General features: G+C 40.4%; 2 protein-coding genes across 2 annotated transcripts in view; one reads left to right on the top strand and one right to left on the bottom strand.

The window, feature by feature from the left end:
• The first annotated feature begins 12,398 nt into the window (after positions 1-12,398).
• Positions 12,399-71,540, top strand: LOC128663652 (uncharacterized). The gene is made up of 4 exons (XM_053718088.1): positions 12,399-12,499; positions 59,981-60,033; positions 68,104-68,298; positions 71,329-71,540. The coding sequence occupies exons 1-4, from the start codon at positions 12,471-12,473 to the stop codon at positions 71,457-71,459; spliced, it is 408 nt and encodes a 135-aa protein (XP_053574063.1). The 5' UTR covers positions 12,399-12,470; the 3' UTR covers positions 71,460-71,540.
• A 41,299-nt stretch (positions 71,541-112,839) lies between these two features.
• DDHD2 (DDHD domain containing 2) overlaps positions 112,840-129,285 on the bottom strand; it is a 658,501-nt gene continuing 642,055 nt past the window's right edge. Inside the window, exon 18 of the mRNA XM_053718087.1 lies at positions 112,840-114,079. The gene's annotated coding sequence lies outside the window, so the exon portion shown is untranslated. The remainder of the gene's footprint in view (positions 114,080-129,285) is intronic.

Below are 129,285 nucleotides of genomic sequence, written 5' to 3'. Positions count from 1 at the left end.
GTGTGGAACACCAGATAAGGAGGCTCACATTGCAAGGCAGCTATTTCAGAAACTCTGCATGCAGATGCAATAGCCAGTAGAAAAATAACCTTCCAGGACAACAATTTGATGTCAACCGAATGCATAGGCTCAAACGGAGCCCGTTGCAACACCTTAAGAACAAGATTGAAACTGCAAGGTGGAGCATTAGATCTAAACACAGGTCTGATCCTAATCAGAGTCATAACAAAAGATTGCACGTCATGGAGCTCTGCAAGCCTCTTGTGCAGCAAAACAGATAGGGCCGAAATCTGTCCCCTCAGGAACTGGTAGAAAGGCCCTTCTCCAGACCCTCCTGGAGAAAAGAAAGTATCCTGGCAGCCTTAACCTTATGCCAGGCTAAACCACGTTCTTCACACCAGAATAAGTAAGCTCTCCACACCTTATGATAGATGCGACGAGTAACAGGCTTACGAGCCTGAATGAGCGTATCAATAACCCTCTCAGAGAAACCTCTCTTGGCTAGGACTAAGCATTTAATTTCCATGCAGTCAGCCTCAGAGAATCTAGATTTTGATGAACAAAAGGACCCTGTTCCAGCAGATCCCTGTGTCAAGGTAACTCCCACGGAGAAGATGAGGACATCCCCACCAGGTCCACGAACCACATCCTTTATGGCCACAATGGAGCAATCAGTATCACTGATGCCTGCTCCTGCTTGATATGGACCACTACACAAGGAAGAAGTGGTAACGTCAGGAAACGGTAAATCAGATTGAACTTCTAAGGCACTGCTAATGCATCTATTAACTCCACTTGAGGATCCCTGGACCGCGACCCATATCTGGGTAGCTTGGAATTGAGACGGGACGCCATGAGATCTATCTCCAGCATTTGCTGCAAATCTCCGCACCTCAGGATGGAGAGACCATTCCCCGGATGAAAGGATTGTCTGCTGAGGAAATCCGATTCCCAGTTGTCCACACCCGAAATGTGGATCGATGACAGCGAGCAGTTGTGGGCCTCTGCCCACTCAAGAATACGAGATACTTCCCTCATTGGTAGGGAGCTTTCTCGTTCCCCCCTGATGGTTGATGTAAGCCACAGAGGTTATGTTGTCTGATTGGAATCTGATAAACTGGGATGAACCTAGAAGAGGCCAAGCCTTCAGAGCATTGAAGATTGCCCGATGTTCCAGAATGTTGATTGGTAGGAAGGATTCCTCTCGAGTCCCCAGGCCCTGTGCCTTCCTGGCACCCCAAACAGCTCCCCATCCTGATAGACTTGCGTCCGTAGTCACAATCTCCCAGGATGGTCTCAAGAAGGATGTCCCTTGGGACAGGTGATCTGGACAGAGCCACCAGGAGAGTGATTCTCTCGACCGGTTGTCCAGAGAAATCTGTTGAGACAGATCCGAATGATCGCTGTTCCACTGTTTCAGCATGCACAGCTGTAGTGGTCTGAGATGGAATCTGTCAAAAAGAATTATGTCCATGCTGGACACCATGAGACCAATCACTTCCATACACCAAGCCACAGAGGGTCTTAAAGAGCTCTGGAGGGAAAGACAAGCGACAGTTAGCTTATAAAGTCTCTGGTCTGTAAGGAATATCCTCATTGATATGGAGTCTATTATAGCACCCAGGAATTCCACCCTGGTACTGGGAATAAGAGAACTCTTTTCTAAGTTTATCTTCCTCCATGAGATCGAAGAAGAAACAAAAGAGACTTCGACTTCTGCCAGATGACAAGTTGGTGCTTGAACAAGTATGGAGCTACTACTATACTTCTGGTTCTGGCAACTGCAATCAAAGCCCCTAGAACCTTTGTAAAAACTCTTGGAGCAGTAGCTAGACCAAACGGAAGTGTAATAAACTGGAAGTGCTGGTCCAGGAACACAAACCTTAGGAACTTGAAGTGTTCCTTGTGGATTGGAATGTGAAGGTAAGAATCCTTCAGATCTATAGAGGTCATGAACTGTCCTTTCTGAACTAAGGGAAGGATGGACCTTATCGTCTCCATCTTGAATGAGGGGACAGATAGGAATTTGTTTAAGCACTTTAGGTCCAGAATTGGGCGGAAAGTTCTATGGGACCACAAAAAGGTTTGAATAGTATCCCAAATCTGCGAGAGGTACTGGGTCAATGACTCCTAGGGAGGATAGATCCCTCACACACCCCAGAAAGGCTTTTCTGTTTTCTGGCCTGGAAGACAGGTTTGATAGGAGGAATCTGCCCCTGGGTGGATGAGACTTGAAACCTATCTTGTATCCCTGACCGATGACCTCCAGTAACCACGGGTCCTGCACATCCTCAAACCAAGCATCTGAAAAGAGCGAGAGTCTGCCCCCTATGTGATTCAGAACCGGATCGGGGGCCTCCCCTTCATGCCGACTTTGTTTTGGCGGGCTTCTTGCTCTGCTTTAATTTATTCCATGTCTGAGCCTGCTTCCAAGTACTCTTGGATTGCTCAGGCTTTGCAGAGGGCTGCTGACGTTGGGATTTTTCAGAACGAAAGGAACGAAAATTAGGACCTTGTACCTTAGGCTTGTTCCTCTTATCCTGCGGTAAATAGGCACCTTTGTCTCCAGTAACCCTGGAGATAATTGAGTCCAGGTCTGGACCAAAAAAAATGGTTTCCCTTAAAGGGGAGGGAAAGAAGTCATGTCTACAGACCAGGACTTCAGCCAGAGTGCCCTACGGGCTTGAACAGACAAACCTGAAGCCTTAGCATTCAGGTGAATAATTTTTATATTTGCATCACAAATACAAGAATTAGCAACCCTTAAGGCCTTAATTCTTTCCTGGATCATGTCGATGGGACCCTCCACCTCAATCAACTCAGATAAGGAGTCGCACCAGTAGGTAGCCTGATCCAGCAACCACAGCAACAGCCGCTGCCGGTTGAAACAAATATCCCTATGTTGAAACATCTTTCTTAACAGAGTTTCTATCTTCTTATCCATGGGCTCTTTGAATGATGAACTATCCTCAAGCAGGATAGTAGTGCATTTAGCAAGCGTGGAGGTAGCGCCATACACCTTGGGGATGGAACCCCACAACTCCAATTGAGAGTCAGGGACCGGGAACAATTTCTTAAAGGAAGATGAAGGGGAAAAGGAAGAACCAATCCTTTCCCATTCATTCTTAATAATGTTTGCCATCTTTACAGGAACCGGGAAAGTGTGTGGTACCCTGTCCTCGTAGACCTTATCTAATTTAGGAATCAAAGGTTCCTCAGGCAATTTGGGCTCTGGAACCTCTAACGTAGCCAAAACTTCCTTCAACAGAAAGCGTAAATGTTCAATCTTAAATCTAAAGTCTGGTTCCTCCGCAGCTGGAGGTTTAGAGGCAGCAGACTCCGACCCAGAAAGTGTGCCCTCTGAAGTATCAGAAGCGCCTCCATCATCGGATAATCTCGTATCAGATAAATCCAACAAACTAGTTGATGACCCCTGGGAAGGATAGCAATATTTGACCTTTCACTTGCGCTTAGCAGGGTGAGGTAAAGCACTAAAGGCCACAGACACCTCCGTTTGTAACTGCGCCGTAAAGTCTGGTGGTAAAAGGCCCCCTCCAGATGAACGATTAGGAGTGCTACGGGAAGCTGCATGTGTATTAGGAGATGACTGTAGGGTGCACACCTCACAGGACGGAGACTCCCCAGAGGTGGATGGATCAGTGGTATCAAACATATTAACCTTCTTTGACATGATTACTTTATCAAGGCATGTGGAACATAGTTGAGCGGGCGGGTATACCACGACCTCCTCACAATATAGACAGGTATTAGACTTAGGTAAAGAGGGAGTACCCTCTAACACATCAGAATCCTCCATAGCTTGAGCTTACAAAGCAGATTATTGATTAATAAGAAAAAACGGCACCTTTATACCCCCAATGGCTGGGGCACTCACCTCCTATGACTCCTATGACCCAGGCAAAACAGAGAAACCGCTTCTTCTCTGGTAACGAGCACGGTCAGGAAAGAGGAAATAAAGTGTGACCACACCCAGTCACATGGTGCGCAATGCAGGACCGCCCCTGCTATAAGAGCAAAAAAAAGCGTGCCAAGCCTTTCAAGCTGCGCAGCTCAAAAAACTAAAGTAAAAACCTGTACGTTCCAACATCTGACTGAGCCCAAAAAAAAATCTCACACATGTCGCAGCATAATCAAATAAATGTATGTGATTTATCCCCACTGTTCAATAATCCCCCTCAGGAGATATTAACCCGTGATTCCATACAGATAAAATAAGCCACACTGTGACCCTGTCTTCTGGCGTTATCATATGTGTAATAAATGAAACGATCGTACCAGAATCTATGCCGTGGAACAGAAACACAGCCTCTCAAGTGTGACAGCCTTGTAGCATCACTCCTGACATGGACTTGAGTGATGGAAGCAGGCAGTGAAACTCGTCAACATTGATTGCTTAGGAGCTGTTAATACGAGTCTGGATGGGTTTGCAGAAAGACTCTCCCTGCATCTCCAAACTCTAACTTTCGTCAAAGCTTTCACAGAGAGGCTGACAAGACTACTTAAAACTCCAGTCCCAATTCAAAGGGTAGATACCCTTCATAAGGAACTACGAATCTTCTGACACTTCTCTGCCAACCTCCTGTGACGAAAGGCAAAGAATGACTGGGATATGAGGGAAGTAGGGGGAGTATTTAAGCCTTTGGCTGGGGTGTCTTTGCCTCCTTCTGGTGACCAGGTTCAGTATTTCCCAACAGTAAGGAATGATGCTGTTGACTCCCCTCATATTAAGAAGGAAAAGGCAATCTTAGAGTGTTAGCTACTACCACTACTGCAGACAGTTTTCCCAGGGTTCTAAGGATTCCCCTTTTGCTTCTTACAGATTTCCTCTCTTGGCCTGCAGCTTATGTACATGATAGGTTAATCTGTCTGTGTAGGATATTGCTCCTCTACTCCTGCTTTCCTTTATCCGTGGGTCACCCAGTGTTGCAAGCAAGATATGCAGCACTTTTTCTTTTATTTCTCCTATGCAGAATTTCAGATTTGCATTAAATCTCTTGATTAGTGTAGCTGCCTTGTCAAATAATTAGGTGATGGGAAGAGCCTCAGAAACAGAGACGAATCCATCTTATTCACAAGGTGTATACAGAGAGATATAATTTCTCTAGGTGGTTAGTGACTTGGGTGAGCTTTTTTTATCACATCTCTGAATTATTATTATTATTATCAGGTATTTGTAGAGCGCCAACAGATTCCACAGCCCTATAAACATAGATAACAAGATAACATTTATAGGGATCAAATTGGTAGAGGGCCCTGCCAAGAGATGCACTGTTGTAGTCGGCTCTTATGAATGTGATCTACAAACAGCTGTGCTCATAGGCTTACATGCTAAGGAGTTCAAGGGGATAGCAATGGAGTTAGGAAGGTTAGTGTAGGTTGTATGCATCCCTGAATAGTAGACTCTTTAGGGAGCGCTTGAAGCTTTTATAACTAGGGGAGAGTCTTGTGGAGCGAAGCAGGGAGTTCCATAAGATGGGAGCCAGTCTGGAGAAGTCTTGTAAACGGGAATGTGAGGAGGTAACAAGAGTGGAGGAGAGTAAGAAGTTGTGAGCAGAGTGAAGGGGACGGAAGGGAGAGTATCTAGAGACAAGGTCTGAGATGAAGGGGGAGCAGTGCAGTTGAGGGCTTTGTATAATACTGGAGACAAGAGGAAGCCAGTGAAGGGATTGGCAGAGAGGTGCAGCAGATGAAGAGCGATGTGTAAGGAAGATGAGCCTGGCAGAGGCATTTCATTATGGATTGTAAAGGAGCTAGGCGGCAGCTAGGGAGACCAGAGAGGATGGAGTTGCAGTAGTCGAGGCGGGAAAGAATGAGAGTGTGAATTAAAATCTTAGTTTAAGGACTGCTACAACCTGGCCTATTACCACCTATTTGTCCCTCACAGATGCGCATGTCACCCTAATGTTATGATTTAAAGCCATGCTGCTCCAGCATTTTCAATTTGGAGTTCAAAAAACGGTGTAACCGTATCTTGAAGAAAATAGTTATATTGGTGACCTGCCCTGCCTTGCTCTTTCCTGAGCTGAATCATTGCTTCACAATGCAGTGAAAGTGATTTGTAATCTTTCTACAATGTTAAACATTGCTAGCAAGCCTATACTTTGTTAGTAAAATAGTTTTTACTAAAAAATCAAGAACAAGTGGTATGCAGCAAATGACAACAAACTTGCCTTTCTGGTTGCTTGTGGACACTAACCACCATCCACATTTCCATATGGACTCCTGATTGCTCTTCCACCACTATACAAAATACTGAGTGCTGTGTAAATGTTATCTGTGGTGTTGTGGATTTCATATATCATCTTGGAGAGGTTCGGTGGCCACCAGTGTGCGGCCAGAGAAGGGGTATATAATATGTGTCATGCATTGTTTTTAATCGTTCTTTAAATTGTACACTTGATTATGTGATGGTCGCATGAACATCAGATCATGTGGTTTCCGATGCTCTGTGACATCACTGACCGCCGGAATGCTGTGGGCAGCGCCATGGAGCTGACAGTAGGTTGGAGGGTATATAGAAGGTAAGAGCTGTATTATGTTTGTTATCTACAAATAACCGATAATAATAATAATAATAATAATAATATAGAAGGTAAGAGATGTATTATGTTTGTTATATTGTAAGTCTGAAGACGGGGGTGACCCCAAAACGTTACTGCATAATATACACTCACTCCTCTTAAATTTGAACAAGCTGCCCAGGTAACTCCTCAATTATTCCATATAGAAAAAGATACAAAGGAGGGCAATCACGTCTTTCCAAAAGTACAAATTTTCTTTATTCACATAAGTTAAGTCATGTACAAGTCAACGTTTCGGCTGATACAGACAATCTATAATTTAATTATACATTATATTATTAACAAGTGTTACACAGTACAAACAGAAAACGTAAGTGCTGCTTTAAAACCACCTCACCAAACTATAATCTAAATAAACCTTTAAAAACAATCTTTATTTGAAAGATTAAAACCTGAGCACAAAAAAGTGTATAAACTTATTAGTGCTCTCTTATCCAGCAGACTTCGTAATATATATAGAATATACAATCTATTTACAAATGTATCAAACGTGCAATCTCAACAGAGAATTTTTTTTTGCTCATAAACATGAATCACTATTAACAGATTACACTATGGATTAGTGCAGGTATGACAACAAATTGCCAACATAGAATATAGAACTGTATCGAGTAACGCAACAATGTTGCAGTACACATAACATGGGGATACAGATGCAGCTTTCAAAACATGTATAGAAGTTATATTTGCCCCTAAAGCGCAATATATCAATCAACCTATGCATCCGAAATTCAACATTCTAACAGTTATATTAATCATTGGAACGTTATTTCAACCGTGCAGTTAAAACCAAGCACCTTAACGTGTGAGCGATGCGACTTCTCATGCCGCCATACAGGATAGGTGTATAAAATCTCGCTACTCGCACTGATCTGAAATAACCGCTATTGGGCCTACATCAGTGCGCAACGTATACAGTGATAGGCTGACCCGTTTAGAGGTGTGTAACGGAACTGCCCAATCTTGAAACTATAGGAACTTTTACAATGACACTTTTATCGCTGTCCTCTATTGTGTGTATACATTGCATTGCAACAGTGATATTAAACAAAGCTATAGATCAGAAAAAAACTGTTGTGCAGTAGCTGATCATATGCTTAAATCAACCAAATAATGGCGTAAAATATTTTGCCTGCAAAAAGGTGACCTTGCAAAAAGCAACAGAAAACACTGCAAGTTAAACGTGTATCATAATGAGACCGCATATAAGCCGTCCCTAGAAACCGAAATAGTAAACCAAAAGAGGGATATATAAATTAATGGCACATGTTAAACTTCCTTTGTTTAGTAGAACAGAGATAGATCTAATTGAGTGTTCAGACCTTTGTGCTCATCGTACCTAGTCTGTGTATCGAACGTGCCTCTTTTTTTTGTTTTTAACAACTCCTCGTCCCTATTGCCTCCTTTCCTAAGAGGGGGGACACTATCTATTAGTATAGTCCTAAGCATAGCAATGGAATGGCCAAACTTTAAGAAATTACAGGCTACTGGTTGTTCACTTTCATTATTTTTGTAGGCCGCCCTGATGACACTTTTATGATTCGCAAGATGTTCCCTGAATGTAGTACAGGTCTTGCCAACATAATATTTCCCACAGGGACAAATAATGACATAAATGACAAAGTCTGAGGAACATGTTAACCTGTGTCTAATGGAATACTGATCTATAAGGATGCCTAAAAGTTTCTCCCGTGAGCATGGTGTTGCAAGTAACGCAACTACCACATTTATAACATCCCATTTTCTTTGATGGTAATCAAGTGTGTATGTCCCTATGTACAATCATGGACTGCAGGCTTTTACCTTTTTTATAAACCATACGTGGAGGTTTCAGGTTTTTAAATTGTAAGGTTGGATCTTGTGCAAGGATATACCAATTCTTTGATAATGTATTTTTAACCAATTTACTAGCCGGAGTGTACCTGGTAATAATATTTAGTGAATTGCATTCTGATTTTTTGGGTTTGGATCGACTGATGACACTGCCCTGATCTAAATGTTCAATTTCCCCCCAAACTCTTATGATGTCTCTCAGCTTATAGCCTCTAGCGAGAAATGTATCTCTCATACAGTTAAATTGGGTTTGTTTATCAAAATTCTCTGTATTGTTTCTGCTAACTTTCAATAATTGAGATTTTAAAATACCGAACTTAAACTGTGGAGGATGATAACTCTGGAATTTAAGCAGTGTGTTTCTGTCCGTGGGCTTGGAGAACAATTTAGTATTCAATTTACAATGCTCTCCCAAATGCTTTTTATAAATGCAAAGGTCAAAAAATGTAATCTGGTCTTTGTCACATTCCATTTTGAACTGCACATTAGACAAATTGCTATTAAGATGTTAAAACCAACCATTAAGCTCTGATTTACTGCCACCCCATATGATCAACAGATCATCTATATATCGATGAGAAAATAAAACATGTGGATTACTGTCCTTAAAGACGTAGCAATCTTCATACCAGGACATGAACAAGTTAGCATATGCCGGTGCGATGGGCGAACATATGGCAGTACCCACAAGCTGTAAGTAAAAAGAATTTTCAAAACAAAAATAATTATGTGTCAGACAAATTTCCAAAAGATATATGACAAATTCAATGGGAGCTCCTGTATAATCTGTGTCAGATAACAGTTTGGTTCTTACCGACTATAAACCTAAATGGTGGGGGATAATTGTGTAAAGGCTGGCCACATCTAGTGTGACCAGCAAAACATTTGTATTAAACAATTTATCCTGTAACAATTTGATCACTTCAATTGAGTCCAAAAGGAAAGCCTTCTTGTAAGAAGTAATCTACATATTGGGCCACACTTTGATAGAGTGACCCAATGGCAGATACAATTGGACGACCAGGAGGTTTTAATAGGTCCTTGTGTGACATTCTGACCAAAACACATAAGTAAATTCTTTTTAACAGTCTCACAAATGATTCTCTATAATAAAATTATCCAGGAGAATACATAGACTGCGTGCAGCAAGGATTAGTGAATTATATATATATATATATATATATATATATATATATATATATATATATATATACAGTGTTACTTTAAAATATTTTACACAGATGTCTGTAGATATTTAGTTTCGATATCAAGAACAAGTATGCTTTACCAAAGTGTATCTATATATCATGTATACTAAGGTAACTTACGATGTGGACAGTCATTTGTTACTGTGAAGCAGTTTACAAACCACAGATAGTTTTCTGATTACAGCCTGGAGAGGCAGAACAGCTAAAGGAGTGACGTCACAGGCATGAAAGAAATGTTACCACGCTGAGAACAAAGTGCTAGAATTGATATAGGCAAGTAAGGAATAAGCTAATACGAACAGAGTATAATACCTTATGAGTCTTATGCTGCTTGAATGTTATGAACAAAACAATATACTTGCGGTCTTGGAAGTCCGTTGGGGTGGATAACACTTGGTGTGATGCGGAGCAGAGCCGGCTCTGGAGAAAAATGAGAAAAGGCAGGAGAACGGCCAGAGTCCTTTAAGTAATTAGACGGTCAAAACAGCAAGCTGCAAATCCGGAGTTTAGAAATTAGCAGGGGAAAACAGCAAAGGCAACTTAGATGGTCAAATAAATGCAAATGACAAACTGTACTGTAGTACAAAGCAGGATCCAATATATGATAGGCTGGGAATAATAGTTGCCAGAAGAGCAACAAAATACCAAGCAGTGATAATAGGAGAGGGAGTAGATTATATAGGGTGGAGCCAGGTAATCCTTAAAGGTACAGGAATATGATACCTTGTGAATTTTAGGCATGCTATAGATGAATGGATATCTAGGATGATCATAGTTTAAAAATGTGTGTATAACTTCATCTATATGTCCACTTTGAAGGGCTATTAAGAGGACTAAATTTTCTAGTCGGGTTTTTTGGCAAAATACGATACGTCAATGGGTCATTTAACTAAGTAACTCATTTCTATAATATGAATGGTCCAGGATGACAATGACACCGCCCTTATCAGTGGCCTGTATGACAATAGACATCACGTAAGCTAGCCATTCCTGTGCCCCCATATTGTCATGTTGCTGAGTAAGGGCCCGACATTGATCATTAATTTCAACTGTACAAAGAGAAGTAAAAGTTTTTATCGCAGGGTGTGTGCCAGATAATTCAAACCTAGATTTGGTCCCAAATCTTGTGTTATCTTGTATCTTATTTTTGTTAGATTTCTAAAACATGTCTAAGTTTAAGCTGACGCTGAAATCTGGTTAGGTCAATCTGATTTTCAAACTCATCAATTTTAGGAGTTGGCATATAGTTGAGCCCTTTATTGAGCAAAGAGATTTCATGTTCAGTAAGTGCCCGACTGCTAAGATTGATGACAGCACACTCCGTGATTATGTTTTGGGTTTTGTTTTGGTGACCGCCCTGTCTAATGTGGTTTCTGCATCTCGTCCTACCTCCTTTTTTGAATGTGTAGAGGATTTATTTTGTGATCTAGTTTGTATTTTGTGGGCCTCTTTGTTAATAGTAGAGTTACCAGCTCCCTCCTCTATCTCAGAACCTTCTACGATGAAATGTGGGCTTGCCACTTAGCCAAGCATATACCAAGGAATTTAGATAAACAAACCCAATTCAACTGTATGAGAAATACATTTCTGGATAGAGTCTATAAGCTGAGAGACATCATAAGAGTTTGGGGGGAAATTGAACATTTAGATCAGGGCAGTATCATCAATCGATCCAAAACCAAAAAATCAGAATGCAATTCACTACATTTTATTACCAGGTACACTACGGCTAGCAAATTGGTTAAAAATACATTATCAAAGAATTGGTATATCCTTGCACAAGATCCAACCTTACCATTTAAAAATCTGAAACCTCCACGTATGGTTTATAAAAAAGGTAAAAGCCTGTAGTCCATGATTGTTAAACATGATGTACATAGGGACATACACACTTGATTACCATCAAAGAAAATGGGATGTTATAAATGTGGTAGTTGCGTTACTTGCAACACCATGCTCATGGGAGAATCTTTCAGGCATCTTTATAGAACACAACACTATTCCGTTAGACACAGGTTAACTTGTTCCTCAGACTTTGTCATTTATGTCATTATTTGTCCCTGTAATATAATATTATTTTAGCAAGACCTGTACTACATTCAAGGAACGTCTTGCCAATCATAAAAGTGCCATCAGGGCGGCCTACAAAAATAATGAAAGTGAACAATCAGTAGCCCGTCATTTCTTAAAATTTGGCCATTCCATTGCTATGCTTAGGACTATACTAATAGATAGGGTCCCCCCACTTAGGAAAGGAGGCAATAGGGATGAGGAGTTGTTAAAAAAAAGAGGCACGTTGGATACGCAGACTAGGCACGATGAGCCCAAAGGTCTGAACATTCAATTAGATCTATCTCTGTTCTACTAATCACAGGAAGTGTAACATATGCCATTAATTTATATATCCCTCTTTTGGTTTACTGTTTCGGTCCCTAGGGACGGCTTATATGCGGTCTCATTATGATACACGTTTAACTCGCAGTGTTTTCTGTTGCTTTTCTGCAAGGTCACCTTTTTGCAGGCAAAATATTTTACGCCATTATTTGGTTGATTTAAGCATATGATCAGCTACTGCACAACAGTTTTTTTCTGATCTATAGCTTTGTTTAATATCACTGTTGCAATACAATGTATACACACAATAGAGGAGAGCGATAAAAGTGTCATTGTAAAAGTTCCTCTAGTTTCAATATTGGGCAGTTCCGTTACACACCTCTAAACGGGTCAGCCTATCACTGTATACGTTGCGCACTGACGTAGGCCCAATGGCGGCTATTTCAGATTAGTGCGAGTAGTGAGATTTTATACACCTATCCTGTATGGTGGCATGAGAAGTTGCATCGCTCACACGTTAAGGTAGATATTGCTTGGTTTTAACTGCATGGTAAAAATAACGTTCCAATGATTAATATAACTGTTAGAATGTTGAATTTTGGATTCATAGGTTGATTGATATATTGCGCTTTAGGGGCAATTATAACTTCTATACATGTTATGGAAGCTGCATCTGTATCTCCATGTTATGTGTACTGCAACATTGTTGCGTTACTCAATACAGCTCCATATTCTATAGTGGCAATTTGTTGTCCTTCCTGCATTAATCCATAGTGTAATCTGTTAATAGTGATTCATGTTTATGAGTCAAAAAAAATTCTCTGATGAGATTGCACATTTGATACTTTTGTAAATAGATTGTATATTCTATATATATTACGAAATCTGCTGGTTAAGAAAGCACTAATAAGTTTATACACTTTTTTGTGCTCAGGATTTAATCTTTCAAATAAAGATTGTTTTTCAAGGTTTATTTAGATTATAGTTTGGTGAGGTGGTTTTAAAGCAACACTTATGTTTTCTGTTTGTACTGTGTAACACTTGTTAATAATATAATGTGCGTTTAAATTGTAGGTTGTCTTGAAAAAGGCTGTCTGTATCAACAGAAACGTCGGCTTGTACATGAATTAACTTATGTGAATGAAGAAAATTTGTACTTTTGGAAAGATCTATGAGTGCCCTCCTGTGTATCTTTATATATATATATATATATATATATATATATATATATATATATATATATATATATGCAGCAATAGGGGCCAATCGCACAATCACAGCGGTAGCTTTTTGTGCATCAATATATACACTCATTAGACACTATAATTTGAATTCACTCCAGCCTCTGCACAAAAAAACACACCACAGACACAAATTAATAAGCACTAACACTGATATCCAGCACAAATAAAAGCGCCCCAGGAAAATCTATATATCAAAAAATATGTGTATAAAACATATTCATTTAAAGATACTTCCTAGAACACCATAACATGAATCCTTAAGAAAAATACAAATATACAAATTATATAAAAAAAAGTTTTTTTTCAGTAAAAAAATTACCAAAGATATGCTTAAAAGATACTTAGTCCATAAAACAGGATGAGCATATGTTTGAATCCGGGTTCAGCTCCCATAAACTGAAAATTCCTTGCTCCAGCCAAAGTAGTTTGCAGAGTCTAGTGCAGGGGTCAGCAACCTTCGGCTCCCAGATGTTTTGGAACTACATTTCCCACGATGCTCAGATAGCCTAAAGAGTGTCTCAGCATCGTGGGAAATGTAGTTCCAAAACATAAATAAATTAAAAGGTGCAGCTCCGATTCAGATTATTTATTGACGATACCATTTACAAAATACATGCTTACTTACACTTTAAAGTATAAAGAATCATTCAGGTACTTCTCTGGTTTCCATCCCACTGTGTAGCATCATATCCAATATTGTAATGTCCAAAGCATGAAGAAAAGAATCCAGACAGCGTTCAGCTGTTAGTCTCTCTAATTTGTCCTTAGTCATTAACACCGGAAGCACGTGACTATGCTGACAGGTATGGTGCCGGAAATGCATCATCTTGTACATCACCTCACACAAAACCACACCGCTGCCAACTTCGATACTTGGCAGAACTCCATCTTTATCTGAGAGCGCTTCTGTGAACGAGCATTTTATTGCACTTGTCACAGGGAATCCCATGCTTGCGTGCTGCAGGTCGGCATGAACGGAGCAAGCAGGGGACCGAGTAACCTGGACTGACAAATGTATACATTTACATTGGGCTTGGTAAAAAATAGTTTAAAACGGCAACTTAGTATTTAAATTATTTGCACAATTTTCAGCTTTGTGATTAACAGTTTGAGTACAACATAAAATAAATATTAAGCAACAAAAAAATTAGTTCATAATGCCCCTTTAAACAGAATTCCCCCAAATTCTTTGTTAGCTGATATTTACCTATCTGCCCACATTCTGATCTTATGCTGCTAGAAGATTCAACATTTTCTCTGTTATAGCTGGTACTGCTGCTAATGCTGGCAATGGTAGTAGCTGTTTTTCTGGTGGTGCTGGTAGTTTCCAGACTAAGCAATACCTCTCTGTAGTATGTGCATAGACGCTGATTCATCCCCAACTTTGTGAGATGCCCTTGCCCGTGGACACCTTTTTAGATGTAGAAATGAAGTGCAGCAGCTCTCTCCTGTGCAGGCTGACTGCCAAGCACCTCCACACTCTTGCACACAGCAAAGTCCAGCACCACCGAATACTTCAATCATAGAAGACTTTTATTATTCATCTTAGGGTGATGCCATATACAATGTTTCTGGTCTCAAGCTCTTAATTATGTATGCTTTTTCTCATTGAATCTCCATTTAAATAGCTCTATTAGCATCTCCACCATAAAGATTATGATAAACAGATTATTGCTATTCTCAAGAAAACATTGGGGAGTAGTTAAACAATGCAATCCAGAGCTGAAAGAATTTGACTTGCCCCCCATGTTAGCTTGTAGAAGGAGGAGAAATATCAAAGATGATCTTGTACAGACAGATAACATAATTTATGTAAGAACTTACCTGATAAATTAATTTCTTTCATATTAGCAAGAGTCCATGAGCTAGTGACGTATGAGATATACATTCCTACCAGGAGGAGCAAAGTTTCCCAAACCTCAAAATACCTATAAATACACCCCTCACCACACCCACAAATCAGTTTAATGAATAGCCAAGAAGTGGGGTGATAAGAAAAAAGTGCGAAAGCATAAAAAATAAGGAATTGGAATAATTGTGCTTTATACAAAAAAATCATAACCACCACAAAAAGGGTGGGCCTCATGGACTCTTGCTAATATGAAAGAAATGAATTTATCAGGTAAGTTCTTGCATAAATTATGTTTTCTTTCATGTAATTAGCAAGAGTCCATGAGCTAGTGACGTATGGGATAATGAATACCCAAGATGTGGATCTTCCACGCAAGAGTCACTAGAGAGGGAGGGATAAAATAAAGACAGCCAAATCCGCTGAAAAATAATCCACACCCCAAACAAAGTTTAAATCTTAAAATGAAAAAAACTGAAATTATAAGCAGAAGAATCAAACTGAAACAGCTGCCTGAAGTACTTTTCTACCAAAGACTGCTTCAGAAGAAGAAAACACATCAAAATGGTAGAATTTAGTAAAAGTATGCAAAGAAGACCAAGTTGCTGCTTTGCAAATCTGATCAACCGAAGCTTCATTCCTAAATGCCCAGGAAGTAGAAACTGACCTAGTCGAATGAGCTGTAATCCTTTGAGGCGGAGTTCTACCCGACTCAACATAAGCATGATGAATCAAAGACTTTAACCAAGACGCCAAAGAAATGGCAGAGGCCTTCTGACCTTTCCTAGAACCAGAAAAGATAACAAATAGACTAGAAGTCTTTCTGAAATCTTTAGTAGCTTCAACATAAAATTTCAAAGCTCTAACTACATCCAACGAATGCAACGATCTTTCCTTAGAGTTCTTAGGATTAGGACACAATGAAGGAACCACAATATCTCTACTAATGTTGTTAGAATTCACAACCTTAGGTAAAAATTTAAATGAAGTTCGCAAAACCGCCTTATCCTGATGAAAAATCAGAAAAGGAGACTCACAAGAAAGAGCAGATAATTCAGAAACTCTTCTAGCAGAAGAGATGGCCAAAAGAAACAAAACTTTCCAAGAAGTAATTTAATATCCAGCGAATGCATAGGTTCAAACGGAGGAGCTTGAAGAGCCCCCAGAACCAAATTCAAACTCCAAGGAGGAGAAATTGACTTAATGACAGGTTTTATACGAACCAAAGCCTGTACAAAACAATGAATATCAGGAAGATTAGCAATCTTTCTGTGAAAAAGAACAGAAAGAGCAGAGATTTGTCCTTTCAAGGAACTTGCAGACAAACCTTTATCCAAACCATCCTGAAGAAACTGTAAAATTCTAGGAATTCTAAAAGAATGCCAAGAAAAATGATGAGAAGAACACCAAGAAATGTAAGTCTTCCAGACTCGATAATATATCTTCCTAGACACAGATTTACGAGCCTGTAACATAGTATTAATTACGGAGTCAGAGAAACCTCTATGACTGAGAATCAAGCGTTCAATCTCCATACCTTCAAATTTAAGGATTTGAGATCCTGATGGAAAAAAGGACCTTGCGATAGAAGGTCTGGTCTTAACGGAAGAGTCCACGGTTGGCAAGTAGCCATCCAAACAAGATCCGCATACCAAAACCTGTGAGGCCATGCTGGAGCCACCAGCAGAACAAACGAACGCTACTTTAGAATCTTGGAAATCACTCTTGGAAGAAGAACTAGAGGCGGAAAGATATAGGCAGGATGATACTTCCAAGGAAGTGACAATGCATCCACTGCTTCCGCCTGAGGATACCTGGATCTGGACAGATACCTGGGAAGCTTCTTGCTTAGATGAGAAGCCATCAGATCTATTTCTGGAAGTCCCCAGATTTGAACAATCTGAAGAAATACCTCTGGGTGAAGAGACCATTCGCCCGGATGTAATGTTTGGCGACTGAGATAATCCGCTTCCCAATTGTCTATACCTGGGATGTGAACCGCAGAAATTAGACAGGAGCTGGATTCCGCCCATACAAGTATTCAAGATACTTCTTTCATAGCCAGAGGACTGTGAGTCCCTCCTTGATGATTGACATATGCCACGGTTGTGACATTGTCCGTCTGAAAACAAATGAACGACTCTCTCTTTAGAAGAGGCCACAACTGAAGAGCTCTGAAAATTGCACGGAGTTCCAAAATGTTGATTGGTAATCTCGCCTACTGAGATTCCCAAACCCCCTGCGCTGTCAGAGACCCCCATACCACTCCGCAACCTGTCAGACTTGCATCTGTTGAGATCACAGTCCAGGTCGGAAGAACAAAAGAAGCCCCCTGAACTAAACGATGGTGGTCTGTCCACCACGTCAGAGAGTGTCGTACATTCGGTTTTAAAGATATTAATTGTGATATCTTTGTATAATCCCTGCACCACTGGTTCAGCATACAGAGCTGAAGAGGTCGCATGTGAAAACGAGCAAAGGGGATCGCGTCCGATGCAGGAGTCATAAGACCTAGAATTTCCATGCATAAGGCTACCGAAGGGAATGATTGAGACTGAAGGTTTCGACAAGCTGAAACCAATTTCAGACGTCTCTTGTCCGTTAACGACAGAGTCATGGACACTGAATCTATCTGGAAACCTAAAAAGGTTACTCTTGTCTGAGGAATCAACAAACTCTTTGGTAAATTGATCCTCCAACCATGTTCTCGAAGAAACGATACAAGTCGATTCGTATGAGATTCTGCTAAATGTGAAGACTGAGCAAGTACCAAGATATCGTCCAAATAAGGAAATACCACAATACCCTGTTCTCTGATTACAGATAGTAGGGCACCGAGAACCTTTGTAAAAATCCTTGGAGCTGTTGCTAGGCCAAACAGCAGAGCCACAAACTGGTAATGCTTGTCTAGAAAAGAGAATCACTGAAACTGATAGTGATCTGGATGAATCGGAATATGCAGATATGCATCTTGTAAATCTATTGTGGACATATAATGCCCTTGCTGAACAAAAGGCAGAATAGTCCTTATAGTTACCATGTTGAATGTTGGTATTCTTACATAACGATTCAATATTTTTAAATCCAGAACTGGTCTGAAGGAATCCTCCTTCTTTGGTACAATGAATAGATTTGAGTAAAACCCCAGACCCTGTTCCAGAACTGGAACTGGTACAATTACTCCAGCCAACTCTAGATCTGAAACACATTTCAGAAATGCTTGAGCCTTCACTGGATTTATTGGAACACGAGAAAGAAAAAATCTTCTTGCCGGAGGCCTTATCTTGAAGCCTATTCTGTACCCCTGTGAAACAATGTTCTGAATCCAAAGAATGTGAATCGAATTGATCCAAATTTCTTTGAAAAATCGTAATCTGCCCCCTACCAGCTGGGCTGGAATGAGGGCCGCACCTTCATGTGGACTTGGGAGCTGGCTTTGGCTTTCTAAAAGGCTTGGATTTATTCCAGACTGGAGATGGTTTCCAAACTGATACCGTTCCTGTAGGGGAAGGATCAGGTTTTTGTTCCTTATTGTGACGAAAGGAACGAAAACGATTAGCAGCCCTATATTTACCTTTAGATTTTTTATCCTGTGGTAAAAAAGTTCCTTTCCCCCCAGTAACAGTTGAAATAATAGAATCCAACTGTGAACCAAACAATTTATTCCCTTGGAAAGAAAGGGAAAGCAAAGTTGACTTAGAAGACATATCAGCATTCCAAGTTTTAAGCCATAAAGCTCTTCTAGCTAAAATAGCTAAAGACATATACCTGACATCAACCCTAATGATATCAAAGATGGCATCACAAATAAAGTTATTAGCATGTTGAAGAAGATTAACAATGCTATGAGTATTATGATCTGTTACTTGTTCTGCTAAAGCCTCCAACCAGAAAGTTGAAGCTGCAGCAACATCTGCCAAAGATATAGCAGGTCTAAGAAGATTACCTGAACATAAGTAAGCTTTTCTTAGAAAGGATTCAATTTTCCTATCTAAAGGATCCTTAAAGGAAGTACTATCTGCCGTAGGAATAGTCGTACGTTTAGCAAGAGTAGAGATAGCCCCATCAACTTTAGGGATTTTGTCCCAAAACTCTAATCTGTCAGATGGCACAGGATACAACTTCTTAAACCTTTTAGAAGGAGTAAAAGAATTACCCAGATTATTCCATTCCCTGGAAATCACTTCAGAAATAGCATCAGGGACGGGAAAAACTTCCGGAATAACTACAGGAGGTTTAAAAACCGTATTTAAACGTTTAGATTTAGTATCAAGAGGACCAGATTCCTCTATTTCTAAAGCAATTAAGACTTCTTTAAGTAAAGAACGAATAAATTCCATTTTAAATAAATATGAAGATTTATCAGTATCAATCTCTGAAACAGAATCCTCTGAACCAGAAAAAACATCAGAAACAGAATCAGAATGATGATGTTCATTTAAAAAATTCATCTGGAAAATGAGAAGTTTTTAAAAGACTTTTTACGTTTACTGGAAGGAGGGAATAACAGACATAGCCTTCCTAATAGATTTAGAAACAAAATCTCTTATGTTAACAGGAACACCCTGAGTATTAGATGTTGATGGAACAGCAACAGGTAATGTAACATTACTAAAGGAATATTATCTGCATTAGAAAGTTTGTCATGACAGATACCACAAGTTTACAACAAATACACTTAACTTTGATAGATCCAGCATCAGGCAGCGATTTTCCAGAAGTAGCTTCTGATTCAGGGTCAATCTGAGACATCTTGCAATATGTAATAGAAAAAAACAACATATAAAGCAAAATTGATCAAATTCCTTAAATGACAGTTTCAGGAATGGGAAAAAAATGCCAATGAACAAGCTTCTAGCAACCAGAAGCAAATAAACAATGAGACTTAAATAATGTGGAGACAATAATGATGCTCATATTTTTTAGCGCCAAAAAAAGACGCCCACATTATTTGGTGCCTAAATGCTTTTGGCGGCAAAAATGACACCACATCCGGTGACGCCGACATTTTTGGCGCAAAAACGAATGACGCAATAAAAGGAAGCATTTTCAGCCCCCGCAAGCCTAACAGCCCACAGGGAAAAAAGTCAAATTTTTAAGGTAAGAAAAATTCATTATTCATATGCATTATCCCAAATAATGAAACTGACTGTCTGAAATAAGGAATATCGAACATCCTGAATCAAGGCAAATAAATGTTTAAACACATATATTTAGAACTTTTATATAAAAGTGCCCAACCATAGCTTAGAGCAGTGATTTTTAACCTTTTTTTGCCGTGGCACACTTTTTTACATTAAAAAATCCTGTGGCACACCACCATCCCAAAATGTTAAAAAAAACACACACATTGTAGCCTAATACAGCATATATATATACACATACACACAAACACACACATACTGTATGTATTGTGCTGTTATGCCATGCCTCCTACAAACTACCCCTGCACTGGGAGTAAAAAACAAGCAAAGTTTAAAAAATATGTGACACTGTTGTCAGTCTGCCGTGGCACACCTGAGGATCTCTCACGGCACACTAGTGTGCCACGGCACACTGGTTGAAAAACACTGGCTTAGAGTGTCACAAAAAATAAGACTTACTTACCCCAGGACACTCATCTACATGTAGTAGAAAGCCAAACCAGTACTGAAACGAGAATCAGTAGAGGTAATGGTATATATAAGAGTATATCGTCGATCTGAAAAGGGAGGTAAGAGATGAATCTCTATGACCGATAACAGAGAACCTATGAAATAGACCCCATAGAAGGAGATCATTGAATTCAAATAGGCAATACTCTCTTCACATCCCTCTGACATTCACTGCACACTGAGAGGAAAGCCGGGCTCCAGCCTGCTGCGAAGCGCATATCAACGAAGAATCTAGCACAAACTTACTTCACCACCTCCACGGGAGGCAAAGTTTGTAAAACTGATTTGTGGGTGTGGTGAGGGGTGTATTTATAGGCATTTTGAGGTTTGGGAAACTTTGCCCCTCCTGGTAGGAATGTATATCCCATACGTCACTAGCTCATGGACTCTTGCTAATTACATGAAAGAAATTGGAGGTTCCAAAATAATACAGAGTTACATTATTGAAGAGAAACAAGGTTGCTTCCCTTGCCTAAATTGTGGTAATTGCAATTCAATGATAAAGGGATACAGTTTCACACATCCTCAGACACAAAAGAGATATAATATTAGAAGTTATTATACTTGTAATACCACATATGTTGTATATCTAGCGAAGTGTCCGTGTGGGAGAGACTATGTGGGAGAGACGACATGTAAAGTCAGGGAGTGTATTAATGAGCACAAGAGCAATATTTGGTGCAAAAACATGGAGGCTTCAGTTTCCTCACATTTTCCCCAACACGGACATAATATAAGTTATTGATCACGTTGAGAAGAGAAGGGTAATAGGGAGCATATGTGAAAAAGAAGGGAGGCGCATTGGATCTATATTTTGAATTTAATGCAACCTACAAGGATGAATAAAGAGATAGATTTCTCGGTTTTCTTATAGTTAAGCATTTTAGTGTTAAGGATTATTTTTGAATCATATAAAAAAAAATGCTGATTTTATATTGTATATAGTGTTTTCCTGCAAGTGTTTTGTATATGGCTTTAACATTGGTGTATACAGTGTTAATTCATGTGTACAAGTGTATAAATGTATTGTGACCACTAGGTGCGGATAAGAAATGTGAAGTTCCACTTAGTGGGAGGAGCTAAGAGAACTATTTAAATGGAGATTTAATGTGTAAAAGCATACATGATTAAGGGCTTGAGGCTCGAAACATTGTATATGGCATGACCCTAAGATGAATAATAAAGGTCTTTTATGATTGAAACATTCACTTCCTTTTTACACAACTTGAATGTGGCCACACACTCATCTCCCAAATTCTTAAAATATTTCTCACATTCTTAAAGGGACAGTAAAGTCAAATTGAAACTTTAATGATTCCGATAGAATGTACAATTTTAAACAAATTTTAAACAACTTTTCAATTTACTTTCATTATCAAATTTAATGTGTTCTCTTTTTTTCCTTTGTTGAAAAGCATATGTACATAAACCCAGCAACAGCAGCAATGCTGAGGCTGATTGGTGGCTACTCACATTTCTCTCTTGTTATTGGCTCACTAGATGTTTTCAGATAGCTCCAAAAATAGTGCATTGCTTCTCCTTCAACAAAGGATTCAAAAAGGATGAAGCAAATTTCAATAATAGAAGTAATTTGGAAAATTGTTTCAAATTGTATGTTCTATCTGAATCATGAAAGAACATTTTTGGATTTCCCTTTAATAGAAAACAGAGCCTTGCTATCTGTTGTGGTATTGCTGATGGTGGTGGCTGCAATGTTGAGTTTGAATTTACCAGATAATAAAACAAATAGTTAAAATTACAAAACTGTTTCCAAGAAGATGATAGATCTTCTCAATACAAATGCTAATAAAATAGGTTCCAATGTTCTCTTTTTTTTTTTGTTTAAATGATTTTTATTGAAAATAGGTACATTGATAAACAGGCAATATAGGTACAATTCTCTTATCAACATTAATGTAACATTGCGCTAACATAGCGATCTTCAATAATCAATGACCTAGTTTTCTTAAGAATTTTTACAAAATTAGTTAAGAGTAGCGGCAAGTCATAACAAGACATACTTAGATGGAGGTAGTCAAGAAAAGATGCGGGAAAGAAGAAATAGAAAAAAAAAAGATAAAATAAATTAAGTTAAGGGAATGGGGTAGAGCATGGGGTATAAGGGTTAAAAAGAGAAAGTATTATCCCATCTGGTTTGGTATATCAGTGGTGATGGAAGGCTGTGATTATGTCCCATAGGCCCCAAGTGTAGGTTAATATATGATTCTTAAATCAATATGAAAGTTGTGAGAAAGGCGTACTAAGTAAAGTCATGGGATCCCTGCTCCCATATAAATTGAATGTTTGAAATCATGTCGTTTTTACCTAGATAACAGTAATGCATCTTTTCTAGCGTGAGAATGTGGCTTACTTCAGATTTCCATTGGGCAATCGTAGGTATCTCTTGTGTTTTCCACAATCGGGGAATTAACCTCTTAGCACACGATAACATTAAAAGAAGTAGTTTTCTGCGATAGGCGCAGGAGAGCTTAGGGATGTGACTAAGAAAAATGATTTGCGGAGATAGTGTAATATTTACGCTCAGGAGATTAGATATGTGCCTATCTACTTGGTTCCAAAAGTTATTTAGGTGTGGGCAAGACCACCAAATATGGATGAGGGTGCCCTCTTCTCCACATCTCCTCCAACAGCTGGAGGAGGCGGTAGGGTATATGACCCTCAGGCGTTGCGGTTGTTAAATACCTACCGGGCTATATATTTTAAAGTTCAGTTCGGATATAGTCAAGGAAAGTGGAAGAGGAGTGTGTGTGACGGAAGCATCGTCTCCAAGTCCTCAGTGTCTAGGTCAGTATGAAGTTCATCTGTCCATCTCTTTACGTATGTTGGTCGTTGTCTCAGGAAAATATCCTCTGATGATTTTGTATATCATGGATAGGTGTGCTTTTCTATCTTTGGGTGGTAACAAAGCTGTTCGAAAGCAGTTAAGGGTCTCAGTATCGTTTCTTTATGTGGGCTGTGATTAAGTGCGTGTCTGATCTGTAAGTAAGAGTACCAACAGTGAAAAGGTGGTCCCAGTTCTTCATTAAGCGTAAGTCTGTCTTTAACACCCGAGGGGGTGGTCACTAAGTATATTGGTAAGGCCGTAAGGAGTTTGTTAACAGGGTTATGGGTGAAGAGGCTATGTTTGAGGAATAGGTGGTACCGGAGTAAAGGGGTTAAAGGAGATATTGTTGTGGAGACTCCTTTTGAGTGGGCTAGCACATCATCCCATATAGCTAGGGTGGTTTTAATATAATCTTTAGGTCGTATGATGTGCGGTCTAGAGTCCCTAGGTTCCATGGCAAATCTTCTCATGTGGTTAACCCTGTGATAAATGACTCTCCATTTGAAATCCAAATCTTTGAAGGATTGGCATGAGTCCATGCCACACGACTCTAGCCAAATGCGCGGCTTTGTAATAATTAATTAGATTAGGGACACCTAGACCCCCATCTTCCTTATTCAGGTACATAGTGTGTTGGGCTACTCTAGGGCGTCTTGTTACGACCAAATAAAAGAATTGATCATTTTTTTGTTGCGTACGAAGGAAAGGTTTTTGGTATGGTCATGGGTAGGGTTTGAAAAAGATATAGGTACTTAGGAGTATCATCATTTTCACTGTGTTTTATCCGTCCAAGCCAGGATAAATGTCCTTGCCTATGCCAGTTCTCCCAGTGAAGTTTTGATGTTGTTTTGGAGGTTGGTGAAGTTATCGGGAAATAGTTTAAGCATATCTTTGGGGATCGTTAAGCCTAAGTATTTGAGTTTATCGGTTAAGTACAAATTTGTACTTTGATATATACTGAGGATTCTTGGGGAGTTGAGCTTATTCAGCATTATCCCCGATCTCTCCATGTTAATGGTGAAGTTGGAAACTTGTTTATAACTTTCTAATATATGTATTAGGGCAGGTAGGGAAGTGGTCGGGGACCTCAAGGTGAAGATCACGTCGGTCCGCAAACAAGAGGCATTTTGGGTTACGTCCCCAATTGTAGGCCTTGGGATCTGTTGACAATTTCTAATTTGCAATGCTAATATTTCTACTCGTGAGACGAAATAATAGGGGGGAGAGAGTGGGCATCCTTGACGAGTCCCGTTGGAAATGGGGGAAGGTTGAGAGATATTATTATTTACTTTAACCTTAGCGCTCGGATTGTGGTAGAGGGCCTTTATTCTAATTGATGAATAGCTCAGAGAAGCCGATTTTGACAGAGTGGACCACATAAATTTCCAGTCACCCTGTCAAATGCTTTCTCTGCATCTGTAGAGAGTAGGGTAAGGGGTGAGAGGTCATGTTGTGCGCGCGTTGCAGTGAGTGGATCAGTCTGGTGTATTATCTCTAGCTTCCCTTCCTTTAATGAAGCCCACCTGGTCAGGGTGGATGATATTAGGCAATATCAAATTCATACGGTTTGCTAATATTTTATGCATATATTTTCATATCAATATTTATAAGCAAAATTGGTCTATAATTACTGACCAAGTCTGTAGATTTGCCTGGTTTTGGGATAACTGTGATCACTGCTTCTAGAAGGGGAGCTAGAGAGGTCAATACCACGGTCTATGTCGGTGTAGAGTGATAGAAGATGGGGGTTTATTTGTTGTTGTAGAAGTTGATAAAATTTCGTCGTGAGACCGTCTGGGCCCGGGATTTGCCATTCGGTAAGATTTTATAACTAAGTTGATGTCTTGAGGGGTAATGGGAGAGTCTAAAAATTGTTTATTTTCCTCTGTAATAGATGGTGTATCAACAGTGGCTAAGTACGAATCTAAATTTCTCTTCTGATTCTGTGGTGAGGCGTGCTACAATATTATATAATTTCCTATAGTAAGATACGAATGAGTTAACAATTTCTTCGTTGGTTGTGGGTGGTCTCACCAGAGGGTTGCCGAATTGTTCTAATGAAATTGGAGAGTCTTTGTTTTTTAAGGGGATCTGGCAAGTAGACGGCCCGCTTTGTTGCTTTCTACAAAAAATTTAGATTTAGTGGTCAGTGCTCTCATGTGGGCTTTTTGTACAAGAAATCTATTAAGGTGCTTCCCTTGCTTCAGTCAGATTTGCGATTTTTGGGAGTAAGAAGATGGGGTCTGCTTTAAGTGCAGCTTCACAGATTGTTAGATCATTAGTTCAGGGACATGAATTGAGCGGTATGTATTTTGTTGTTGCGTGGCATTATGCTTTATTATGGCCCCCCTTATGTACATTTATAGGCTCCAATTATTCGCGGACGACGTGTCCTCAGGTCTGTTTAAGGTAAAGAATTCTTCTGTGGATTCTTTAAGGTCGTCAACTATTGTTTGGTCAGTTAGGAGGTGGTCATTGAGTCTCCAGTTGTATGTAGTGTGAGGTTTTACTAGCCCACTTGATTTTAGTAGAAACCATACTATGATCGGACCAAGAAGTGTGGGGTGATTTTCAAGTGTACCAGAGTAGAGAGAAGAGTTTGATCACAAAGAATGTAATCCAATCTAGAGTATGTGTGTTGTGGATGTGAGAAGAAGGGTGTAATCTTTCTTATCAGTGTGCACCATTCTCCATGTATCAAATAGATTAATAGCTCGTAAGGCCATGCAGTTAGATTTAAGGGTGTTGTTACGTAGATAGGATTTCCCGCTAGATGTGTCCAGTAGTGGATTCATAGGGAAGTTGAGATCTCCACCAGCAATAATCGGAAACCCTTAGCTATATCCAGTATAGCGTTAGTTAGATGTTTAAAGAAGGTGGGGTGGGGTCTATTTGGGGCATAGATATTTACCAAAGTAATTGGAGCGCCATAGCACAATCCAACCAGGATTAGGATTCTGCCTATCACTATCAGAGTATTTTTGTATTAATTCGAGAGGGAAAGCCGCGTCTAAATGAAATGCTAACTCCGTTTTTTTTTATGTGTACCCGAGCTTAAGAAGTGTTGGTCAAAATATCTCTTAGATAGATTTGGTTCGTGATTTTTTCTTAAAATGTGTTTCTTGGGTCATAAATGATGTCAATTTTCCGCTTATGGAGGAAGATCGTGAAATGCGATAGAGCGTTTTTTCTCGCTGAGAGGAAGCCTTTAACATTTTTGTGTGGCAATGTGTAAAGTCTCTCCCCTGTGATGTGAGGAGGGTGCCGTCATGGTGTCAAGTGCTTTAGGGTTTTTGGATCAATATTTATATAGAAACCAATGGGATATTGGAAAGGGTTTTTTAAGGGGTTCCTGTAAATATTGTCAGAAGGAGGCTAGTAGTGGTAGTCGGTGGGGGACATTCAGGATAAATGGGAGAGAAAGAGGGTTATGACTCTAGCAAACAATATTAGAGCGGATAACAATAATTATATCAACAATAAGTGCAAATATTATTAGGATAAAATTTAAATTTTTAACTTAGATGTAAGTATATGGTAGAATTTTAATTTCTAACTTCTAACTTGGAGCTATTGTTACAGGCCGGGGTGTCAGTATGATAGAGGGTGATGTATAAAGTTATTTATTTTGGTATGATGTTAGTTTAGCAGTAAGGAGTATGTGTCTCGGGTAATTTGTCTAGGTTTGTGAGATACCATCTATTTTAGGGTATTATGTGCTATGGCGAGGGTTGTAGGGGAAAGGAGGGTATCGTGTTGGTTCCTTACCTAGCTGCTAGGTGTGGGGCTATGAGTCAGTTAAGCTAGCACATATTCTCAAGTTATTGAGAGAATGCCAAGGGTTTCAGAAGTACAATATGCAATACAGGCACTGGTGTCCGCATGGCATTGATACAATTTTTAACTATATTGGGACAAACAGTTTTTGTTAGTGTGGTAGTATGTCCCCCTATGTGGGTCGAGAATTCAGGTTCTATTTGGGAATCGTAAGGAATCTCAAATCTAGGATGGTGAGAATAATTATGAACACATCTATAGTGAAAGTGGCGCTATACTTTTCCCTGAGATTTATAATTACATATTACAGTAAAGTAGTGCATGTATTTTTCAACCTATAACCTGTATGATTGGATATATAGTTAGTCAACAATGGACATACAACAGTAAATTAAACTCTATGCATAACATAGCAGAAACTCAGTATAATAGAAATATAATGTTCTCATAACTTGTAAGAGAGGTAGGTTCCATAGGGTTCAAGTCAGTTCTTTTCCTCTGTCCCCCTTGTTTGTTCGGAAGGGGGGAATGGACAGTCCTGAGCTTTAGCACCAATAGTCCCAATACATTAGACAAAGTGTGGGAGAAAATCTCAACAGAAAAACATATGACAAGTACTCAAACCATAAGAAAAAAAAACATTTGGTTATCTATATTTATATAACTGGAAACCATTATAAAAAGGATACTGGTGGAGCTTCAGCTTAAAAGTTCAAGAACTGTATTATTAAGCAAGTAAGGAGAGAGAAAGACAAAGGATGTTAGAATAACATGATTACTCATCTGAAAGAGTCCTGTGTCCATGATGTCCATGTTAGCATGGAAGATTTGTCTTCTTTTGTTCTGCCTAGAAATGGTATCTGGGCCCTGGTCTTCGTTGAGGCATAGGGTTAAGGGAATCCACTTTGCTGCTTTTGGGGAGAGTGAGGATTGGATTGCAGCTGGAATGGAGATATTTAAGATGTTGCAAAATCTGTTGATCGTCAGATGGTGAGGAGCACTCTGTCTTTTTCCCACTCTTCATGACAATAACAGACGTAGGAAAGCCCCATCTATAGGGAATGTGGAGTGTACGAAGATGAGATGTTAAGGGTTGGAATTCACGTCTTTTCTGTAGCGTCCTAAGAGATAAGTCCTGGTAGATTTGGTATTTTTGTGGTCCTGAAAGTTTATAACTTGTATTTTTTCCTGGCAGTGTTGTATATATTCCTCCTTTTGGCTATAGTTCTGGAAGTGTACTACAATGGTCTCTTGGAGGGGAGTCTTCAGACGGTTTTGGGCGCAATGCCCGGTGGTGCTCTGTCTAAAGGGATCTCTACGCTTCTCCGGGAGATTATCCCCTAGTATGTCATTAAATAGGGCCTGGAGATATTCACGGGATGTCATTGTTTAATACTGTTTCTGGATTCCCCTGATCGGAGATTCCCCTTCTGGTGCGATTTTCCAGATCGTCGGATTTTGTCTTCCAGTTCTGCTGATGTGTTGGGTGTGCTGTGTCTGGTTAGTCGAGAGATTTGCCAATTTTTGTGCCACAGCATACTCATGTTTCTTCTAGGGTGTCCAACTCTATGACTAAGGTCGTTAATCTCTTTTTTCAAGTCAGCGCATTCGTCCTTGATGCATGTTTTGACTTGTTCAATAAGGCTGCTATGGCTTGGTAGGTTATTGGTGTGTCTTCATCTTGGTCATAGTCGTAGCTGTAGCTTCATTAGTTAGAGAAGAGCTTGCTGTCTTGGTTCTCTTCAATAGTGGCCATCAGGGGCTCTGTTAGTTTAGTTGCTGATGAATGATCCGTTTGTTTGAAAAAAAGCGTTGTACTGCCGCTTTGGTTAGCTTGTGATCGATTTTTGTGGGTTATCTTGGAGAGTATTCTTCTTTGCGACATAGTGTCTGGAGTTGATACCTAGGTTTCTTTAGTTTATCCTCCGATATCTCAGTACACAGATACCCCCCAGGGGGAGTTTACCCTCACAGGGTGATAACGGTAAATGGAAAGCAGGATATGACCCGCCACACCAACTCGGTATGGCGGGAAAGGGTAGCAGGGGTTTGTGTCTGAGGAGTGTTTTATGTGGTATAGTAACCTTGGGGTCAAATGGCAGATAGAAAGAAATGGCCCGCTGCGTAGCCCCTATAGAGGGGTGTGTATAACCAGCCTTAGAGGTGCTGTGCTTTTGTTTATGTAACTGAGGCCCAGGGTTAGAGAGTCAGTGCAGAACAGGCCCTCAGCTGCACCACCAAGGTGGATAAAAAAAAGTTCAAAGTCTAGCAAGCATCAAAAGAATAAAAAATCTTTCCCCGTGTCACATCAGCTTACAGAAGAGAGACATCACAGATAGAGCTGAGTTAGTGTCTGAACAAGCTCTATTAGTAGGGTCTGTACTCAGTAAAACAGTTGTAGTGGTGCTCAATATGTTTTGAAACAAATAAGGAAAAATCCTTCATGTGCAATAAAGGTGCGTCATCTTTTATGCTTTTTTACCTTGACATAGCTCTTTTCTTTTTTCATGTATCATACCGATTAACGGGGTTGTTTGTTAAAAGTAATCTCTGCCTTTTGAATAGTCTATCAACTTAATGAGATTTAAACAACAGCACATCCATAGATCAACTAAAATGGATATTTAATTCAGAAGTGCGTTGTTAGGATGGATTTCTGTTTGACTGCGACAGTATGTATGCATGTGGCATATTAAACAATATTGCTTGGAGTAAGATTGGCCTAGGGCGTTGTAGTATAACGCTTGCATCTTACCGGATATTTCCTGAGCTTGACCTGATCGCGGTGAGTTGTAACAGTCGGCGGGGGTTGGTATCTCCGGATGCTCTGAATGTAAGCGCAATCTTTATCTCCTGCGTGTAGAGCTCTGGCTCCTGCTTCTTATTCAGAGTTGAGAGCTCCAGGAGTGGGAGCTCTGTGACGTTTGATGCGGGTGAGGGCCGCAAGCCCATCAGGTTGTCCCGGTCTTGTATTAGGTTAAGAGATGAGCCTCTAAATATCAAATATGTTCTGCTGAGGTGCTTAGTATAGCTGAAGATTGTTAAAAGTATCCCATAAGTGCGGTCTTTATCATTCTTTGAGTGAAAACACCAGGCCCGTTCACAGAGCCTCAACAAAGTGCGTGCCATCATGCGTCGGTCTGCTCGCTCCACCCCCCTCCAATGTTCTCATTTTTATGTCCTTCAATGAATTAGAGGACATTTTTTATAAAACTACTGTCAAGATGGCCCATATGAGTGAAGATAAAAATTACAATATTGATTTTTGGATAACTATTTTCTTTTATATTTGTAAAACTAGAAATTGTTACACATTATGATTGCTTTCTGTTAATTGCAGACCAAAATACTTTGCATCCCCATACCAAAAAAAACAAACTCAGCTACACAAATTGCATGGCCCAGGATAAAAAAAATAATTCTAAGCCTAACTTTTCACAACATAAGAGACATAGTAGTTTAATCAGAGTACAATACACCTCAATGTAAAAAAAGCCATGTTTCTAAAATAGGTTAATAGTATAATTTAAAGTTATTGAAATATTTAACAGCTATGTGCTTAAAAACAACAAACAAAAAACTTACAGCCTTATTAATAGAGCTGTCTACATAATTCTGCCTCAGCATCAAAGCTACTATAAGGATGGCAGTTGGTGCTGAGGGTATTTTCTGTGCTCTTGAGCAGCTTCTAGATCGGCATTTGCAAGCAATTGAAAAAGACCTCTGGAGGATTTGGCACTTGTCCCTAACTGGATAAAATGATTCTATTGTTTATTATTCAGAATTCAGATGTTTTGCTGACCATTTACTGTGGTGAACCTTTATACGGTCATTCTATACACTCATGGTATGGAAATGGTTCATAAAATTTTAACACAGAATGAATTTTATGAGGGAGCACAAAATGAGTACTTGTTAAACCTTATGGAGTCCTGTCTGGAGAAAACATACTTCCATTTTGAAAATTATTTTTATTTACAGATATTAAGCATGGCAATGAGGTAAAAAATGGCTCAATTTGATATCAATATCTACAGTATATGGCCATATATGAGCAAGATCCTATTTTTGTCTCTGGACAAACCTCCATCAGGTTTTATCATTGATATATCGACAATATATTTTTGATTTGGCAAGCTAGCATAGAGTAATTAGTGGCATGGTTTGAAGGGCTGAATGGACTTGAGTAAACAATCAGATTTAAGCTTGAACATGATATGTCAGGTATTAATTTTCTGGATCTACAGATCTCTAAGTCACATTAAGATATGGGCTCAGATTACAGACAACCCTTTATGACAAGTCTACGGACCAACATTCTCTGTTACATTATTAAAGTTACCATCACCTTTTCAAAAGTATGGAGTCAGCTCCTCACAGCTCCTGTGGGTCGTTTGCAATAACACAGAGGATTCCCTGTGCACAGTTACAAGAAATGAGGCAACACTTTTGGCAGAGTAAGGACCAACTTGATCAATAATGTATGATTTCACCACACTTAAACCTGATTGCAAAGATGAGAGACTAAATTTCATCACTACATATTCCATGCTGTCAGGTCAAGCAAAGGAGATAATAAGAAAAAACAGAATTTATGTTTACCTGATAAATTACTTTCTCCAACTGTGTGTCCGTGTCCACGGCGTCATCCTTACTTGTGGGATATTCCTTCCCCAACAGGAAATTGGCAAAGAGCCCAGCAAAAGCTGGTCACATGATCCCTCCTAGGGCTCCGCCTTCCCCCAGTCATTCGACACGACGTAAAGGAGGAATATTTGCATAGGAGAAATCATATAATACCCGTGGTGACTGTAGTTAAAGAAAATAAATGATCAGACCTGATTAAAAAACCAGGGCGGGCCGTGGACCTTGACAAAAGGGGCAATCAACGTTGGAGAAAGTAATTTATCAGGTAAACATAAATTCTGTTTTCTCCAACATAGGTGTGGTCCGGTCCACGGCGATCCCTTACTTGTGGGAACCAATACCAAAGCTTTAGGACACGGATGAAGGGAGGGAGGCAAATCAGGGTCACCTAGATGGAAGGCACCACGGCTTGCAAAACCTTTCTCCCAAAAATAGCCCTCAGAAGAAGCAAAAGTATCAAAATTTGTAAAATTTAGTAAAAGTGTGCAGTGAAGACAAGTACGCTGCCTTACATAATCTGATCAACAGAAGCTCGTTCTTGAAGGCCCCATGTGAAGCCCACGCCCTAGTGGAATGAGCTGTGAATCTTTCAGGAGGCTGCCGTCCGGCAGTCTCGTAAGCCAATCTGATGATGCTTTTAAGCCAAAAAGAGAGAGAGGTAGAAGTTGCTTTTTGACCTCTCCTTTTACCAGAATAAACAACAAACAAGGAAGATGTTTGTCTAAAATCCTTTGTAGCATCTAAATAGAATTTTTAGAGCACAAACTACTTCCAAATTTGTGCAACAAACGTTCCTTCTTTGAAACTGGATTCGGACACAAAGAAGGCACGACTATCTCCTGGTTAATGTTTTTTGTTAGAAACAACTTTCGGAAGAAAACCAGGTTTAGTACGCAAAACCACCTTATCAGCATGGAACACCAGATATGAGGAGAACACTGCAGAGCAGAAAATTCTGAAACTCTTCTGGCAGAAGAAATTGCAACCAAAAAACAAAACTTTCCAAGATATAACTTAATATCAACGGAATGTAAGGGGTTCAAAACGGAACCCCCTGAAGAACTGAAAGAACTAAATTGAGACCTCCAAAGGAGGAGTCAAAGGTTTGTAAACAGGCTTGATTCTAACCAGAGCCTGAACAAAGGCTTGAACATCTGGCACAGCTGCCAGCTTTTTGTGAAGTAACACAGACAAGGCAGAAAATCTGTCCCTTCAAGGAACTTGCAGATAATCCTTTCTCCAAACCTTCTTGAAGAAAGGGATAGAATCTTAGGAATTTTTATCTTGTCCCAAGGGAATCCTTTAGATTCACACCAACAGATATATTTTTTCCATATTTTGTGGTAGATTTTTCTAGTTACAGGCCTTTCTGGCCTGAGACAAGAGTATCAATGACAGAATCTGAGAACCCCTCGCTTTGATAAGATCAAGCGGTTCAATATCCAGCAGTCAGTTGGAGTGAGACCAGATTCGGATGTTCGAACGGACCTTGAACAAGAAGTCTCCGTCTCAAAGGTAGCTTCCATGGTGGGAGCCGATGACATATTCACCAGGTCAGCATACCCAAGTCCTGCGTGGCACGCAGGAGCTATCAAGATCACCGATGCCCTCTCCTGATTGATCCTGGCTACCAGCCTGGGGATGAGAGGAAAACTGCGGGAATACATAAGCTAGTTTTGAAGGTCCAAGGAGCCTACTAGTGCATCTACTAGAGTCGCCTTGGGATCCCTGGATCTGGACCCGTAGCAAGGAACCTTGAAGTTCTGACGAGAGGCCATCAGATCCATGTCTGGAATGCCCCACAACTGGAGTAATTTGGGCAAAGATTTCCGGATGGAGTTCCCACTACTCCCCCCGGATGAAATGTCTGACGACTCAGAAAATCCGCTTCCCAATTTTTCCACATCCTTGGATGTGGATTGCAGACAAGTGGCAGGAGTGAGTTCTCCGCCCATTTAATGATTTTGGTCACTTCTTCCATCGCCAGGGGAACTCCTTGTTCCCCCCTGATGGTTGATGTACGCAACAGTCGTCATGTTTGTCTGATTGAAACCGTATGAATTTGGCCTTTGCTAAGCTGAGGCCAAGCCTTGAGAGCATTGAATATCGCTCTCAGTTCCAGAATATTTATTGGGAGAAGAGATTCTTCCCGAGACCAAAGACCCTGAGCTTTCAGGGGTCCCCCAGACCGCGCCCCCAGGCCCACCAGACTGGCCGTCGGTCGTGACAATGACCCACTTCTGGTCTGCGGAAAGCTCATCCCCATGTGACAGGGTTGTTCCAGGGACAGCCACCAACGGAGTGAATCTCTGGTCCTCTGATCTACTTGTATCGTCGGAGACAAGTCTGTATATCCCCATTCCACTGACTGAGCATGCACCAGTTGTAATGGTCTTAGATGGAATTCGCGCAAAAGGAACTATGTCCATTGCCGCTACCATCAAACCTATTACTTCCATGCAACTGCGCTATGGAAGGAAGAGGAACAGATGAAGTATTTGACAAGAGTTTAGAAGTTTTGATTTTCTGGCCTCTGTCAGAAAAAGTCCTCATTTCTAGGAGTCTATATTGTTCCCAAGAAGGGAACCCTTGTTGACGGAGATAGAGAACTTTTTTCTACGTTCACTTTCCCACCCGTGAGATCTGAGAAAGGCCAGTGACAATGTCCGTGTGAGCCTTTGCTTGTGGAAGGGACGACGCTTTGAATCAGTATGTCGTCCAACGTAAGGTACAACTGCAATGCCCCTTGGTCTTAGCACCGCTAGAAGGGACCCTAGCATCCTTTGTGAAAATTTTGGAGCAGTGGCTAATCACGAACGGAAGTGCCACAAACTGGTATGCTGGTCCAGAAATGCGAACCTTAGGAACCGATGATGTTCCTTGTGGATAGGAATATGTAGATACGCATCCTTTAAATCCACCGTGGTCATGAATTGACCTTCCTGGATGGAAGGAAGAATTGTTCGAATGGTTTCCATTTTGAACGATGGAAACCTTGGAGAAACTTGTTTAGGATCTTGAGATCTAAGATTGGTCTGAATGTTCCCTCTTTTTTGGGGAACTACGAACAGATTGGAGTAGAACCCCATCCCTTGTATCTCCTAATGGAACAGGATGAATCACTCCCATTTTTAACAGGTCTTTATAACAATGTAAGAATGCCTGTTTTTTTTTATGTGGTCTGAAGACATTGAGACCTGTGGAACCTCCCCCTCGGGGGAAGGCCCCTTGAATTCCAGAAGATAACCTTGGGAGACCTATTTCTAGCGCCCAAGGATCCAGAACATCTCTTGCCCAAGCCTGAGCGAAGAGAGAGAGTCTGCCCCCCCACCAGATCCGGTCCCGGATCGGGGGCCAACATCTCATGCTGTCTTGGTAGCAGTGGCAGGTTTCTTGGGCCTGCTTACCTTTGTTCCAGCCCTTGCATTGGCCTCCAGGCTGGCTTGGCTTGAGAAGTATTACCCTCTTGCTTTAGAGGACGTAGCACTTGGGGCTGGTCCGATTTCTTCTGCGAAAGGGACGAAAATTAGGTTTATTTTGGCCTTGAAAGACCTATCCTGGGGAAGGGCCGTGGCCCTTGCCCCCATTGATATCAGAAATAATCTCTTTCAAGTCAGGGCCAAACAGCGTTTTCCCCTTTGAAAGGGAATGTTAAAGCAACTTTGTTCTTGGAAGACGCATCCGCTGACCAAGATTTTAGCCAAAGCGCTCTGCGCGCCACAATAGCAAACCCAGAATTTTTCGCCGCTAATCTAGCAATTGCAAAGTGGCGTCTAGGTGAAAGAGTTAGCCAATTTGAGAGCATGAATTTCTGTCCAAAATTCTCCTCATAAGAAGAATCTTTATTGAGCGCCTTTTCTAGTTCATCGAACCAGAAACACGCTGCTGTAGTGACAGGAACAATGCATGAAATTGGTTGTAGAAGGTTAACCTTGCTGAACAAACATCTTTTTAAGCAAACCCTCTATTTTTTATCCATAGGATCTTTGAAAGCACAACTATCTTCTATGGGTATAGTGGTGCTCGTTGTGTTAGAGTAGAAACCCGCCCCCCTTCGACCTTGGGGACTGTCTGCCATAAGTCCTTTCTGGGGTCGACAAGGAAACAATTTCTTAAATTTAGGGGAGGGACAAAGGGTATGCCGGGCCTTTCCCATTCTTTGTTTACATTGTCCGCCACCGCTTTGGGTATAGGAAAAGTCTTCGGGGGGCCCCGGGACCTCTAGGAACTTGTCCATTTTTACATAATTTCTCTGGGAATGACCAAATTCTCACAATCATCCAGAGTAGATAACAACCTCCTTAAGGCAGGGCGCGGAGATGTTCCAATTTAATTTGAATGTAATTACATCAGGTTCAGCTTGTTGAGAAATTTTCCCTGAATCTGAAATTTCTCCCTCAGTACAAAACCTCCTTGGCCCCCTCAGATTGGTGTAGGGGCACTTCAGAACCAATATCATCAGCGTCCTCATGCTCTTCAGTATTTACTAAAACAGAGCAGTGTCCGCGCTTTCCGGCTGATAAGTGGGCATTTGGCTAAAATGTTTTTGATAGAATTATCCATTACAGCCGTTAATTGTTGCATAGTAAGGAGTATTGGCGCACGTAGATGTACTAGGGGACCTCCTGTGTGGGCAAGACTGGTGTAGGACGAAGGAGGGGATGATGCAGTACCATGCTTACACTCCCCTCACTTGAGGAATCATCTTGGGCATCATTTTCTCTAAATTTTGTGTCACATAAATCACATCTATTTAAATGAGAAGGAACCTTGGGCTTCCCCACATACAGAACACAGTCTATCTGGTAGTTCAGACATGTTAAACAGGCATAAACTTGATTAACAAAGTACAAAAAACGTTTTTAAAATAAAACCGTTATTGTCACTTTATATTTTAAACTGAACACACTTTATTACTGCAAATGTGAAAAAGTATGAAGGAATTGTTCAATAATTCACCAAAATTTTCACCACAGTGTCTTAAAGCCTTAAAAGTATTGCACAACACAAAATTTGAAAGCTTTAACTCTTAAATAACGGAACCGGAGCCTGTTTATTATATTAACCCCTTTACAGTCCCTGGTATCTGCTTTGCTGAGACCCAACCAAGCCCAAAGGGGAATACGATACCAAATGACGCCTTCAGAAAGTCTTTTCTATGTATCAGAGCTCCTCACACATGCATCTGCATGTCATGCTTCCAAAAACAAGTGCGCAATAAGAGGCGCGAAAATGAGGCTCTGCCTATGATTAGGGAAAGGCCCCTAGAGAATAAGGTGTCCAATACAGTGCCTGCCGGTTATTTTACATAATTCCCAAGAATAAAATAATTCCTCAAAGCTATGAAGTATTAAAATATGCTTATATATCAATCGTTTTAGCCCAGAAAATGTCTACAGTCTTAAAAGCCCTTGTGAAGCCCTTTTTTTTCTTATGTTAATCAAAATGGCTTTACCGGATCCCATAGGGAAAAATGACAGCTTCAGCATTACATCTGTCTTGTTAGAAATGTGTCATACCTCAAGCAGCAAAAGTCTGCTCACTGTTTCCCCCAACTGAAGTTAATTCCTCTCAACAGTCCTGTCTGGAAACAGCCATCGATTTTAGTAACGGTTGCTAAAATCATTTTCCTCTTACAAACAGAAATCTTCATCACCTTTCTGTTTCAGAGTAAATAGTACTTACCAGCACTATTTTAAAATAACAAACTCTTGATTGAATAATAAAAACTACAGTTTAACACCAAAAAACTCTAAGCCATCTCCGTGGAGAGTTGCCTGTACAACGGCAAAGAGAATGACTGGGGGAAGGGCGGAGGCCTAGGAGGGATCATGTGACCAGCTTTGCTGGGCTCTTTGCCATTTCCTGTTGGGGAAGAGAATATCCCACAAGTAAGGATGACGCCGTGGACCGGACACACCTATGTTGGAGAAATGTATATATTATTTCTTCAGACACTAGCCTTCCCTTTTATAATAGGACCCAATAGGAGGTCCCAGAATCTGCAAGATTTACTTCTTAAATCTGAACCTGTTCACGTTATTAAAGATAAGTGTGGCTACCAAAGAGCAAACCAGGCTGTTACCACTGTGAAAATTGTGTGACTTGCCACAGCAGGATTGTTGGCCAGAAATCTCATCATCTTCACATAAAACGGATGTATAACATTATACACAGACTGACCTGTACATCAGAATTTGTGGTGTATTTCATCATCTGCCTGTGTTCTCTATATTATGTGGGAAAAAGCACAACCTCTTTTAGAGACTGACCAACCATAAATCAGCCATAAGACAAATCTGAGCAACCTGTGCCCAGGCATTTATATAAAAAAATAAAAAAATATATATCTTCCAGTACTCAAAATGGTTAAGCAGCTTCTAAAAGGATTGTTTTTTGCAACCAATCCTATAAAAATCAGTATGGGTAAAAAAGAAGATGCGCTAAACAGCTAAACCGTATTCGTATTTTATAATTATTTTACTAGATAAACATAATATCAGAATAACATCACATAAAAAAATACATACAACGTTCCACCGGTGGTATAGAAAAAACACATATAAAAATAGAATCGGTAAAATTCATAAATTCACATAGAATAATAACGAAATATGATATTGAGAATTTTCTTTAAACGTTTCTTCCTTCCAAGTGTACATTTAACAATGTTAGTATGTGCTGATACAGCAAATTACTATTGCGATTCTGTTGCAAGTAAAGGAGTAGATTTGCTGATATTAAAAGTTTCCTACTATGGGGATATTAGATAATGGTACACGGGAAGTTCTTAGTAACCTTTAATGCCACTTCCCTATTAAGGCTTAGAGGCCCCATTCTTTCCTCCCATCCAAAACCCATCACTTTGCAAGAAAAACCCATATACTTCTCATATTCCCTCTTTCCCTTAATAACCATCCCGTTTGTCATATTTGATTTTACTTTGTAAATTGTCACCTGAAATAAAGACACCACACATTGGCATGCCGTTAAAAATGGAACGGTCACTTTTATTATAATCTATATTTTGCGTCACGGCAAAATATTCTTGTAATAATAATTTTTCAATAAATCAACTTTTCACCACATCAAATTTCCAACAATGCAACGCATTCCAATAACATGGGGCCACGCATCAGGGGAGCTGACCCCTAACCCCCCTGTGGCGAGGCATGAGGAGATACGGGAGAACCCACCGCCTAGCCTCCCCAGCAACTAGACCACCGGATCACGGTTACAGGTTGAAAATGCAGTGGGATCCCCCCGCCCCTTCTATGCCCCGCCCGCGTGCCAGACCCATTTTTACCGCCAACAAAGAAAGCCTTCTTTCAGCCAACCCTACCTATAGTGACCTTTCCTTACCTTCAACAGCTCCGCCACCATTGTCCGTATATCCTTTAAAAAACGCTCATTCCCGACATTGTTCAGATGTACCCCATCTGCCCGAAACAATTCCTCCTTCATTGCCGCGATCTCAGGGTGTTCTAATACCTTTCCCCCTATTTCCCTTATCGCTTTTGCTGCTATCTGGTTCAGCTTCCTACATGACATATACCCCGCTCTCTGAGTATCTGTATTCCTCCAATATAGTCTCGATATTATGTTTGACCATATAATTGTTACTTGCGGCCATGCCACTTTAAACCAACATAGCACCTCTTTTATACTTACTTCGAGCTCCCTGAGTGGGTATGCTCCTATGCCATTGCCCCCCAAGTGTATAATCACCGCGTCGGGGCGCCCGGCGCCCCCATCCCCTTCGGACCTGCTGTACTGTCTCTACTAACTCCTCCCATTTCATCCCTCTTTTTCCTACCCATCTGATATTGGCTTCCCTGTGTTTAAAACCCAAATGCACCCCTTCTTGCGATGACGCTGCCCTAGCTCTTGCCCAGTATACATAAAAATGTCCCACCACCCACACTCTCAGTGCTCCGCCTGAAAAACAAATAAAAACCACGTGTAAACATTTCACAATTCACATGCCACCGTTTTAACCGTCATATTATTGTGCTTAATTGCTATTAAGCAGCCTTACTCCTTTTCCAACCTGATGTATGTTTTATATGCTTTGGATTTCCACCTCCCCAAGCTTTTTATTTGTTCCACGGAACACCCTCTCTTCGCTGCACTAGTTGCCGCCCCTATCCTAAATGAATGTGGAGCGAACCTCTTATGTTCCCATCCTAGTTTATTTATTGTCATTTCCAACACCCTTTTAAACTGGAATTTTGTTAAATTAGACCCGTCCCTATGCCTTAGAAACAATCGCCCTTGCCTTCTCTCTCTCGCCAATAATTCCTTCACGCAATTGACCGGGCATGTCACTGTCCCTGTCCTTTTCATAGTGACCCATGCACCTTTTCCTTCCCTGTCTGTCTTTTTATTGATTATTGATTTTCTTATCAATACCCTAATGCCGTCCACGTATATTACTACGTCGTCCGCCTCTACCCCATTTGTCACGTACTGCTTATTACTTGCGACTAATTCCCCTATTCTCAATGCTCCCCAAAATGCCATTACAAACGGCATTTTGAACAAACTCTCCTTCTTTGCATACATCTTTCAGGCGTCCCACCATACTTTTTAACCTCTCCTCTGTTATTGGTTTCCTGTTATCCATTTGTCTTTCTTCCCCCATCTGCCAAGCCTTACTTACTTTTCTAACTACGAATGCTTTTGCTAAATCTTCCTTGCCCATTAGTTTTGAAAAATATGATACGCCGGCCAATACTAATCCTAATTGTCCCTTCTTCATTCCCCCAGCTTTTAAAGACCACAGCCATTCTAAGAACTTGACGTGCTCTTTTCTGCGTTGCTACCCTCAAACTGGCACCATTGATCCCAATGATTCCTGTATGTCCTCCATGTCTTTGGGGCCATTGATCTTTCAACCAACTTTGTTATGCCTTCTATACTTTCCCAATCTGCCAGAGAGAGACAGGGCAACATTCACCATCTTTTCGCGCCCCGGGAGCATATTTTCTAAATAAATCCTATTTGAATCTAGATAATGCGTCTGCCACTATGTTCTTATACCCAGGGATGTGTCTCGCTCTAAAACAGATATTATATTGTAAGCATTTCAATACAAAGTATCTCAAGTATTTAATCACAGGCTCTGATGATGCTGACAAGTTGTTCAAAACATCCACCACTCCATGATTATCAGACCAACATATGATACTCTTGTTTGCCAGCAACGGGCCCCACAGTTCAACCGAGACAACAATGGGGAATAGTTCCAGTAAAGCTAGGATTTTTACCCATCCCTCCTGTTTCCACGCCTCGGGCCACTGGCCCACGCACCATCTCCCCTGCAAGAAGGCCCCGAAACCTGCACTACCTGCCACGTCTGTATATAGCTCCAGCTCATTTGCTGCTATCCTTACTGGCCAGAGTCTGACTCCATTAAATTCTTTTAAAAATGAGTACCATACCCGCAGGTCATCTTTCATCGCTCCTGACAACCTAACCATGTGCTCTGGCTTTTTTACCCCTGCTGTTCCTTGCTCCAGTCTTCTTTTAAATATCCTGCCCACCGGAATTACTCTGCACGCAAAATTTAACACTCCTAACAGCTGCTGCATGTCCCTAAGCATTACTTTCTTTCGCCCCAACATATCGCTTATTAGCTGGCCGGCCTGCCTGCCTTCCTTATCTTCTCCTCTGGTAACTCGCATTGCTCTTTTGTTGTATCAATTACTATGCCAAGGAAAACCAATCTGGTTGTAGGTCCCTCTGATTTTTTTTTAGCCACCGGTACCCCTAATTCCCCCAACATATCCAGTAACGCTTCCATCAATCCTTTGCATGACCTAGATCTAGCCGGGCCGACTACCATAAAGTCGTCCAAATAGTGTATTATATTTTCTGACTCTGTCCTTGCTGCCAACAAAAAAAATCTACTAAATTTTTCAAATATAGCACATGACACAGCGCAACCCATCGGTAAGCATTTATCAAAGTAGAATTAAGCGTCAAATTTACAACCCATGAGTCTAAAGCTTTGCGGATTCAAGGGGAGTAACCTAAATGCCGCCTCTATGTATATTTTTGCCATTAACGCGCCCCTTCCTATTTTTCTCACTAGCCTCACTGCCGTGTCAAAAGACTGATATGTTACTGATGAATCCAATTTCTCTATGGCGTTGTTCACAGACTTCCCTTTGGGGTAAGACAGGTGCTGTATCATCCTGAATTTTCCCACTTCCTTCTTAGGTACCACCCCTAATGGGGATACAACTAATCCCTTAATGGGCATTTCTCTAAATGGCCCTGCCATCCGCCCCAATTCTATCTCCTTTTTTAATTTTTTTTTTTATAACTTTATTTATATTCCAGATCCCTTCCCACATGGAAGTTTCAGTTAACAGAAATTACATTTTTACATTTGTTTGATACAGTTGTGAAGGTAACAACATTCTTCCCATTCAAGAGGATAGGGAAGGTCCCTTCAAGTGAGGTAATTCCATAGCAGGAAGTAAATCCGGTTCCATTTTTCTATTTTTTGAAACATAACAAAACATAAAAACATAAAACAATAACCATAACATACATACCTCATACATCACAGCAGGGCATCTCCACTCATGAGGGGGGGGGGGGGAGGGGGGGGGTAGCTTTAGTGGGACCCTGGCACCCTATCTCACTCAATGGGAGATGTGTCTATTCAAAGTGTATGAGATCAAGGGGAGGATAGTTAGGAAGGTGAGGGGCACCATCTGCCATTCAAATTTTCCTCTAGCATAAACGATGAATTCCCGAAAGGGGTATAGTAATCTTTTTCTGATGCGCAGGGGGACATACATCAAATATGGTTCCCATTTATGTATGAAAGCTTTTATTCTTTTGTTGAGATCTCCCTGCACATCCGCTTGCTCCAGAAGAGCTTGACTGTGTATTGCTTGTATCAATTTTGTAAAAGGAGGGGATTTACTGTCGGCCCAATATTGCAGGACTAATCTCCTAGTAAGTAAAATTATCGAGTGTAAAAATTTCTGGGACTGTGGTGCAACTTCCAGGTCATGAAGAAAGATAATATTAGAAGGGGTTAGCGTTATTTCTTGTCGCAATACTTTCTGGAGCCAGTATTTAACCCTCCCCCACAATCCCCTCAGTCTAGGGCAGTCTGGGGACGGGAAAGAACATTTATTACATTTGTCAACTGCCTGCGGGACCCATCTTAGTCTTAGGCTTGGAAGGACATATGCCTGGTGGATTAATTTGGTATGTGCTTCCCTTGAGTATGCTGAAAGAGTGGCCATTCTAACTTTCTGAAAGCTGGCTATTATTTCCTGAGGAGTAATCACAATGTCTCTCATCCCTTGCCACCGATTATGTATTGTTTGTAGGACAGGCTGCTCCAATTGCTGTGTAATTTCAGAGTAGATGCGAGTTATAGAGTGAGATCCCTGCTTTGCTATGCGAAATAACCTATCTATGCTGTTACTTGCAGTCGTAAGCTGCTTTTCTGTTATAAGAGCCCTAACATAATGTCTACACTGAAAATAGGCAAACCTTGTATTAGGAGGAATAGCGTAAGTTTCCCTCAAAGTCTGGAAGGGGGTGAGCTCAAGCGTAAGAGGGTCAATTAACTGTGATACAGATGTCAAGCCTACTGCCCCCCATCTCTGAAAGGCTCGGGTGGTGTAGCCGGGTATAAATTTAGGGTTCCCTTGTATTGGCAAATATTTGGTCACAGTATGGTCTATTTTCCAAAAGCGACACAGTTTGTGCCAGGCCCTGATCGGATCTCTAAATAGTATATTGTGTGAAATATGGTGAGGTAAGGCCTGAAGTGTGGAGTGCGGAAGGTAAGCTAGGTTCATCGGCGCTGCGCTATCCATCTCTACCGCAGGGCTAAAGTAGTCAGATCTAGTTAGCCACCCCAGAACCAACTTGGCTAATGTCGCCCAGTTATACCATTGGATGTTTGGAAACATGAAACCCCCTGCTCCCAATGGCATAGACAGTTTAGGTATGCTGATTCTATGTTTCTTTTGATTCCATACAAATGATGCAAAAGTGGAGGAGATGGCTTGTATGTCTTTGTTGTGGAGCAAAAGGGGGAGCATTTGCAAGGGGTATAGTATTTTTGGTAGGATTATCATTTTCAATAGGTGAATTCTACCATGAAGGGAGAGAGGGAGACCTCTCTATCCCCGTATGATACTTTGCACATTAAGTATGACCTTTGGGATGTTAAGACGGTATATACGGGTCGGGTCGACATGGAGATGAATACCTAAATATTTGAATGTGCCTGTTGTGATTTTAAGATTTGTATTCTGAAGGGTTGCACCTTCCTCATTTTTTAGCCAGGTCACCTCGGATTTGGTTTCATTTATTTTATACCCTGTGAAGGTACCAAAGTTTACCATAATGTCTAATAGTCTAGGGACATTTAGAGCCGGTTGCTAATGTATAACAAGAGGTCATCTGCGAACAGGGAAATATGTAGGCGTCGCCCATGAACCTGAAGGCCCGCACAGTGTTGGCGTATATAACACGCCAGCGGTTCTATGGCCAGATCAAACAGAAGTGGGGACAACGGGCAGCCTTGCCTAGTACCCCTTTCTAAGTTAAATGAGGAGGACAGACCGCCGTTTATGATAAGTGATGCCGAGGGCATTTGATATAGTTGCTGGATAACATCCAGGAACTGACCCGTTATGCCAAACCTAGCCAGGGAGGTATAGAGATGGTCCCACTCCACCCTGTCGAATGCTTTCTCCGCATCAACAGAGAGCAAACACGCATCTACTAGTGGTGATTTGGAGGGGTTAGCATGAGCTTGATGGTACTGTGCTATAGCTGCAAGTGTTTTGCGTAAGTTGACCACTGAGGAGCGGTGTTTGACAAACCCCGTCTGGTCCGAATGGACCAGCGAAGGGAGTACGTCCGCCAACCGGTTTGCTAAAATTTTGGTGAACAATTTATAGTCCCCATTTAAGAGGGAAATCGGCCTATATGATTCCGGCAGGGTAGGGTCCCTATCTGGCTTTGGAAGAACACATATGGTGGCGTCCGTAAATCTGGGGTCTGGGATTGAATTCCCCTCCAAGTATTCTGAGAATAATTTTGCCAAAACAGGTGCTATATTTGTTTGTAAGATTTTATAGTATTCTGCGGGAAGACCATCAGGCCCTGACGCCTTTCCTAATTTGGCGTTTTTTATGGCATTCGTGACCTCTTGTATTTGTATTGGGGCATTAAGGGTAGATAATTGGTCCTGCTGTAGAGCAGGGATGTCAACTTCTTTCCAGAACTGATTCTTGTGATGCTCTGAAATGTCTTGTTTAGAGTATAATTTAGTGTAGTATGTTACAAATTTTCGCATAATTGAGGGGGTATCTGTGCATAGGCCGTTTGCGGTAGCTATTGCTGGGATGTTAGCTCGGGGGGTGACAACTTTGACCATATTTGCCATAATTTTCACTGCTTTGTTTCCGAATCTGTAGAATTTACCTTGACGGTGAATAGTGTGAATATTATCCACTATTTGAATATGGGTGTCTCTCTCATTTTTTAAAACATAATAGCGCTGTCTAGTTTGATCAGTAGGGTGGTGTAGGTAAGCATTATATGCCTCCGATAGCTCTCCCAGTAATTGATTTGTCACTTTTTTAGCCTGAGTTTTGTGGTGTGATGCATAAGCTGTGATCCTCCCTCTCAACACTGCCTTTGAAGCATGCCAAAAAAGATCTACATTGCTGTGATGTTGAGTGTTATCTGTGTTATATTCTATCCAGTAAGAGATCAACTGCTGGAGAAAATCTAAATTGTTATAGAGGTGTGTGGGGATCTCCATGTTCTTTGTAAGCCTTCTGGGGGGGAAAAATCAAACAGAAGTGAGATGGGGGCATGGTCTGAGATGGTAATGGGATGTATTTTACTCAGTGAGATGGTAGGAGTGAGGTCTGGAGTCGTGAGAAAGTAATCAATCCTAGACAGTGTGTGGTGTGATTTGGACATACACGTGTAATCTCTGAGGTCTGGGTTGCGTAATCTCCATAAGTCAACTAGCCCCAACCCCTCTCTAAACCCCAAGGTTATATTAGTCTCACTTTTCTGTCTCTGGGAGCTAGTTCCTGCAGCTAGGGAAGGTGCAGTCTCTGCAAATCTGTCAAGTGGGGAGAGTTGTGTCATGTTAAAGTCCCCTCCGATAATTATTGGAAATTCGCTTCGTCTAGTTAAGTTCGTTTGCATCTGTTGCCAGAATTGAGGGGAGAGGTTATTTGGGCCATAGATGTTGCACAATAGGTAAGTTCTGGAGGCTAAGTGCAGGTTTGTTATAATGTATCGGCCTTTCGCATCTATAGAGGTATTGGTGAACCTAATATCTAGTCCCTTTCTGACTAGAATCGCAACTCCCTTCTTTCTGCCTGTGGTTGGTGTGTTTATGACCTGTCCAACCCACCTTATTTTTAGTTTATTGTGTTCCTCTTCTGTTAAATGGGTCTCTTGAAGGAGCGCAATGTCTGCCTGGATTGTATTTAAGTGATGTAAAATTTTGCTTCGCTTAGCGGGGGATGTAATTCCCCCAACATTCCAAGAAACTATGCTACAACGCTGCGCCATAGTATAAGTAAGTTATGGGGAGGGATGCGCCTAGGGCCAATGTTCCCTGGGGTCTCACTATTAAAGGATATCTCTCCAGGAGCAGGAAGGCCACTATAGTAGAACAAGTAAGTGTCAGAGTGTGCTGTAGGGTCCATGCAATAACATTAGGTGCCAGGGGACCGTACTCACGGATAGGTGGGGAAGGAGAAGATCGGTCAACCCGGCAACAGGAATTCTGAGGTTTCGAGGGTTCCTGGTGTGTAGGCCCCCCAGAGTGGAGACGCACCCATCTTTGGAAATAGAGACAAGAGTATATTAATACAATAAATATCATTAGCTTTGAGGGCCAAACACAATTACATAGCAGGCAAATGTCTACAACAGTCATATATATCATTTGCATGTGGGATGGAGAGCATAATCTCAGCTTTTTTTCCTTTATATTCAAGTATAGTTGCAAGCATTTCACAAGAGTCAGTATGTGAGATTGCAGGTGTTGCCACATAGAGGTAACAAACTGTAGGGGGGTCGTCTCACCCCTTCCCATGACTAAGGCATAATTTGTAAAGCAGCACAATCTCACAATGGCTGTTGAGAAACGCAAGGGTTCTAATCTTCTAGAGGTTAATTTGACATACATTTCACTAGTACATGCCGGCTCGCTAGGTTTAATCTTTTCATGTCTGGATTGGCCATTCACACAAAATTCGGTTGCCCCTGAAGTAGAATATGAAGTGTGTTCTTGAGTTCTAGTAAATATAAGCAAAAAGGGTCTAGTATATAGCCTTGACAGGGTTCTATTCCACAGGGAAACCCATTCACACTCGACATACACTCCAAGCAGCTTTAAACCTAAAGTGATAGTGATATTGATAAACTTTTTTCGTATGCCATGAGAGAGTATTTTCCTGTTTGGCCTGGTCCTAGGTGAACAACAATGAGGAGCTGATTCATTCACAGAATAATGTCTATAGATCATCAGAATTAAATATAATAACAAGTAAAGAACAATATTGATCACTCTCATACATTCAAACTTACATAACAAATAACCAATTGAAAACAGATAAACAATTGAAAACAGAGTCACCATGTGTCCATTGTCTCTGGCTTTTTCTATCCAGCTGAACAAACCTGAGGGAGATATTAATCTCCATAATGCAGAGACCAGATGCACTATTAAACATTGCATAAACTTTAGAGATAGTCTAATGTCGCTGAGGTTCCTTTCAGCGTCTCTTCTCACCGTAGAAGGTGACAAGTACATCCACTTTTCCATATGGACATAATAAAGTTAGAAAAAATATGAAAAGGCTTACAAAGAATTCAGCGGATAGCATCCTGCCCCTCCCTGTCTAGGAAGTCCTGTAGATCCTTGGGGGTATTGAAAAACTTTGGGCCCGCGGGTGTTTGCAGTCTCAGTTTAGCCGTATATAATAAAGAAGCCTGTCTCCCTTCTTTATGCAGGCGGGAGCATAGTGGGGCAAATTCTTTTCTGAGCTTAGTCACCTCCGCTGAGAAGTCTTGGAATATTAAAAGCTTTTTCCCCTCGAAAATCAAGTCCCCAGAATGTGCCCTGTACGCTCGTAATAGGGCCAATTTCTCTTGGTAATTCAAGCACTTGAAAATTACTTGGCGTGGACGAGAGTTCATGGTCTCAAGGCCTCTATCTGGGCCTATGCGATGGGCTCGTTCTACGTCCAGGGGCAAATGATCCTGATTTATTTTTAGCAATTTAGGGATTGTAAGGGCTGTAAACTCTAGCAGATCTTTATTTTTGACTGTTTCCGGAACGCCAATTACTCTGAGATTGTTTCTTCGGCAGCGATTTTCAAGGTCTTCTACCTTTTCTTGCAATATTTGGTTTTGGCATACAAGTTGTCTTACTGAGGTAGATGCTACCACTTGTCTGTCTTCGACATCTGAAATGCGTTGCTCAACCTGAGATATTCTGGTGGAGAATTGACGCACCTCGCTAGTAAGCGTGTCCACCCCAGCTTGGAGCGACTCCATTTTTGGCAAAAAGAATGATTTTAATTCCTGAAGCAAAGCAGAGGAGTCTGTTGTGATTAAACTTGAGGATTTAGGGGATGGCGGGGACTCAGTATGTGAGTCTGGAGCTGGTCTCTTTTTATCAGATTGTTTATTTCTGGATGTCATCTTTCCCGCCAACGAACTGGAAATAGGCGGAAAATATTTGTCTAGCTTCATACAAATCCCAGAGCCAGTCACTTGTATTATAGTTGCAAGGTTCCCAATATGTTAGTATGTGCCTTTGGTGTGAAAATATAAAGATTTATTTTGCACAGTCTCGTAGCCTCTCCACAACAGCCTGGAGAAATCTTCTCGCAAACTGCAGCTTTTCTGTATTTCTTAGGAGTGCCCTGAAAAACCAGCCTTCCAAACTGTGTATTGAAGGTTGTTATGTATAAGGATATTGATATATATCAGAGGCTTTACTCTTCTCTCCTCCACTTTTAAGCAATGCAAGTGTTCATCTAGCATGTATGGCTGTTTGTTAAAATCAAGGGAGCAAATGCAAAGCAAAACAGATGGTTTTATAACTGTAGGGCTTCTAGGTAATGTTTTCGTAGTCTTACACAATTTCTGCCCCAAAGAGTGTAACGGTTGCTGCTTGGGGATATAATTAGGTCTGATTATGTATATATATGGAGGACTTTAAGGTTGTGCATTAGGGGTATTCAGTTGCAAGTTCCCTCTTCCTTTCTGTATAAAGTCCTCTTCTTTCCCCTCTCTCAACAATTCTGACCCAGTGCAAAACGGTCATAGAAAAAGGCCAGCCTTGCGGTCTGCCGCAACTCACCCACTCCTTCGTGGCTCCGACTGATGGGGATGGCTGTTTTCCAGATCTGGGTGAACCCCTACAGGGGCTGCTGTGATGTGGGCCCAATCCAAGATGGCGCCCGCGATATGCGCACCACTGCGCACTTTAAATTTCCCTTCCAGGGGCAAGGGCGATATTCGGCCCTTCACACAGAAGTCCAGTTGGGCTGATGTCAAGCAAGCTTCCCAACAAGGATGGCGTGTGGGATAGTGTGGTCGGCAGCAGTTTAGTGGTATTTACCAAGTTGCGAGGCACGGAGCTCTTTCTCTGTGCTGCTGACCCACCGCTCCGCCCACTGGAAGTCCTCCTTTTTTAATTTTTATTGCAATATTTCTGGAAATTCTACTGCTGACTTCAAATTCCTAAATTTCTCTGCCCCTACCACCTCTGTTGTTATGGCACGATAAAACCCTCTTTTAAACCCTTTACCAGCATTATCCTATCCTCTTCCATCTCATATGCCTCTAATTCCTTCAACAGCCCATTTACTTTCAATGGCGTTCTGGCCATTCCCCATTGGACCCCCAAAGCCGTTTCCTCCTTGGCCACGAAAAAACATTTTTCCCCCATTTCCGTTATTATTTCTTCTATAATCCACCCCCGCATGCATGTCCCCACAGTTTCTGCACACATGTCTGAATTTACACATGTTCCACCTGTCACAGCATTTTTTGTTGTAAGCCCAACATTCCCTCCCTTCACTCCTGGGTGCCCTTCCCTGTGCCGTTGGCACACTCCTATTCTGTAATTGTGTATACATAGGTTTGACCAATCTTGTCCACATATCCAATATTTTTATACCAAAATCTTTTCTCCCTTTATCCCCTAACTGTATGTTACCTCTTCTAAACTGCCCATCGTAGTCTTCCATATAAAGTCCCCATATGTGGAATAGCATTCTTGTTATAAAATGTATGTATCTTAACATGCCCATGAACTTTCCCGGGAATTTTCCGACAATGGTAACATTCTGCGTATATGGGAACCCCTTTACATGAATGAAAGAAAAGACAGGTCGCACAGGGGCAACAAATCAAGTGTAGAGTTTTTTTATTATGTTAATAAGACACACATTTAGAAACACTTACTAGATTAAAATCAAAATATGCATTGAGAGCATATGCCCTGGATTATCGCAGCACCTGTAGCACCAGGGGGAGAGATGTTCCTTCCCTCCTCTCCGTTCACAATAAGAGCAATTGGGTGGCGGTGTTTTCCGGATCCTGTCACCCAAGTCTTAGTAACGCTGGTGCCAACAGTACTTTTTAACTGCTTTCCCGTAAAGTCTTTTTGTTTATGTTTAGATGCCTGACGTGTTTCCCCCGACTATCCGGTCGGTGCTTTTTTCAAAGGCTGAGTGGATTGGAACCGGCGCCTGTTTGTTTTAAAGGCGTGTTAACCAATCGGGTTGGAGGTGTGCGCTTATTGTCCAATCATTGCTGGGAGGTGTGTGCGCATGTAGAAAGGTCCCGGATTGGGGTTGAAAGCTTGTATATTTTTACTTCTTTACGTGCAATCACTAAGCTTTATACAAAATTTCATACAGAGGGCATGTCAAATCTTAAATACAAAAAACAAACATAATACATGTGTGCGAGATATGCTCAGAAAACGAATGAACAGGCTGAAAATATTACCATTTGTTACGTACAACATATATGTTATATATTGAAACATATAAGAATAAACTACGGGTGTACATTGTATGTTTGTAATACTACCTCTGAGTTCCCTGATTATTGTATTGGAGGTTATAAACGATCTTTCATATGTTTTTATTTATTTGTATAACTGATGTATAGCCCTAAAAAGGATTTCTATAATAAGCCTGAGCTAAAGCTTAGTGATTGCACGTAAAGAAGTAAAAATATACAAGCTTTCAACCCCAATCCGGGACCTTTCTACATGCGCACACACCTCCCAGCAATGATTGGACAATAAGCGCACACCTCCAACCCGATTGGTTAACACGCCTTTAAAACAAACAGGCGCCGGTTCCAATCCACTCAGCCTTTGAAAAAGCCCGACCGGAGTCGGGGGAAACGCGTCAGGCATCTAAACTAATCAAAAAGACTTTACGGGAAAGCAGTTACAAAGTACTGTTGGTCACCAGCGTTACTAAGACTTGGGTGACAGGATCCGGAACACCGCCGCCCAATTGCTCTTATTGTGAACGGAGAGGAGAAGGAACATCTATCCCCCTGGTGCTACAGGTGCTGTGATAATCCCAGGAGCATATGCTCTCAATGCATATTTTGATTTTAATCTAGTAAGTGTTTCTAACTGTGTGTCTTATTAACATAATAAAAAACTCTACACTTGAATTGTGCCCTGTGCGCCTGTCTTTTCTTTCATTTCATGTAACCACATCTGAGCCGAGACCAGTGGGATTGCTGGCTGGGAACAGGCGGCACTTCAGTGGCACTGCAATCAAAATAGAATTGCTTTTTCTATGCTTCTTCTATGGTTCATTTGAACATTATCCCTCACCAATCCAGGAACATCTACAAAATATAAGAAAATTTTCTGCCTGAATATTCAAGGTACTGTTTTAATCCTAACAGAACTTCTAAAGACTATTTATTCTAAGTCTAAGTGTGGTCGGGGACTATAACATTACAAAATCCCATCCATTGACTGTGATTACATCTATGGACTTTTGGTATACACAAATTAATTATTTATTTATCATATTTTATTATTATCATTTTATTAATATCTTTTTATGTCTTTTTATTTGATTTCTCATTTAATATTCATCCAATTTTAGAGGTTTTTAGAATTCTCATATCCAAACCTTTTAAATAGTTTTAATCACTGTTAAAGGTTTTTTAATTTCTAGATAAATTTCCTTTATACCATCATAGTGGTGAACATAGATAATAATCAATACAACACTAGTAACTATTCAGTACATTAAGAAAATTGGTTTGATTCAGAACATAAGCGCATAAAATTATAACCAGTGTTTTGAGGATCCCCTTTACCCATTCTAGAAAAGCTTAATTTTTCTGTTTTTTCCCTCCTCGCTTCTTGATTTTAATGCTACTGCCTCCCTCGTGATGTCAAATACATCCACGTATTTTCCCTTTTGTGCCCTTACTATTATTTTGGCTTTTAAATGCGTAGTTAAGGGCATCAATTTTGTCCCTGTTACCTCATCATCTGGGTTATACTTGTTGTCACTATGTTCCCCTCCCCTTGCTATGTCTCTTTCCCCTTTGTTGCCCTGTTTTGCATATATTTTCTTTACAAATTTCAATATTCTCCTGTTACCCTCGCCCTGAATTTTGTCATCCTCTGAATCCCATTCTGATAAACTGTCTGACCCATTGCTTCTACAGTATAATGTTCTCCTACCTTGCTTTGGCTCCGTCCCTCTTTCTGCCCTTTCTCCATGCTGCGTGTCTCTGCTCCCACTTGCGACTTGTGCTCCCCTGCCGTTGGCCTCCTCCTCGGCCCCTTCTGCGAGCCTCCAGTTCAGCATGGTTCCTTTCCAAGCTTTTGACATATTTTTTTCTGAAACAAAATTGCTTTCTCATTATTTTGATACTAATTTGCTTTTTTTATTTAACTCTTTTCCTCTGTTTTTCCCATTCTGTTGCTTCCTTACTATGCCTCCCTCCCCCTTTGTATATCCCTCTTTGTCTGTACTTTTATAATTTGCTTCTAATACGTATGTGTTCCCTTCTGTATCCCTAAGTATTCTGGGTGTCCTGCTAACCTCATCCCCAATCCTTAGTCTTTTTTGCGCTCTTGCATCCCCTTCCTTTCTGTTATATATCTCTATATATTTATGTTTTTCTGCTTCGCTTCTGTCCTCCCTCCCCTGTATCCCCATATCCTTATCCATTTCCCTATCGCTCCTTTCTATTGGTACTTCTTCCTCTGAATCCTGTCCCCCCCCCTGCTTGCCCCTTTCGTGCGTGCCAGCTCGGTCCGCCAGGACTGCAACTGCGTATCCTCCTGTCTCTGCGCCATCCCACTTCCCCCTGTCCCTTTCCCCTTCCGCATTCATTACCTCCCAATCGCCACCTTCCTCCGAGTCTCCTTCGCTGACTAGCCTTTTCCTGTTGCGCTGCAGCTGCGATCCCCTGCTTCCCAATATGGCCGCCGCTGTCGCGCGATATTACCACCTCTAGAGCGGAGGCCTCTCCCCCTGCCTGCATCACGACCCTGCCCCCTCCCTGGAGAGAACAATGGCTGCGCCCAGTTACCGGATCGATGCTGCTGCCCCTGGGTTTTATGTTGCGCACGATCCTCGAACACTGCCCACTTTGTGCACCCCTACTATGTTTCTCCCTAAATACCACGGGGACCCCACACTACTGTCGGATTCTTACAAGAACAATGTCACATTGCTTGCCGCCCCCCCAGTGCATCCTACCTACCTGCTTACCTTCGCTTTCTCAGTTACCCTTCCTGTTACCTCCTGCGGTCTGTCCACCGCAACAGTTACCTCACCCATCCTTGCTCTTTGTACCATCAGTGCCTCCCTGCTCTTTTCTTTCTCCATCCTCTTCAGCTTTCTGTGGGCTTTAATCGCACGAGTCCTCCAAATGGTGTCATCCCTGTTGAGGAACTTCTTTGGAATCTTCCTGTTTCTTGCAGCCATCTCAGCAAAAGTGATCCACCTGAAAGAAAAAACTAAATTATTATGAGCCTTACTTCCTGCATTCCCCCCTTTTATGCCCTCCTCAGCTAACACTCCCTCCTGCTTCCTTATCTTGCTTCTCTCCAATCCCTCTTACCTGCTGCCTTATCTATTCCAACTACCCTATTCCTTCGTCTGTGAAGGGGCACCAGACTTAATTGCCCTGCAGTCGGATTCCCTCCCTCCGCTTTTTGTAACCGCTGTGTTTGGGTTTCCGGTATACTTCACAACTTTCCTGTTATGCCAGATTTTTAAGAAAATTCTCAATATCATATTTCGTTATTATTCTATGTGATTTTATTAATTTTACAGATTCTATTTTTATATGTGTTTTTTCTATACCACCGGTGGAACGTTGTATGTATTTTTTTATGTGATATTATTCTGATATTATGTTTATCTAGTAAATAAATTATACCATACTAATACAGTGTAGCTGTTTAGTGCATCTTATTTTTTACCCATACAGGCATTTCTATCAAGCAGGCCAACAGATCTTCTCAGTGAGGACACTTTTGATTGATCATGTGCCTATTATTAGACATGGAGGTGACAGATCACGGATACTACTCAGATTGGAGCTACAATGAATTTATACCTTGGACACTATTACACCTAAGGGACTTAATACAATGGTGGACTACAGTTGTTTTTTTTTCAATGAAATATTGGAAAACTCCCCTTCTCAGATTGCAAGTTTTTACTTTCTTCAGGATCCTTGAAGCAATTAGTATTTTTAAAAATGTATTTGCTTGTTTATGGGTCTGGGCAGGACCGTCTTTAACACAGGGCAAAAGGGGCAGCTGCCCAGGGCCCAGTCTCTGTTGAGGGGCCCAAGAGTCCTAAAAAAAAAAAAAAAAATTTTTTTTTTTGGTTCATACCAGACTGCTGATGTGACATGGGGTCACACACATTCAGTCCTAATACTGTCACAGTCAAAAGTACTCTGCTTATATATATATATTTTTTTAAAACTGTGCCAGACATTCCCACTGCATCAGAAAAGGTCCTACTGGGGTTACCACTGTTACCAGGTAACTGCTCTGGTTGTGGGGATTGTTTCTGGGTAGGGCTGACTGTAGGCACATGCAGCAGAAAGCTGGAACGGCAGGCACGTGAGGATTTGAGCATCTGTGCAGCTGCACTGCTCTCTTCAGTCTTGAGGCTGTGTGACTCATCTGACACTGTATCCATGCAGCCTTGGGCAGACACCATCCAGTCTACTGGTCCCCTTAGCCCTGCTCTTTCTGCTGTGGCCCTAAGATCAACTAACTGAAGTTTGTTAGGGGAACAGTGCTTTGTAGAAAGGTGTCAATGGGAAGAATAAGTGAGTGCACACACGCCCCTCCCCATGCAGCATTGTCTAGTGCAGGGTGAGAGGGAACTTGTTCCTAGCAAAGAAGCGACATGTGCTGCTGTGGCTGATGTATAGTGTGATGCTGATACTTCACACATTAATGTAAGGTTTATTTTTATAGTTTTTATTTTCTCTCTGTCTCAGATTTTACAGCTTCCCGTAGTAGTTCTGCTATTCCAGTCAGTAAACTTATATTTGTCTGCACCTCCATGCTTCCTCCTTTACCTTGCTTTGCTCCTGTTGGCTGCCCTAAATCTCTTTAACCAGCTAACCTCACACCAGAATCACATTCAAAAGAATATTAAATGAATCAACAGTGGAGGAATTTATATATTTATTTACTTATTAGTACTGCTTAGGTCCAGTTTCACATATTGCAATTTTTTTTTTAAATGATTAGCCCAGCAGTGGATGATCCACTGCTGGGCTAATAATAATAAAAAAATTTGATTTAGTTGTTTTTTGGGATGTTGGGGTAGAGAGAGAAATTGCATGGGGTCGGGGGGGGGGGGCCCAAGAAAAGTTTTGCCCAGGGTACAGTCAATATTAAAGACGGCCCTGGGTCTGGGTACATAGGGTTATATTTTTTGTATAATTAAGACTGTATGTTTTGTATAATTAAACGTTTTGAAGCTCATATAGCCTTGGTAGAATTGTAAGCTAACACTTAATCAGTTAATCCCTAACCACTATAGTGCTTGTTTTTTCATTGTCACTATATTAAAAGTGCCCTTCCTATGGGCTGCTCTTGCAAGAATCACTATATCAATGTGGCACATTATTGTTCATACCGCAATTACGCAGCATTGATTAATGACGTCAAAATGTGTTACACGTGGTGACGCAAGTTTTGTGTAACGGTTGCGGGCTGATGGCTATTAGGAGGTAATTGGTGTGTTATTTAAATGGCTTATCTTAGTATCAAAGCACAAGATTTTTCTTGGCCTCCGTTTGACAAAGGGTTGGATAATAGTTGAAATGTTATGGAATATTATTATTATTATCATTTATTTGTATAGCGCCGCCAAATTCAGTAGCGCTGGAATATGGATTTGTAATGATTTTGAATAACAGCGTTTTTTTCATTATACCCTTGAGTGCCTGTCTTGGGGTATTCTGTTAGGGACACGTGCCAATTCCTGGGATCGTATATAGCTGTGTATATATATATATATATGTGTGTGTGTGTGTGTATATATATATATATATATATATATATGTGTGTGTGTGTATATATATATATATATATATATATATATATGTGTGTGTATATATATATATATATATATATATATATATATGTGTGTGTGTGTGTGTGTGTGTATATATATATATATATATATATATATATATATGTGTGTGTGTGTGTATATATATATATATATATATATATATATATGTGTGTGTGTGTGTGTGTGTGTGTGTATACACCTTGTAAGTGGTGACTGGCTGAGCAGAATATGGCCATATTGTGTGACTAAGATCCCATCTTTATTTAAAAAAAAATATGATATATTAAGAAGGCAATTTTTGCAGCATTAAGGAAAAAATGGAAAAAAGTTAAAATATGTGAAATAATTTGTGGTCTCATGTGTCTTGAGGTGCGCCAATACCTGCTCTTATTATTATATACATTTTGGTCACTTTGGCAGCACTCCACAATATGTGCATTTAAAAACATATGCTTTTATTAGATGTGCTTAACCATTATTTCTTACATATATATATATATATATATATATATATATATATATATATATATATATATATATATATATATATATATATATATATATATATAAATATATATATACAGGGAGTGCAGAATTATTAGGCAAGTTGTATTTTTGAGGATTAATTTTATTATTGAACAACAACCATGTTCTCAATGAACCCAAAAAACTCATTAATATCAAAGCTGAATATTTTTGGAAGTAGTTTTTAGTTTGTTTTTAGTTATAGCTATTTTAGGGGGATATCTGTGTGTGCAGGTGACTATTACTGTGCATAATTATTAGGCAACTTAACAAAAAACAAATATATACCCATTTCAATTATTTATTTTTACCAGTGAAACCAATATAACATCTCAACATTCACAAATATACATTTCTGACATTCAAAAACAAAACAAAAACAAATCAGTGACCAATATAGCCACCTTTCTTTGCAAGGACACTCAAAAGCCTGCCATCCATGGATTCTGTCAGTGTTTTGATCTGTTCACCATCAACATTGCGTGCAGCAGCAACCACAGCCTCCCAGACACTGTTCAGAGAGGTGTACTGTTTTCCCTCCTTGTAAATCTCACATTTGATGATGGACCACAGGTTCTCAATGGGGTTCAGATCAGGTGAACAAGGAGGCCATGTCATTAGATTTTCTTCTTTTATACCCTTTCTTGCCAGCCACGCTGTGGAGTACTTGGACGCGTGTGATGGAGCATTGTCCTGCATGAAAATCATGTTTTTCTTGAAGGATGCAGACTTCTTCCTGTACCACTGCTTGAAGAAGGTGTCTTCCAGAAACTGGCAGTAGGACTGGGAGTTGAGCTTGACTCCATCCTCAACCCGAAAAGGCCCCACAAGCTCATCTTTGATGATACCAGCCCAAACCAGTACTCCACCTCCACCTTGCTGGCGTCTGAGTCGGACTGGAGCTCTCGGCCCATCCATCTGGCCCATCAAGACTCACTCTCATTTCATCAGTCCATAAAACCTTAGAAAAATCAGTCTTGAGATATTTCTTGGCCCAATCTTGACGTTTCAGCTTGTGTGTCTTGTTCAGTGGTGGTCGTCTTTCAGCCTTTCTTACCTTGGCCATGTCTCTGAGTATTGCACACCTTGTGCTTTTGGGCACTCCAGTGATGTTGCAGCTCTGAAATATGGCCAAACTGGTGGCAAGTGGCATCTTGGCAGCTGCACGCTTGACTTTTCTCAGTTCATGGGCAGTTATTTTGCGTCTTGGTTTTTCCACACGCTTCTTGCGACCCTGTTGACTATTTTGAATGAAACGCTTGATTGTTCGATGATCACGCTTCAGAAGCTTTGCAATTTTAAGAGTGCTGCATCCCTCTGCAAGATATCTCACTATTTTTGACTTTTCTGAGCCTGTCAAGTCCTTCTTTTGACCCATTTTGCCAAAGGAAAGGAAGTTGCCTAATAATTATGCACACCTGATATAGGGTGTTGATGCCATTAGACCACACCCCTTCTCATTACAGAGATGCACATCACCTAATATGCTTAATTGGTAGTAGGCTTTCAAGCCTATACAGCTTGGAGTAAGACAACATGCATAAAGAGGATGATGTGGTCAAAATACTCATTTGCCTAATAATTCTGCACTCCCTGTATATATATATATATATATATATATATATATATGTGTGTGTGTATATATATATATTTATATATATATATATATATATATATGTGTGTGTGTATATGCCAAAAGGCCCTAATTTATATACATGTGTGTTTAGCAGTCTGTCACAGCATTGCCTGCAACTGTGTCCCTCAGTGCTCATCATTGTAATAAAAGTTAAGATGCTTGCTAGTGGCATGGATGCAATTCTGACAGTATAAAAGTATAGAATACATAAGTGTATCCTTCAGATTTTAAGTTATTTCATTACCAATAGTATGCTAATATTTAAAAGAATAGTCTAGTCAAAATCAAACTTTCATAATTCAGATAGAGCATGCAATTTTGAGCAACTTTCTAATTTGCTCCTATTATAATTTTTTATTAGTTCTCTTGGTATCATTATTTGAATGTAAGCTTAGAGGCTACCAATTTTTGGTTCAGCGCCTGGGTAGTGCTTGCTCATTGGTGGCTACCAATCAGAAAGTGCTATCTAAGTCTGAACCAAAAATGGCTCGGCTCCTAAGCTTACATTCTTGCTTTTTCAAATAAAGATACCAAGAGAAAGAAGAAAATTTGATAATAGGAGTAAATTAGAAAGTTCCTTAAAATTGCATGTTCTATCTGAATCATGAAAGTTGAATTGTGACTAGACTATCCCTTTAACTTGCATAATGTTTCCCATGAATGCAATAAGATATAAATGAATAGTATACGCAAGTCAAATTAAGAAGTGGGTTGCGTTCCCAAACCTGACAGATGATTATTAGGAGGGAGAGTGCTCACCACACCTTGGAATACAATTAAGCAAATTCACAAGAGAAAGCTTCAGCCAAAAAAACAACAAAAAAACTAGGGTGTTCCTTATGGGCAGGAGAGAGAATATAAATAAGTAGTAAGCATAACACTGATTTAGTGCCTTTACACTGCAGAAGTAGGTAAGCAGAATGATCAAGGGCAAGAACTATAGGAATACGCAGAGTCAAAAGAGAGAGTGTGATGTTTGCAGTGCTGTTTGATTATTATTTACTATATAGCAGAGATCTGGCATATTGAAGATTAAATTATATTAGTTTAGCAAGTTAGTGGTGAGTATAGCTATGCAAAAACAGATCTGTGTTTTGCTACAGGTTTTACAAGAAGTACAAGTAAGCTCATCTCTAACAAAGCATTGTTTTATATTGTTCTTTTTTGCAGAATGATGAAGCCATTGCCAATTGTTTTCTGCCTCATGTTGGTAGCATCAATCAGTAAGTAAACTCTTAATACATTAAAAACCAATAATGTATGCATGAATTTAAAGGGCCATTATAGTCAAAAAGGACTTGCTCTAATTGATACAGCATGTAATTTTAAGACTAGCGATCTTGCACCTCTATGTGTTTAACAAAAGGGTTAAAGTTATAGTAGAATTACTTCTGGTCCCTAGCGGAAACTGCCAATGATCCAATCAGCAGTGCTAGTTGCACGACCCAGCTGTGTAACTAGTGCTGCTGATTGGATCAGCGCAGTTTCCACTCTGGACCAGCAGTGTGATTATTAAACACAAAGAGGAGTGTTGATTTAATAGTCTTACATTTGTGTGCTCTAACAAATTAGAGCATATTAATTTAAGACTATAAATGACCCTTTAAAGGGATAGTAATTTAAAAATGAAAATTTCATAATTTATATAGTGCATGCAATTTTAAACAACTTTCCAATTTACTTCTGTTATCAAATTTGCTTTGCACTCTTTGTATTCTTTGTTGAAGACTAAAACCTATGTAGGCTTATAGGAGCTTAGGAGCGTGTACATGTCTATAAAAGCCTATGGCAGCAGGGTTTCTAACTATGTATAACATTACCATGATGCAAACACTGCTGCCAGATGGCTTAAAGGGACACTCAAGTCAAAATTAAACTGTCATTATTCAGATAGACCATGCAATTTTAAACAACTTTCCAATTTACTTCCATTAACAAAATGTGCACAGTCTTTTTATATTTACATATGCATTTGTGATTGGCTGATGGCTGTCACATGGTGCAGTGTGAGTGGAAATAGACATAACTTTGAAATTTGTTAGAAAAACATCTACTATTCATTTAGATTTCAGTCTAAGGGGTCAATTTATTATTGGCCGAATTGAGTCAATTCACCCTGTTTCCGCACGAGCCTTCAGGCTCGACGGAAACAGGAGTTAAGAAGCAGTGGTCTATAGACCACTGCGCCTTAATTTAAACGCCACCTCTGAGGCGGCAGACAGCAATCTGCCCGATCCTATACGATCAGGCTGATTGATTTGACACCCACTCTGCAGGAGGCGGTATTGCACAAGCAGTTCACTAGAACTGCTTGTGCAATGCTGAATATCGACAGCATTCAGCGATGTCTGGCGGACATGATATGCTACAGCATATCCTGTCCGCCAGACTTTAATAAATTAAACCCCTGTGTGCTATTGCATTGTCTTGATATCATATCATGCATGTGTTGATTATGCAAATCTACTGTATTTACTGGTCCTTTAAGACACGAGTGCTCCTGAGCTCTCCTAGGATTACTTTTTAACAAAGGATACCAAGAGAACTATGCGCAATTGATAATAGAAGTAAATTGGAAAGATGTTTAAAATGTAATGCTCTATCCAATTAATTTAAAGGGACATAAAACCCGATTTTTTTTTTAATTTCATGATTCAGACCCCTTTAAAATTATTTAAATAATCTGACCATATGATTCTACCAAATTATTTTGGGTTTTAATAATTCGTTGATCAAGGTTTTGCTTTAAAAAAAATATTGAATATGTTTTATAAACTGAGGTATAGAGAGCATAGTGTCTAAACCTTTGATTTATAGCGCTCCTGGTGTCAATCTGATTATCATGAAATAATAAAAAAATTAATTACTATAGATATTACACCTGTACTTAAGGGGGCGCCATTATCTAATTAATGCATGTGTTTGTCTAAAGTGAGATTAAAGTCTCCTACTAAAATAATCTTATATCTCAATGAATTCTATAAAGACATTAATTATAGTTAAAGGCACACATATAATTCCAAATTTTTCTTTCATGATTCAGATAGAGAATACAAATTTCCAATTTACTTCTATTATATAATTTAATTTGTTCTCTTGGTATCTTTTGCTCAAAATAATATATAGGTAGGCTCATGAGCTGGAAGCTAGCTGTTGATTGGTGGCTGCACATATATGGTTACATATGTGTTTACCAAGCTCTCAGTAGTAGCTGCTCCTTTAATAAATAAATAATATTGGGTTTAATGCTCCTTTAAAAAAAACGTTTTTGTCATGCTTGCTAATAATACAGACACCCCTAGAACAGTGCATTTATTTTAGTAATGGAAGCTTTCTTTTCTTATTCATTTAAACATCTTTTCCTCTTGAAAGCATAAAAGCTGAGTGTATAAGTCTAGAACCTCATCATTTTTTGACTCTGTGATCTTAAATAGAGCAGTAAATATAGTAGCTTTGCATAATCAGCAAATGCATGATAAAAAGACAATGCAATAGCACTTAGGGGCCGATTTACTAAAGTTTGACGGACATGATACGATCGATAAATGCATACATTGTCTGCATTTATCATTGCACAAGCTGGTGAACTGCTTGTGCAATGCCGCCCTCTGCAGATTCGCGGCCAATTGGCCGCTAGCAGGGGGTTTCAATCAACCCGATCATATAGGATCGGGCGGATTGAGGACCACAGCCTCAGGGGCAGCGGACAAGTTATGGAGCAGCAGTCTTTAGACCGCTGCTTCATAACTACTGTTTCCGGCGAGCCTAAAGCCTCGCGCGGAAATAGGGGCATCAAGCTCCATTCGGAGCTTGATAATTTGTCCCCATAGTCTGAACTTTAAATGAGTAGTAGATTTTTTTCTGAGAAATTTTAAAGTTATGTCTATTTCCACTCCCCCTGTATCATGTGACAGCCATCAGCTAATCACAAATGCATATACATATGTTCTGTGAATTCTTGCACATGCTCAGTAGTAGCTGGTGACTCAAAAAAACATAAATTATGCTTATTAGATAATTTCCTTTCCATCTGTATGAGGAGAGTCCATGGCTTCCTTCCTTACTTGTTGGAATACAGAACCTGGCCACCAGGAGGAGGAAAAGACACCCCAGCCAAAGGCTTAAATACCTCCCCCACTCACCTCATTCCCCAGTCATTCTGCCAGGGGAACAAGGAACAGTAAGAGAAATATCATGGTATAAATGGTGCCAGAAAATTTTGGTCCACCCAACGGAGAAAACTGGCAGGGGCCGTAGACTCTCCGCATACAGATGGAAAGGAAATTATCTGGTAAACATAATTTATGTTTTCCATCTTTATATGAGGAGAATCCACGGCTTTATTCCTTACTTGTGGGAAACATATACCCAAGCTCTAGAGGACACTGTCTGAAAAACGGGAGGAAAAGAGAGGTAGACCCTATTCTGAGGGCACCACAGCCTGCAAAACCTTTCTAACAAAAGCTGCTTTAGCTGAAGCAAAAACGTCAAATTTGTAAAACTTTGAAAAAGTATGTAAGGAGGACCAGGTAGCCGCCCAATAAATCTGCTCCATAGAGGCCTCATTCTTGAAGACACAAGAAGAAGCTACAGCTCTAGTTGAATACCACGCAATCCTCTAAGGAGGCTTATGTCCCGCTGTTTCATATGCTAAGTGGATAATGCTTCTCAACCAAAAGGATAGGAAGTGGAAGAAGCCTTCTGCCCTCTGCACTTCCCAGAATAGACAACAAACAATGCCAAAGTTTGCCTAAAATCTTTCGTAGCCTTAAGATAGAATTTCAAAGCCCGAACCACATCCAAATTATGAAGTAATCGTTCCTTCAAAGAAGAAGGAAGGATTAGGACACAAGGAAGGAACCACAATCTCCTGATTGATGTTGATCATACACAACCTTGGGGGGGGAAACCCAACCTAGTATGAAGAACAGCCTTATTAGCATGATATTTGAAACCTATCTTATAACCCTGGGCAATGACCTCCAGAACCCAAGGATATTGCACGTCTCCCAGCCAAGCCTTCACAAAGAGAGATAGTCTGCCCCCAATACGATCCAGTGACGGATCAGGGTCCGCTCCTTCATGCCAATTTTGACTCTGTGGTCTTCTTGCTCTGCTTGGATTTGTTCCAAGATTAAGCTGGTTTCCAAGTTCCCTTGGACTGATCAGGTTTCGTGGAAGGCTGCTGGCGTTGGGACTCATCCGAACAAAAGGGACGAAAATTAGGACCCTGTCCCTTAGCCTTATATTTCTTATCCTGCGGTAAAAAGGCACCCTTGCCCCAGTGACTGTGGATATGAAAGAGTCCAGTCCTGGACCGAAAAGAACCTTTCCCTTAAATGGAAGGGAAAGTAATCTAGACTTTGAAGTCATGTCAGCAGACCTACGGGCTAGAACAGAAAAGCCTGATGTCTTGGCATTCAAGTGGATAATCTGCATATTTGCATTACAAATAAACGAATTAGCTACCCTCAAAGCCTTAATTCTTTCCTGGATTTCATTGAGGGGAGTTTCCACCTCAATCATCCCGACAGCGAATCACACCAATAGGTAGTGGCTCCAGTTACTGCTGCAATTGCCGCTGCAGGCTGAAAAATCTTGTGTGCTGAAACATCTTTCTTAACAGAAATTCTAGCTTCTTATCTATGGGCTCCTTAAACGACGAACTATCGTCAAGCGGGATAGTGGTGCGCTTGGAAAGCGTGGAGATAGCTCCATCCACCTTAGAGGCAGATCCCCACAACTCGAATTGGGAGTCAGGAACCGGGAACTATTTTTTAAAGGAAGAAGGGGAAAAAGAGGATCCAAGTCTTTCCCATTTATTCTTAGGAATAGAAGGTTCCTCGGGTAACTTTGTTTCCGGAACCTCTAACATAGCTAACACTTCCTTTAACAGAAAGTGTAAGTGCTCTTTCCCAAATCTAAAGTCTGGTTCCTCCGTAGCCGGAGACCCAGAAAGAGCTTCCTCTGAAGTATCAGAGGCATCTTCATCAGTGGATAATCTAGTTTCAGATAAATCCAACTAGTTGGTAGATGACTCCTGGGAAGGATAGCAGTATTTAACCTTTCGCTTGCTCTTAGCAGGGCGAGGTAAGGCACTAAAGGCTGCAGACACTGCCCCTCTTGAAGGAGGATTAGTAGTGCAATGGGGAGCTGCATGTGTAATAGGAGATGATTGCAGGGAACGCACCTCGTGAGACGGAGACTCATCAGAGGTGGACGGCTCAGTGGTACTTATCAGGGTATGGCTAAGTGGCATTGGATATCACATAATTTAATATCTCGTTTAGCTAATATCTACTATGAAATGATTTGGTTGCACTATGAATGGCACTAAAGTGGGTGGTATCAACCCCCTTTTTATTCTGAAACACAGATTTGTAGAACAAAGAAATAGACACTTGTAGCACGCAGAAGGGAGAAAATTTACTCCATTTTCACTTCCCCACACATAGGCAGGCGCAATATCAACCCCTAATCCGCCATCCCCACAAATCACAATAACTAAAAAAGTTAACCCCTAATCTGCCATCCCCACACATTGCAATAACTAATAAAAGTTAAACCCTAATCTGCCATCCCTTCACAACGTAAACCTCTATATAAACCTATTAACCCCTAAACCGCCACCCCCCAACAACGCAAACTACTATATAAACCTATTACCCTCTAAACTGCCATCTCCCCACAACGCAAACTGCCAAATTAACCTGTTAACACCTAAACCGCCAACCCCTCACAACACAAACTACCTAATAAAACTATTAAGCCCTAAACCGGCAACCCTCCACAATGCAAAATATTTAACTAATAACTAAGCCCCCTAACCTAACACCCCCTAGCTTATCCCCAATTAATAAATACTTATATAAAATTAAAAAAAAACTAACTACATGAAAAATTAAGTAAATATTACCAAAAATAAAAAAATAAAATTACTAAAAAAATAACTAAAATTACATAAAAAACTAACATTACAAAAAAAGCTAAGATTACTAAAAATAAAAAAACCTAACATTACAGAAAATAACAAGCCAAATTATGCAAAATAATGTTATTCCTAATCTAATACCCCCTTAAAAACAAAAAGCCACCTCAAAATAAAAAACCCTAATTTAACAATAAACTACCAATAAGGCATTGCCCTAAAGATAACAGCTCTTTTGCCCTGAAAAAAATACAAAGTACCCCCTATCATTACAACCCCCCAAAATAAAAAAAAAACTTAAAAAACCCTAATCTACCCATTGCCCCTAAAAGGACATTTGTATGGGCATTACCCTTAAAAAGGCATTCAGCTCTTTTACAGCCCATAAAAAAGCCCTAATCTAAAAAAAAAAGCACCCCGAAACCCCCCCAAAAAACTAACACTAACCGTAAAATCTGTACTCACCATTGTTGAAGTCCGGACATATATCTTCTTCCCGGCTGCGAAAGGTCTTCATCCAGGCGGCTCAGAGGCAGAGCGGATGCAGCGCGGTCATCAGACACAGAGGTCCTCTTTATGCGATCGTCCACCACACACTGAAGCTTGAATGCAAGGGACCCCTTTTATATTGGGGTACCCTTGCATTCCTATTGGCTGAAAATTTCAAATCAGCCAATAGGATGAAAGCTACTTTGAATAGTTAGGTTTTTTTATTTTAGGGATTCGGGTGGGTGGGCGGTTGTAATGTACTTTTCTTTTTTCTGAGCAAAATAGCTGTTAAACTTAGGACAAAGACCTACAAAAGGCCCTTTTGTAGGAGAAAGTGTGACGTAGGCTGTGTTCCTTAATCCCACACTCCTCTGTGTATGCCCACCGATTTGTAAGTTTTTACAGCTCTACTAATACATTTTAGAAGTTCAAAAGTTTCATGCTAGCGCTGCCTTATATTGTTGCCACGCTCTTTCTCTCATTTTGGATATTTGTTTTCTTAATTCACTTTCGCCACCCAGCTCTGTTTGGAGTGTTTGGCGTGCTGCTGCGGCTGGAGGAACACTAGCCGCTCTCCTCAACGTGAGTATTTTTGGGCAGTGTTTATTTGGAGTCTCACTTCTGTGCATTTTGGTTTAGTTATAAGTTAAAGACTTTGCATTGTGGGGGTTGGCGGTTAATAAATTTTCTTAGTGATTGTGATTTGGGGAGGATGGCAGATTAGGGGTTAATTACTTTCATTAGCAATTGCGACATGGGGGGATGACAGATTAGAGGTTAATATGTTTATTAGCTAGTTTGCGATGTGGAGGGATGGTGGTTTAGGAGTTAATACATTTATTAGAGATTGCGATGTGGGGGGGTGGCAGATAAGGGGGTCGAATGGCTTTAATTTTTTGTGTCCAGTTTAGTTTTTTTACGTGCAAATTCAATTTATTTTTCTTTTTTTGTTACACACTGCAATATGCTATACTGCCATAAGTCACTGGCGACGCCAGAAATGTGTATTTGCGCACATTTCTGAACCTCACCAGTTTATCCAACATACGGAAGTATAGAATCTGCCTGCGCCGTTTATGTGATTCATCTGAAGGTGAACTTCAGCAGATGCGATTAAACTTTCGCTGCATATGTAATCTTGCCCTACATGTTTTGGCAAAAATGCTTCTAGTAAACGTTATCACTGTTTTAGCATTAGCATTTTTCTCTACATGTGCATGTGAAGCTAGACATTGTCAGTGCACCAACATTTAGAGGACTGCAGCTACCAGTGGGGCTTGTATCATGTCAGCAATTAACAAATTGAGTCATTACCAGATGGTACAATCACCTTAGGCTCTCTGTGCAAGTTATGTGTTTAAGATGCTGGTGCACGGTGCATACTTAAATACACTTTTGAAACAGCTATAGCTTTTATTAGAAGCATTTTTGTTAATAAACGTATATTACAAAAATGCTTCTTGTCAAAACGGAAATGCATTCATGAGGATTCTAATTTTGGCTGGAATGTCCCTTTAAAGGGAACCGTGCACCCATAGGGAAGCTGTGTATAGATTTGCACTTCCCGCTACTTTCAATAATAAAATAAAGAGCTTTAACATAACCTTCTTCATTCAATCACATCACACACACAAATGTATTAAATACATTTGTTAAGTTTAATGTCCCTTTAACCAAATGTAGTACTATTCACTTTAGTATAATTCACTCATTATCATTTTACTTCAGATGATTGGTCTTTTTTTTCTCCTGTTTATTTTCAAAGATCCAATGGTCACATGAAAGACAATATATTTTTTTCAAATACCAAGATCAATATATTTCAATTAGGATCAACATTGTCCTGTAATGACTGACTCTCTATTCCTTTCTGCAGGTGCACAGCCCCCATGGTGGGGTGGAAACCCTCATTCTGGAGGAGGTTATAATGTTGGAGGAGGTAATAATTATCATGGAGGAGGAGGTAATAATCATCATGGAGGTGGAGGTCATGGAGGAAATTATAATAATGGTGGCAAGGTAGTGTGCAATACATATAGTGCAAATGGAGACCGCAGCAGATGCCCTCGAGGTAAGTTTTCTAATCATTGTTACCTTATCTTAGGCATCTATATTTACTTTATACAACTCACAAATAAGCCTGTGGTTTCAAGGCCAATACAACATGAATTTCATTATTATTATTTATTTATTATAACTATTGCATTCCTTAATACTCCCTATAACCCATCTCACTACACTGAAGAGGTCTCATTGGAAGCTTACGAACATATTACTAGTTTTCTAATGAGGGAATAAAATGTACTAATCCACTCTGTTAGAAATAGGAAACAATCCACATTTTTATTCTTGTACGATCGGGTTGATTGACACCCCCCGATTGGCCGCAAATCTGCTGGTGCAATGCTGAATATGGAGAGCGTATTGCTCTCCGCATTCAGCGAGGTCCGGCAGACCATTGTTAAATAGGCCCCCTGATCTTTAATAATTCCAAACTTTACTCATATTTAAACTTTTTTTTAATTCTATTATTAAAGGGACAGTCTACTCCAGAATTGTTATTGTTGAAAAAGATAGATAATCCCTTTATTACCCCTTCCCCTGTTTTGCATAACCAACACGGTTATATTAATATACTTTTACCTCTGTGATTACTGTGTATCTAAGCCAATGCAGACTGCCCTCTTATTTCAGTTGTTTTGACAGACTTGCATTTAGCCAATCAGTGCCGTCTCATTGGTAACTCCACTGGTGTGTTCCCAGTGTTATCTGTATGGCACACATGAACAAATGCCACCTAGCTGTGAAAAACTGCCAAATGCATTGAAGCCTTTAAGGGCTTAGAAATTAGCATATGAGTCTATTTACGTTTAGCTTTCAACAAAGAATACCAAGAGAACAAAGCAAATGTGATGATAAAAGTGAATTGGAAAGTTGTTTAAAATTGCATTCCCTATCTGAATCATGAAAGTTTAATTTTGACTAGAATGTACCTTTACATAATTGTTTAGACTCAATTACAATTTTAAAATCCACAACAGATAGCAAAAACACATACAGTTAAAGGGACATTGTACACTAGATTTTTCTTTGCATAAATACTTTGTATATGATCCATTAATATAGCCCATCTATAAAGTGCTAAATTGGGAGTTTTTAAGTACATTTTAAAAAGATTTTATACTAGATATTTAGATCAGTATCTGTGTATATTCTTCTTTATAATAGTGTCTATTGCATAGTTATGTGAAAATTGGTGTATACTGTACCTTAAAGGGACATGAAACCCAATTTTTTTCTTAAATGTTTTAGAAAGAGCATGCAATTTTAAACAACTTTCTAATAAACTTCTATTATCTAATTTGCTTTACTCTCTTGATATACTTTCCTGGAAAGCATATCTAGATATGCTCAGGAGCTGCTGATTGGTTGCTGCACATAGATGCCTCGTGTGATTGGCTCACGCATGTGAATTGCTATTTCTTCAACAAAGGATATCTAAAAAATGAAGTAAATTAGATAATAGAAGTAAATTGGAATGTTGTTTAAAATTGTATTCTCTACTTGAATCATGAAAGAAAATGTTTGGGTTTAGTGTCCCTTTAAATGAAGATTTTTCTTATTATCACGTTTCAAGGTTTACATCTGAAATATAATTTAATTCTAAAACGAATGATCAAACCTCTTGAGTAAACTTGATGTTTTAGCTCATATCATGTAAGCATTCAAATAATATCCAAACAAAACGATAGCTGTTTGTGCTTGCTGATGGGCTGTATATAAATTCTGCTAAACCTCTTAAGCACTATTAAAGAAATCCCAAAAGACAAGATATCTTTATAAACCAAACGAAAAGACTTGCTAGCAATGACAAATCCTCATATGGGGCAAGATAACATATGCGGTGTCGCCAGCTAAAGCCGGTGACGCCGGTTTTTACGCGGTTTTGATATCATATATACAGCGCTGCATATAAATGTGGCACGCATATATTTCACCCGTCGGCCGCAATTTTTACTCCCATAAGCTAACATAGAACCGCGTCAGCGAAAATGGAGATATTTTACTCCATTTTCACCTTGCCACACATAGGCAGGTGCACCAAGCCTTGCGCTGAGTATGTGAGCACCGTAATCCCAGAACTGCCTGAAAATATTAACACCTAACGCATGTGCTATATCTATCTACCTCCTGAAAATAACTAACACCTAACACATGCGCAATATCTACCTGTCAACCGCAATAACTAATAAACTATATTAACCCCTAATCCGCCAACCCCCACATCACAAAACATCTAATTAACCTTTTAACCCCTAAACCGTCATCACCCAACGCAATATACCTTAATAAACTATTAACCCCTAATCTGCCATATGGCAAAGAACCTATTAAAACTATTAATCCCTAAACCGCCGCCCCCACCAACGCAATACTTAATTAACCTATTAACTCCTAATCCGCCAAACCCACATCGCAATAAGGTGGGAGAGGAAGCAGTGACAGTGCTGACAGCCAATGATTGCACTCATTGGCTGTCACATTGTATCAGTGACTCATCGTCACTGTTTCTAAGCATTGATTGGATTTTGGGGGACTTGTCTGAGTTGCTAGGCAAATTGCCCAGTCGGATCCAGGGCTCATTTTGTCACGGAGGGGGACCTGGGCGTCGCACAAGCTAGGAAGTTCCATGCTGACCTAACATTGTTAAAGTTCAACGCTTTTAGGACAGCCTGGAACATTTAGATCTGGAATAGAATTTAATTACAAAACAAATCTAAACTAATGAGCAATCTACAAACCCTCAGCAGACCTCCTGCTTACATCTTCTCCTTAAAAACTGGATGTCCTAGATCATATTGAGTAAGCATTCAAATAAATCTATAGCAGAAAAAAACTCATAATGTTTGACATTCTCCTGTGGAATGGATTAACTAACATCAAAATATTAGCAAAAAATATTCTACAATATAATTTTAAAGAAATGTATATTGCATCAAAACCTCTGTCTTATACTTAGTCTAACCAAAATATCACTTATCACATTTGCGTACAACTCTTTTATTTGTTTCTTCTCTCATTTATTTATTTTTTTCCACAGGATACACTGCATTATCTTGTTCGTGTGGAAAGGCTTGTCACTCATGGAATATCTATAATGGTAACACCTGTCACTGTCGGTGTGCTAGAATGCGCAGGACCACAGCTACCTGCTGTAAAATTGAGTCCTAATTGATGGGGATAATTTTATATATATATATTTTTTTTTTATTTCATGCTCTAAAAAATAAATACAAGTATTGTATTATTTTATTTTTGTCTATAACCCTGTCTTCTATAGAGCTAATATGTGATTTTATTGACCGTTCTATATGGGTACTGACGTATCTCAGCAGTGCCTCCATCTGCAACCTCCTTTATAACTGCTCTCTGAGGTGGGAAGTAGTGAGCGGTAGTTATATTAGTTTCTGATGCTAACAAGAATTTGTAGTCTCCACTATGGCATGGAGATCAGGACAACTTGCTCAGATGCAATGCCTCCACTAAGTATATCTTATTTATATGTGGAGCCCACCCAACTGAGCAGATAGGTACCCATAACTTAATAGCCACTCCCAGATAAGTAGGATAATAGAAAAATAATAATTACTGTATATTATTTAAAAAATAAAACAACAACAATGAAGCTGTAATTTCTGACTATTTAGGGCTAGATTACGAGTGGAGCACAAAATTGTGCTTTCAAGAGCGCAATATTTGTGCTCCACTCGTAATACCAGCGTACAGAAATGTGCACTGGTATTATAAGTAAATTGCATGGAAGCTTTGCACTCACAAGAGTGCACTTCCATAGGCTCCAATGAGAGTCTCGTTTTCATGCCAATAGCCATGGCAGAGATCCTAGCGCAGCTAAGGGTGTAAATTGCGCAGGGATGGGCAGCAAAGTTTAAGTATATATCTATATGAATATATTCATATATATTTATGTGTTTATATGCGTAAAAAACATTAACACTTAAATATAAATGTATATAAGCTTATACATATATGTTTATAGTAATAAAACAGTCCCCATAGACTGCAATGTAAAGGCACTTTTCAGTGCCGTTTTTTTTCTAACCCCACATCTGCACACTTTAACCCCTTAAAACTGCTTTGTGCAGTTATATTTTAAAAAAAATAAAAATGCTCATTATATTTATTAATAAAATGTATTTTGGGGGCAATTGGGAACATTTTTTTAAATTAACCAGAGGTCTGATTGCAAATTGCTACTGCAAGATTGCAGTAGCATTAACCAGCCACTTGTTATGGCTGTTCATTTAACATGCGTCCATTTGCGCACGTTAAATTAGCCCTCCACTTGTAATCTAGCCCTTAATTGGTGATGTAGACCCTGCAGCTAGATTGGCCTACTATAAGAAGCTTCTTAAAGGGACATAAAACAGTTGCTGCAATTATTTTGGTTAAACATATTTTACATCAACTGCACAGCATGATAAAACACACACTACGTCAAAATATGTGCATTTTATTAAGTTTATTATCTATTTGTTATTTACTTATTTATAAGCAAGATTCATAGCAAAAATAACCAAGTATTTCAGTATATATGTAATAAGCTGAAAATATAACATTAGCATCTCTATGTAAAAAATGGAGATATTTTACCTCAAGGTTTCCTCAGAAGCCACATCCCACTATAAAGAGACTTTACGTATTCAATCCGCATGCTTTTCCCAGGTCTTACAAAGGAGGATGCATCTGACATGTGTAGGCACAGTAACCTTATTTTTCTTCTTAGATTAAGGAAGTTTACTATGAAATCTTGTGAGATCATGAAGAAATTCCACAAGATTACAGTTAAAAGGACATAATACTCATATGCTAAATCACTTGAAACTGATGCAGTAAAACTGTAAAAAGCTGACAGGAAAATATCACCTGAGCATCTCTATGTAAAAAAGGAAGATATTTTACCTCACAACTTCCTCAGCTCAGCAGAGTAAGTTCTGTGTAAAAAGTTATACTCAGCTGCTCCAAGCTGCAGGTAACAAAAAAAAATAATGAGGAAATGAACAGCAGCCAATCAGCATCAGCAGTGCTGAGGTCTTGAACTCTTTTACTGTGATCTCATGAGATTTCACTTAACTCTCATGAGATTTCATAGTAAACTTCCTTAAACTGAATAGGGAAATAAGATGAGTGTGCACAAAAGCTCACTCCCTTAGCTGTCCCGAGAAAGACATACTGATTTTCTGCTTAAAGTCCTTTGCAATGGGGTTTGAATACTTAGGACATTTTAAGGTAAAATATCTTTCTTTTTTACATAGAGATGTTCAGGTCATATTTTCTAGTCAACTTTTTACAGCTATGCTGCATCATTTTCAAGTGTTTCAACATTTGGGTATCATGGCCCTTTAAGTGAACCAAGCATGGATGATGCTGATAGGCTGCTGTTGTTTTTTGTCACTATACAGATTACAGTAAAAAGAGTGGCTGAAGGATAACTGCTCACAGAGCACTTACTCTTGTGAGCTGAACAGATTTTGAGGTAAAATATCTTCTTTTTTTACCAAGAGATGTTCATGTGATATTTTCTAGTCAGATTTTTACAGATATGCTGTATCACTTTCAAATGATTTAGCATATGGGTAACATGTAGGGTGTGAAAACAGTAACTGTCCATGGAATGTACAAAATCTGTAATTTCCACTACTCTAACCCATGAAGGAGGAGTTGGGCTTAGCCAGGTTATAACAATTGCAAATTTTACTGAAAGAAAAAAAATATATGCAGAAATAACCCTTATGTTTGGGTAGGGAAATGGAGTCCCAGGGAAGAAGCATAGTTTTCTGGTGAACTGGAATATGACCAATAAATTCAAGCAAGTGTTCCATTAAACAGGCACAAGACCACTACATGTATAGAAAATCACCATTAACTGAACAATTCCAACAAAAAGGGGAAGAACTGTTATCAAATTGGTGTTTTTTTAACTGGAGTCACATACCACTAAGATAAAACCACATAATACATTTATTATAAAGTGATACAATAAATGGCTTTTTATTGATCAAGACAGATTTTACCAATCTAGAAGTGGGAAATTAATCTGTATAATATGTTCCCAGGCAAGAAACAAACCGGATTTCTTGTGAGGAAGAGCACCCTCCACAAAGCTAAAACATAAAGATAAGGGTCTGTGCAATGGGCCACCTTCATGTCATTTGTGCTCTCAAAGGGTACAAGGGAGATTAACATTAACAAGTCAAAGCTCCAATGAATTAGGAGGCTTTTAAACCTTAAAAATTCAAATTGTAAGATTCTATTGTGACGGACTCCACCAAAAGATCCTTCTTTAGCCTGGAACCTGTAGAGCGAGAAAAGTGATTTTAGCAAGAGCCCACTCTAATAACCAGACAAGACCAGTGAAACACTAACAGAGTTTATTGGGACAAGCACACAGCTTATATACACATTTGCCGTCTTGATAAGAGCCTTATCTGATCCAAAGATCCCCGCCCCTTCCAGACAGGTTGGCGCCTCCATAGGAGCCTTAGTCACATAGAGATCCCACAATAGCTAGGTCGCAGTTTCGGGGGGGGTGATCCCGAGGGAGCAGTGACCATTCCTGGGTGCTGTTGGAGAGCTCCGGGCCCCTAGATTTCCCAGTCCAAAAAGCAACACGATCCGTCACTGGGGTCCGGAGCGGCGGCCGGGCAAGGGTACTCCAGACCAACATGAGGTAGAGAGGTGTCCAAAACCTGAGGGAACTCCCTCTTGGCAATCACCCCAACCCATGCCCATCAAAGTCATAACAAGTACCAAAAAGAGCGGAGCTCTGGGGCAAAGGGCCTCCGGAGCGACCTAGGACAAAATTCAGCAGGGATCTCCAGCGTGCCCAGCCAGCGAGCAGTTCCACAAGATGTCGGCTGGGTCTCGGCAAGTCAGGAAGGGGCCAAGCAGGACAGCGATCGGCTCTTTTCTGGGCAAAGTGTAATCATGGAAACAATAAAAGGGGAACTGGTGGGAACACAATCCACAGGAGGAGAGGGGTGACCTTGGCAGCCTGGTATCCACGAACCTGGTATCCGTGACAGTGCTCCCCCCTCATAGTCTGGCAGACCCGGCTAGATCCTGACGGGTCGGCTTTGGGCTGTCCGGTGCTATTCCAATTCAGTTTGCCGGGAGAGGTCATCTGCATTGCCGTTACTCTTCCCCGGCCGATACTGAATTGTGAAGTTAAAATGCTGCAAGGCTAAGCTCCATCGCAACAGGCATCCATTGTCCCTGGAAACCCCATTAATCCATACAAGGGGGTTGTGTTCCGTGAGCACTGTAAAAGACCGTCTGTACAAGTAAGGTTGCAATCTCCTGCGTGCCCACACCAGGGCCAAACACTCCTCCACTGCTGTGTAGCCCACTTCCCTCTGCAGTAGTTTTCGGCTGATGTAAGCTACGGGTTGCTCACGGCCCTCCTCATCCTCCTGGCTCAGCACTGCTCCCAACCCGAACATGGAGGCATCTGTATGGACACAAAAGTGTTTGGATGGGTTAGGAGTGGCCAGGATAGGGGCAGAAACTAATGCTGTTTTCAGCTGCTGGAAGGCAGCCTCGCACTCCGGGGACCACAGGACTTGTCAGGTAAGTAAATGTTTCTTGGACTGGTTGGTCAGGGATTTGGCCAGGGTGTTGTAGTTGGGGACAAACTTGCGGTAGTACCCCGCTGTGCCAAGAAAGGCTAAAACATGGCTCTTGGTTTTGCGGGTCGGCCAGTTAGCGACTGCCTCAACCTTGGCCAGCTCCGGCCTCTGCTTCCCACATCCCTCTCGGTGTCCAAGGTATTGGACCTCTGACCTCTCTATGGTGCACTTGTTTGGCTTCAGAGTCAGACCCGCAGCCCTGATGTGGTCCAGGACGGTACCTAGGTGAAACAAGTGTTCCTCCCAGGTATCACTGTAGATTGCGATGTCATCCAGGTATGCACAGGCATAATCCTGGAGGCCATCGAGGAGACAATCTACCATCCACTAAAACGTTGCCAGAACATTCTTCATCCCAAACGGCATGACCTTAAACTAGTACAGGTTGAATGGGGTGATGAATGCCAACTTCGAGATGGATTCTGGGTCCAGAGGGATCTGCCAGTATCCCTTGCAGAGATCTAATGTTGTCAGAAAGTTACCTTGGGCGATGCGGTCTAATAGCTGGTCCACCCGGGGCATAGGATAAGTGTCGGTCGTGGTCCGGACGTTAAGCTTACGGTGGTCTACACAGAAGCAGGTTGTGCCATCCAGCTTGGGCACAAGCACTACCGGGGATGCCCAGTTAGTGTTGGAGGACTCGATAACTCCTGTATCAAGAATCTACCCAATCTCGCTGCACATGTCTTCCCTAACTGACTCGAGGACCCGTTATGCCGGGCGCCTTTCCCAGGGGCTCCACCCAGTGCACCGCTACTGTGGTGTACCCAGTGTCCGTGTAGAACATGTCCTGTCGGCTGTCTAGTACTTGCCTGACTTGCTAAGCAAACAGGAGGTGTGGCAGGTATCTCTCCCAGTTCTTGTGAGAGACAGAGAACATCCGAAGCAGTTGCTTCAATGTCCCATTGAACCTCTCGCATAACCCGTTAGTCTGGGGGTGATATGGGGAACTCAACAGGGGTTTTATCCCGCAAAGTCTCCATAGCTGTTGGTTGAGCTCAGCAGTAAATTAAGTCCCTAGAATTCTATCAGCCAATCGGAATTCAAGGGACGCCATCTTGGATGACGTCATTTAAAGGAATATTCATTCGTTGGGTAGTCGTCGGTCTGGATGGATGCTCCGCGTCGGATGTCTTCAAGATGGAGCCGCTCCTCACCGGATGGATTAAGATAGAAGATGCCGCCTGGATGAAGACTTCTGCCCGTCTGGAGGACCTCTTCTGCCCGGATAGGATGAAGAATTCGGACCATCTGGAGGACCACTTCTGCCCGGTTGGGTAAAGACATCTCAAGGTAGGGTGATCTTCAAGGTGGTAGTGTTAGGTTTTATTAAGGGGGGATTGGGTGGGTTTTAGAGTAGGGTTGGGTGTGTGGGTGGTGAGTTGTAATGTTGGGGGTGCAGGTAAAAGAGCTGATTACTTTGGGGCGATGCCCCGCAAAAGGCCCTTTTAAGGGCTATTTGTAATTTAGTATAGGGTAGGGATTTTTATTATTGGGAGGGCTTTTTTATTTTATTAGGGGGATTAGAGTAGGTGTAATTAGTTTAAAATTCTTGTAATTATTTTATTATTTTCTGTAATTTGGTGTTTGGTTTTTTTTGTACTTTAGTTAATTTTATTTAATTGTAATTAATTGTATTTAGTTTAGGGTGTAGTGTTAGGTATAATTGTAATTTAGGTTAGGTTTTATTTTACAGGTACTTTTGTATTTATTTTAACTAGGTAGTTATTAAATAGTTAATAACTATTTAATAACTATTGTACCTAGTTAAAATAAATACAAATTTGCCTGTAAAATAAAAATAAATCCTAAAATAGCTACAATGTAACTATTAGTTATATTGTAGCTATATTAGGGTTTATTTTATAGGTAAGTATTTATTCTTAAATAGGAATAATTTATTTAATTATAGGAATATTTATTTAGATTAAGTTAAATTATATTTAAATTAGGGGGTGTTAGGGTTAGGATTAGATTTAGGTTTAGGGGTTAATAAATTTAATATAGTGGCAACGACGTTGGGGGCTGGAGATTAGGGGTTAATAAATTTAATGTAGGTGGCGGCGGTGTAGTGGGTCAGATTAGGGGTTAATACATTTAATGTAGCTGGCGGCGGGGTCCGTGAGCGGCGGTTTAGGGGTTAAACACTTTATTTAGTTGTGGCGGGCTCCGGGAGCGGCGGTTTAGGGGTTAATAAGTATAATGTAGGTGGCGGAGGTGTAGGGGGGGGGCAGATTAGGGGTGTTTAGACTCGGGGTACATGTTAGTGTGTTAGATGTAGATATTCCCATAGGAATCAATGGGATATCGGGCAGAAGCGAACATGAACTTTCGCTACTGTCATACTACCATTGATTCCTATGGCATCCGCCGCTTCCAGGGCGGCGGATTGAAAACCAGGTACGCTGGGCCGGAATAGTGGCGAGCGTACCTGCTAGTTTTTTGATAACTTCCAAAAGTAGTCAGATTGTGCTGAACTTGCGTTCGGAACATCTGTAGTGAAGTAAGCATCGATCTGTGTTGGACTGAGTCCGGCGGATCGCATGTTACGCCACTATATTCTACTTTTGCCGGTCTGTAGGGTTTGATAACTACGGCAAATCAGGCTTGCCACAAATACGCTGCAGAATTCCAGCGTATTTGTGATTTTGCGGTTGACAGCTTGATAAATAGAGGCCAATGTGTCATCTCTAAGCTATCTCTACATCTAATCTTTAAAAAACCATGTGCCTCTATCAAGTAAGTAATAGTATTTTAACAACTTAGGGCTCACTTCCATTGAGCCGTAAAAAATTGAACCGTAAGCTGGCCGACCGTACACTATAAAATTTACATTTAACGTCTGTGCTCCTTACCTGTGATCACCTCAAAAGAGAAACAAAAACACTTATACACTTATTTATAATAGATATTTTTTAACTATAAGCAAATACTATTTTTATTATAATTATATTTTTCCACTTTATTAATATATGTAATATGTATTGCTGCCCTAGGCATATGTCTAATTTGAATTCTATATGTGCTTGAATATATTTTTATATTTAAATACATACTGATATTTCCATAAGAATATAAAAGTGCAACTATTCCTATACATGGGACAACAATAAATAATAATAAAAAAAATTAAAAATCTACATTAAAACACTTTCATTATTTGCAAGTTTTAAAATTTCAAGGGGAAATAGGTCTCAAAAAAGCTATTTTCTCCTTTTTATACACCTAGCTGAGCTTGGTGTAATTTTTCTCAATGTATCGATAGCCTCCGACAAGGGCCAGATTAAGGGCTCGACGGGCCTGGAGCTGAAGATTTCGGTGGGCCTATTTGCAGAATTGAATTTAACATTGATTTTGTTATACGCAGTTAAACACTTATATTATTGGTATAAATATTATATGATATATATATATATATATATGCACAGTATCCTCACAAAAGTGAGTAGCATCCCTCACATTTTTTGTAAATATTTTATTATACTTTTTCATGTGACAACACTGAAGAAATTACACTTTTCTACAATATAAAGTAGTGATTGTACAGCCTGTATAACAGTGTCAATTTGCTGTCCCCCTCAAATAACTCAAACACACAGCCATTAATGTCTAAACCAGTGACAACCAAAGTGAGTAAACCTCCAAATTGGGCCCAATTAGCCATTTTCCCTCCCCGTGTCATGTGACTCGTTAGTATGTTACAAGGTCTCAGGTGTGATATGGGGAGCAGGTGTGTTAAATTGTGTGTTATCACTCTCACACTCTCTCATACTGGTCACTGGAAGTTCAACATAGCACCTCATGGCAAAGAACTCTCTGAGGATTTTTTTTTTTTAGCTGGCAGCAAGCCGAGGCCTTCTATAACCATGAGAAGAATGGACAATTCATATGGCAGCAGGCAGAGCAGGAAGGCAGTAATAGACACATACATGCAATATAAACAGACACACATAATGCAGGGAGACAGAGAGAGAGAGAGAGAGACATGCAAAGAGGGAGAGGGAGATAGGGAGAGAGACACACACAGAGAGAGACAGAGAGAGATATACACAGAGAGAGAGAGAGAGACAGAGAGAGATACACACAGAGAGAGAAAGACAGAGAGACACACAGAGAGGGAGAGAGACAGAGAGAGACACACACACACACAGACAGAGAAAGAGAGAGACAGAGAGAGAGAGACACACACACACAGAGACAGAGAGGGAGAGAGACAGAGAAAGAGAGACACAGAGAAAGAGAGAGGGAGATAGACACAGAGAAAGAGAGGGAGAGAGACACAGAGAAAGAGAGGGAGAGAGACACAGAGAAAGAGAGGGAGAGAAACACAGAGAAAGAGAGGGAGAGAGACAAAGAGAAAGAGAGAGGTCACATAGAGAAAGAGAGAGAGGGAGACACAGAGAAAGAGAGAGAGACACACAAGGAAAAATAGAGAGAGACAGAGAGAGACAGAGAGAGATGGACACAGAGAAGAGAGAGGGAGAGAGAGACACAGAGAAAGAGAAGAGAGACACACAGAGAAAGAGATGGGAAAGAGAGAGACACAGAGAAAGAGAGAGTGAGAGAGACACAGAGAAAGAGAGAGGGAGAGAGACACAGAGAACGAGAGAGAGACACAGAGAAAGAGAGAGGGAGAGCTGACAAAACAAAAGTAAAAACCTGTACGTTCCAACAACTGCCTGAGCCCAAAAACCATCTCACACATGTCACAACATAATCAAATAAACATGTGATTAATCCCCACTGTTCAATAATCCCCATGCGGAGATATTAACCCTTGATTCCATACAGATAAAAGGAGCCACACTGTGACCCTGTCTTCTGGCATTATCATATGTATAAAAAATTAAACAATCTTCCCTGAATCTATGCCGAGGAACAGAAACACAGCCTCTCAAGTTTGACAGTCTTGTAGCATTGCTCCTGACATGGACTTGAGTGATGGAAGCAGTGAAACTCGTCAACACTGATTGCTTAGGAGCTGTTAATAAGAGTCTGAATGGGCTTGCAGAAAGACTCTCCCTGCATCTCCAGACTCTAACTTCCATCAATGCTCTCACTGAGATGTTGACAAGACTACTTAAAACTCCACTCCTATTTTGAAGGGTACATACCCTTCATAAGGAACTACTCCGAATCTTCTGACACTTCTCTGCCAACCTCCTGTGACGAAAGGCAAAGTATGAATGGGATATGAGGGAAGTAGGGGGAGTATTTAAGCCTTTGGCTGGGGTGTCTTTGCCTCCTCCTGGTGGACAGGTTCAGTATTTCCCAACAGTAAGGAATGATGCCATGGACTCTCCTCATATTAAGAAGGAAAGAGAGAGGGAGAGAGAGATACAGACAGAGAGAGAGAAGAAGAGAGAGCGAGAGAGAAACAGAGAAAGAGAGAGGGAGAGACACAGAGAAAAGGAGAGGGATAGAGGACAGGTACACAGAGAAAGAGAGAGAGACAGAGACACAGAGAAAGAAGGAGACAGAGACACAGAGAAAGAGAGAGGGAAATAGAGACACAGAGAAAGAGAGAGGGAGAGAGACACAGAGAAAGAGAGAGGCATAGAGACAGAGAAAGAGACACACACATAACAGAGAAAGGAGAGACAGAGAGAGAGAAAGAGAGGTAGAGAAAGAGAGGGAAGAGAGAGAAAGAGAGAGGAGGGAGAGAGAGAGGGGGGAAGAGAAAGGGAAAGAGACAGACAGAGGACGCAAAATAGAGACAGAGAGAGAAACATAGAGGGGGGATAGAGAGAGGGGGAGAAAGGGAGAGAAAGAGAGAGAGAGGGGGGGGAAGGACGGAGAGGGGAGAGAGAGAGAGAGGTGGGAGAGAGAGGGAGAGAGAGGGGGAGAGAGAGAGAGAGAGAGAGGGACACAGAGAGAGGGAGGGAGACACACACACACAGAAAGAGAGACACAGAGAAAGAGAGAGAAAGAAAGAGACACAGAGGGAGAGAAAGACAGACAGAAGGAAAGAGATAGACAGAGGGGGAGAGAGATAGACAAAGGGGGAAAGAGACAGACAGAGCAAGGGAGGGAGACAGACAGAGGGAGAGAGAGACAGACAGAGGGGTAGAGAGACAGACAGCGAGAGATAGAGAGACAGAGGGGGAGAGAGAGATGGACAGGGAGACAAAGAAAGACAGAGAGATAGAGAGGGAGAGAGAGATAGAGAGGGAGAGACAGACAGAGGGAGGGAGGGAGAGACAGACAGACGGAAAGAGACAGACAGAGGGAGAGAAAGAGAGACAGAGAGAGAGAGACAGAGAGGGAGAGAGAGATACAGGCAGAGAGGGAGAGAGAGATACAGACAGAGAGAGAGAAACAGATAGAGAAAGAGAGAAAGAGATAGAGAAAGAGAGAAACAGAGAGAGATACTGAAACCAGTCACTACTACTACACATTTTTATGAACTACATTTAGCTCATGTACTTCATTTTTTTAAAGGAAGCAAAACAGGTGCAAAGGACACTGATTACTTCTTTATTCCAAAAATACAAATCAATTTATAAAGGCAAAAGTTTGTTCAGGGCATTGATATATTTTTATGCCCAAAATTGTCATGCAAGATATCCTGCGTTGAAAAGCCAACCATTATCAGGCCACATACTCCCCCAAAATCACAGTGCCTCACAGCAAACCATAGCAGAACACTTTCTGAAAATGTGTATATTGCTCAGTATAAAAATGTAAAAAAAAGAAAATCAAATATGACAAAATACCTAGACTTCCTTCCTTGTTTTAAAATATGCCATTTGAAGAATAATATATAGAGTCATGTGCTTTTGGCTAAATGCAACCTTTTTTCTTATGCATATGAATGATTAAAATTTCATGACTATGCTCTTCGTCATTAAAGGGATGTATACACCAATTTTCATATAACTGCATATAATAGACACTACTATAAAGAATAATACGCACAGATACTGATATAAAAATCCAGTATAAAACCGATTAAAAACTTATTTAGAAGCTTCCAGTTTAGCACTGTTTAAAATGTTACTGGAACACCCACTGCAAGTGGGAAATATCAGACACTCCCCCTCCCCTTTCCTTCCTTTGCATATGAAAAGGTCCTTATACACAAACAGAAGCAAGCTGGAGTAGGTATACATCGGTATTCTCCGAAAACTTTGGGGCTTGGTTAGGAGTCTGAAAATCAGAGCAATGTTATTTAAAAATAAGCAAAACTATCCATTAAAAAAACAACTTCATGGGCTATATAAATAGATCATCTACAAAACATTTATGCAAAGAGAAAAACGAGTGTATAATGTCCCTTTAAGCACTGACCTATTTTAAAATTACACGTATACCTTATCTAATACCACACTTACGTCACTCATCAGTTATCTTGCTGTGGTGCTCCGGCTCCTCCTAACTATCCCAACAAAACTAGTCATCCTCCAGTCCTCGCTGTCTCTGCTGGCTGCAGCCTGCTCCACTACCCTCCCCTGTGTCAAGGAAGTCCAGGTTCACCTTGTCCAAGCTCAAGGCAGCCTAACACTCCTCTGCCTGCTCGCTCCTCCAACCTGACGATCTCCCCTCATTACATGCCATGCCCACAATTGAACTCACACAAACTCAAACGGCTATAGCGTAGTATACCACTAAAGTTTCAGACATCTAGTGTGGTGGAGTTGAAACTCAGTCACCTACAATTTTCACGAGCTGTGCAATTAAGCGCATCATTGACCAGTATTGCCAGGGGCCTATCTAGGGGTGTGGGCCCTTACGTTAATCCGGCCCTGCCTCCGACAGTGTATTAATGGTTTACCCTTTCATTGGAAAACTGGTATAAGTTATACGTTAATGGCTTCTAATACTTTCTATTGCGCCGCAAAAATATTTCCGGCTTCCGGTATTGAGGTATAATGCGCCATCGGAAGCAGTTGATAAATGAAGTTGCTTCCAACAGCATATTTATCAGTTTGCGACCTCGCGCAAACCTTATAACGAGCTCAATGGAAACAAGCGTAATTTAGGGACATGGTTTACTAGTTTAACTAAATAATGCATTGTTCCTGCATAATTAATCATAACTGTGTATGTATTAGTTTGTAAAATGAAAAATGACATGTGCCTGCATCTTTTGTTAAAAAAAGTAAATTATGTCCCTGCATAAATAGGTGACTACATTTCTCACATAAGTTGAATGTAAGGTATTAACCCATGGCTGACAGAGAGGGGTAAGACATAGCAAGCAAATGGGTTATTAGACCAGATAACAAACTAGCTAAATGCCTATGGGTGTTAAAGTAAAAAAATATTCTATTAACCATAAAAATGTGTAGAATTTTCCTTAAACATTAAAAAATGTTAATATGTTTCAGTAAAGCAGTTTAAAATGAATACAGAAATGATAAGGAAATGAAGATTTGTGCACAACTGATTCCTGAAGGTATACAGTTCACTGGGGTTGATACGGACTACTGTCGTAGCTGTGATGGGGATCAGGGACATGACTTCACAGCATAAAAACACTGAGGGCCATACTACAAGTGGAACGCAATTAGCACTTTGTTTGAGCGTAAACTTAGCAAGAAGTAAGCATTTTGCATGCGTTGGGCTGTTGCGCATATTATAAGTTGAAAGTAAAAACTTTGGGCTAGATTACAAGTGAGTTGCAAACGGTTTTGCGCTAGCACAATCGCCTTTTTGCAAGCCATTTTCTATGCGCTGATATGACATATCAGCATATAAACATACATTAAAAAGTACAGTTACACTCACAAATCAACTATTAACCCCTAAACCACCACTCCCCACATCCTAAACACTAAATAGAACTATTAACTCTTAAACCGCCATCCCCCACATCACAAACTATTTAAATAAACTATTAACCCCTTAACTGCTATACCCCACATCGCAAAGTAACTAAACTATTAACCCCTAAACCACCATCCCCCCACATCGCAAAAATACTAAATAGAACTATTAACCCCTAAACCGCTACCCTCTCATAGCAAAGTAACTAAACGAAACCGCCATTTCCCCACATCGAAGTCATGAACTATCATCTAAACAACCTAACCTAACACCTTGTAACTTAACCCAAAATGTAATACCCCAAAATTACAAAATAAATACTAACTACCACAAAAAAAAAATAAAAAAAAAAAAATAAAACCTAATCTTACCTTTAAAAAACCACTAACTTTACTAAAAAAAAAAAACCCTAACATTGTAAAAATAAAAACACCTAACATTACAAAAAAATAAAAAAAACTAACATTACAGAAAATAAAAAAATAATTACCCTAAAACAAAAGAATTAATCCTATTCTAATACCCCTTAAAAAAACTATTCTAAAAATAAACTACTAATAGCCCTTAACCCTTTGAGTGCTAATGATGGCTTTGAGCCGTCGCAAATTTTCCCACTAAGGTGCTAAAGACGGCTGAGAGCCGTCACTAGCACTCCCCCACCTTGATGGAGGTCTGAGGACTCCCATCCGCTTCCTACCCCCCCGGCGATCTGGCCTGGGATACACACAGGCATCGCCGGGGCTTCATGCTACATGCAGTGACGTCACGCACAATAACGCAATGACGTCATCACACAACTTTATTTAAAATGGACAATTGTCAGTTATAGGGTGATGGGGCATGCTGCTTCGATGCCTGCATCTCAGGCATCTAAGCAGTTACAGACCCCCAAGACCCACCATTGGAAAAGGTAATCGTCTACCAATGGTATAAGCATTTGGGGTGTATAATACAAATTTAAAAAGTTTAAAAAAAATATTTAAAAAAAAGTTACAAAAAAAGGATTTGGGGGTCTCTAAAGGCACATAAATAAAGATCAAAATTGTCTAGAGACCCCCAAAATACATTTCATAAAAATAAACTTGTTTATTTTTTAAAAATAAATATCAGTTTAAGTATTATAGCTAAATGATCACCGTGGTAACCAGCGTTACTGCAGTGATCACCTAGCTGAGAAATGTTGCATTCCCTTTTACAATACGAACCGATATTATATTTGTAATCCCATGATCACCTGGATAATGTGGTTACAAATTAATAAATGGTAGAGGAATGCTATAAAAAAAACAACCAAATAATATTTTTATAATCAGTCTTTTAGCATGCGTGGAAGATGAGTAAAAACACCCTCTTTACACAGCTCTCTCCATCTTTCAAAACATCTTGTAATTCAAAGAAGCTTATTTTTTGCAAAAAAATTATATATTTTATAGCGACTTAATTCCTTTCAAAATATCTATTTTGTAAAGAGAATTATGGTGAAGTGTCTCAGTGCTGAGGAAGCAGCTGAGTTCTCTATGATTCCTTCACTGATGATGCATATGGTATAAACTCTAAATATTTCTAGAAAGTACACACCATGTCGCATCAAATGAGGGGCCACATGTATTGCTAGCACAAAAATAGACAATGCAATAATAAGTGGAATATGGCTCTTTGCTAAAAAAAAATAAACTACCAATAGCCCTTAACCCCTTGAATGCTAATGATGGCTTTGAGCCGTTGCAAATGTTCCCACTCAGATGCTAATGACGGCTCAGAGCCGCATCAAATGAGGGGCCACATGTATTGCTAGCACAAAAATAGACAATGTAATTTTTATGCAAAGCACCATATTCCATTAATTGTTGCGCACCTCAATTATGTACTAGAGATACCTGTAGCCCCTCATTTGATGCACCAAAGGGTGTAATTTCTACAAATGTGTGCTTTGTGTGCAATATTTTAATTTCCCAAGTGGTTAGAACTGTTTAATTGCAGACATGACAATCTTGAAATCATCTAAAAAAATAGCAATCAGACAGCTGTTGGAAACCTGGGAAATTAAGATACATTAAATAAAGTACACATTTTTGGACAGTACACCCCTTGGCACATTAAATAAGGGGCTACATGTATTGCTAGCACAAAAATAGACAATGTAATAATAAGTGAAATATGGCTCTTTGCTTTTTCTTAAGCAATGCAACTTATTCCTTGAATTGCTGCGCACCCCAAAATTCATGCTAGAAAATACTTGTATCCCCTCATTCGATGCATCCAAGGGGTGTTACTTTCTGCAAATGTGTGCTTTGTGTACACCATTTTAATTTCTCAGGTGGCTAGAACTGTTTAATTGCTGAAAACAGTACAGTAAATTCTAAGATGCTGTTTTTGATAATTTATTAAAATGACATGCCTGCAATAAAACAGTGGGGGAAAAACAGTGAAATGTTCTTAATTTCTGCTTATTTCAGACAGGTTACCTACTACAAATACTTATCCACACAGGTTTTGATGATAGAGCTTAGAAAAATAAAATTACATACTATTATTTATTTAGTCAGAAAAAAATACACTTTTTTCAAATGTTATGCAGTATTTTTTAAATCTGATGATACATATAATAATGATATATTTTGAATCTGCTGGGTCTGCTGGAAAAAAACAATATATAGTTTGTATAGGTTTATTCCTGCAAACTTTACTTCTAAAAAAGTGTTTAAATGTGAACTGCAACAAAAAGCTCAAAACCAGCTTAGCACACAGGTGGGAAATGGCTTAGAAGCCAAAGGGTTAAAAGGGCCTTTTGTAGGGCATTGCCCTAAAGTGATCAGCTCTTTAGTGAAAATCCCACTAACCCCTCTAACATTACACCCCCACCCCCCAAAATAAAAATAAAAACTATCTAAAAAAAAGGAAATTTATGCTTACCTGATAAATGTATTTCTTTTACGATATGACGAGTCCACAGATTTCATCCTTACTTGTGGGATTTATCCTCCTGCTTACAGGAAGTAGCAAAGAGCACCACAGCAGAGCTGTATATATAGCTCCTCCCTTTCCCCTCCTCCCCCAGTCATTCGACCGAAGTTAGGAAGAGAAAGGAAAAGCCAAAGGGTGCAGGAGGTGACTGAAGTTTAATAAAATAAGTACATACCTGTCATTAGAAATGACAGGGTGGGCCGTGGACTCGTCATATCGTAAAAGAAATAAATTTATCAGGTAAGCATAAATTTGCTTTTCCTTTACAAGATATGACGAGTCCACAGATTTCATCCTTACTTGTGGGATACAATACCAAAGCTACAGGACAACGGATGAAAGGGAGGGGACCAGAGGCAGGAACCTAAACGGAAGGCACCACTGCTTGAAGAACTTTTCTCCCAAATATAGCCTCAGAAGAAGCAAAAGTATCAAATTCGTAAAATTTGGAAAAAGTGTGAAGATACGACCAAGATGCAGCCTTCCAAATCTGTTCAAGAGAAGCATCATTTTAAAATGTCCATGACGAAGACACAGCCCTAATAGAATGAGCCGTAATTCATTCAGGAGGCTGCAGTCCAGCAGTCTCATATGCCAGATGGATGATACTCTTCAGCCAAAAAGAAAGAGAGGTAGCCGAAACTTTCTGGCCCCTATACTTTCCAGAAAAAACAACAAATAATGAAGATGATTGACGAAATTCCTTAGTCGCCTGTAAGTAAAACTTCAGGGCACTGACCACATCAAAGTTATGCAACAGACGCCCATTCTTAGAAGAAGGATTAGGACATAAAGACGGAACAACAAATTCCTGATTAATATTCTTATTAGAAACAACCTTAGGAAGGAAACCAGGTTTGGTACGTAAAACCACCTTATCAAAAAGAAAGATAAGATAAGGTAAGTCACATTGTAACGCTGAAAGATCAAACTCCACGAGCAGAAGAAAAAGCAACCAAAAATAAAAACCTTCAAAGATAGCAACGTAATATCTATGGAATGCATGGGTTCCAACGGAACCCCTTGAAGAACACTGAAAACTAAATTCAAACTCCAGGGTGGAGCAATTGGTCTAAACACAGGCTTAATTCTGGTTAGAGCCTGACCAATAGACTGAACTTCTAGAACATCTGCCAAACGTTTGTGTAGTAAAATTGACAAAGCAGAAATTTGTCCCTTTAAGGAGCTTGCTGATAACCCTTTCTCCAATCCTTCTTGGAGAAAAGACAGAATCCTGGGAATCCTAACTCTACTCCACGAGTAGCCCTTGGATTCGCATCAATAAAGATATTTACGCCATATCTTATAGTAGATCTTTCTAGCAACAGGCTTACATGCCTGAATCAAGGTATCAATGACTGAATCAGAGAACCCCCGCTTAGATAAAATCAAGCAGTCAATCTCCAAGCATTCAGTTGCAGAGAAACTAGATTTGGGAATCGGAAGGGTCCCCGAATTAGAAGATCCTGCCTCAATGGAAGCTTCCACGGCGGCAGAGAGGACATATCCACTAGATCGGCATACCAAGTCCTGCGAGGCCACGCAGGCGCAATTAGAATTACTGAAGCCCTCTCCCGTGTGATCCGAGCAATCACCCGGGGAAGGAGAGCAAACAGTGGAAACACATAAACTAGGTTGAACGACCAAGGCACTGCCAAGGCATCTATCAGTTCGGCCTGAGGATCCCTTGACCTGGATCCGTAACTCAGGATCTTGGCATTCAGATGAGACACCATCAGATCCAATTCCAGTCTGCCCCCTCTGAGAATCAGGGTGGCAAAGACCTCCGGATGGAGTTCCCACTCCCCCGGATGAAATGGCTGTCTGCTTAAAAAGTCCGCTTCCCAGTTGACCACTCCTGGGATGTAGATTGCTGACATATAACAAGAGTGAGCCTCCGCCCACCGGATTATCTTGGATACTTCTATCAACGCAAAGGAACTTCTTGTTCCTCCCTGATGATTGATGGAAGCCACAGTCGCGATGTCGTCCGACTGAAAACGGATGAATTTGGCCGAAACCAACAGAGGCCAAGCCTGAATCGCATTGAATATTGCTCTCTATTCCAGAATATTGATTGGAAGAGGAGACTCTAACCGAGTCCACACACCCTGAGTCTTCAGGGTATTCCAGACTGCACCCCAACCAAGTAGGCTGGCGTCCCATGCTCCTATCACCCATGAGGGTCTGCGGAAGCACGTCCCTTGGGACAGATGATCCGGCAACAACCACCAAAGAAGAGAGTCTCTTGTCTCCTGATCCAGATCTATCTGAGGAGACAAATTCGCATAAACTCCATTCCACTGCCTGAGCATGCTCAGTTGTAGCGGTCTAAAATGAAAACGAGCAAATGGAATGATGTCCATTGACGCCACCATCAATCCTATTACCTCCATGCACTGAGCCACTGATGGCCGAGGATTGGACTGAAGGCTCGGTATGTATTCAGAATCTTTAACTTTCTGACCTTCGTCAAGAAAATTTTCATGAAAATTGAATCTATCAGAGTTCCCAAGAAGGGAACCCTTGATTGTGGAAGTAATTAACTCTTTTCTAGATTCACCTTCCACCCGTGAGTCCTCAGAAAGGACAGAACCATGTCTTTATGAGACTTTGTCAGACGGTAAGACGGCACCTGAATCAGAATATTGTCTAGATAAGGCGCCACCGACAGAAGGGACCCTAGAACCTTCGTGAAGATCCTGGGTGCTGTGGCCAACCCGAAGGGAAAAGCCACAAACTGAAAAAAGTTTGTCCAGGAAGGCAAACCTTAGAAACTGATGATGATCCTTGTGGATAGGAATATGAAGGTATGCATCCTTCAAGTCCATGGTAGTCATATATTGACCCTCCTGGCTCAATGGAAAAATTGTTCGAATAGTCTCCATCTTGAAGGATGGGACTCTGAGAAACTTGTTTAGACTCTTGAGATCAAAAATGGGTCTGAATGTTCCCTCTTTTTTGGGAACCACAAAAAGATTTGAGTAAAACCCCTGCCCCTGTTCCAGTATTAGAACAGGATGAATTACTCCCATAGTAGAGAGGTCTTTTACACAACGTAAGAACGCCTCTCTTTTTATCTGGTCTACAGATAATCATGAAAGAAGAAACCTCCCCTTGGGAGAGAATTTTTGAATTCCAGTTGATACCATTGGGACACGATTTCCAGTGTCCAGGGGGTCCTGAACATCTCTTACCCAAGCGCTTGGGCAAAGAGAGAAAGTCTGCCCCCTACCTAGATTCCGGTCCAGGATCGGAGACTGCCCCCTTCCTGCTGTCTTGGGAGCAGCCAGTGGGCTTCTTGGGTTGTTCACTTGCTCCAAGCCTGGTTGGGTCTCCAGACGGTCTTGGCTTGCGCAAAATTCCCTTCCTGTTTAGCGGAAGAAGAAGCGGGGACTCCTTTGAAGTTCCGAAAGGAACGAAAATTATTTTGTTTACCCCTCAGTTTAGCTGCTTTATCCTGAGGTAGGAGATGACCCTTACCTCCCGTAATGTCAGAAATTATTTCCTTCAAGTCAGGCCCGAATAGGGTTTTCCCTTTGAAAGGAATAGCCAAAAGCTTTGACTTAGATGGCACATCAGTAGACCAAGACTTTAACCATAACGCTCTACGTGCTAAAATGACAAATCCGGCATTCTAAGCTGCCAACTTGGCAATCTGAAAGGCGGCGTCCGTAATAAAAGAATTAGCCAGTTTAAGAGCCATAATTCTATTTAGAATTTCCTCTAAAGGAGTCTCAGGCTTAAGAGACTCTTCTAAGGTGTCAAACCAGAAACCGCCGCAGTGGAGGCTGTCGGTTGTAAAAGGAAAAATTCAAACTGAACCTGAGAAGCCATTGACAGAAAAACCTGAAGTATCTTCCTCTACAGGGAAGAATATCTGGGATAGCAATCTTTAGTCAAGCATACTGATTGAAATTAATTCCTCTAGAAACATTTACTTCAACATAGGAACAACTATGATATATAAAATGTTAGAGGAAGCGCAGGACACTGTAAGAGGGCCATAATTGTACGTGGTATAAGTCAACCACAAACAACAGACTCCTATAAAAGAAGGAGTCGCAGAAAAGCAATAACACCGTTGTTGCTTTTTTTTTTTTTTAAAACAACACACACGTCATGATCTCTTTAAAATTAAAGAGTAACAGCTCTCTGTGTGAACATATCCCATCCTAAAACATAAAGGTTGGATATAGAAGAAAAAGTAAAAAAAAAACTAAAATAAAGACTAACAGATAACTCTGTTACTGTCCTTGAAAGTGTAAAAAGCACTCATTTAGTGCATACATGACCTAAGGTAACACAGTGAATTATTGTCAAAAAAGCAATGAACGTGCAAAATATGGTACTGTCACTTTAAATTTTAAAACAGTAATCTTTTATTCATAACAAGCAGACAGTGTTTGGGCTGCAATTATAAATTATAGACAGTGGAGAGAGTGCCATCAAGTTTATTCTGATCTCTCTCCAGATACATAGAGGACCCAGAACGTCATGTAGTCCAATAGAGCAACATAACTGAACAGCCCCAAATAATAAACCGAAGTGCATGTAACGCTATCCGGTCCCCTGGGCATCTCAAAACACAAGATACGTTTTAACTCTGCCCCAAGCTCCGCCCATCGTGGGCGTGTAGTAACTATCGCAAATGATAGAAAAATATATGGAGGGACTGATCGCTAAAAAGAATTCAAGAACTGACGCACAAAAATCAGGCACCACAAAGTAGCCTGCCCGATCCTAAATGTCCCTCAAACCAATGCTTACTAAATAACATAAAATAAGCATAACACAGCTCCCGGCATGAGTCTCTTTATTACTGAAATTCCGGGAGCAGAGAAAAGGCGCGCTCATCTAAGGACCGCCCTTCGAGGGCGTGAACTCCATACCTCCCGGACGGCATGTTTAATTTAATAAAACGACCGTAGGGAGCTTACAAAAATGTCCAAATTAAGTTCCACTTAGCTAGACATCTCCCAGTCGGTACATCTGTCCTTAAGAACCACCGGGAAATGTGACAAACCCCATTCAAAGGATGGCTGCTTGTATGCATGAAAGTGCGGTTAACCACCCGTCCCAAGGTGCTGTATGAACACACATATAAAAAACCCTTCAGTGTCTGCGCCGGCTGTTGCTTAAAGTCTCCCATGTTGTAGAGACAATTGAAGCAATTAAAAATAAAGTGCCCAATTCTTACTAAGGGCTTCCTTATTTAATCTGAACCCAGCAAGTGCCCAACTTCCTCTGAGAACTCTTAACCCCAGAAATAAAAGTCAGCACTTACCTCAAGCTGCCCGACAGCAAAGGCAGTCCACCCAGCTTGCAAGGTCCTAATTTTCACCTCACATTGGCCTGTGGAAATAAAAGTACTGAGTTTTACTATACTTTCCTCAGACTTTACAAGCAGGGCAGCATCAGTATGGAATGCGCAGTGAGAATAAAATCCCACAAGTTCCCATGGCTGTAAAGCCACCAAATGCTTCTCTTTTGTTATGGAAAAGATTGATTTGGTCTAGGCTAATCCCAGAACAAAGTAGCACACAGCGGCAACACTTTTTAAAATAATAAACTCTTGATTGAAGAATCTAAACTAACACTTCAACTTTACCTCTTCCTGATACTAACACAGGCAAAGAGAATGACTGGGGGAGGAGGGGAAGGGAGGAGCTATATATACAGCTCTGCTGTGGTGCTCTTTGCCACTTCCTGTAAGCAGGAGGATAAATCCCACAAGTAAGGATGAAATCCGTGGACTCGTCATATCTTGTAAAAGAAAACTAAATTACGAAGTGCCCTGAAAAGGGAATTTGGATGGGGCATTGTCCTTAAAAAGGCATTCAGCTCTTTTGCTGCCCAAAAAAATTAAAAACCCTAATCTATAAAACAACCCAAAAAAAAACAACTAACACTAACCACAAAGTTGGTACTCACTGATGATGATGGTGGCGGCGCTCCATCTTCATCCATCTTTATCCCAGCAGTCTATCTTCTAACTTCATCCCAGCGGTCTATCTTCTAACTTGATCCCGGCGGTGGCAGTGGTGACGGCAGTGGCGATGTCGGGCCATCCCTTCAGAACTTCAACATGGAGCTCCTCTTCATGCGGTCTCCAGCCGCACACTGAATAGTGAATGTGAGGTACCCCTTTTATATGGGGGTACCCTTGCATTCCTATTGGCTGATTTGAAGTTTCAAATTCAAATCAGCCAATAGAACGAAAAAATTGTCCCTACTGACTCAAAGGGCATTTACAAATTAAGTAAAATTAAGCGGTCCAATAATGGTAAAAACATTTTAGGTTTGTATTTGTCTTTTGCTCCATCAAGAACTATAAATAAATTCCAGACTTACATACAAAAGATCTGGGGGTAGATTTATCAAGTGTCGGGGGACATGATCCCGCCTTAGCAGATCATGTCTGCCCGACATCGCTAATGCATTTAACATTTCTGGTGAAATGAGTGTGCAATGCCGCCCCCTGCACATTCGCAGACAATCAGCCGCTAGCAGGAGGTGTCAATCATCCCGATTCGTAAGTCCAATTGGGATGATTGCTGCTTCGTAACCTATGTTTCCGGCGAGCCTTAAGGCTTGCTTGGAAACGGCTGCATTTGAAGCATAATAAATCTACCCTCTAGTGAGGAAATTAACTCTATAAAGATATTAGAGAACAATCTTGCAACTAGAGACAAACAGAGGAAAGAAATGTTTATAAAAGTGATTTCACACATACCAATCTGAGACCCAAAATCAATCTTTTTCCAAACAGATTTAAAAGGCTTAGCGAAAGAAACATTTGAAACTATGGTGTGTATGATATTATTTTTTTATTTTTATTTTTTTTAAATCAAAGATTTTTATTGAGGTTTTTATAACCCAAAAGGGAAAAATACATAATCAGACATATGTTCTTTCATATATACAGTCATTACAGAGATGTTAAATGCAAAAATACAGAGATGAGCAATGTTATCTACATCCCCCCAGAACATAAATATAGAACCTCAGTTTTTAAGTTTAATATACCTCCCGGGAAGACTATAAGTCACTTCTGGACCTATATCAAATAGTATGCATCACAGGAAGGAACTAGGGTGAAATAGAGCCACTCTTGGGCATGGTGGACAAATACAGTCCAGTTAGCTAGGAGCGGAATTAATACAGCTAAAAAGTTAATCTAAGCAGATGGAAAAAAATACCACATAAGCCTTCTTAAAACATATAATGCATACTATTAAGACTAGGATCCTGCTAATAATAAAACCAAGTCTAGAACCGCAATTGAAAACTAAGAGCAGAGTGAAATGCAGAATCTCACTATATCTATGTCATGCAAACTCATATAAGGTAACAAACTGCTGAAATATGATTCATAACCACATGTTGATATATAGGTATAACAAAAGCTATATCCTGACTTCTTTAAAGTGAGACGCCCTTTGTAGATTTGTTGCTGACTAGCTTACATCTAGCAAAAATAACACTATTTATCTCCCAACCTGTCAGACTGTTCTCTCCCCATGACAATAGAAAACAGGCTATGATTACGGCTCACTAAGCCGAAACGCGTAAGCCGGTGCTCTGCCTGCTGCAACACACATTGCAAAGATGCTTCCCGTATTTGTGTTTTAAATCTACCTAAATTGGAATAAAGTTCGTTTTTACCCTGGAACTGGATCGACTCTTTCCTTTGTTGCCAATAGAACACACCAAACATACATTTGCAGACATTAGGGTTCCCGTCTGTGAGTCATTGCTAACATCACATTATATCTTTTTTATACAATTAGAACCTATGGTGACTTCTAGGGGGCACTAAAAACATAAAAGCACAAATACATACTTAAAAGTATTAACATCTATCCCCTATCTCTAGGTAAACTTTGTGAGTACACATAGATTAGGTTATGACACCAGGATATTCAATGGACATATGAAATTTTGTATAGTCCCCCATACACAACATCAAAATGTCTATATGAGCACTATATGACCCCCAAAATGACAGCAGTAGTCCCTCATCAGAGATCAAGAGAATGTCACTTCGTTGTCTGTTATGGTTAAAACTTGTATGCTCCATAGAAAGTTGATAATAATATTATTCAGCTTGTCTCATCTTTTTCTCGAGACTGTCAGATCTAATTATATTTAGGGCTAGTTCTCACCCCCTTTACGATCCGATGCTGCAGCAGGGCTCATCCTATACCTGTTCTGCTGAAATGAACCGATGCACCCCGAAAACCTCTCCAGACGAGAAGCACATTATGTATGCGAATGAGGGAAATTTGATCCTGCAGCTGTACATCTTCCAGTAGTCGCCTCTCAGGATGCACAACATGTTTTGCAGCTACCGGGCCACGGGAGCCGGCCGCTCTCCCCCAGCCCAACGCCACTTCACACAACGTGCATTCAACATCTCATCGCAGTGCCATACCAACTCTGGGTTGCAAACATCTCGGCTTCTGGAGGCATCGGAAGGTGAGTTGATGGGTTTGGGTATTTCCACACTCGAGCAGGAACCAGTATTAGTCACCTCCATGGGCGAAGCCTCCTGGTTAAAACTTGTGAGCCATTGTGGGAATACTGTACGCGTATCTGGAGCAGGCCGTAAGGCCAAACTTGCGTATCCCGCCTTGTACTTCTTATTGTTATAATAAGGTCGAGCATACAGTCATCAAGTTTAGTTTCTAATTTTTTTTTTATTTGTAAATATTTTTATTGAGGGTTATGCATCACAACACATGTTACAGCATAAATGACCAATAAGTTCACATGTATATATACATTATTTTGTTGCAATTACATAGTGTGTATAGATATTGGTGATGATGCAGAGCATATAGATCGAACACATCAGAAATAAATAAAATAACAACTACGTAAACCTCATTTTCGGTTATTGTGAACAAACTTTAAATATAGGGACCAGGGTAACATTCCAGTCCTACACATGGACATAACTTTCTAGAGACTTCAGAAAGTCAGCTCAGAGATGTTTGTCAGCACACTTCTTCCAATAAACGTAGTGCGCATCTCCAGGCAGGGGAAGTCTTTTCTGAGAGGGTGAAGAAGAGGGAAAGACACGGGCTAGGGCAGAGGGTAGGTCACATATTGTAGGGGGGGAGGGGAAGAGGGGAGGGTAGGGGAGGAGGGGGGAATAGGGTCAGAGAGAGGAGGAGAGTAAACATAGTTTGACCATAAGTTTAGAGAGGCAGGAGCCGTCAGTTAATTAGCACATTCTAATTAGGTACGAAAGTTTAATTATGTTAATGGAAATGATCAGGGGCTCTATCATGTCTACATATTTAGCTATGGTTTCCCTGGTAGTTAAACCAAGTCTCCCAAATCTGCCAGTATAGGTCTTCTTTATCCATGTTAAAATAGAAACTTTGTTCCATTTTGCCGTATACCTGTATTACAGATGTAACAGCTGTAATATCTGGGAGTAGGGCCTGCTTCCAGGCCCTTGCTATTGCCAGTTTCGTGGCCGCTAGGACAAAAATGATCAATTTAGAAACGTGGGCTGGGACGCTTCTTGGGAAGATGTGTAGGAGAGCAATTGCAGGGGTGAGTGGGATAGAGAGCCCGAGGTTGGTACAGAGGTCTGCTATCTGACTCCAAATGGGTGCAAGTTTTGGGCAGTCCCACCATATATGAATATCCGAGCCTCTCTGTGCGCATTCTCTACAGCATAAAGGAGACGTTGTAGGGAACATTTGTGACAATCTCGAGGGGGTATAGTACCATTTCAGAAATAGTTTCATGTAGGCCTCTAAGGTGTTTGCACAGTGTACAGTCTTTTTTAGTTAATGTCATAGCTGTACGTAGGTCTCTATCTGTAATTGGTCTGGATAAGTCTCCCTCCCAGGCCCTCAACTGCCAGGGTCTATCACTGTTAGTAGACATCTGTAAGAGGTCATAATGCAACGATATGAGTCTGGGAGTCTTGATAGGAAGCTGCCACAATTTTTCCCAGTTAGTCAGGGGTCTATTTAGGGTTTTGGTGAATCCCCAGGATGTCAAGAAAGCATAGAGTCTCGAATATTCAAAAGCGGCCCAAGGGGGGGGGGGTTCTGGGAGAATTGTTCTAATACTATTGGGAGTGATTAGGGTGCCTGAGGGGTAAAGGTGGGAGACCGATTGTAGGTCCCATTCACTCCATTGTTGTACGTGTGTGTCAGGTAGGGCTGCCAGTAAGGCTGGTAGGGAATGAATGGGAGATGGATGCGGGGCAATGTCGCGTAGATTTCTAAGGCTATGCCAAACTTTCAGATTATCTCTGACGATGGCATTTTTTAGTCCTAAATTGTCAAGGCAATGATCAGGAATCCAGGGTAGATCTGCCAGTTTTAAGCCTAGAGGAAGGGCTAGGGCTTCTATGCTTTTCCATCCCTGCGGTTCCCCTTTGTTCGCCCATGCCGTAATGTGAGAAAGCCTGGCTGCCTCATAGTATCCGCGTATGCTAGGCATTGCAACCCCTCCATGCTCATACTTTTTTTGGAGAATTTTCGCTGCAACCCAAGACCTAGACCTGCCCCAGATGTAGTGTTGTCCAAGAGATTGGAGCTTATCTATTAGAGCTTTAGGGACATTAAGAGGGATACAGCGAAAGTAGTATAGAATTTTAGGCAAGATCGTCATTTTGAAAGATGCGATGCGGCCTAACCATGAAATCTCCTTAAGGAGGAAGTAAGCTCAGTGACTTCTCTGATAAGATCTGAATAGTTAACCGCAATCACTATTTTCGGGTCTGGGCCAAGTTGTACCTCCAAATGCCGAATAGTGGTTTGCGACCATCGGAAAGAGTACGATGTTTGTAATACATCCAATTCAAATGTTGGAATGCATACTGGTAGATCCTCCGTTTTGGAGACATTTACTTTGTAGTAACTGTGAGCTCTGAACTCGTCAATGATATCAAAAAGAGCTGGCAAGGAGCCTATTGGGTTTGTTAGGAATAGTGTCACATCATCCGCGTACAATGCTATCTTCGTGGCCTCCCTACTAAGTTGGACACCTCTTATTGTGCGTGATTGTCTAATAGCCTGAGCCAGGGGCTCAATGGCCATGGAAAAAACTAAAGGTGACAGGGGGCAGCCTTGTCTTGTGCCATTAGTGATATGTATTGTCGAAGAAACGAATCCTAGACCCTTAACTACTGCAGAGGGGCAAGAGTATAGGGCTCGTATCGCAGTAATCACTCCTTCTGGTATGCCAAATTGGGCGAGCGTGTGCCACAGGTATTCCCATCTGACCCTGTCAAACGCTTTCTCTGCGTCCAGCGACAGGGCCAGCATGCGCAACTTCAGTCGGGATGCCTCTGTAAGTATGTTCAGCTTTTTCCGAGAGTTGTCTGGGCCCTCCCTACCAAACGTGAACCCAACCTGGTCCGTGTGTACCACCTTCGGGAACAGGCTATTGAGGCTATTAGCCCAAAGTTTGGCATATAGCTTGACATCGCAATTTATCAGTGAAATTGGTCTGTAACTCGTACATAGTGAGGGATCTTTGTCTGGCTTAGGGATGGGCAGGATTACTGCCTGCAGAAATTCTTTATGAAATGAACCTGCCTCTCGCGCTTCAGAAAAGACCCTAAGGAGGATCTTGTTTAATTCTGTTTTGAACAGTTTATAGAAGGCTGCCGGATAGCCATCCGGGCCTGGAGCTTTGTTATTATGGGTATGTTTAATGGCTAAGTTAAGCTCATTTAAGGAAAATGGGGCTTTAAGTGCTTCTCTATCTTCCTCTGGGAGAGTTGGTAAATCTAGGTTTTGCAGAAAGTCAATCACCTCACGTGAAGAGGACTCTTTGTTAGCCATCAAGGGCTTAAGATGATACAGGTCAGAGTAGTAGGCCGCAAACGTCTCCCCAATTTCCTTGGGTGAGAAGACCGAGATATTGTCCCTTTTAAGTGACAAAATCCTAGCTGCCGCTGTCCTGCCCTTTAGTTTGTGGGCAAGAAGGGTCGAGGCCTTGTTACTTTGGCAATACATCAGCTTTTTGAATCGAACATAGGATTCTTTAACTCTCTGCAGTTCCCTGTCCGCCAGTTGTGTTCTTAGTTCCTTAATTTTATCAGCTAGACGTGTAGTTGGAGAATCTTTATTCTCCTGTTCTACAGAGCGCAGCTCAGCCATGAGAAGACCTAGGGGCAAGCCTGCTTGGCGTCTTAATATTGCCTTTCTCCTAATGCATATCCCTCTTATGTATGCTTTCAAGGCGGCCCACACAGTTTGGGGGGACATACCTGGAGTTTCATTTATTCTCAGGAACTCTATAATAGAGGTCTGAAGGGAGGCTCTAAAGGCTTTATCGTGGAGCATTTGCTTCGGGAATTTCCAGCTAGGCCTAGACTCAGTGGTAAAGTCAGTGGAGAGAGTGAACGTAAGGATATCATGATCCGACCATGGGCAGACCCTAATATGTGACGTTAAGACTCTATTTAGAGTCCACGAGTCAGTGAAGAAGTGGTCAAGTCTCGAGTAGGAGTTATGTGGTCTGGAAAAATATGTATAGTCTCTGTTGTTATGGTGCAGTGTCCTCCAGATATCATATAGATTATGTTGGATGATGTACTGTCATAATTTATTGGCAGTAGTTATAGAATATGCGTCAATTTTTAGTTTCTAATTTTGATAGTAGAGCTTGTAAAATTCTGCAAGACATCTCCATGTTCGTTGTTCTCACGTCAGTAGCGGCTATTGAGCTTATTCAGACAGATTTCTTAGGCTTATGGGGGGATGAATGTTTGCAATTGCGGCCTTAGGCCACCACCTAGTATTATTGAGGTCCGGGTTCAGGCCCATAAAATGCAAGCCCAGCTTTATGGGCATCAAACTGTTCAGAATTTCCTCCTCTATTCCGTGATCAAGTGCTTTTCCCACAAAACTGGCAATAAATCTCCGAAAACAGCTAGGAGGTGGAAGTTCAGTGAGGAGCTCTGATTAAAACAACCTAGCATGGCCGCCACCCGGACACGCCCCCCTATTTTTTAATTTTATTTAACTAACTTAGGTAGATCCCAATGAGACACTATTAAAAGACTTGAAACAAAGATGTGGTAATTTAACTAGGCGATAAGGGTCGGGGGATTGTCTTATTAGACAAAGATACTTATGTTAAGATACTTTTTGCAGACTATGTCATATATGAAGTACTTATTCAAGACCCTACTAATAAATATAAGGACAAACTGACTAAAATGCTGGATGAAGCTAAAAATAAAGGTCTTTCTGGTATAGGGTCTATAACCAGAAATTTATCTGAGTATATTGACAGAAACCTACAGAAGTATGTCACCTCCTTAATCAAGATCTTACAAGATGTAACTATAGTGACATTTTTGTCACCTGTGATGTAGCCTCATTATATATCAGCATACCACACGATGACAGAATTGAAACTGTTAAATATTTTTTGAACAAAGATTTATTCATGTCATAAGAACAGAAAGATTTTATTACCGATAGTATTTTATACATCTTCATATATAATTATTTTAATGTTGAGGGAAGATTTTATAAACAACTGTGCAGTGCAGCTACGGGTACCAGGTCCGCGCCAAGTTATGCTTATTTATATATGGGCAGATGGGAACAGATTTTCTGGGGTTCTTGCCCTGCAAGCGCGGACCTGTGTCCTTTACTGCAGGTATATAGATTATATTTTAATCTAAACTATAAGCTCAAAGCAATGAATAAGAATTATGCCAATTTAAAATTTAGATACTAATATAGTTTAACAAATATTCACTTTTTAGACCTGAATATTTCAATTAATAATGATAATATTTAGACTTACACATTCTTTAAAGACGTGGACTATAATAAATACACCGCGCCTTCAAAGTTGTCATCATGAAAGGTGGAAATCCAATATTCTAAAAGGTCAACTGCTACGCATTGAAAATAACTGCTCGAATAAAGAAAGAACGGAAGAACAAACTGAGCTACATAAAAACATGTTCTTAGAGCGTTATTACTAAAAACATTAAAGAAGATGAACTAACAGAGAGAAGCTCCCTACTGAAATATAAAGACAAAACAAAAACACACACACAGAATGATAAAGAAGGAAAACTAATGGTACCTCTGATTACAGAATACAGTGAAAATCAATATCTTATTAATAAAATTAAAAAAAGATAGACATCTGCTTAAAGATTACAATATTATTGGAGAATAAACCAAGATTCATATACTGAAAAACACAAAATTTAAAATTTATCTTAGCTCAGAGCATACCTAAGACTATTAAAAATACCCTATATGATACAAATTTAAGTGGTTAAAAACTCACCGGGGTTCATTCCATGTCAATTTTGTAAGGCATGTAAACATGGTATGAAAACGACTGCTCTTTATTCTAAAGTTACATTTAAGATAAAAGAACTGATACAGTGCAACAACAATATACCCTTGTATATACCCTTATATTTATTAAATAGAATGTGGAAGTGGGCTACAATATGTAGGACAACATCTGTATGCTCAAGGATAGAATTAGGGAACACCTATACCAAATCAAATGAGAAAAAAAGACATTCACCTGTATAAGCATTTTAAAGAACATCATAATAGCGATAATACAAGTTTTAAATATAAGGTAATGTAAAGCTGAAAGACATTGGAGAGATGGTGACCTAGAAAATAAAGTTTTATTTGTAGAATGCAAGTGGATTTTTAACATTGATTGTGTTTATACCAGAGGTCTCAATGTCTTTACCGAAATTTTCTATTTACTATAAATAATATTATAGATACAATTTTGATTGGTTGATTACATGTGTTGTTTGTAATAGTTCTTGCCTTATATGAAGATTAGGTTTCTATCAATTTTACTACCAACTTATTTTTTATCAGTTCATCTTAATGTAGTTGGCACTAGTTTCACTGTATAATTTGTTTATATATATTTATTTATATATTATATATAGGTATGTTTTTTTATACATATATATACTTTATGTATGTTTTTCATATACATATATATTTATTATTTTACATTAATGTTTTATGTATTTTTAATGTTATTCAACTAAAGTTGCTTTTAACACTGTTTTTAATTAAAGTTTTTAATGACAACTTTTAAATAAGAAATAGTTGTGAATATTTATAACATACCATTATATATATTTTTGCTGTTACTAATACAGTTATCTTTATTAAAGAACATTTTAGATTGATCAAACTTTGTATAATCTGTTATATTGAATATAATTTGTATAAATTTGCAAGGATTATTTTTTATCCTCATTCTATTTTATATTTAATTCTTTTTGTGATAATTCCAGCCAACTCTCATTTACTCAAACATCTTTGTTCCGTCAGATTTGTAATATATTATCTTTTGTAACTGCTATAATTTTATTTTTATAGACACTCGGTAGTCATTGGGGTGTGGTGTTTTTTCCAACAAACATAATAATGCGTGTGCATTCAAGTTTAACTACACTTCCCATAATCCTTTAAATCAAAACCAGAAATTATTTGTTTTCACTAAACTTAGCACTTGTTGCTAAGTGCCAAAAGAGCATTAACGTATTTTATTTCTTAGTCAAAATTTTAAACCGGATGTTTTTATTTTAAGCATACTAAACAATTATTTTTTGGTCCCCTTTAATTTATCTTTTCATGTTTTTTTTCCGGGTGGCAAAACCATGATCCCAAAGGTATCTAGTTGGTTAAGGGGGTATTTTTAAATTATAATTTACTCAGCAGACCTTAGTCTCGATAAAGGTCTGATGTTTGGGGCTGAAACAAGTCAACCATAAAGGACTGTCTGCTCGATTTCCCTGGATATTTGTCTACATACTCTTGCTATCCTTTTAGACAATCTGACAAGCCTAATTAGGCTTTCTTTTTTTTGTACTTGGCAATCTACACTATTATACATTTATTTATTTCAGGTATAAACACAAATTGGAATATCAGTATCATTTGATCACTTTTTGGAATACTATTTTTAATTTTATTTATTTTTAGGAACATATACACATTCTAACACATCTAGATTATTATTATACTTTTATTATATTCACTTATAAATCTCCACAAATATTTGGACACTTTCACATCTAAAACATTTTTTTGAAACTTCTTTTTTAAATTGGACTGTTTTAGCCAACAATAACAATCTATGTGCATATATACATCTCGGAGTTGTATTATTTTTCATTTCTTTTTTGTATTACTAAATCTATGTAATATTTGGATTTCTGTGTGCATCTATTATACAAATTTACTGTGATTTTTTTATTTAACAAATCTTGTTCACATTTAAGCCTCCAACGCTCCGTTTTATTTTCTATTGCATAGAGTTTCTGAATTCAGATTAGGAGATATTTTTTGGAGCCTATGGGGCCTATTTATTAAAGGTCTTGCGGACCGGATCCGACAGTGCAGATCAGGTCTGCAAGACCTCGCTGATTTCGGAGAGCAATACGCTCTCCGCATTTAATATTGCACCTTCAGCTCACAAGAGCTGCTGGTGCAATGCTGCCCCCTGTAGACTCGCGGCCAATGGGCCGCCAGCAGGGAGGTGTCAATCAACCCGATCGTACTCGATCGGGTTGATTTCCGGCGATATCTGTCCTCCTACTCAGAGCAGGCGGACAGGTTATGGAGCAGCGGTCTTTGTGACCGCTGCTTCATAACTGCTGTTTCTGGCGAGTTTGAAGGCTCGCCAGAAACACGTGCCCAGAAGCTCACTACGGAGCTTGTTAAATGGGCGCCTATGTGTTACTGATTTGGCACTGCAATATTTATTATTTCTTGTCCTATACATTGGTGTCAGGTGACACTGAAATGTTATGTATTTTTAGAAGTGAGTAAAAAAGTTATGTATTACATTTCACAAATATCCAGTGAGTGCCTATCAGTGGATAATATATTGCAATTGTAAAATGGAACACCCCAGTGGATACGAGTTTGAGTGAGTGCATCTGAATTGGATTGTTATATTTAAAATTAAAAAGAACAAAAGTATTTGAAGTATTTCTTAATACACCTTCGACTGTAGCGCATTTGGCCCAGCGCTCCTTAGGGTTAGTACGCAAGTGAAAGCCAGAAGAGGTTTTTGTAGCGTGGCCCATAGAGGTCTATGGCGAAAGGGAGTTAGCGTGGTCGCACTATCCGACTTCCAGATGTTAGAAAACCTGAGTCTTTTGCTCACACGCAAAACTTTTACTTTCGAATTGTAATACGAGCGCATGAAGAGTCACACTACTGATTTAACTTGACTGCTGTTAGGGCTCAATATTATTAATATTTTTGCAATCCACTTTTAATCTAGGCCTTACTGATTCTCTTGCAAACAGTAAACACTAAGGGCAAGTTTACTAGTGATGACAGACATTGGGCTAGCGCAATGGCGATTTCGCAATCAATTTTTCTTCCTGCCGATATTACAGGTGGAGCGAAATCGCCATTGTACTAGCACAATACATCCTTTCGCATCAATCCATAGCGTGAGCTAAGAGCTCTGGTAAAGTGTTTTCCGAAACTAAAAAGTTGCACAAAACACACAAAAAATACATTATAAAGTACTTACACCCATGAACCACACTATTAACCCCTTAAACCAACATCCCCCCACATCGCAAACACTAAATAAAACTATTAACCCCTAAACCACAATCATCCCACAATGCAAAGTACATAAACTATTTACCCCTAAACCGCCGTATTTTAATTAGGGTTAAGTTAGGGGGTTGTTTTATTAGTTTATTACTATGCGTTGTGGGGGGATTGCGTTTTAGGGGTTCACAGTTTATCTAGATAGTTTGCGTTGTGGGGGGATAGTGGTTTAGGGGTTAATACTTTTATTATATTTTTTTTTAATTCTTTTTATTTGGGTTCACATGGATAAACAATGGTTATACATAGCCTTCCCGGCAGAACAATACATTCACTGGTTATAACTTTTTAGAAATAGAGATATGACAATGAGTGATAGTCTTAAGAACTGCATACATCCTCCGGTTGGCAGCTGCTTTTGTTGAGATTATCAGGTAAAGAAGTCCATGTAAAACACCCAATACCAACTTACATTTTCACATTTTCCAAATAAACAACATCAATAATAAACAATTAACAAAACATATTATCCCTAAGTATTTATCGCCCAGGTGTAGAAAAAAGCAAGGTAAAAGGGAGATGGGAAAGGCTCCCCCCGCTCCCCAAACTTTCCAGCTAAGACACAGTGCAACTCCCGCAGTCAATCATTCATCCACGCCAGAAATGTTTAACCTTCAATCAGAGCCTCCTCCCACCCATTGGATTGTACGACATTACCCTGTTCAAAGTCCTGAATATTCCAATCTCCCCAAAGAGATGCTTCTAAAATCATTTCAAGCTGCTCTACAAAGAGTTGTCTGAGTAAACAGTGCTTAAACTGAGATATAGAGGGGGCCTTGTTGGTGATCCAGAGGGTCAGAATACATTGACGGGCCAAAAGAATACACAAAGTCAGCATAACCTGCATGGTGCCATTCACTCCCTTCCATCCAAACAGATATACTGCTTTTAAATCTAGAGTTACATCAGTTTTCAGAGTAATTTTGATCCAGTATTGTATCTGGCACCAGAATTGCCAGACACATGGGCAGTCAAAGAAATAGTGGCTAATTGTGGGTTTGGGCAGGGAACATTTAATACATTTGTTCGGACATGCAGGATTCCAATGTGCCAAGCGTGCCGGTGTAATATAGTCTCCATTAAGCAACCTAGTTTGCATTTCTCTGTGTGGAATCGCCAGGCTTTGGTCAGAGTCAAGCTATTTGTAACGTCATCAGGAGTAATGTCGTCTATGCCCTCATTTCTTATACGACCCATAATATTTGAGTCCGCTGCGCGTCTTAGCAGTCCCTGGTAGATCGGAGACATAGAGAATCTACCTAATTTAAAGGCTGTGTGGAAGATCGCGAAAGGGGAGAGATCCCAAAAGTTAGGGTCCTTGGCTATAAGTGTATTTACGTAGTGTCTGCACTGAAGATACGCATAAAAATGTGTGTTAGGCAAGTCAAATTCACGTCTCAGGTCCTGAAAGGATCTGACAGTATGGGGCAGAGGGTCCAGGAAAACGCTGATGGAATCAACACCCCTTGCTTTCCATATCTGGAATGGAGCTGTCTCACAACCGGCCTTTGAAGTCTTTGTTTCCCGTCAATGGGATGAACCTTGGGGAGGGGGATCTCCTACCCAGATATCTAAGGGCCCACCACCAAGCTTTTAATAAATCTTTGTACATTATATTATGTTTAATTTCCACTGGGAGGTCTCGCTATGGGATGTAAGGGAGGTATGCCAAGGAGTGCAGTGCTACCATGGCCCCCTCCAGCGAGGAGTCAGTGAAATGTGCCGAACGAAGCTGCCAGTCCAGTGTCAAACGTATCAGTGCAGCCCAGTTGTACCATCTTAGGTTCGGGAGGGCTAAGCCTCCACCAAGATAAGACTGATATAATTTTGAGGCCGCAATACGTGTTCTTTTCCCTTTCCAGATAAATAACTGTATTGCCTTATTAGTGGTCATAAGATCTCTCCTAGTGATAAGGAAAGGCAACATCAGTAGAGGACACAACAACTTAGGCAGAATCGACATTTTCACAAGATTTATTCGTCCAGATATACCTAGGGGGAGCTTGGTCCAGGCCTTAAGCTGGGACTGTAGTCGACTACATTGTTTAGAGATATTAAGGTCATAGATTTTGTGTGGGTTGCGATGAAGTTCAATTCCCAGATATGTCAGGGTATTCGGTTGAACAGTAAAAGGATATGGGAATCCATCAGATTTGTGGTCGGTTAGCCATAAGATTTCGGATTTGGACATGTTAAAACATCTATAATCCTAGGGACATGAAGAGCGGGGTCTGAAATGAAGAGGAGCATATCATCGGCATATAATGCCATATGTACCCTGTGATTGTTCAAAAGTATTCTCGGATATGTCTGTTTCAATTTAAGGGCAAGTGGCTCCAAAGCCAAATCAAAGAGCAGGGGAGAAAGTGGGCAACCCTGATGGGTACCCATTGGGGTAGAATAAAGTTTGCCTAAGAAATTAAGAAAGGGGCCTTCAAAGTGAAACCGCTCCAGGGTGTGGAGAAGGTGTGACCATTCCACTCTATCGAAAGCCTTCTCTGCATCCAAAGATAGCAGGAAGGCCTCCTGATTCCTCCGCCCCCGTGGGGCGTCAGCCCCTAACCAAAAGTGATTAATAGCATGAAGGGCCTTGCGTATGTTGACCACCGATGTTCTGCCCGCTACAAAACCCGTTTGATCGGCATGCAACAGAGAGGGGATAATGTTTTTAAGTCTACTGGCCAAAATCTTCATCATTATTTTATAATAGGTGTTTAGCAGGGAGATTGGGCGATAAGACTCTTGGAGGGAATGGTCTTTTCCAGGTTTAGGGATTAGGGTAATATGCGCTAAAGTGAAAGGGTTAGAGGGAAGACAATCCTCCCAGAGGAGCACGTTATATACTCTTGAGAGGGTAGGGGATATCTGGGCGGATAGAAGTCTAAAAAACTCCACTGGGAGGCCATCTGGACCGGGAGTTTTCCCCAGGGACAGGGATTTGATAGTATATTGTATTTCCTCTGAAGATATCGGAGCATTTAGGGACTCTATCTGCTCCCCTGTGAGGTGAGGAACTGTAAGGGAGCTCCAGAAGTCTGTCTGTGAATTAAGGTTGGTTGGTGGTTGGCTAGTATATAGGTGCGTGTAGTAAGACGCCAAGCAGCGAGACAGCCTCGAGGGGGTTCTATACGTCTTCCCTGGAATCTAAGCGCTGCAATGTCTTTCCTGGCGCACTGGGCCTTCAAAAGGGTGGCCAATAGCCCCCCCGCCTTATTACCAAAACGATAGAATTTACTCGCCGTCTTTAATAGTCCGGCAGCTGTCCTCTGCTTAACAAAAGTGTCTAACTCCAATTTAGCCTTAATATATTTATCATACAAATCACGCGACCTATGGGTGCAGTATGCTAGATAGGTTTGGCCCAGTGCAGACTGAAGGGTATTATACTTGTAGTGAGTTTTACGCTTAAGCTCCGCTACGTGTGCTATAACGTGTGCTCTTTTCAAACCTCCCCTTGTAATTCCGTAACCTGCTGGCCACTGGGACCCCTTGCACCCAGGTTCTGTCCAAAAGAGGCTATGGGGATAGGTTAAAATCACCTCCAATTATCAAGTTCGGACCCATAAATGGGGCTAGGGTATATGTTAAGGTTTCCCAAAATGTAAACACCTTGTGATTGGGCACATAAATGTTACATAAGGTGTAAGCTGTGGAATCTATGGAAATCTGTGCAATAAGAAATCTGTCTTCTGGATCAGCAACTGTATTAAGAATGTCAACCTGTAAGCGTTTACCAAAATGTATAGCTAATCCTCTACTAGAGGAATTATATGATAAATACAAAACCCTCCCCACCCAATCTGATCTCAGCTTCTCATGTTCCTCATCCCCTAAATGTGTCTCCTGCAAAAGGGCCACATCAGCATTCAGTCTACGTAGGTGAGTTAAAATTGACTTGTGTTTTGATTGAGTGTTTCAGGAGGAGCGGAGAGAGCCAAGGGGGAAGGGTCAGGGGGGGAGATAAACAAAAAGGCACCTTGGCTGTTGGGTTAGATAGGCCCAGCACCCAGAAACATAGATTATGCAGTAACATTATAAACAGCAGTAATTTGTAAATCTCACAGACCATACTAAGGGGAGTCTCATTACCTAGAAAAAAGACATGTCTCCCATGGGTTTTGTGATAAACAGGTACTACCTGATACCCCAATACATTCAAATTGAATTTAATCGAGCACTGTCGCCTACAGCGTCTAAAATAAGGGGTGTAAGGTAAACAATGAGTACTCTGTACCCTAGACATAGATATAATGCTAACTAGACAATGTGCATTTTTTAGAAAGCTGGGTAGACGTTCAGAACCAGGAATATATGAACTAAAAAAACATTTTGGGAGAGTAGCTAGTTAATGTAACATATTGAGGGCAATCCCCCCTCAGTTCCCAGCTCACGAGGCACAAGGCAAAAAAGGTCCCATAACAAGGTAGCAGCCACCTAGGGATCTGGTTTATAAGAGGCCCAGGGCCCCGAGAGCCGGAAAACTAGGCTACTACATCCACACCCACCCTCACAACCACATCAAACATAACAGTAAACAATAAGCAATACAGAAACATTAAAATTGCAGTATCTGGTAAGCTCACGTGAGAGAAAAAAGCAGTCCTCAGCCTCCACGAGTTGGTGTCCTGCAGAGAAAATGTAAAAGCACTGACCACCACCTTCCCCAATGCCCCTCACACCAGATGGGTACACAGGAGAAGGGGTTTACTGACAATATGCCTGTGATATAGAGTCTGATTAAAGACCAGTGCTCTTACAGCTAACTGCGCAGTATGGGGAAGGCACAATAATACACTCACCGCCCGTTATTGATACTGCTCCGAAATAGCTGCTGAGATCATTCGAAGCTCCCACTCTGCAGTTCAGAGGAGCTCTTAATGGATCCGGAGTATACCCGTGTGGCGTTGCACTTATCTCCTCAGTGCACAGATCCTCTGCCACGTGGGTAGCGCGATGTTCACAGCCGGGGCCAGGGCGGGTGGAAAGCCCTGCACAGTAGTACAAGTTCCACTGGCGGTGACCACTACAAAGTCCCCCAGAAGGAAAAAGAACGTTGTGGGAACTGGATGGCTATCCTAGGTGATGCAGAAAAGGGTTTGAGTAGGTATTTTAGGAGCGGAGCTCATACCCGTTGCTGCCATCCAGAAGACACGCCCACCGGAAGTCTAATACTTTTATTTAGTGTTTGCGTTGTGGGGGGTGGGGGATGGTGGATTAGGGGTTATTAGGCTAGGTGCTTATGGTAGAGTGTTTTTTTCTCACTTTTTTGTGGTTTTCGCGAGTAGGGTGTTTTTTTTCCACCCTTTTTTTCTCTATTGATTTCTATGGGAGAACACATGCAAGCGCATGCCAAAATTCCGCTAGAGATGTTTGTGATTCTCTGGCTACCGCTAGTGAAAAAAAACACATATTTTTTTCAACTTGTAATACAAGCGGATCCCGAGAATCGCAAAAACCATATCGCTAACAGTAAATTTAGAATTGCTGTGCAACTTGTAATCTGGCCCTAAGACAGTTTAAGTTACTCTAGCAGATTTATGTCATCAAAATAGATAAGCCTTCCTGTAGAGACCCCAGTCCCCTTCTAGGGCTGTGACAGAAAGTAATGGACACTGCACAAATCAAGTAAAAAAAAAATAAAAAAAAATAAAGAGGTAAAATCCTTTTTTAAACGATAAATAATACATATTGCAATGATTTCTATTAAGTATATCCCACTTCTTAGTGCTTTTTAAACACAATAATGAAACGTCCCTTTAGCTCTTTGTCTTCTAAGTAGGATGTAGCTGACATTATGTGCATTAGAAAAGAATTGGCCGATTTAAAGTCCCTACCCCTGGTAAGGCACCAGATACGCCAGACCACTAGTGCCTAATCTTCCTGTTAAATGTGAATGGAATAATTTCTGTCAAAATATTAGTTGAGAGAATAGTATTTTGCCCAAACTTACAGAATATACATATACTAGTCCTAAAGCCCGTGTACACAGGCCAATTTTTTAGGTACCGCGGTTCCAACCCTTGCTCCCTCTCTCTCCCCCCTCTCTTTTGCGCTCTCTCTCTCTCCCCCTTATTTTGCACTCTCCCCCCTCTTTTGCTCTCTCTCCCCTTTTTTGCTCTCTCTCTCCCCTCTTGTGCTCTCTCTCTCCCACCTCTTTTGCTCTCTCTCCCCTCTTTTGCTCGCTCTCTCTCTTCCCCCCTTCATCTGCTCTCTCCCCCCTCTTGCTCTCTCTCGCCCTCTTTTGCTCTCTCTCTCCCCTATTTTGCTCTCTCCCCCCTCTTTTGCTCTCTCTCTCTCTCCCCCCCTCTTTTGCTCTATCTCCCCCCTCTCTTTTGCTCTCTTCCCCTCTCTTTTGCTCTCTCTCCCCCTCTTTCGCACTCTCTCTCCCCCTTCTCTTTTGCGCTCTCTCCCCCTCTCTTTTGCACTCTCCCCCCCCTCTTTTGTGCACTCTCTCCCCCCCTCTCTTTTGAGCTCTCTCTCCCCCCTCTCTTTTGAGCTCTCTCTCCCCCCTCTCTTTTGAGCTCTCTCTCCCCCCCTCTCTTTTGAGCTCTCTCTCTCTCCCCACTCTTTTGCGCTCTCTCCCCCCTCTTTTTTGCGCTCTCTCCCCCTCTCTTATGTTCTGTCTCCCCCTTGCGCTCTCTCCCCCTCTTTTTTGCGCTCTCTCCCCCTCTCTTTTGTGCTCTCTCCCCCTCTTTTGCACTCTGTCTCCCCCTTCTCTTTTGCGTTCTCTTTTAAACTCTCCCCCCTCTCTTTTGCGCTCCCTCTCCCCCCTCTCTTTTGCGCGCTCTATCCCCCCTCTCTTTTGAGCTCTCTCTCTCCCCATCTTTTGTGCGCTCTCTCTCCCCCTCTCTTGCGCTCTCTCCCCCTCTCTTTTGCGCTCTCTCTCCCACCTCTCTTTTAAGCTCTCTTTCCCCCCTCTCTCCCCCTCTTTCTCTCCCACTCTCTCGCTCTTTTTCTCTTCCCCCCTCTTCTGCTCGCTTTCTTTCTTTCCTTCCTTCCTCTGTTTTGGTCTCTCCCGCGAGGCCACGCCCCTCCCGCGCGCTTTCGCGAGGCCAAGCCCCTCACCACGCCCGCCGGCCATGCCCCCTCGTCACGCCGGCCACGCCCCATCACGGCACGCCCGACGCCGGTCACGCCCCCACCAGGCAGCTTCTGCAGTGCGCACTTCTCTGCAGCTGAAGGCCAGGTGTGTTTGTCCGCGCGCAGTCTCTACTGCGCATGACGGCTTCAGACAAACACACTTGGCCTTTTATAATATAGGATGCATTTGTGGTTGGCTGATAGCTGTCACATGACACAGTGGGAATTGAAATAGACATAACTTTAAACATTTTTATAAACAATCTACTGCTCCTTTGAAGTTCAGACTAAGTGCTAGTGCATTGTCTTTTTATCATACATTTATTGATTATGCAAATCTACTGTTTTTACTGAGCCTTTAACATTTTCTGAATGACAGGAAAGAAGATGCAATGTAATATTTACCTTTTTTGCATTTAATAAAATAAAGATTTAAAGAAAGAAAGGGAGTCATTTCACGTTATCTTGTTTTATTATTTTATCTTTTGCACATGACCTAGAATCCAACAAAATTGCTACAACAAACCTGCTTATGATGAAAATAAATAAAAAGGTTGCACATCATGATATTAAAGGGACATTCAAACCGAAATTGGAATCCCCATAAGAGAGTCTAAGGTGCTTGTACCATCTAGTAATGACTCAATTTGTTGATTACTCACATGATACAAACCCTACTGGTGCTCTGAACAGCTGCAGTATTAAAAATGCTGGTGCACTGAGAATATCTAGCTATGCTTCACATGCACGTGCAGAGAAAAATGTTAACACTAAAATAATACGTTTTACTAGAAGCAGTTTAGCTAGTATATTTATATTGCAAATATGTTTCTATTCAAAGATGTAATTAATCTATATGCATTTAAATTTTGACCGGAATGTCCCTTTAACATTTAGGCTCCTCAACCATACATGTATACTTATGAGTTTACTCTGTAATATTAAAGTGATGGTACACTCGATGGGTATGGAACATATCCATGTAAATAGTATTAAAATAAAACCCCACTTTAATTCATAATTTGTTTTTATATTTTAAAATAAAAGTTTTTATCCCGGAGTCGATATACTCATTTTTTTTTTAAGTGACGTTCCTCATCTGCCCAATTGATTTTCTGGCCTTTAGGTGGCCAACTCCCCACACAAAACGCCCCTTTGATCCATTGCGCATGCTCTTCATTTTTCTTCTGATACCTCACTCCGTGACGGAGCATATAGAAGTGAATTGCACATGCGCACCACTGCTAATCTCAAGAGGGAGCTTGGATGCCTACGTAGAAAGCGGGTGGGATCACTCTCTACGTCCCAGAACTTGGAAATTGAAAGGGGTGGAGGAAGGAGTGGTAAGGAGCTACAACTAATACTGTATACCAAATTTAAATATTTAGGAATAGATTGAAAATTAAATAAACAGCGATTTTATTATATATATTGTAATTAAGATAACTACCTATTCCACACAGCCCAACTTTACCATCACTTTAAGTTTACACATATTAGAGTCAAATTGTTTTAAGAACTAGTCTTACCAGCAATTATAATAATATAATATAAATCAATTAAAATAGCTCTATTTTTAACATGAACAAAAAAATATATTGCTTCAGATATTTTTAACATTTTGGTCACTGAATGTACTTCATCATGACAGTTGAACTGTTGCTGGAAATAGTCTCACATGACTGAAATGGTTCTAAAGAAAAAACAAAAACAATATTCAGTAATATTTTTATTTCCTCAGAAGTGACATAATGCACAAAGCTTTATTTGTTTCAATCAAATAGTTATGCTGGCATCACAGAAATGTTACAAAATATATATTAAAAATTAAATGAATCAAATATAAACACTCAAAGATATTTAAATATGCTGTTTGCCTAAGATTACTTAACTTGTGCATATTACAAGCATTGCTTTTAGCAAGGATTTTAAATTCAAAGGCATTACAATGCATTAGAATTCTTGATTATAACAAGTGCATTCAATCAATGGTAACTCTTCCAATACTTTTGCAACAAGAACATTAAACAGTGGTATTTCAATTCATCAGTAGAAACTTTATAAGCATAAGATTTTTATTTTTCAACCAATTCATAATACATTTTAACTCTTTTTTTTTTGTGCATGCACATTTCAAAATATTTTAGCATATTATTGCTAAAATACACGCTTTTTTGGGCACGAAAACAGCTATTTTGTTTGTGCTTTTCTTGTTCTGTTATATATTTGTAAATGCTAAGTTAATGTTTAAACAAATACACATTTCTTGTTCTTTCATTATATGAATAAACATAGATAAAACAACATTAGTTGCATATCAAGCATGCCCTTGTGTTAACTACATAAAAATAAAAAATAGATAAACAATAAGAAAATCTGTTTTGTTGATTGATATTATGTTGTGATACTGAAGGATAAGCTACAAATTAGTCACCAATTCTAATTAGAATATTAAAAAGGATAGGACACTCCATTCCACTATGGATCCAGTGTGCATTAACACTTGACATAAAACCCCAAAAATGTATTTCATGATTCAGACAAATGGGCCTAACTATCAAGCTCCGAAAGGAGCTTGACGGCCCGTGTTTCTGGCGAGTCTTCAGACTCGCCAGAAACAGCAGTTATGAGGCAGCGGTCACAAAGACTGCTGCTCCATAACCCTGTCCACCTGCTCTGAGCAGGCGGACAGGACTCGCAACAATTCAACCCGATCGAGTACGATTGGGTTGATTGACACCCCCTGCTGGCGGCCCATTGGCCGAGAGTTAGCAGCGGGCGGCGTTACACCAGCAGCTCTTGTGAGCTGCTGGTGCAATGTTAAATGCAGAGAGCGTATTGCTCTCCGCATTCAGCGATGTCTTGAGGACCTGATCCGCACTGTTGGATCAGGTCCGCAAGACATTTCTTAAATATGCCTCAAAGAATACAATTTAAAACAACTTTCCATGTTACTTTTATTATCTAATTTGCTTCATTCCCTACTGGGAGCTTACTGAACGTATCGGTGAACCAATAACATGAGGCATATATGAGCAGCCATCAATCAGCAGCTCCTGAGCCTACCTAGGTATCATTTTCAACAAAGATTACCAAGACAGCAAAACAAATTAGATAATAGAAGTGAATTGGAAAGTTGCTTAAAGTAACATGCTCTGTCTGAATCATGAAAGAAAAGATTTGTGTTTCATGTCCCTTTAATTTGGAGAAACAAATTGTTAGAGGTCTGCACAGAAGTGAAAGAAACAAGTCAGGATGGTTCAACCAGTAAAAGCAGCTAGACCTGTGAGAGTGCAAGCAAGAGGGATCCAGCCACAAGGCTGAGCCAGGACAGGGGTGAAAAGGGCACCATATTATTGTTATTACCATCAGTTATTTGTACAGAACCAACATATTCCACAGCGCTATAAACATAGTGCTCACAATCTATTAAAGGAGCTTTACTAGTGGTCACTGATGAGACAGAAGTAAATGGCCACAAATGGGTGAACCATTCCTGGATATAGCCCAGACCAGCAGATGACAGATGGCACAAAGCATCCTTGTATAGTAAACCAGGAACTGATTTGTAAATGAGGAAAGGTATAGGCTAATCTGTCCATGTTTCCTTGCTCAGTATCAACTTTACAAGGAAGACTTTTAGCTAATATCTCAGGCTGACAAGGTTGTACCTGGGTTGGCATAAATGTTGGCCGGCAAACATTCTCTAGCCTCTGACAGTTTTAGTTTTCAGTCATTCAGAGTTCTTATTACTCATAACAACACCGCTATCTAATAATAATTGTTAAAATAAATATTGCACAAAAAATTATAAGGGCTCAAATATATGAGGTCTCAGGTGTTAGAAAATAAGGCAAATGGATTTAACAAAGACATACATACATATACATGTTTTAAGATGGCTATATATATATATATATATGTTATAAGTAAAGTCAGCTGTGGGTAAAGTCCGATGTACTGTAATTCCCCCAACTACACTATTTTTTTTTGCCTCCGCCTGGGGGTTCAAGGAAGGAACTCCGCCGATCCTCTGGCATCCACCCTAAGTGAACCTTGGAAAATGAGGCTTTACCTACAGCCGCTTGGATAATGTCCGTTTTACCAGGGTAATCCTAGGATTACCCAATATCTGACTTTATGCATAACATATATATATATATATATATATATATATATATAAAATGTGTGTGTCTATATACGTGTACATATGTATTTATATGTGTATATATATATATATATATATATATATATGTATTTATATATATATATATATATATATATATATACACACATATAAATACATATGTACACGTATATAGACACACACATGTGTATATATATATATATATATATATATATATATATATAAATATATAAAAGTGCATTGGAGCCCTTTGCAGTTAAGTAGCTCAAAACATGTAAAAGCATATTTATGCAACATTCACATTTAATAAAGTGTTATACTGTGCATTTACTGTAAATATTTCACATTCCAATGTTCTGCACATAAAGGAATATGTTTAGGTATAAATATATTTTGTACCAAAAAAACATCAGATAAATGTAGAAATATGTATTTAAGAATAAATAGAGCATGTTCTTCTATGCGAAGAACATTGGAATGCGAAATATTAATATTTTCATGTTGGTTAGCGCACATGAGAATATGCAACATGTTTCCGCGTGAGTGGCGTGTTAGGATTTTTCCCCCTTTTTCTGCTCCATTGACTCCTATGGGGGAATAGGTTATCGCGCATTCGCAATCTTTTAAGTTGGTCTTTTTGCGCTCGTCGGATTAGCGTGAGAGCGGTAATTTTTTGCATTCAACGCGACGTGTGCAAAAATTTACTTCTAGCACAATTAGCGCTCTAGCGAAATTGTTGAATAGTGCTCCGCTCGTAGTCTGGCCATTTGTGTTTTGGACGCTTGAAGGACTAAATCACTGCTTCATTTGTGATACTACTAGGAATCAGGGTGCATCACAGCTGCATGTTTCTGGCTTTTACTACAAACCAGGAGATGTTATTGCATCATAATTAAAACACAGCTGCCTTGTGCCATCATAGTTATTTCCATAAAAAAAAAAAAAAAAAAACTTTATCGTATTTTAAATATTTAGGGCTGGAATGGAGTGGTAACGTTAATACGAGTGCGATATTGTGATTGCGTTAACTTAAGCTCATGTTACAAGTTGAAAATAAATGCGACCACTCAAACACAATCGCATTTTACGCTCAAACTCTCAAAGCTAACGTAAAGGGTTTGTGTTTGAAAAGAAAGTTGTACTCAACACAAAAAAATACCATTAAAATTAAGTTTCACGACCTACACTAGCCACTCCCAACAATATTAACCCCAACTCTACCACATCCCCCATCACAACTACCCTGCTACACTATTAACCCCTAAACTGCCACAACCCTCATCAATATTATCCCCCTACACTTTTAACCCCTTAACCTCTACAACCCCACTGCGATAACCCCTACACTACTTAACCCTCTAACAGCTAACTCCCCCTTGACCTCTAGCCTAAGACCCCTAAATTACAAAAAATAAAAAAACTACCATTAAAAAAATAAAAACATAACCAAATAAAAAAAAAAAAAACACTACCAGTAAAAGCCCTATCCTGAAAATAAAGTACCAACCCCAAATAGCCCCCTCTGAAAAATTCCCTTTATGAAAACAACCCCCCCAAAAATACTATCTTTAATAAAACCAAATCCAAAAATCACCCTGAAAATGATTATAACTCTTTTGCAAACCCCCCCCCAAAAGTGATTAAAAATGTAACCTCTAGTGAAATTAACACGGGAGCATGAGCGCTAAATAGCGCTCCACTCGTTATCTAACCCTTATTTAGTTATCTCACAAGGTCTCACTGGAGGTATACAAATGATAAGAGTTCTAACATTTGGTTCAATTCCTGAAACATCTTTGCGTGTAATAATATTTCCTGAAACATCTCCATGAGTAACAACCAAAGCATTTATGCTGAATAATAGTCTGATGGTTAAGAATATTTGACAGACATTTAAAAGGCCTGGAATATGAACAGCTATTAGGTTGTGTTTTAAACAGTTTAGGATGAGGGCTGCCTTTTTATTTTTGCAGTCTTACTGGAAGTATCTTCATGTGACTGACATATACCAGCGCTATTATCATTATACAGATGACACCAGGTATATTGTAACCTGAGGTCTCATGTTTTCACAGTTTTTAAAGCTGCTGTGATCTCCAGAAAGTTAGAGTACCACTCTCCCTCTTTAGTAATGATTCCAAATTTCATACCATTATGTAAGGCTGACGCCTATGGATATCGAAGTGCTATTGGCTTAGTCTACACCTTGGTCATCTTAAAGTTTTACCTTAGATTAAGCTAAAAAATAGCCACCTGCACCATTTATCTATCTTGCTGCAGGAACGGTAAAAAAAGTTATTTTAAAATGAATATGGTTTCTGGCCAGTTTAAAATGTCTACCAAGCTCAGCCCACTGATGACATCATGATCTAGGATGCATATGGCTTCCAATCACAAAGAGCTCACTAGTTAGGTTCAACAGACTGTCAATGCTATTCAGCAGAGTGCATAGATGCAGCCCAGATTGTGATGTCATCAGTAGGCTGAGCTAGGCAGCCATTTCAAACTGGCCAGAAACACTATTAATTTTAAAATAACTTTTTTACTGTTGCAGCGTAATCTAAGGTAGAGCTTTAAGATGACTAAGGTCTAGACTGTACCATTAATGGAAACATTGCAGCTAAGAATAAATGTGCTGCCTAGAAATAATATCTGGATTAATTAAATTTGGAGATAGGAATCCTTAATGAACCCATTTTTTTTCTTTCATGATTCAGAAAGAGCATAGATAGAGCATACAATTTAAAACAACTTTCCCATTTTTTTCTTTTATCTAATTTGCTTTGTTCTCTTGGAAACCTTTGTGGAAAAGAATACCTAGGTAAGTTCAGGAGCTAACTGATGATTGGTGGGTGCACATTTATGTCTTCTGTTATTGGTCATGAGTTCCGCTAGCTCCCAATAGTGCATTGCTACTCCTTCAAGAAACAATACCAAGAGAATGAAGCAAAATTGCTGATAAAAGTAAAATGGAAAACTGTTTAGACATGTATGCTCTTTCTATCTGAATCATGAAAGAAAAATGTTGGTTTCATATCTCTTAAATATTTTTGTTGTTTTAAGTCTAAAAGAAGAAACTGGAAAAAAAAATGTTCTGACTGACTTGCCGGGTTTTCATTGGTTTACTGAAAGCTCAGAATAGAAAGAATCTGTTTCCTGACATTTGAAAAAATATATCCTGTATCTCTTGGATGCTGTTCAACCAAGGATCTGATAAATTGAAAAGCCATGTTTCCTGAAACAAAAACAGAATTTATGTTTACCTGATAAATTACTTTCTCCAACTGTGTGTCCGGTCCACGGCGTCATCCTTACTTGTGGGATATTCTCTTCCCCAACAGGAAATGGCAAAGAGCCCAGCAAAGCTGGTCACATGACCCCTCCTAGGCTCCGCCTTCCCCAGTCATTCGACCGACGTAAAGGAGGAATATTTGCATAGGAGAAATCATATGATACCGTGGTGACTGTAGTTAGAGAAAATAAATCATCAGACCTGATTAAAAAACCAGGGCGGGCCGTGGACCGGACACACCGTTGGAGAAAGTAATTTATCAGGTAAACATAAATTCTGTTTTCTCCAACATAGGTGTGTCCGGTCCACGGCGTCATCCTTACTTGTGGGAACCAATACCAAAGCTTTAGGACACGGATGATGGGAGGGAGCAAATCAGGTCACCTAGATGGAAGGCACCACGGCTTGCAAAACCTTTCTCCCAAAAATAGCCTCAGAAGAAGCAAAAGTATCAAATTTGTAAAATTTGGTAAAAGTGTGCAGTGAAGACCAAGTCGCTGCCTTACATATCTGATCAACAGAAGCCTCGTTCTTGAAGGCCCATGTGGAAGCCACGGCCCTAGTGGAATGAGCTGTGATTCTTTCAGGAGGCTGCCGTCCGGCAGTCTCATAAGCCAATCTGATGATGCTTTTAAGCCAAAAAGAGAGAGAGGTAGAAGTTGCTTTTTGACCTCTCCTTTTACCAGAATAAACAACAAACAAGGAAGATGTTTGTCTGAAATCCTTTGTAGCCTCTAAATAGAATTTTAGAGCACGAACTACATCCAAATTGTGCAACAAACGTTCCTTCTTTGAAACTGGATTCGGACACAAAGAAGGCACGACTATCTCCTGGTTAATATTTTTGTTAGAAACAACTTTCGGAAGAAAACCAGGTTTAGTACGCAAAACCACCTTATCTGCATGGAACACCAGATAAGGAGGAGAACACTGCAGAGCAGATAACTCTGAAACTCTTCTAGCAGAAGAAATTGCAACCAAAAACAAAACTTTCCAAGATAATAACTTGATATCAACGGAATGTAGGGGTTCAAACGGAACCCCCTGAAGAACTGAAAGAACTAAATTGAGACTCCAAGGAGGAGTCAAAGGTTTGTAAACAGGCTTGATTCTAACCAGAGCCTGAACAAAAGCTTGAACATCTGGCACAGCCGCCAGCTTTTTGTGAAGTAAAACAGATAAAGCAGAAATCTGTCCCTTCAAAGAACTTGCAGATAATCCTTTCTCCAAACCTTCTTGAAGAAAGGATAGAATCTTAGGAATTTTTATCTTGTTCCATGGGAATCCTTTAGATTCACACCAACAGATATATTTTTTCCATATTTTATGGTAGATTTTTCTAGTTACAGGCTTTCTAGCCTGAACAAGAGTATTAATGACAGAATCTGAGAACCCTCGCTTTGATAAAATCAAGCGTTCAATCTCCAAGCAGTCAGTTGGAGTGAGGCCAGATTCGGATGTTCGAACGGACCTTGAACAAGAAGGTCCTGTCTCAAAGGTAGCTTCCATGGTGGAGCCGATGACATATTCACCAGATCTGCATACCAAGTCCTGCGTGGCCACGCAGGAGCTATCAAGATCACCGATACCCTCTCCTGTTTGATCCTGGCTACCAGCCTGGGAATGAGAGGAAACGGTGGGAACACATAAGCTAGGTTGAAGCTCCAAGGTGCTACTAGTGCATCCACTAGAGTCGCCTTGGGATCCCTGGATCTGGACCCGTAGCAAGGAACCTTGAAGTTCTGACGAGATGCCATCAGATCCATGTCTGGAATGCCCCACAATTGAATTATTTGGGCAAAGATTTCCGGATGGAGTTCCCACTCCCCCGGATGAAATGTCTGACGACTCAGAAAATCCGCTTCCCAATTTTCCACTCCTGGGATGTGGATTGCAGACAAGTGGCAGGAGTGAGTCTCCGCCCATTGAATTATTTTGGTCACTTCTTCCATCGCCAGGGAACTCCTTGTTCCCCCCTGATGGTTGATATACGCAACAGTCGTCATGTTGTCTGATTGAAACCGTATGAATTTGGCCTTTGCTAGCTGAGGCCAAGCCTTGAGAGCATTGAATATCGCTCTCAGTTCCAGAATATTTATCGGGAGAAGAGATTCTTCCCGAGACCAAAGACCCTGAGCTTTCAGGGGTTCCCAGACCGCGCCCCAGCCCACCAGACTGGCGTCGGTCGTGACAATGACCCACTCTGGTCTGCGGAAGCTCATCCCTTGTAACAGGTTGTCCAGGGTCAGCCACCAACGGAGTGAATCTCTGGTCCTCTGATCTACTTGTATCGTCGGAGACAAGTCTGTATAATCCCCATTCCACTGACTGAGCATGCACAGTTGTAATGGTCTTAGATGAATTCGCGCAAAAGGAACTATGTCCATTGCCGCGACCATCAAACCTATTACTTCCATGCACTGCGCTATGGAAGGAAGAAGAACAGAATGAAGTACTTGACAAGAGCTTAGAAGTTTTGATTTTCTGGCCTCTGTCAGAAAAATCCTCATTTCTAAGGAGTCTATTATTGTTCCCAAGAAGGGAACTCTTGTTGACGGAGATAGAGAACTTTTTTCTACGTTCACTTTCCACCCGTGAGATCTGAGAAAGGCCAGGACAATGTCCGTATGAGCCTTTGCTTGTGGTAGAGACGACGCTTGAATCAGTATGTCGTCCAAGTAAGGTACTACTGCAATGCCCCTTGGTCTTAGCACCGCTAGAAGGGACCCTAGTACCTTTGTGAAAATTCTTGGAGCAGTGGCTAATCCGAATGGAAGTGCCACAAACTGGTAATGCTTGTCCAGAAAGGCGAACCTTAGGAACTGATGATGTTCCTTGTGGATAGGAATATGTAGATACGCATCCTTTAAATCCACCGTGGTCATGAATTGACCTTCCTGGATGGTAGGAAGAATTGTCCGAATGGTTTCCATTTAGAACGATGGAACCTTGAGAAATTTGTTTAGGATCTTGAGATCTAAGATTGGTCTGAATGTTCCCTCTTTTTTGGGAACTATGAACAGATTGGAGTAGAATCCCATCCCTTGTTCTCCTAATGGAACAGGATGAATCACTCCCATTTTTAACAGGTCTTCTACACAATGTAAGAATGCCTGTCTTTTTATGTGGTCTGAAGACAATTGAGACCTGTGGAACCTCCCCCTTGGGGGTAGCTCCTTGAATTCCAGAAGATAACCTTGGGAGACTATTTCTAGCGCCCAAGGATCCAGAACATCTCTTGCCCAAGCCTGAGCGAAGAGAGAAAGTCTGCCCCCCACCAGATCCGGTCCCGGATCGGGGGCCAACATCTCATGCTGTCTTGGTAGCAGTGGCAGGTTTCTTGGCCTGCTTACCTTTGTTCCAGCCTTGCATTGGCCTCCAGGCTGGCTTGGTTTGAGAAGTATTACCCTCTTGCTTAGAGGATGTAGAACTTGGGGCTGGTCCGTTTCTGCGAAAGGGACGAAAATTTGGTTTATTTTTAGCCTTAAAAGACCTATCCTGAGGAAGGGCGTGGCCCTTACCCCCAGTGATATCTGAAATAATCTCTTTCAAGTCAGGGCCAAACAGCGTTTTCCCCTTGAAAGGTATGTTAAGCAATTTGTTCTTGGAAGACACATCCGCTGACCAAGATTTTAGCCAAAGCGCTCTGCGCGCCACAATAGCAAACCCTGAATTTTTCGCCGCTAATCTAGCCAATTGCAAAGTGGCGTCTAAAGTAAAAGAGTTAGCCAATTTAAGAGCGTGAACTCTGTCCATAATCTCCTCATAAGAAGAATCTTTATCGAGCGACTTTTCTAGTTCATCGAACCAGAAACACGCTGCTGTAGTGACAGGAACAATGCATGAAATTGGTTGTAGAAGGTAACCTTGCTGAACAAACATCTTTTTAAGCAAACCCTCTAATTTTTTATCCATAGGATCTTTGAAAGCACAACTATCTTCTATAGGGATAGTAGTGCGTTTGTTTAGAGTAGAAACCGCCCCCTCGACCTTGGGGACTGTCTGCCATAAGTCCTTTCTGGGGTCGACCATAGGAAACAATTTCTTAAATATAGGGGGAGGGACAAAAGGTATGCCGGGCCTTTCCCATTCTTTGTTTACAATGTCCGCCACCCGCTTGGGTATAGGAAAAGCTTCGGGGGGCCCCGGGACCTCTAGGAACTTGTCCATCTTACATAATTTCTCTGGAATGACCAAATTGTCACAATCATCCAGAGTAGATAACACCTCCTTAAGCAGAGCGCGGAGATGTTCCAATTTAAATTTGAATGTAATCACATCAGGTTCAGCTTGTTGAGAAATTTTCCCTGAATCTGAAATTTCTCCCTCAGACAAAACCTCCCTGGCCCCCTCAGACTGGTGTAGGGGCATGTCAGAACCATTATCATCAGCGTCCTCATGCTCTTCAGTATTTTCTAAAACAGAGCAGTCGCGCTTTCGCTGATAAGTGGGCATTTTGGCTAAAATGTTTTTGATAGAATTATCCATTACAGCCGTTAATTGTTGCATAGTAAGGAGTATTGGCGCACTAGATGTACTAGGGGCCTCCTGTGTGGGCAAGACTGGCGTAGACGAAGGAGGGGATGATGCAGTACCATGCTTACTCCCCTCACTTGAGGAATCATCTTGGGCATCATTTTCTCTAAATTGTTTGTCACATACATCACATCTATTTAAATGAGAAGGAACCTTGGCTTCCTCACATACAGAACATAGTCTATCTGATAGTTCAGACATGTTAAACAGGCATAAACTTGATAAAGTACAAAAAACGTTTTAAAATAAAACCGTTTCTGTCACTTTAAATTTTAAACTGAACACACTTTATTACTGAATATGTGAAAAAGTATGAAGGAATTGTTCAAAATTCACCAAAATTTCACCACAGTGTCTTAAAGCCTTAAAAGTATTGCACACCAAATTTGAAAGCTTTAACTCTTAAAATAACGGAACCGGAGCCGTTTTTACATTTAACCCCTATACAGTCCCTGGTATCTGCTTTGCTGAGACCCAACCAAGCCCAGAGGGGAATACGATACCAAATGACACCTTCAGTAAGCTTTTTCTATGTATCTGAGCTCCTCACACATGCATCTGCATGCCTTGCTTCCCAAAAACAACTGCGCATTAGTGGCGCGAAAATGAGGCTCTGCCTATGATTAGAGAAGGCCCTCAGTGAAAAAGGTGTCCAATACAGTGCCTGCCGTTTCTTTAACATAATTCCCAAGAATAAAATAACTCCTCAAAGCTATAAACTATTAAAAATGCTTATAAATCAATCGTTTTAGCCCAAAAAAATGTCTACCAGTCTTTAAAGCCCTTGTGAAGCCCTTTATTCTTATTTAATAAAAATGGCTTACCGGATCCCATAGGGAAAATGACAGCTTCCAGCATTACCAAGTCTTGTTAGAAATGTGTCATACCTCAAGCAGCAAAAGTCTGCTCACTGTTTCCCCCAACTGAAGTTAATTCCTCTCAACAGTCCTGTGTGGAAACAGCCATCGATTTTAGTAACGGTTGCTAAAATCATTTTCCTCTTACAAACAGAAATCTTCATCTCTTTTCTGTTTCAGAGTATATAGTACATACCAGCACTATTTTAAAATAACAAACTCTTGATTGAAGAATAAAAACTACATTTAAACACCAAAAAACTCTAAGCCATCTCCGTGGAGATGTTGCCTGTGCAACGGCAAAGAGAATGACTGGGGAAGGCGGAGCCTAGGAGGGATCATGTGACCAGCTTTGCTGGGCTCTTTGCCATTTCCTGTTGGGGAAGAGAATATCCCACAAGTAAGGATGACGCCGTGGACCGGACACACCTATGTTGGAGAAATAACCAGATACTTAGGCCCCATCGCTGGTCAAGACAGGGTTTTCCACTCCAGAAGCCCTCATGGAATTCTATAAAAAAAGGGGTTGTCCCTGCGAGTGGTGAGATGTCTCCTATACAAATAATGATCTAGATTACAAGTAAATAAAAAGTTCCAAAAGAGAAGCCTTTAAATGACAATTAGTAGCTTTATTCCAGTTTAAAACAACAGGACATGTGAATAAAATTCATGGCAGACCGGTTTCGGTCTTCCAGACCTTAATCAGAGACTAATTCCTAGCATGTGAAGTGCCTATTTAAACAGAGTGCACCATCTCCTGATTGGATTAAAAACAATGGCCAGGAAAATTAACCCTATGTATTCCAAAAGATGGTTTACTTAATAGTAGCCATAAAAGACAAATAAATCAACATTCATTGCATATACCTTTAGTGAATAACAATAAAGTATAAAAGTAATAATTTGTTCGACCATTTAAATCAGAATAATGGCTTAGTATATGAACAAAGAATACTATGTACATTTTAAGTGTCAAAACATGTGACTAATTCATTTCAGCAAGAGCCCTTTTATAGACATATCATACTACAATAACTGAAATATACCAAAGGAAGTGAGAGTGGCGCTAATTAAAAATAAAAAGCAGGGAATACAATTCAAAGGTACAATTGTATATCTAACGTATAACTAGCATATATAGACTAATATGACTGATTGTTACCTTTAAGTAGAGTGTGCGCACACAGATCAAAAAAGATTCAAAATAGATTCTCATCCAGGGTTCACTAAATATAATTTGTGGTGTTTTATCCTTGTTCCAGGCATGGGGCTGAAAAATAAAAGTCTTACCGGGCCTCTGAATCGTGAGTTACCAGTCCGAGAGGAGATGACGATATTGTATTCCTATGTAAGCTGATAGTAACAGCCGTGGATTTTACTCACATGCTCCTCGGTAACCTATCAGGTAGCTGGATTTTTTGAGCACCAAGATTAAAATGCTCTGTCCGTCTTCGTTCAAACGGCTGAATCTAGTTTCTGGGAGTCACTTCTGCACGTTTCGGTTCTCCAACGAGCCTTTATCAAGATCAAAAAATCCGGCTACCTGATAGGTTACCGAGGAATAATTTATAAATCCAATGTGTCTCATGTTTGCAAAGTATTGGAAGTTTTTCACCCCCTCTAGGTGGTTTCTTAACCTGCTCTATTGCTTGCCACTTAAAGGTTTTCACATTTTTTATGGTGTATTTCGATAAAATGTTTGGAGAGGGCAGATATACGAAAAATGCAGAGATATACGAAAAATGCTCCCTGATGCGTGTGCCCACGTCCCTCGTTGTCCTACCTATATACTGTTTATGGCAAGTACTGCACTCAACTAGGTAAATTACATAGGTACAATTTACACATCCCCTAGTTGAGAACTCTTGTCTAGTGATGTGAGATTTGAATGATGGGGAACTATTGATGTGATCACAGGAGGTGCAGGTTTTCCTCCCACATTTGTATGACCCATTAAAATGTAGCTAGCTCTACTTGGGATCTCTCCCACCAACGCATAAACAGGTTTGCGTAGGAGGGAGCAAATTTGGCTCCCATAGTGGTCCCACGTCTCTGGAGGTAGTAGCGCCCTTGGAACATAAAAAAAATATACTCCAACAGGAATCTAACAATCCTGATAATCAGAACCTAGGCCTCATCCGATCCGTCAAGTCAGTATATAAATCCAGAAAGTAATTCATTGCTGTCAGACCATGAGTATGTGGGATAGAGGAGTACAGTGAGATCACATCAATTGTTAGCAAGCTGTACTCCTCTTCCCAGGTCATGGGTTCCAGTTGTTGCAAGGCATGTGTGGTATCCCTGACATAGCTGGGCAGTTGTCTTACCAAAGGTTGTAAATATTGGTACACCTATTTTGACAGTGGTTCAAGTAGTGATCCAATACCTGCCACCATGGGTCTACCCTTAACGTTGGTCAGGCTTTTATGTACGTTTGGGAGGTGGTGGAAGATGGGAGTCACTGGATCGCCAACCAAAAGTTGGTTGGCCATAGATTGATCCATGAGTCCCTCCTCCACCACCTCATCCAATAGGTGAGTTAACTCCCTCATGAACCTAGCTGTAGGGTCCCCAGACAAAATAAGATAGGTTTCTTTGTCACTGAGCTGCCTTGTGGCTTCCTCTATGTAGTCAGCTCTATCCATTATGACTACACTTCCACCTTTATCTGATTGCCTGGTTACTATCCCATCATTTTTTTTGGAGGTTTAATAATGCCTCACGTTCTTTATTGGTTAAATTATGGGGATTCGAATCATTAGACTCAGAAAATTCAGTAAGGTCTTCCACCACCCTTTGATGAAACACTTTTAGTAATTTACCCCTCGCCTGGATAGGATAAAAATTAGACTTTGTTTTAAACTTAGGTTTAGTATTTGAAACCTGTAAAGTGTCTTGTTCAGTGCTTTCATGATGAAGTTCTTCCAGAGCTATAATGGCAGAAGTATCTTTAAAATTCAAGTTATTGCTACTTGACTCAGCACCAATAATATGTGGTTTTACAGCCATTTGCTCTGTCTGAACATCACCAGTGAAAAACTTCCTAAGGGTCAAGTCTCTGATCAATTTATTTACATCTAAAATTGTCTTAAAAAGATTAAACTTTCTAGAAGGGACAAACCCCAAACCATAATTCAAAAGTTTAGTCTCTATATCAGTCAATCCATATGTAGATATGTTTACCACCATATTCATTGGTATTTCTTGGTTTTAACCTGTTTCCCTCTCAGTATGTATCTCTGAGGGCCAGAGTCCTCCTTGTTTGAGTTTCCCACTGGCGTTTGACCCCCTCCCTGGAATTGTTTGGGGGCCCCGTGAAAAACCTGAGTGTCAGTACTATACTTAGTTTGTTGATTATGTGGTAATTTATTTTTTGAACCTGTATGTTTCACATGTGTGTTGGAATTATTAGTTTTGGGTCTGGCCCCTTGCTTACAAGTGACTGCATACTTGATACACATGTGGACTTTGTCTATATTATTCCACTCATTTGTGCATATTTTTTGTATTTCTAGATTACAAGTGTTGCAGTATGGCTATACCACTGAAAAATGGGCCTTTGCGAGCGGAATATTCAGCTCACCCGTATTAAAAGTCGCAGTGGTATGGCTATACCGCTAGAGTTTTAGCCTATACCGCAACGATCCATTCCGCACTCAAAAAATGGCTTTTGAGTGTGGAATATTCAGTTCACAAGTATTACAGTTTGTGCGGTCAGGCTATTTCGCTAGCGTTATAGCTTATACCGCCACGATCCATTCCGTGATCAGAGACCAGTAGTTATGGATTTCGCGAAACAAAAATGTTTTACAAAACTCACAACAAAAATTTTACAAAGTACGCTAACACCCACAAACTACTGATTAACCCCTAAACCACCACCCCCGCATCGCAAATACTATAATAAAACTATTAACCCCAAATCCGCCACCCACATCGCCAACACTAAAACATAATTTATGCTTACCTGATAAATTTATTTCTCTTGTAGTGTATCCAGTCCACAGACCATCCATTACTTATGGGATATTCTCCTTCCCAACAGGAAGTTGCAAGAGGATCACCCA

This window comes from Bombina bombina, chromosome 6, assembly GCF_027579735.1.
Source record: "Bombina bombina isolate aBomBom1 chromosome 6, aBomBom1.pri, whole genome shotgun sequence".
NCBI classification, from domain to species: Eukaryota; Metazoa; Chordata; class Amphibia; order Anura; family Bombinatoridae; genus Bombina; species Bombina bombina.
The sequence above is the reverse complement of the archived record's forward strand: the minus strand, read 5'-3'. Positions and strand labels throughout refer to the sequence as shown.

Bases quoted from the DNA above. Each gene is read 5' to 3' on its own strand.
- LOC128663652 (XM_053718088.1), top strand. From the start codon at position 12,471: ATGAGAAGTTGCATCGCTCACACGTTAAG. The intron at 12,500-59,980 runs GTAGATATTGCT...TCTTTTTTGCAG, and splicing joins TGCATCGCTCACACGTTAAG to AATGATGAAGCCATTGCCAA. The intron at 60,034-68,103 runs GTAAGTAAACTC...TCCTTTCTGCAG, and splicing joins CATGTTGGTAGCATCAATCA to GTGCACAGCCCCCATGGTGG.